This window comes from Cupressus sempervirens, chromosome 7, assembly GCF_028749045.1.
Source record: "Cupressus sempervirens isolate cs-2001-9-10 chromosome 7, ASM2874904v1, whole genome shotgun sequence".
Classification (NCBI taxonomy): domain Eukaryota; kingdom Viridiplantae; phylum Streptophyta; class Pinopsida; order Cupressales; family Cupressaceae; genus Cupressus; species Cupressus sempervirens.
The window spans coordinates 438,635,295-438,779,473 of NC_143124.1; the positions used below are offsets into that span (position 1 = coordinate 438,635,295).

Genomic DNA, 144,179 nt, shown 5'->3' on the forward strand with positions numbered 1-144,179 from the left:
CCTCTATCCTTCCTTGATCAAATCCTCAAAAAGTAAAAAAAATCTCTAAAACTAGAGAGTGGGTGAATGGAAACTCTATTTTCAAATTTCCCATTAATAAGAAACTAAAATCCTCCTTTTTCTCCATCATGAAAGAGAAAAATTACTTTAACTCCACCTAAGTTTCCCTATTTTATTGGAACTCCAACTCACTAAAGATAAGGTCAGAGGTTGGGTAAGATGTCCTCCCATTTTCACAATAATTGAAAAATGGGATTTTATAAGGGTTAGAAAAGTGATTTTAACTAAAGTAAAGTCAAAATTAGAACCCTAACATATAGTACTAACATTTAGGTAACTTAATTTTACCAAAAGAACATCCTAAGACTCTAATAAAACCCTCTAAAGTCATCTTAAACTTAAAATCTAAATTTAATCTGATAAAAGCCTTCATATGATAATTTTGTGCAAGGCGATATAACATAAACATTTATAATCAGTTAGAAATAAGGTTTGATGTCTTTTGCCAATATGTAAAACTGACTTGCCACTTATACACATAACAATGCAAGTTCCAAGTGAAACTATAAGTTATAAACTTAACATTATGAGTGGCAAATCTAATCTAACATACTCATTCATATTATGTTCATAAAGTAAAACACTAAAAAAAGAGGATCAGATCTCTTCATTAAATGTAGCCTTGGCATTCTTAGTAGATACAAAGGTATAGTCTTGGTTCTCCATTTTACCATGGTTATATTTCCTACACAATCAAACTACATATTAGTAGTACAAGATATATAAATCATAAATCAATTTTGTATTCATAATTGAATTAAAACATAAAATATATCTCAATTGAATTCCAAATAATATTTTTCCATTTCTATAGTACTAGCAAAATCAACTAAGCATGATATGACCATTTGCAACATTTCATGATTTTCAAATATATGATCCATCTAATTGTTGCATTCAAACATTATTTCATACTCAATAAAATAACCAACCAATACATGAATGTAACAAATTAGAAAGCATCGTCAATAAGTTCTAACATCATAAATAATCATTATAAAAATAAAGCATCCCATAATATTAAACAGTCAAAAAAAAAATCCAAAATAGGTCCAACATATAACAAGGTCTCAAAATATAAAATATCTTAAATGCAAATAGATTACTATGATGGGCTAGGTTGAAGCCTCACATCCTCCCCCCTAGGCATAAAGCTCATCTTGGAGTTCATAAAAAAGATAATGGTACTATGATCTCATTGAACCATATTCTCTCATGAATTTGTTGATCTATTTGCTTGACACTCCACACATTAATGAGTTTGGTTCTATAGATCACCTTCTTGGCTAAATTCCATCTCATTCTTTCTCTCCTGATTTAGAGTATACCTTAGGCTAATGTCTCATCAATTTTGGGTGCAGAATAGATAGAGTAGTTGTGCATTGACATGTTTTTAATCATATAAAAGAATACATGTGGCAAGGTTTCTTTTGTGAAGTAGTTCATAATAATCATCTTATTTTCTATGAACATTAAAATTTGTGGCTAAATCTTGATATAAACATTTGCATACTAAAATCAACTTAAGCTTAATTCAAGTTTCAACATCAAAATTATCACCAGAATAAATAACATCAAAAATAAAATAAATAAATAAAAAATAGTTTCCTAACATCATTAAATGATCACTTGAATTTGATGGGGAGCTTCTCCTACTAAGAGCTTCTATCTCTTCCCAAACTACTCCTAGACTACTATAGGGTCTTCTCTCCTAACCCTAACTTAGAGGATCTCTCTACAATACCCTTTACCCAAGAAGCTCTCCACCAATTCAAAACTCCATGTTATTCCCCAAGTTTAGCCAATATGTACTCTTTGGCCTAGTTTGCCAAAACTTCACAAAAATGCACCAAGTGCCCAAAGAACAAGGTTGAACCCTTCCACTATTATTCTTGGCTCATTTCCCATCATCCTACACCAACTTACCAAGGTTTACCCTCATAACCCTTCAAATTGACTAGTTAGGCCTTGTAGCCCTAATAGCTCCTTTTAGCCCTCCTAGAAACAAGGAAAGTGGTGTAACTCACAAAATCCATTAACAAGGCACCTTGGTATGTACTATATTTTTTTCTCACATGACCGGCCCTTGAATATTTTTTAGGTTTTGGCCTCCAACAACATACAGATTCAAAAAGCCCTACTTTTAAGGGTTTTAAGGGCAATGTTAGTGTTTCTTCCTCCCTCAGTCTCAAAATCCTTTTCGAAATTCCTCCTTTGAGATATTATACCTTCATACATTAATCCTTCATTTCCAAGTAAATATTGATCCATATCAATCCTTTGTTCCTCACAAGTTGCTTTACAAGCTTCTTCTTTGCACCTTGCCAAGCTTGTATGCTTGCATAGGGCTTGCTTGTAAAAATAGAAAATGGCCTTCCAAAAACTAAAAAATACATATTTAAAATATTTATAGAGGATATTTCTTGGTCTCCAAGAGCCACGGTGATTAGACCAAGGACACTCAATCCATAGCCCTTTTCATGTTTACTACTCAAAACTAGACAACAGGATCAACAAAAATAAATAATTTTGTAAACCTTATGAAATGATTACTTTAAACCAAAAATATTTCACATAGAATTAAATCATAGAAAAAATATCCCAATTCATTATAAAAATTTCTCTATTCATTCCAAAAATCCAAACAAAAACTCCAAACTACGCTTAGAATGGTCAAAACTATCTTGTTACTAGTGTTGTTTGTACACCCAACCATCCAAGCCCTAGAACTAAGTTAGAAAAGTCTTAAATAGACTACCTATATACTAATTTCTTGTAGTTTTATCCATAACTACCAAAGTCATTTATTTCCAAAACTACCTAAAAAGTTGTCATGCAATTTTTTAAAATCGCAATGTTGTCAATGTAACTTTTTGACAACTTTTGCAATTTTGCTCCTAGACTCTCCAAACTTGCAAAGAATGTTCCCAAACCCCCTAGGATTAAATTAGAGCACCTAAGGGACACCTTGACACACTACTTACCCTCTTTTCTAACATTTCACTTTATTTTACCCTCTAGAGCTTCTTTTGCAATTTTCAACTATCAAGCCCTAATTGACCAAAAATAGACTCATAAACCAAAATATACTAACTAAAAACCTCCTAAGAACACCATAGAAATTTATTTGAAGTCCTTATTAAACCCATGGTTGGTTAGATCATCCACAATCAAAAAACTAGACTTAAGGATTCACCTTACCCTAGGTGCTCTTGCACCATTCTCCCCCTGTATGAAGAGGTTAAGGTACTACTAGAGATAAAAACTTAGTGATGATATAATGCTTCTTGAAATCACCCTCAACAATCCAAGTTGCCTCAACCTTAGTGAAATCCATCCATTTTACCAAATTCTCCTTGTAGACCTTTTTCTTGTGCTCTTCTTCACTCTAGAGTCCAATATCTTTTCAACCTATGGTTGCTTCTCTTCAAGTATCTTCATGTTTGTTGCATCCTTGTTCAACTCTTTCTGATACTCTATATAATCCATATTAGGACCTTTGTAGGTTACTAGATCTTTGACATTGAAAATTTGAGAAAGGGACATATCATTGTTTAGATATATCTTGTAGTCATTGGGTCCATACTTCTCAAGGGCTAGGGTTAGGGCAGATCCCTAGCCCTAGACCTATAATTTTAGGTTAGGTATCTTCTCATGTGCAATTTTCTAGGGATTCCCTTTTGTAACCTAGCCTTCTTGAGATACACCGTCACCAAGTCTCTCACTTGAAACTATAACTCTCTCCTCCCTTCATCCTTCTTCTCCTTCAACTTTTGATTAGCTTCGATCAAGGTTAGTTGTACATGTTCATGTACCTCCTTTATTGATTCCACAAAGTCATCAGTAGTTCCACTAATCTTTTCATATGAATTAGGTAGGTCCCTCAAGTCCATTATAACTCTTAGGTGAGTACCATATACTACTTGGAAAGGACTTAGTCCTATTGTCTAATTCTTTCTATCATTGTATGAAAACTTAGCTTGGGGAATAACTTGCTAACAGTCCATACTCCTTAGTGAGGCACCTTAATAGGTTTCCCAATAGCTTGTTTAGCATATCTATTTGACCAAAAAGTTGAGGATGGTAGGAAAAGCTATGTGCTAGGTTTTTCCCAAGCCTCCTCCATAAAGTCTTCCAAAAGTGCCCCATAAACTTAAGATCCCTATCAACTATTATGCTCCTTGGAAAGACATGAATCCTAACCACCTCTTTGAAGAATAGGTTGGTCACATTACTTGCATCATATGTAGTCTTGCATGGTATGAAGTGGCTCATCTTGTTGAACCTATATACCACCACACAAACACTATCCATCCCCATCCTAGTCCTTGGTAATCCATTGTGAAGTCCATGTTGATGCATTCCCAATGCCTATAAGGAATAGGGAGAGGTTGGTAGAGCCCTGCATTAGATGAAGTCCCCTTTTCCTTATGACATATACTACATTGCTCCACATACCTCCTAACATATCTTTACATTTTAGGCTAGAAATAAAATCTTTCCACAAGATCCAAGGTCTTCTTCAGACCAAAGTGTCCACTCATGCTCCCATTGTGTTTTTCTTGTATCAGATTCTTCCTCATGGACCCTCTTGGAGTGCACAACTATTGAGTCTTGGAAAATAGTCCATTCTACAGGGAATATTAATCAAAATCACTATGAAAATGGTTAGCAAAGTCAATGCATACCTTATAAGCCTTGTAGAAGTCGCTATCCTCCTCATATAGATATTTGAAACATCCAATCCAATGCTCTGCAACTTGACCTCTTGCATTATTAGCAACCTCTTGATCAAAGCATCCGCCACCTTATTCTTTTGCCAGCTTCTTATGCTTGATAGTGAAGGTATAGGACTATAAGAATTCCATCCATTTGATGTAGCTCAAACTTAGCTTCTCTTGTGAGTTAATAAAACTCAAGGCCTAGTTATTTGTGAAGACAACAAATTCCTTAGGAAATAAGTTGTGCCTCAACTTCTTGAGGGCTTAGACAAGTGCATAAATTCCTAGGTCATATGTTGAATATCTTGTCTTGGCTTCATTAAACCTCTCACTAAATAATGTCACCAATCTACCCTCCTAGCTAAAAAATGCTCCAACTATTATGTTACTAGCATCACATTCCACTACAAATGGCTTCTCAAGACTAGGTAGAACCAAGATAGGTTGGGTTTCTACCTCCTTCAACCTCTCAAAACTCTTATATGTAGGTTTAGTCCACATAAATTTAGTCTTCATGCCCCCTTTGATTGTATCCATCATATGTGCACATATTTCACTAAACCTTCTTACAAACTTTTTATAGAATTGTGCCAATCCATGAAAATACCTAACCTCAGTAGAAGATCTAGGTGTAGGCCAACTCAAAATAGCCTCTACCTTGTCCTTGTCCATCTTAAGACTTCCTTGGGATACTATAAACCCTAAATACACCAAGCCCTCTTTCATGAACTCACTTTTCTCTAAGTTTACCATCAACTTTTCCCCTTGGAGCTTCCTTAATACAAACTCTAGGCATTTCATATTTTCATCCTTTGTCTTAATAAGGATTATAATGTCATCTAGGTATACCACAACAAATATACCAATGTAATCCTTCAAAACTTCATTCATGACCTTGGTACATTAGTAAGGCCAAATGGCATTACCAACCACTCATAGAGACCCTTAGTAGTCTTAAATGAAGACTTCCATTCATACCCTTCTTTTCTCCTAACCTGATAGTATCCACTTTTAGGATAAATTTGGAGAAATACCTAGCTCTACCTAGAAAATCCATCAAGTCTTTTATTATAGGAATGAGATATCTATACGTAATTATGATTTTATTAATTGTCCTAGAATTAGTACACATTCTCCACTTACCTCCCTTTTTAGGTGCTAAGACCACTATTACAACACATGTACTAATGATCTTCCTAATCATCCCTTGATCAAGAAGCTCTTGAACTTGCCTTGCAATCTCCTTGCTCTTCTTTGAAGTCATCTTGTATGTAGCCTTGTTAGGTAGTGATGCCCCCAGTATGAAGTCAATCTGATGACTTATGGCCCTCTTAGGTGGTAGGGTAGGTGGTGCTCCATCACAAATGATGTCTTTAAAATGGTCCAATAACACTTGCACTTCTATAGGTATAGGCGTGGATGTTTTTGTCTCCTCCTCCTTAGGCTTTAGCATAATAGCATAACCTACTCCTTCACTCTCATTCAAGTCCTTAAGGAATTCCTTTCCACTCATGAGCAAGGCTTTAATAGTAGTTTTCTCCACTTTATCTTCTTCCACTATGGACTAGATTCTATAAGTGACACCATCTTTCTTAAAGGAATACTTGTTCTCCTTCCCATGATGCACTACCTCCCTATCATATTTCCAAGATCTTCCCAATAGTAGGTGACAAGAATCCATAGTAGGCACATATCACAAGATCTTATCCTAATACTTGCCAAGGGTGATGTATGCCCACACTTGTTCATTCACTAGGATATTCTACCCCTTATTCAACCATGTCACCTTGTACGTGCACATATGTGGAATCTTGGTCAAACCAAGCTTTTGAACTACCTCTTTTGACAAGATGTTGTTAGTAGACCCTAAATCTATGATTAACTTGCATACTTTGCCCAATATCTTGCATGTCATTCTAAATAGTGCTCTCCTTTGTTTCATCCTTGACTGGTTCCTTCAAAAATACCCTCCTCTACATAATATTTTTACCTTTCTCCACATCAAGGTCCACTTCTCCTACCTTCTAATTGTACTCTTCTTGAACATAGTGAATCTTATTTTCCCCATAAGAAAATGATGCCTTCTCGTGACACCTATAAGCAGGGTGCCCTAGCTTACCACAGTTGTAGCACTTCATGTTACTAAAGTGTGAACCTCTGTTATTATTTCCATATCTACCCCTACCACCATTGTTGGACCTTTTGCCTCTACTAGAGCCTCCTCTCTGACTAGTCCACTAGTACAAAAACAACAATATAATACTACATAAACTACTAAAAATGTAGATATGTAACTAATTTTGATCGTGTGACCAATGGTAGTTTATTGCCAAACATTTATCTCCCAACCAAATTTATGACTAATCTATTTTAATCATTGATTAGGTCATTGATTTAGTCATTTATTGTTGTTACTTGGTAGTTTATATGGTAGTTTATTTGATAATTTTGGTAGTCTTTTTGGTAGTTAATTTGGTAGTATTTTGGGTAGTATATTTGGTAGTTGATTTGGTAGTATATTTGGTAACTTATTTGGTAGTTTATTTAATCATTAATTTAGTCATATTAGGGCATGATGGAATTGAACCACCATTCTCCTACTTATAAAGAATTTCCTCTTGCATTGAGCTAGTATGCTTTAAAGAATAATGCAAAAAATTGACAAATTTTTCTTCCAAACATTAGATCTACCATGATCATATTCACTGTAACATGATATACTCTTCTCAAAGAACAAATTTTTTAGTTATTATGAAAAATAATAATCTAAATATTTATCAATAACAAATCAAAAAATTTAAATTCATTTTGTTCACACATTTTAAAATTATATTTCATTTCAATTACACTTCTCTAAATTATTGTAGTGATAAACTCTTATAAAATATAATTTAGAGCACTTTGGCCACACACAAGTATTTTTTCTTGTGCTAACTTCTTAAAAAAGGATACAAATGATTATGCTATTTATGTCAAGAAAATAAACCTTTTCCTTAAATACAAACATCAACCCCCATTAAAAAATCACATCTATTAAAAACTATGAAACACAATCAATTAAAATACTCACTTTTTAACATATGGAGGTGCCAAAGGATCAAATATTTCCTCTTCCTTGTGCACCACTTCAATAATAAAATCTCAGTTATGAACAAAAAAGATCACAAGTCATGTAGCAATGAATACAAATAAATAAGTCTAAGTAAGCAATATTAAGTCAATAATCAAGTGAAAATAAGTAATCAACAAACTAATAATAAACAACAATAACAAATAACAAAAGTAATTAGAGTTGCTAATAGACATGGAAAGGTGCAATCAAGGAAAAGGAATAGGTAAGTAAAGCATGATTTCTTACAATTGTAGAAGAAATCATTTCAAAGACTAAAATGATATTAAAAAATTATCTAGGTAACTGAATGACTAGCGCACTTGATTCAACATTTTTTTATATCTTCCATTACCAATGACTCTTAAATTTAATCCCATAACATTATCAACTGTTAAAAAATTTATTCCATTCAATAAAACTTCCCTACTTCTAAATAATATATTTCAAAAGAATTAACTAATTTACAAAACCAAATACAATCCATATATCAATACAATTTAACTTTCCCTAAATTCTGATTAACTAACAATTCTACCTCTTACAAATAACTAATGAATTTCTATTATAATTAACTAATTACCTCTACTCTTCCTAAATCCTTATTTACTCACTTTACATACTAATATTCTCAAATTACCTTTTACTAAAATATTCACTATTAACCTATTAATATTACCTAAACCCCATACTATTTTCTAAATCCTAACTACACTTTTCCAAACCCCAAATCTTGTCTACACTCCAAATTTCCTGAATCTAATTTGACCATTATTTACTAATAATCATACTATTATATCCTCCTCGTCCCAAAATTCCACTAGCACTTTACCCTATACACTAATCCCTAACTTAAATACCTACCTTCAACATTCCTAGATCTGCATGACCCTATGACTTTCCAAACACTTTTCTCAGTTACTAATAAATCTTACTTACCTTCACCTTACTCCCACCCAACCTCTAATATTTTTCCTAACTAACCTTTCTCTTTTACTACTCCCAAATTAAGCTCTCCCCCTATGTTCACGTATCGACCATGACCTAGGAAAATAAAGTGACTTGACATATGACATTGCAGTGGCTAAGGTAGAATAATACCAATGTAGGGTATATGAAAAGTGAATGGAGCATAGGTTTGTGTGTGTCCTTTTCCCATATTGGACATGGGTCAATGAGAAAGGCAATAATTTTATTTTAAAAAATTGAGCTTATAAGGGCAAGTAAATTATTTGAGTAAATTATTCATGATGATGAATTCTCAATTTTGTTGAGTCGTAGGTACTCATATTCTTGTGGGATGCAAGCATTACTAGATGTATATATGATTCAAAGAAAAATTGAAAGTCTAGATAACATAAAGGTTAGTCTTGTTGGGGATCTTGCAAATGATCAAACTATTAGATCACTTGCATATTTTTTTGCCAAGTACAACAAGGTGAAGATTATTTTGTAGCTTCAGATTTGGTGAAAATGAAAGTAGGCTCTCTAAACATCTTTTACAAGAATTTTTTCATTTTTTTAGCTTTAATTAATTACCACTCAGTATATATGATTTTTGTGTGCACTCTCTACACTACATTACCCATAATTCTCTTTTTATTTTTAAGCTATATTTTTCCTTTCATTTTTAAGGTTTACAATTCATAATTCCTTAACTCAGAAAATCCATGTATTGAGTAGTGTGTTTGCATTTTCTTGAGCTGAGTTGTATGGAATTTGTTTCATAGATTTATGTAAATGAGAAACCAAAACGAAGAGAATGATGCCTTGCTATAGGATATATAAATTCAAGCTTGTCCATTTATCCATTTTCTGAACATGTTAAGACATTTGTGAAAGATGAACTGAAATGTTATAGCTTCACAAGAAGTTCCCCAAAGAAGGCCATCAAAATTGATAGTCACATCAATGAGATGAGATAATTGAACTATAATCAAACAATATTGATTCGTCTTGAATAAGTCTCATACATAGTCTAAATTTTCATATTGTATTAGCTACAACCTATTTAACAATAATTACAATACAAGAAAAAACCACCACAAGGGCAATATAGCATACCAAAAATTTGGTAACATTCAGCAATCTAGGTAAGAAATAACAAATCAACTCTTCAAGAAAACTTAAAAAGATGCTCCAAATTTATTCTCTGAGTTTAGGAATTTTGCACAAGTTGCCAATAACATTATATTCATTTACATAAGTACTAAGAGGTTTTTATAAGTGAAGCTAAAGTCAAATGTTGTCAAAAACTATAGTAGATATACTGGTTGTAGATAGCATCTAGTGCAATCATAAAGAAAGCTTATCTAGCTTGGCTAAAATATAGACATGAAATAGGAAGTAAGTTAGATCTCAAAATAGGGAAACAAAAGCCCTGTCAACCCACAAAATATTAGATGACTGATTATGATTTGTAGAAACCAAAGGATCTCCCCACAATCTTAATAACATATGCTAGCTAAAAGAAGCAGTCCCTGCAAAACATAAGAAACCAAAAAGGAAACATATTTTAAAGCTTTTAATATTCTTGACAAAGCATCATGAGTGGCTAGCACTGCACCATCCAAAATCAAAAAATAATCCACAACTATGATTAATCATTGTAGAATTCTTGATGCAAGTGAGAATGTTTAGGAATATATAGAAATAAATTTCACATAAATCATAAATATAGTCAAATATATGAGTTTGGATACTAGATTTGTTCACTAGAAATGGACTCAAGCTATGGGTTATAGAATCCTGAATGTAAACAAGACACACACAAAAAATGATTGATAATTTTGAATATGAAGTATAATCATCAAGGACAATATTCCTCATATAATTGGTATGATTAAAAGAATTCTTTTGAATAGCATGGTAGTTTCAGTTTCAACCATCAGAGGAGCCAACACAGTTTTTATATTTAAAAATCCTAGATTTTTATAAGGAATTGTTCCATCAAAAGAACTTCACCTTAATGCAAGCTTTTCTTTTCCCTACTTCCTAATATGTTCAAATGAGAAACCATTCTTTTATGCAAGCTTTTGAGAGTACTCGTCCATTTCTTCTAATGCCCAAAAGTTATTAAATAATCTATGATCAAGAAGAAAGATTTAAATTCTAATGGTTGAAAGGTTGATTGTCATCCATAATGACACATAAAGTAGATGTCATGTCCTTCAATCACTTCCTTCCAATGTATACCCTAGCTAATTATATTGGCTTTATTACAATTTTAGTTTAAAAATAATTAGATGGACATTATTCTACATCATTCTCTACTTTCTTCTTTTCGCAAGGTATTGGATTCAAGCTCTATTATTCATAATTTTCCTTATTTTATGAAATGATCAAATGAGACACCATTGTTTGTCATAACTTTTTGCAAGTACTTTGTGAATACTTGTTTCAATGCATGGAAATTTATAAATTGCAATATAAATTATGAAGACTAAGTAAAGAAATCTTTATTATGCAATAATTGAGGGAGCAAAATTATAATCCACTACTGGGTATGTGCACCAAGTTGTGGTGCCAAAAAGGTGACACCCTTTTTTTTCAATTTTCAATAGTGTGTATGCACTTTTAAAAAATAAAAATATTATAAATAAGATGCATACCCACAACTCATTCATTTTCACTTATTTTTCTTACCTCTCCTCGTAGTAGTGCGTATGTGAATTGCAAAAAATCAAACTTTTCACCACCTACCTTGCCAATATGCCTCATCGCCAATGAAGTTCAAGATCACAAGCACGTCATATGTTATCTAAATTTATTTTTCATTGTTTGATATGTTTTTAATATTGTTTTGTAGGTTTTTTATATTGTTTTGTAGGGTTTTTACAATTTTTCTTTAGATTTGTTTATTTATTCAGATTTCAATTGATTTCTTATTAGGAAATATCAATAATGAACCAGCAAATCCCTAAGAAGCTCAAAACCCTCAAGAAATTCAAAACCAAAACCCTCCACAAGAAGAACAATACATTTTACAACCTAAACCAATTGCAAGACCTCCACCTGGCACACAAGAAAATATAATAAATGAAATAGAAAGAGGAAAAATTGAATTAGAAGGACTCATTGGTCGGTTGAAAGAATGTGGACAAACCAATCCAATGAGAGCTTAATTGGCATAGTCTCTCGAATCCATTAAGACCTAGATAGCTTCTACTAGTGGTCAGTTAGATGTTTGGCAAGTTAAGAGGGATGAATAAAAAATATTTTATGCAAATAAATTATCATATCAAGATGTTAAAAAAATAGAAATACCAAAAGGTATGATATGTGCATTATTTAGAAAAGCTAGTGAACAAAATACTATTAGAGAGGGTACTAAATGTTTCCCCATCCATTGGTGCATACACAATTCTATTAGAAATATTTTTTTGGATAGATGGTGGATGGTTTTTGATGTCCCTCCTTGCAAAAATCACGAGGTTCCCATGTATTTTTCAAAGAAATTATATTCTGAGTTTGTCCTAGGGGAGATCCCTAATTATTTTTATATATTAGACTCCCAGGGTAGAGGTGGGGGGTCATCATTTGCGAGGTTAGGGGCATGTCGTGACCCTAATGTAGTTAGGGCACCTGTGGTCAAGCCACAGGGTGAGCATGTGACAATTCCTTTAGTTGTGAAGGAACATGTAGAGGCCAATGCTCTAGGGACCATTAATGCTTTGACGCAAACCCCCATCCATTACATGAGTCCATTAGTTGAGGGGGATCCTTATGTGTGTCCCGGTCACGTGTGCACATCATGTGGATCCTTATACACATTTGGCACTCATGCTGGATATGGTGTGAATGATGGGCTCGTCATTGATCAGTTCCTGAATGACACATTTGGCATTGGCACATAGGTAAATTACAATTATAATTTACTAATTTGATCACATTTCATATGTATAGTGAATGATTAATTAATTAGCATCTATTGACATTGTTCAAAATTCAAGGTCAAAGTGTTAGCGGGCCTAGTAGTGATCCCTCAGCACCATTTTTTGCCCTGTCCACGAGTCTAGAGGCATGTATCAATTTAATCATTTAAATTAATACATATATTTATTAAGTAATTATATTAAGGATTGACAAAAAAATTATTCATGTGCATCAATTCTCTACAAGACCATCAACATTTACTACGGACTTGGAGCATAGACATCATATGAGCTTCGTAGAGGTACATTTGTTTCATGTTAATTTAATTCATTTGATTATATTTGTTTCATGTTTCATGTTACATGTAACATGTATTGTATGGCATGCAGCTCATGGGTCATGACATCGAACACTCCTCCTCATCTCTGACAATCTGTCGATCATGAAGTGGCTATAGCTATGGCTAGTTCACAACCATTGACTGAGGTATGAAATAATTTTCTTGGTTTTAGTTGTTGTTTATAATAGTTAGTATCAAAATTTCTAATGTTATTTATAAGTGATTATATTGATTGAATTATTGTATTGTCTCATTAAACTTGACCATCCATGAGCCTTCGAGGTGGACTTGCAAATTGACTATTTGATGGTGGTAAGAAAATAATTAATTTTGTGTGTACATATATTTGATTTCAATGTATAATAATTATTTATTCATATCTACTTTGATTGTATCAGCTCAAGTTAGAGAGGAGCCTTAACAAGAGGATGAGCGAGTGTGTGAGGAAGACCCCATCATCATCACCATCTCCCTCCACACAACGATAGAAGACCTCGAGAGATTTGTTTCCTTCCCCTCATGGGAAGGAGAAGATATAGTTGATAGACATGTATATGAATAGGCATTAGTGGACATATATGTTGGATTTTATATCAGTGGGCATATTCGATATACATTTGATGTATATATGAAATTTTATATTTGATGTATGACATTTATTTGATGCATGAAATTATTAGACTTATGACATTTTTAGTTAATATATGATATGTTTGTTCATGTATGACATTATTGGTTATCATAATATATTATGTGTTTGTTAATGTACATGACATTATTGGTTATCATTTTATATTATATGTTTGTTCATGTATGACATTAAATTAGATATGTTCGTGTATGAAATTAAATTAGATATGTTCATGTATGACATTAAATTAGATATGTTCATGTATGACATTAAATTCAATACCTAATTAGTTCAAAACTTTGATAGAATATTAATTAACAATAAACTTTATCATTGTTTAAGCATAAGTTTATCATTTCTAATATGTCATCATCATATGATTTATGATCTTGTTCATGTTTAAAGTTTTCCTTCTCTGTCATTTGTTTATCAAGTTTAATTCAATACCTAATTAGTTTGAGTTTTTCATACAATATTGATCAGCAATAAACTTTATCAGTGTTAAAATAGCTATTTTATCTCCTTGCTTATGTTTGAACTTGGTGTGGGGCCTTGTGTTATCTCCTAGCTTAGGGGAGTGTGGTAGTAAGGTTCCATGGTTGGGTGAAAACTCTTTTAGCCATTGAGTATTTTTCTAGATTTTTTCAAGAGCCTTGGATGATCTTTCTTCACACATTTTAATTTTGCATCTTTTTTTGTGTGTGACTAGATGTTGCAACATCATATTTTTGTATCATGACTATGATATAATACTTATGTATCCATTTTGTATAAAGATCATGTTGGAGGAGAAGAATGTTAGAAGTATATGAAAACATGATATATAATGATTACTTGCTCCTTGTAATATGTATATGTACACATGCTTAGTTGCAATGAAGAAGAATGGGTATATCAAGATGATTGTCCTTGGTATGTTTATGTGAATTTTATGCTATCTAATTGTAATAATGGATTCAATTATTTTTAATGAAATCTTGTTCATATATTTGTGATGGTTTTTACTTATGGGAACTTATGTATGCATTTCTAGTAGTGATGTTTGGGAACCTATAAGAACTTGGTTGTTTAGTTAATATAAAATATTCATATATTTAATCAATGAGATATATCAAAATATTTAATTTTAGAAGAATTAAAAATGAAATGTATGTGCTTCAATTTTGTGTTAAAAATAGAATAAAATTTACTCCACTTTTACCCTTATTAGTTGTGTGATCTCTTAAATACCTTGCGAAGGGGATACAAGGAAGAATTACTCTCTAGATTTCTTAGATTACTGGATGGATTTCTTGTAATATTGTGGTTATTAAAATTGATACTTGTGATGCCTTTGATTCTTTAGGTGTAGATAGGCCATAAAACTTACAAGCAAGTTAAATTTACTACTAGTCTATTTTACTTTTTAAATAAGTTATATATATATGGTGCAGGGTACTCAAGGCACTCAAGGTCTTGATGAAGCATTTTCAAGGACTTTGCATCATACCACCTTTCTAGGTGTCTCTTCAAAAAATTGATAAGGTTTTTAGGTATTAGGAATAAGATCATGTCATAACAAGCCCATTTGTAAAGGCTCAAGGTTCATTTGGTGTTCATATAAACCATGAATCCTTAGAGACCTATAAGGGAAAAAATAGGTGTAGAATAAGGAATATACTCCAAAGAAGGTTGAAAAGAGGTTAGAATAGGTTTAGCTAAGTCTTAGGTAGGCTTAAAGTCTTAGAACTTCTTGGTTTGAAAATTGTAAAAATGCAACAGTTGTTATGCAACTTTTAAAAGTTGCTAAGCAAGTTTTTGTCAAAAGTTGCTAATTAGGGAGGAAGAAATTTGAACTGATTCCAACTATTTATATGGTAGTTAATCAGTCAAGAAAGCATACAAATGAAACACCCAACCTTCCCAAAAGAATAGGTTGGTCTGATGTATGATTTTTGCAAGTTTTAATAAAATTTACTAGTTTTTTGGCTCAAAATTGCTACATTCTCACTTCCACACATGTTGTACAGATTGGGATAGGAGGTTGAATGGTCAAAGGAGAAACTTTATTGATTCCTCTATCCTATGAACTTGATTTGAGGTTTATTGGTGGTTTCTAAGCAAAGTTAGAGCATTTTTTCTAAAATCAGTCCAAAAACCCTAGGTTCAGGAGGGTTTTGTGCAAATGGACCTATAGCTTTAAACTGTATGGTTTAAATGGCACAAAACCCAATTAAAATAGTGTTCTTATAGATTCAAAAATTTGGAGTTGAAAAACAAAGGGAAGGTAATTTTACTTGCAAGCCCTAGGCCAAATATTTGCATGTATTTGGTCCTAAATTGTAGGAATTTGAGTTGTTAGAGGTGTAGGTGAAGGAAAACAACTAAGTAAAGGTGGATTTGGTGTTTACATAGTCCCTAGAAGAGATTTTAGGCCCTAAACCTTATTCATGAACCCATTTTTTTGGTCCTCTGAAAACCAAGCCTTTTAGGGCCTTATTAGGTTTGTGTACTTTGGTGGATCCTTGGAGTGCTAGAGTGGATCAAGTTTTGGTCTTTGGATATGTTTTTAGGGGTATTAAAACTCACCAAAATCCACTATACCTATAGTGATTTAATAGACTGTTGAAGTGAAAACATTAAAATTTCATGTTTTGCCTAGTAGCCCTATTTTTGCAAAGTTGTTGTTTGGTCACCATTCTAAATTGTGGGTTGCATTGAAAGGATTGGTTTGAGGTCCTAGATGTTGGGAGAAGCCCTATAAAATACCTCTAAGTCTTAGAACTCTTGGTGAGTCTTTAAGGAGATTGCTAGTGATTTAAACCTAGTTACCTAAAGGTTAAAGGAATTGTATCCTTCCACTGTGCCATTCTGCATCAAAACACACACACACACACACACACACACACACACGTGTGTGTGTGTGTGTGTGTATAATGTATATTTATATATGTATATATATATATATATATATATATATATATATATATATATATATATATATATATATATATATATATATATATATATATATATATATGTATATATATATATGTATGTATATATATGTATGTATGTATACACACACACACACACACATATATTAGAAATAATCATACTTCAAGATTCAAAAAAAAATTTCAATTTAAAAAATAAATTATTAGATATAGCCAAAAATTTATCATTTGCAATTTATGTCATTGCCATATTGATTTATGATCTTCTTGTTCATGTTTAAAGCCTTCCTTCAATGTTATGCATCTAAATATTTATCATAAATTATTACTATAAACATATAACAAATTTGAAACTAAAAACAATAAATTAAATTAATTCCAAGGTTGAGTTATGATGTAGAGCCAGAATAGGATTCTCAAGGTTTAGTTATGATGTAGAGCCTAATAGGATTCTCAAGGTTTCATTAATTCCATATGTTAGATCTGCCATCATAGAATACCAATTTTAATGAGCACTCACATGTATTCCAATGCATATATTTCCTTATATGCACAATTGGTCAATGTTGTACCTTATAGGAGATATAATTTTATAGGTAGAATTACTCAATCTTGTACTACACTAGATAAGATGTTCTCTATTATGCATAATTTTTAGCTCTGGAATTTTCTATAAGAGTGTTTCAAGGTTGGGAACCACTTCAACATCCTTTGCATGGTTTAGAGGTAATGTCATTGTGGAAAATGATTATGCAAGGGAACGAGCCTCATGATTTTGGCATTTACACAAAAGCAAAACTTTCTTCTTCAACTCCTTACACTCAACTCTTCATTGAAGTTAATCTTATAGTATTGAGAATAGCTGTTGCAAATTCTTGGGAGCCAAGGGACCTAAAGCTATGCTACATTTTCTAGAGACATAGGAGAAGTTACTATATGCTTCAACACTTCATAAAATTCTGGATCATATAGTGACGCCCAAATTAATAATAGTAGTAGATACTTGGGATCCTCAGTACTTCATAACATTCAAGTACTCAATAAGATAGGAAGAGGTTGGGGCTAGTGTTTACCTAGCCACCTAGAGCTAACAGAATAGACAATTCAATCCTAGGAGGAAATGTGAGAGAGATTTGGCAATTGGCAACTTTGTATTGGCCAACACTATAAGTTTCAACATCACTTGAGATGGCATCACAAAATAAAAATGGAGTAAGATCTCTAAAAAGTGAGAGAGGTTATTGTAGGTCTTTGCAACACAATCCTATAGGAACTAGAATTGCATCCATACTTTGTACGAGATCTAAGATATGCCCCATCAAAGATCACAACCCTATGACATTTAATGACCCTTAGGGACATTCTGATTGGGTGTGCTTGAGAATGTTTGAGTGCTAAACAGGATGGGATGAGGTTGGAGATAGGGTTTACCAGGCAATTTGAAGCTAACAAAGTAGACAATTCAATCCCGTGATGAAAGGTGAGAGAGATTTGGCAGTTGGCAACTTTGTACTAGCCAACATTACAAGTTTCAGCATCACCCAAGATGGCATCACAAAATAAAAATGGAGTGGGATCTCCAACAAGTGAGAAAAGTTATTGTAAGTCTCAGCAACACAGTCCTATAGGAACTAGAATTGCATCCATACCTCACCCAGCTCTGAGATATGCCCCGTCAAAGATCGCAGACCTATGGCATTTAGTGACCCTTAGGGACATTCTGATTGGGCATGCCCAAGAATTTTTGAGCACTAAATGAGATGGGATGAGGTTGGGGATAGGGTTTACCTGGCCACTCAGAGCTAATGAAGTAGACAGTTTGATCCCACGATGAAAGGTGAGAGAGATTTGGCAGTTGGCAACTTTGTACTGGCCAACACTACAAGTTTCAGTATCACCCGAGATGGCATCTTAAAATAAAAATGGAGTAATATCTCCAAAAAGTGATAGAGGTTATTATAGGTATTCACAACATGGTCCTATAAAAACTAGAATCACATCCATACCTCACATAAGCTCTGAGATATGCCCTATCAAAGATCACAACCCTATGGCATTTAGTGACCCTTAGGGACATTTCAATTGGGTGTTCCTGAGAACATTTGAGCACTGAACAGGATGGGGTGAGGTTTGGGATAGGGTTTACCCAGCCACCTGAAGCCAATAGAGTAGACAGTTTGATCCCACGATGAAAAGTGAGAGAGATTTGGCAGTTGGTAACTATGTACTGGCCAACACTACAAGTTTTAGCATCACTCGAGATGGTGTCGCAAAATCAAAATGGAGTATGATCTCGAAAAAGTAAGAGATTTTAATGTAGGTCTCAACAACATGATCCTATAGGAACTAGAATTGCATCCATACCTCTCACAAGCTCTAAGATATGCCACATCAAAGATCACAACCCTATGGCATTTAGTGACCCTTAGGGAAGTCTCAGTTGGGTGTGTCCAAGAATGTTAAAGAATTGAACAAGATGGGATGAGGTTGGAGATAGGGTTTACCCTTCCACCTAGAGCTAACAGATCAGACAATTCGATCCCACGACGAAAGGTGAGAGAGATTTGGCAGTTGACATCTTTTTACTAGCCAACACTACAAGTTTCAACATCACCTAAGATGGCATCACAAAATCAAAATGGAGTGTGATCTCAAAAAAGTGAGAGTTTATTATAGGTTTCTGCAACATGGTCCTATTGGAACTAGAATCACATCCATACCTTGCACGAGCTCCGAGATATGCCCTGCCAAAGATAGTCTTATGGAATTTAGTAACCCTTAGGTGTTTTCTAGTTTGGCATGCCCGAGAATGTTCAAGTGCTAAAAGGGATAGGACAAGGTTGGGGATAGGGTTTACCCAGCCACTTGGAGCTAACAAAGTAGACAGTTTGATCCCACGACCTATTTTTCACTAAGTTGCAAATTTGAGCAACTTTTACAACTTTCAACAATGCAACTTTGTACAAAACATGTAATTTTTATATTTTTCATTTGATTTCAATTATATAACTTGGAAAAGGTTTGGAAATAGTAAAATAACTTACTTCCAAATTCTCATCCCTTCACCAATTTCCAAACTCATGTAAAGTTGTTAGCCATTTTGCAATTTTGCTTTGACAACTTTTGCAATTTTTTGCAATTTTTGACATTTTAACTCCTAAATGCATAAAACTTAACCTAATGACCCTAGGGACCTTTATAACCTTTTAAGAAAAATATTTTTTTTTTTTGCCTTGAAAATCACCTATATTGCTCATTTTTATGCCTAAAAAGTGGTCCATAGTGTAACAACAGAGACTTGCTCCAAACAATGATACCTCATCTTTTGATATGACATAGAGGAGTGAAATGGGTATCCTAATCTTTAATTTAATTTCTTGATGTTATAGAAAAATGTCGAGAAAAATGCAAGAGGGAAATATTTTATGCATTTTTTCTCTTTTTACATCATCACAAATGGAAGAAATGAGGAAGGAGCCTAATGTTTGAGTATAATAATCTATATTTTGTTAGCTAATTTTTTTCATGAGTTTGAGTATAATAATCTATCTTTTGTTATGATTGAGTTCAATATTTTAGTGTTCTTATTGATTAGTGTTGAAAATAATTTAGAATTTGAGTTAGAAATGATATCAAGGCCTTAAATGGTATTCATGCTTCTTGTTTTTGTTTAGTGTAGGGGCACAAAGTGGACACATGAAACTATAAGGGACACTAGGACCTAAGATGTAGAGCCCTCCATTTTCACCTTAAGTAGGCTAACTAGTGCATAGCATGCAGAAAAAGCACAAAATGATCTTCCAACCTTCAAATAGAAACTTGACTTCCTTTCAAGGTAAATGACTAATCCAATGGGCTCCTAACATAGGTAGAATCTACCCTGTAAGTGGACTCCACTCTACAAGCCCAACCCTCAAACCTAGGGTACTCAAAGAACTTAGATCAATCACACCCTTAGGGACTCCCTATCACCAGTAGGCCTAATATGAAAAATTATTCTTAGATTGATTAAGACTCAACTTCTCTATTAGAAAATGATTTCTATAGACTCAACTCAATAATAAATTCCAAACTCTGAAGTTTTCCAATGCCCAACAATCAAATTTGCAAAACTGTTACTAGCACTTCTACTAGGACAAATTCTAGGTTACTCGGTCAAAATCTCAAACCATAAAATGGACCACCCAATTTTTTTACACCTTCAAACACCCTTCAATCACTCCTAAGAGATTCCAAAAGATCAAGTACAAACTCTTCTCTTGCACTAACTTATGCCCACTTTGTGTCACAGTCCTAATTGGCCAAATTAGGATGGGTTACAAGGAAAACATGAGTAAATGGGTTTATAGACTTGGTTCAATCCATTGGATCTCTTCTATACCTTAAATTTATCCTTATACACCCTTCACTTAGGTCAAATCAATCAACTTGGGAGCTTGATCCTTCTTTTTCCTTCAAAACTAGACTAGACATAAGACTATTTTCAGTCTAGAGCTTGCTGGTAAAAATAGGTTCCCTACTCCTACAACCCTAAAAAAATTTCATCTCAAAGATGCCTTTCCTAACTTTCATTGCACAAAGTTTCATTGAAATCCCATAGTGTATTTGCAAGTTAGGAGGCCATCTTGCTGAAACCCTTAGATTTAGGGTAAATCTAAGTAACCTTCACAAAAAATGCTATAACTTTTTTTCTAAATAAGATAAAGTCTTCAAACCAATTGAAATAGAACATTAACTAAATCCTCTATCAAACCATATGAAACTTGTACCACTACCAATCTGTACAAGCCATATAAAATTGAAAAAATAGAGAAAAGGGTAGAAATTCTGACCTTTATTCTCTAAATGTTGTTCACCTGTCTGTACAATGACTTTCTCCACTTGTGGAGACCTTAAATAAATATATTGCAATGGTTTAAAATGATATTTGAATGGTTGGAAGACTATATAACTTCTTTTTCAGTTTGAAAACCAATATTGCAAAAATTGTTGTTTAGCAGCTTTCTTGCACTTTTTGCAACTTTTTTGCTTTTTGACAATTTTTAGCTCAATTGCCCACTAAAGTTTTTAAAACATTCCAAATGAAAAATAAGCACAAATTGTGGCTATATGGAATATGCACAAATGGTGGCTATATAAAATATGCACAAATGAGTTGGCATCTTCATGTGACAACTCTGTTGCATTATGAAACTTGGTGATTTGCATGCATTGGGTTTGAACTAGTAAGTGAAACTTAGGAATCCACATTCCCTTGTCCTAATCTAACTTATTGATGCTTTGGTTTGGTCCTTTCTGTTGGGCCCATTTACTATTGCACCAAAAGCCATGACTGTTAGTGAACATGGAACACCACATAATTAACCACCTGTGGGCAGGGGAGTGTGTCACATCACCCAACAATCTCCCCCTCGACGTACATACCAGGTGCTTACACGGGTCAGGAAGGAACCGAGGAGATTTGAACCCATGACCAGGCCATGAACATGGAACACCACATAATTAACCACCTGTGGGCAGGGGAGCGCATCGCATCACCCAACACTTTCCATTATATTTTTGGTACTTCCTTCATTAAGGTGACCTAATCGAAGGAATTAGGCCTATAGAGTAGTCCATTTTTGGGAGGCTTAAAAATTGTTTCAGCACTTGTCCTTTTGAGTATTTAACAAAATCAATAAAGGGTATTTATAAGGCTAATTGGTTTGGGAGGTCCTTTGGAAGTTTTCATACTTATTGCACATTTTACCTTGGGACGGTCTAGTAGTCTTAATTGTTGCATTATCATAACAGTGCCAACAAACCCATGTTTTATTATGTTGTTTGGCCTTGATCCTTTAGTTTTACTATCATGTTGAGAATCCTACTTTGTGAAAATCCATCATTCTTGGATGTGGAGTCAAGTTGCCAAGTGTAAAGGCGTATGGATTTATGATGATACATTAAGTGTCATTGATGATCCATCATCCAAATTGAACTTATTAATCAAGGATTTCATTTTATTTAGAAGATATCTATTTGTATATCTATTTAGTTAGGGTTTGGTATCTTTTTCATAAAATAAAATAGGGAACTTGATATATTATTCGTTGTTAAGAGAAGATGAGGCTTGGCATCATGATTATCTCTTGAATGAGCAAGGGGGTGGGGTGGGAGAAAGAAGATGTTGAAATCCATAATATATATGTTTCCAATTTTATTTAATGATACACATTTCCATGTAATGGCTCTTTAAAGATTTATTTTCAACAATATAGCCAACTTGCTATAATAACTTCCTAACTAATATTTTGTTTATTTTTCCTTAAAATTAATCTATTAATTTAAAAGATTCCCTCCTAGTGCAGGAGTAACCCATCAAACCAAGGATTCACAAGGTCTTCTCCTAAGAAAAATAATGGTTCAAAGGTCTTCTAGGCCTTTTTCAAACTTAATTTTAGCATTTTTGCTTATTTCTTGCAATCTAACCCTATTGTGTGAACCCTTGACAACTTTGGTATCCCTATAAAGCAGTTGATTCATGAGGTCACAAGGCTCTAGTAGTCTCCTAGGGTCTTATTAGAAGTCATAGGAGGTGTTAGAATACTCATAAGTCTTAATAAATTCATAAAATGAAAATAAGTTTCATAACTAGAGCAATAATGCAACTTTTATGCAATAATTATGGTTTTTGTTTGTAAAGATTCCCTTCAATGGTCACAACCTTTGAAAATCAGTTGGACCAATTGGAGGAAGGTCTTCATTAGCCCTTACAAGGGGGTGGAAGACATAGATGTACATTTGGCTTTGAAATCAATAAATAAAACTATCATTTTCCTACAAAAAGACTATTTTTGCATACATTGTATGGATTGTACGGATCAGAGGGCTTGTAAAGTTGGATTTTATTGTAGGTTTCTTAATCACCTTTTAAATGAGCCTAACATGAGCTCTTGAAATTTTGGGAGGCTGAAGTCATAAGGTTTTTAGTGAAAGTTATTTGCAAACCCTCAATACCTAGGGTTTTGTACAAAAATGTTGATTTCTCCCATTTCTACTATTGGAAAACTCTAATTTTTGGTGGAATGGGAGGTTTTCCAATGTAATTTAAGATTTTGGTGGTTTCTAGGCTGTAGATGATGGTAGTTATATGGAATATGCACAGATGAGTTGGCATCTTCATGTGACAACTCTACTGCATTATGAAGTTCATGGATTTGCATGCATTGTGGTTTGAACTACTGAGTAAAACTTTGGAATCTACCTTCCCTTGTCTTCATCTAACTTTGGATGCATTGGTTTGGTTTCTATAACTTGATTTTTGGTACTTCCTTCATAAATGTGACCTAATTGAAGGAATTAGGCTTGTAGAACAATTCAATTTTGAGAGGCTTGTAATTGATTCTAGCACTTGTCCTTTTGAAGGTTTGACAAACTCCATAAAGGGTATTTAGAATGCCAATTGGTTGGGGAGATCCTTTGTAAGTTTTTATAATTATTGCACTTTTTGTCTTGGGACAGGCAAGTAGCCTTAATTGATGCATTCTCAATAGTGCCATGAAACCCATATTTAACATGTTGTTTGATCTTGATTCTTGGGTTTTACTGACATATTGAATCGCTTATCATGTTGTTCAACTCTGTTTGTGAGGATCCACCATTTTTGGGGAGTTGAGTCAAATTTTAAGTTGCATGGTTTAATGCTAAGTGTTGCATTATTTGGACAAAATTATGAAATTTGAGTTTTGGTTTTTGTTGGGCCTTGATTACTGGGTTTTGGTGTTATGTTGAATCCCCTTAACATGCTAAGAGTCCTAACTTGTGAAAATCCATCATCCATTGGTGTTGGTTCAAGTTGTTAAGTGTCTAGTTGTATGAACTAATGTTGATCCATTAGCATTGTCATTGTACCATAATGTAGAAGTTGGGTGTATGGTCTATCCTTGTGGATTGAAACTAGCATTTTTCTTATTACTACATTACCTCTACATCACCCCCCCCCCCCCAATACATTAAATAATACATTACCTCTACATCACCCCCCCCCCCCCCCGCCACCATAATACATTAAATAATAATAAAAGTATAACTTGTAAGGGTTATTGACCCAAATCTTTGAAGAATTTTATGAATTTTTTTCATTAATCCTCCTTTCTCTCTGAATAAATATTGAACTAATCACATGAGTAGATCTCTTGATAGTAAAATCTAAATTTTCTTTCACAATATGAAGTTAATTTGACTCCAAGAGGTTTCTAAGTACCAAAGCCCCAAATTGTGCCCTCTTTCCACTTTCCAATAGGCCTAAAAGGAAAATTCTTCCTAAATGGGTTTAGAACTCTACATCACCCCCCCCCGCCACCATAATACATTAAATAATAATAAAAGTATAACTTGTAAGGGTTATTGACCCAAATCTTTGAAGAATTTTATGAATTTTTTTCATTAATCCTCCTTTCTCTCTGAATAAATATTGAACTAATCACATGAGTAGATCTCTTGATAGTAAAATCTAAATTTTCTTTCACAATATGAAGTTAATTTGACTCCAAGAGGTTTCTAAGTACCAAAGCCCCAAATTGTGCCCTCTTTCCACTTTCCAATAGGCCTAAAAGGAAAATTCTTCCTAAATGGGTTTAGAACTCAACTTTCCTGATAGAAAAGGTTTCTATGGACCTAATCCAACAAGAAACTCCAAACTTTGAAGTTCTCCAACACCCAACAACTAATTTGCATAATTGTTACCAGCATTCCTAATAGGGCTCATCCTAGCTTTCTTATTCAAACTCCAAAACCTTTCAAAGGACCACACTATCTTTTCACTTCTTTAGACACCCTTCAACCACCTCTTAGGGATTCTAAAAGATCAATCTTAGACTCTATTCCAGCACAAACTTACACCCACTTTGAGTCATAGACCTAATTGGCCAGATTAGGTTGGGTTACAAAGGAAGTATGAGAAAATGGATTCAAAAACCTAGCTCTAGCCTTTTCAACTCTTCTTCAAATCCAATTAATCCTCCTACACCCTTCACTTGGGTCAAATCAATTAGTTTGGAAACCCGAAGCTTCTTTCTTCTTCAAATCTAGACTAGACATATGACCATGTTCAATCTAGGGCTTGCTAGTAAAAATAGGTATCCTACTCCTATAGTTCTAAATATCTTCCATCTTAAAGTACCATCTCATAACATTCATTCCCCAAAGTGGCATTGAAATCCCATGGTGGATTTGCAAGTTAGGCAGCCATCTTGAAGAAATCCTCAGATTTAAGGTCAATCTGACAAACCTCTACAAAAACTAATGTAACTTTTGTTGTATGTAAGATAAAGACTTCAAACCAAATGAAATGGAACACTAACTCATTCCTCTATCCAAACATATAAAAATTTCACTTCTACCAATCCATATAGGCCATATAAAATCAGAACAACAAAGAAAAAGGCATGAAATTTTGAGTTTTATTGAACTAAAATTAGAGAATGACAAAAATTGAATCTAGCTTGTCATTAAGAATTATCCATTTGTAAAAATCCTTTCTTTTTGAGTTTTATGATATCCCTTACTTGATGTGTATTGAAAACTTCTCTCATTGCATCCTTGCTTTTACCAGTTTGAAGTTTCTGGTTACACGCACACAATCATGACTTTACATCACAAAATATTCACATTCTAACAATTTTCATGTTCTTTCATTACATTTTGATCTAAAAAATAAATTATAAACTTTCACTTATTCAAAAAACTAATCTAAAAATGGGTCCTATTAAAGAATCTATTATAAATTCAAATAATGTATCTAGATCCTAAACAAATCAAAATATAAAATCTGTGATTTAAACTTATCTCATCACTTACACATAATAATAATACCCACCTTATCATGTGGACAGTCTTGGGGGAGAGGTTACAACATTGTATTTGGATCCTAGAATTGATCACTCTTTCTCTCTCCCCCTCTCTCCCTATTCAATCTAATGAACCAACTGGATCTACTCTACGTTTTAATGTCTCAAGTATTGCCTCATGGTATAATTCGTGAACTTTCCAAAGAATCTTATTATGTGGTTTTCCATCATATTTTATCATGTGGACATTTTATGTGACAATAAGGTTTGAATAATAAAAAATCTTCATCTCTATTTTCTAATCCTCAAATAATCACAAGTTAGGGTTCTTCATAGAATATCGTCTAAGCCATGTGCTAGTTACAACCACCGCACCGACATGGTACTCTAAACCTTCACCATCTATAATTGAGTGATACAACTTTTGTTTGGCTTGGACACAATGACACAAATAATAATTTGTCCCTTCTTCATTGTCTTCAGGTGCAATAACAGTGAAAACATGGCTTGCAATGACAAATATAAAAAATGCGATCATTAATTCAGAAAATAAATAGGTAAAAGTTATAAAGTTACATATTGAAATTACAAAGATATATAAATATATCTATTACCAGGTTGCACTAGATTAGACAAGTAGTTAAAGTCAATAGATGAATCCATCTCTACCATTTCTAGTGCTTGTGGGGGATGATAGGTGTCAATTGGGTCCAAAACTCGTATATCCCATTTGTCCACCCATTCAGTTGACTCATAGTCATCCCAATTTTTCTCTACACATGATGGATAATAGCATGCCATTTTTTGTTTGTGGATACTCCATGAACCTGCATCAAAGCTTCTAAAAGAGTGCAACTCACTAGATCTTGTTAGTGTGCAGCAATCCTAATATGGTGCAATGTTAGTATTATCTATCAACCAAAAAAATCTACAAACCATAGACTCACCTTCCTTACCTAGACCCATTGTAGTTTTACACCACTGGATGATGGATTTTGCATCTATCAATATTGCTCCATCTTTGTACTTTGGTTCTTCACAAGGCAGGGCTCTTTTGATGCATGCGCCTGCACCATTGTGCTCTCCCTTTCAATGACCAGCCTCTATGAAATTCCACATATATTGAATTCTACACAAATTGTACATCCTACTCAACCAACAGAAAATCTATGCATTCTTGAATTGAGATGCACAATTTTTTGACCAAACAATGTGTTGATGATATGTTATGCCTCTGTTAGCCAAATCTCCATAAAATAGTTGAAAACAACCATGTATGAACTCCATAGAATGTGATCGATCATCGCTAATGTAAAAATGGTATTCACTCAAAATCTTCTTGTCATCCTTTGTACCTATAGGTGAATGCATGAATGTTATGTGAATAAATATGGAAACCTATTGAGAAGTATAATACTTTGCTTGCACCTTATTTTGTGGTTGTAGTGTGTAGTTCTCTACAAAATCTACAACTAAAACAATGGTATCTAGTGGAAACATATCCTTGTACAACTTGAATTGCAAATCTAGCTATCGAGCTCTATGTGTATGCCTTGTATACTCATAAATAATCTTTTCATGAAAAATCTTCATGAACTCATACACTAGAATCTTTTCAATGACCAAATCAAAAAATTTTCCCATCTTTTAGAGAATATGTCACTATCTTAAATTTTTTGTAATCTACTATTTCATTTCCAATTGCATGTGTACTATCCATATGTTGACAAGTTGATAAAAGTTGGAAAGAATCACAAAATAAGCATGTACCATCCAAGCATAATGTCTTGTAAAATTGTTGAACATCCCCTATTTCACATAACATGTTGGACATGAATTCCCTTGAAGATCTTGGTGGCTCATTCATGTCACAATCTTGCAAAACAAACTTAGAATGCAAAAACACGCATATATGTCTAAAAACATCAAAATGGTTAGAAAATTCAATATGTATCCTACAAAAACAAGTTGTGCATGTGTGATTTATCTTCACATAAAAGGTTTTACCCATCTCAAAAAATCTTTGACTTATTCAAATTTGAGGATACATACCAATAAAGTTTGCAAAAAATTGTGTCTGAGTTGAGTCCAAAAAATGTTTCACATGTGGGTCACGATTTTGGCTACCAATCCTCCTTTTTAACACATCTCTTTGATTAGCATAAACATGTGTATTATTTTTCCAAAAATCTTCGATCAATGATTTCAAAGCTTCACTAATTTCTTTATCCTTTCGCGGTAGTCTACTGCTAAATGTCCATAGCTCATTTTTTGTTGGATCTTCCAATCTCTCACGGCTTAGCATGGCTCTCCTTAGAGTACCTCTACCAATTTTTAATTTTTTGCTTTTTTTTCTCATGAATCAAGCTTTCTTCATTTGGCTACTTACTATTGTCGATTTAAGTACTCATCTTGTGATATTACCATCTTTGGAGCATGATTTAGAACCCACTTTGGCATAAGCACTCGTTAGATTCTTTACAATGTTTTTTTCATTTGAATCAACTATCATTCTTAGCCCAAGAATCTTCATGATAGGCCTAAATTTCAAATTCCTCATCATTTCAAAAAATAATTGGCATTGACCTATAATATTTAATTCTTCAAAAAATAATCTCCACATATGATTAACTTTTCTTTGACAAGTACAATCGCTAATCTTGTCAAGTATTAATTTCAAAATGTTATTATCAATATCGATCAAATATTTTGGTCTTCTAAAATAAATTCTAGAAGGTGTTATAATCTCTTCCATTCTCTCAACATTTTGAACATCAACATAAGATTGAGCATATTGCATACCTTGAACTAAAGATGATGTGCCTTGACAATAAGATGCAAAAGATGGAATATCACCTACTTGATGTGTTGATGTTGTGCCTTCAACATGACATGATGGAGTGTGTACATCATCAGATGTACAAATTACTATCTCTTCAACATTGGAGGATGATATGACTCCAACATTGGAAGATGGTGTAGCTTGACAATTCAATTGTCTTCTTGAGCATAACAATCTCATTCATTCTCTTTGTCTTTCTAATTCTTTCTCTTTGTTTCTTTGTACCGGTGGTTCTTGATCCTCTTTGAAAGTCAATTCTTCATTATTTCTTTGCATTTTTCTTTGTTCATGTAATAGTTTCATTTTATCTCTTTTAATTGCCAAATCTCTCTCCCTATCTTCATTTGTTTTAGTTTTTGGTTTCTTCCTTGGCATGATGATGATTTCTACATGTCAAATTATTCAAACATCTGAATTACTTACAATGTTTAAATTGCAAATTATTTAAATACATATAAAAATTACAATTATTTGAATGAATACACAATATATATCAAACAACTTGTCAAATTTCTAACCATTTCGAAATAACATTTCATTCAAACATACAAATTTCAATGAATTCACTATATATTTAACATGTCAAATTATAATCAAATTTGTATCTATATATCAACAAACAATATTTAAAAAGGATTGTACTAACCTTTTCTATACAAGGAATATTCAAAAAGTTTTCAAATTTCGTGTATCCAATGATTGAATTTTGTGTTTTCTATGTTGAAACACATAATTTCTATTGAAATAATAGAATGCACAATAGACCAAAAGTAGAAAATGGATGAAATGGGCCCCAAAGTTTCTTTTTGACCATTTTTGGGTGATTTGACATAGTGTGTATGCACTATAGCATGTACGCACTATAAAGTGCATACACACTATAGTGGTATGCACTATGTCAAAACACATCCCTCTCTATCCCACCAACTCTCTCTCTTTCTTAGTCTCTCTCTCCTCTCCCATCCCCTACTCTCTCTCTCTCCCTCTCCCATCACCTACTCTCTCTCACTCTCCCTCTCCTACTCCCTCTCCCATCGCCTACTCTCTCCTATCCCCTACTCTCTCTCTCCCTACTCTCTCTCCTCTCTCCCATCCCCTACTCTCTCTCTTGATCTCCCTCTCTCACTGCCTACTCTCTCTCACCCTCTATCCTCTCCCATCCCCTACTCTCTAGATCTCTCACACACACTCCCATCCTCCCTCTCTCACTACCTACTATCTCTCTCTCTCCCCTCCACCCCCTACTCTCTTTTTCACTCTCTCCCATCCCCTACTCTCACTCTCTCCCCCATCCTATTCTATCTATTTTCCACTTCCTACTCTCTCTCCCATCCCTTACTCTCTCTTACACACACGCCTATCCCCCCTCTCTCTCCCTCTCCTACTCCCTCTCCCACCACCTAGTCTCTCTCTCCCATCCGCTACTCTCTCTCTCTTGGGTTACTCTCTCATCCCCTCTCCCATCCCCTAAACTCTATTTTACAAATACACACTCCCATCCCCCCTCTCTTTCTCCTCTCCCATCCCCTACTCTCTAGATCTCTCACACACACTCCCATCCTCCCTCTCTCTCCTCCTCTCCCACTCCCTCTCCCACTGCCTACTATCTCTCTCCCTCTCTACTCTCTCTCTCTCCCATCCCCTACTCTTGCTCTCTCTCTCCCATCCCCAACTCTCTCACACACACTCTCCCATCCCCTAAACTCTCTCACACTCTCTCCCATCCTTTCACTCTAACTCTCCCATCCTGTACTCTGTCTCTCAATCTCTCCCATTCTTTTACTCTTTCTCTCCCATCCTACACTCTCTCTCTCTGCCACCCACTACTCTCTCACACTCTCACAATCTCCCACATCCCCTACTTTCTCTTATACAGACACACACACACACTCCCATTCCCCCTCTCTCTTCTCTTCCATCCCCTACTCTCTATCTATCACATACACTCCCATCCCCCTCTCTCTATCTCCATCTCCCTACTCTCTCTCACACTCTCTCCCATCCCCTACTCTCTCACACTCTCTCCTTTCCCCTACTCTCACTCTCTCTCCCATCCCATTCTCTCTCTCTCTCTCTCTCTCTCTCTCTCTCTCTCTCTCTCTCTCTCTCTCTCTCTCTCTCTCTCTCTCTCTCACTTCCTACTCTTTCTCACACTCTCTCCCATCCCCCACTCTCTCTTACACACACACTCCCATCCCCCCTCTCTCTCCCTCTCCCACTCCCTCTCCCACCACCTAGTCTCTCTCTCCCATCCACTACTCTCTCTCTCTCTCTCTCTCTCTCTCGGGCTACTCTCTCTCTCCCCTCTCCCATCCCCTAAACTCTCTCTTTTATAGATACACACTCCCATTCCCCTCTCTCTCTACTCTCCCATCCCCTACTCTCTCTCCCCTCTCCCATCCCCTAAACTCTCTCTTTTATAGATACACACTCCCATTCCCCTCTCTCTCTACTCTCCCATCCCCTACTCTCTCTCACACTCTCCCACACACTCTCATCCCCCCGCTCTCTCCTCCTCTCCCACTCCCTCTCCCATCACCTACTATCTCTCTCTCTCAAGTTCTCTCTCTCTCTACTCTCTCTCTCTCTCCCATCCCCTACTCATACTCTCTCTCCCATCCAACTCTCTCTCACACTCTCTCCCATCCCCTAATCTCTTTCACACTCTCTCTCATCCTTTCACTATGTCTCTCACATCCCCAACTCTCTCTCACACTCTCTCCCATACCCTACTCTCTTTCACACTCTCTCTCATCCTTTCACACTCTCACACACATTCTATATCTCTCACACACACTCTCATCCCCCCTCTCTCTCCTCCTCTCCCACTCCCTCTCCCATCACCTACTATCTCTCTCTCTCAAGTTCTCTCTCTCTCTACTCTCTCTCTCACATCCCCTACTCTTACTCTCTCTCCCATCCCCAACTCTCTCTCACACTCTCTCCCATCCCCTACTCTCTTTCACACTCTCTCTCATCCTTTCACTATGTCTCTCCCATCTCGTACTCTCTTTGCCACCCCCTACTCTCTCTCTCATCCTTTCACTCTGTCTCTCCCATCTCGTACTCTCTCTCTACCATCACCTACTCTCTCTCACTCTCTCCCATCCCCTACTCTCTCTCTTTCATAGATAGACACACACTCCCATCCCCCCTCTCTCTCTTCTCTCACATCCCCTACTCTCTAGATCTATCACACACACTCCCATCCCCTATCTCTATCTCCCTCTCCCTACTCTCTCTCACACTCTCTCCCACCCACTACTCTTTCTCACACTCTCTCTCATCCTTTATTCTCTCTCTCCCTCTCCCACCACCTACTCTCTATCCTCCATCCCCTACTCTCTCTCCCCTCTCCCATCCTCTACTCTCTATTTTTCATAGACATACACACACTCTTATCCCCCCACTCTCTTCTCTCCCATCCCTTACTCTCTAGATTTTTCACACGCACTCCCATCCCCCCATCTCTCTCCCTCTCCCTCTCCCACTCCCTCTCCTACCACCTACTACATCTCTCTCTCAAGTTCTCTCTCTCCCTCTCTACTCTCTCTCTCTCCCATCCCTTACTCTCACTCTCTCTCTCTCTCCCATCCCTTACTCTCACTCTCTCTCTCTCCCATCCCCTACTCTCTCTCACACTCTCCCATCCCCTACTCTCACTTTGTCTCTCCCATCCCATATGAGCTCTCTCTACCACCACCTATTCTCTCTCACACTCTCACACTCTCTCCCATCCCCTATAATCTCTCTTAAACACATTCCCATTCCCCCTCTCTCTCCCTCTCCCACCACCTACTCTCTCCCCCATCCCCTACTCTATCTCCCCTCTCCCATCCCCTTCTCTCTCTCTTTCATAGACACACACACTCTTGTCCCTCATCTCTCTCTCCTCTCCCATCCCCTACTCTCTAGATTTGTCACACACACTCCCATCCCCCCTCTCTCTATCTCCCTCTCCCACTTCCTCTTGCATTGCCTACTATCTCTTTCTTTCAAGTACTCCCTCTCCCTCTCTACTTTCTCTCTCCCATCCCCTACTATCTCTCTTACACACTCTCTCATTCCCCCTCTCTCTCCCTCCCACTCCCTCTCCCACCACCTACTATCTCTCTCTCTCACTCTCTCCCTCTCTACTCTCTCTCTCTCTCCCATACCCTACTCTCACTCTCTCTACCACCCCTACTCTCTCTTACACTCACACTCTCTCTCTTACACACACTCCCATCCCCCCCTCTCTCCCTCTCCCACTTCCTCTCCCTCATTTCCTACTCTCTTTCTCTCCCATCCCTTACTCTCTCTCTATCTCTCTCCCCTCTCTCATTCCCTACCCTCTCTCTTTCACACACACACCCATCCCCCCTCTCTCCTCTCCCATCCCCTACTTTTTCTCTCACTCACTCTCCCTCTCCCACTACCTACTCTCACTCTCACTCTCACTCTCTCCCTCTCTACTCTTTCTCTGCTACCCCCTACACTTGCTCACATTTTCACACTCTCTCCTATCCCCTACTCTCTCTCTCTCTCTCTCTCTCTCACACACACACACACACACACACACACACACACACACACACACATTTCCATCCCCCCTCTCTCTCCCTCTCCCACTCCCTCTCCCATCACCTACTCTCTCTCCCATCCCCCACTCTCTCTCGAGCTACACTCTCTCCCCCTCTCCCATTCCCTACTCTCTCTCTTTCACACACATGCACTCCCATCCTCCTCTCACTTTCCCTCTCCCACTCCATTTCCCACCACCTACTCTCTCTCTCTCCCCCATCCCCTACTCTCAATCTCTCTCTCCCACCATGTACTCTCTCTGCCACCTCTACTCTCTCTCACACTTCCTCTCTCTCCAATACCCTACTTTCAATCTCTCTCCCCCCATCCTATAATATATATTTTCCACCCTTACTCTATCTCACACTTCCTCTCTCTCCCATCCCATACTCTCTCTACCACCCCTACTCTTTCTCACTTCCTCTCTCCCCCATCCCATACTCTCTCTACCACCCCTACTCTTTCTCACTTCCTCTCTCTCCCATCCCCTACTCTCTCCCCTCTCCCATACCCTACTCTCTCTCTCTCTCTCTCTCTCTCTCTCTCTCTCTCTCTCTCTCACACACACACACACACACACACACACACACACAGAGATAACCATCCCCCCCACTCTCTCTTGCTCTTTCTTTGCATCTCTTGATCCTTATCTATGCACTATTTAGGTCTCAATAGTGTGTGTTTTTTCTTGTGTGCTCTCCTTCAAGATTCCTCGTAGTTGGGCATCGATAAGGTTAGGTTGCATGACATTGTAGGTCTCTATGTTAGCTATATAACCATATAATTTATTTTTAGTTTGAACTATTTCAAGTCTTTCATCTATAATTTCTTTTGAATGTATGTTTATTTTTTGTTAAAAACCACCATGTACTAATTGGGCTATAGATTTTAGCTTGTTCATCGAATTTTGCAACAACTTAGTTTTTTAGAAAATAGACTCCATTCTTAACACTTTGAAAAAAAAAAGTTTTTATTTTAGATTAGTTTTCAATTATTTCTAGGGGAAGCACAAAAATATTTCATATTTTTGGGATGTGTCTAGTTAAAAAATTCATTAAAAAAATACACATTATAAATTTACCCAAAAAATCTGGGATAAACTACATAGTGTTAAGTAACTTTTGACCAAAGCTAGTTAAAGAATTTAAAAAAGAAAGTTAGAATTTTAGGGGGGCCACACTTTGTATTGTGTTATGTTTTTTTGGAATAAATAGTACCACTTTTTGTGGCCCCTTTTTTGAGGACCTAAAACTAAACCATTTTGGAAAAAAATTAGTAGTTTAGAAACTAGATTCAAAGGACTACAACTTTTGTTTTTGTCATAGCTTAAAATTTTGATCGTAACTATCTTCAAATTCTTGTTGAAGTTCAAAAATTGCTGAATTCAGGGAAAAGGTGTCCACTTATACCCCTCTTTTGGCACCACAACTTGGTGCACTTACCCTACAATGCATAAAGAAGATGGTCTACTCTACAAATGACACATTTCAACATCTAACCTTATTTCTCTATCAACTTTAGCCTTTTACTGCTCATATTTCTTTAGAATTGTTGACTTGTGAGGACATTCCTCTATACATAGTATTGATTTTAAACTACATTGTGAATCATTTAAACACTAGTTTGTTTGTACAAAGATTAAGTGTCTACTTGGATTAATCATTTATGTTATAATCTTGTAATATGTCTTATGTGTTTATTTCGATGAAATCTAAGATGATGTTTATGCATGTTATAGAAAAAGGCTTCAAAGGAAAAATGCAAGTGGAGCTATGGGAGGTTGGCAAAAGACTAGAGTGCAAACCCAAAAATTTAAACTACACAAACTAATTGTTTATGGGGAAATCATCTAAATTCTATAGAGGAGGAAATCAAGTAGGCCATGGGTCTTACTGTAACAAACAAATTTTCATGGCCAAATTAAATCAAATAATTTGATTTAATAAGTAACTGATTCCATTTCACATGACAATGACTTCCATTAACTAAATTATAACTATGTTAAAAGTAACTGTTTCTATTCTATCTATATTTCTTGCTTAGCTGATTTTAAAAAACCAAAATAAATAAATAAATACATTGCTAACATTTTAACTATTTCTAAATGATAACATATTCAGCTGAAAATAAAGTAATGACTAACTTCTATAACAACTAATATATTCATTAAAATTATAATATTAGAAAACTAAACTATCTATTTATTCTTTTAAAGATTAAAGGAAAAAGTACAAAAGAAACATATAGAAACAACATGGAAGAATCCCTTTATCTTGATGTTTACGCCTCAATATTGGTGAGAGGAGAAGCATTCACATAGGCTTAACCTCCCAACTTTATACCATACTTATCTCCACACATCCTAACTTAATAGAATGGCCCTTCCTACCTTGAGATTGGGCTTGGGATGTTCTTTAGTCTAGCCATCCAAGCTACCCAGTGGTTTGAGTGCCCCATCAATTTTACCTATACAACTAACATCTATGGACAAAAAATGATCTCAAGATTGGCACATATTCCTATAACTACCTTGGCCAAGGATTTTAGTTGGGTTTGTGAACCCAATCATCACCACTTGACTTGACATCAGATTCCATTACTGGGACATGCATGAGCTATTATTCATTATTCAAATATAATTACATTATTGTTTCTAGTAGGTTAAATTCCACCTCTTCACCATTCTATGGCCTCTATGATGGGTGAATCCTAGGTGTCTAGAAGATTATAACCATTTTGATATCATTATGACATCATGTTTATTGAAAATTTTTTCAACACTCTTTACAGTTATAGTTCAATTTCATAAGATGTTATAATATATAGAAATTTCAATGAATTCAAGGATTTGTAGAAGACCACTGATAGGATGGATTATATGCTAGTGCATTTGGTTTATTACCTAATGAAGATAAACTTATGAAATTGAATTACATGAAATGTTCCCTTCATAGTCCTAATGATATATGAATGGTTTTACTCTAGTAAGGAAGACAATGATCGATTTCTTTCATACACTTAACATTGTAAAAAGCCAACTATAGTCAGTCTAGTATTTAGGGATGATGGTATATAAAATAAGAAATGTAAGCATTTTAAACATGATCTATGTTTTGGATAGATATTAGTTGGGATGTGGCTCCTCCCTTCCTTGGCAGATGCTCTTTTAGTGCAACTCCTTTCAGCACTAGCTTGACCTCTTGAAAAAAACAAGGATTAAATGGTGTTTACAATCTGAGCAATTGAACTTTTTTAGCTTAGATGGGAATAGTCTCACGACTTAATGGAGAGATGTGACAAACAAGAAAGGAATGATTAGTTTGGTTGGCTCTCAACCCTTTAAAAGACTTAGCCAAGACTCTTTGGCTTCCATCAATTTCCAAGATGACCCATTGAATTCAGACATTAATTTAATTTGAAAAGAGGAGAAATAAGGAGGGAAAATAAATAAGGAGAAGTTGAAAGTTTATAAGCTTCATTTTATTATTATAATATGTCCTTATATATGTTCACGTAAGTATATTAATGAGGTGACATCATTAGATTATATTATTATATTTTATTAGTGCCATTTCATTTTTATATTCATGTGTTCATATTTAAGTGTTTATTATTATGATAAAATGATTTAATATTAAATCTCTAAAGGTATGAATTATATTTTAATTTTGATTATTTTATGTTTTTATTTTATTGTTTTCCTAATAGCTCATGTGGTCCCATAATGTAAACCCGTGGACAAATCTTTGTTTTATTTCCAAGGGATTCTTAGATCTTACCCACCGAACCTAATGACTGAACCAAAAAACCATCCCATTCTGATGATCTCATTTCACAATGCTTCACCTCTCTTCAGTCTTCTCATATAATCACCCAAGCAAAAAATTCTCACCAAAACATTAATTCAAAAATACATTGATTATTAATTCAAATCAAACAACTGCTAAATATCTAATAACAATTATTGGTTATTAGTTATTTCATCAATGTCTATAATAACTAACTCATTTCACATGATCATGAAAATAAATAAATTTTTAATGGTTAGTACAACATATATAGATAACTAACTTGTTTCACACGATCAAGAAGAGAAATAATATATTAACGGTTGATACAATGTTTGTAAATAACTAATTCATTTCACATGATCAGGAAAAGAAATGATTCATTAAACCAACAATTATGATCAAATTAAAAATTAGGAAAAAATTTGAGATGTAACATATGCTTCGCCTTAGATTTTTCATCATCCTTGATGAACATAACAATAAAACTTAAGCAATACTTATTTAGTTTATATAGGAAGAAAAGAAATATTTTGTTTCTAGTTTTAGAGAAATGATGGGGGGTATTTTTGAAAATTTTCATGATAATCCTCCCAAGCAGCATTATCTTCAACATACTAGTCCCACTAGACATTCTACTGAGTTAACTCCCAATTTTGTAAGTGCAGCTTACGCACCTCAAGTATTCTGAGTGGTCTTACCTCTACTACCCCTGGTTCTCACACCTATAATAATCTCCTATTGATCATATGATCATGCTGTGTAATGTACTTTTTAAGATATGATATATGGAAGATGTCATGCATCCTGGTAAGGGATATTGGTAAAGCAATTTTTTAAGCTATTGGGTTCACAATTTCTAATACTTCAAAGGGTCCCACATATCTCAGGGCTAATTTAGCATTCTTGCCAAACTTGATGGTACTTTTATGAGGTTTAACTCTTAATAACACCTCCTCCCCTACTAAAAATTCTCTAGGTGTTCTTCTAGCATCAACATGACTTTTCTATCTATCGTTAGCTTCCTTTAATCTTTGACAAATCTAGATTACCTACTCTTCCATCTCTTGAAGCATTTTAGGTCCAACAATGATTCTATCTTCCAATCAATTCCAACTCACCAGAGTTCTACATTTACAACCATACAAGGCCTGAAGGGGTGCCATTTTAATGGTGGATTGATAGGAGTTGTTATATGTGAATTCTACCAAGGGTAATTATGTTTCCCATTGGTACTATCATTCCATACAATATACCTTTAGAAGATCTTCTAATACATGATTCACCCTTTCTATATGACCATTTGTCTCAGGATGATAAGCTGAACTAATGTTTAATTTAGTACCCAAAGTTGAAAATAATGTTTTCCAAAATCTGGAAGTTATCCTAGCATCCCTATCTGAAATGATTTTCTTAGAATTCCATGTAATCTAAAAATTTCTTTCATGAATTTATGGGTAATCTCTAGTGCTCCATTAGGTAAATTCCCTGGTATAAAATGAGAAACCTTTGTTAATCTATCAACCATGACCAAAATGGTATTGTGTTGATTTCGTGTCATAGGCAATCCTTGTATGAAATCCATGGATATTACTTGCCATTTCAACTCAGGTACCTCATTAGGGTGTAACAGACCTATTAGGTAATGATGTTCTACTTTTACTCTCTGGCATTCAAAACAACTAGCAACAAGTTCTATTATTTCTCTTTTTGTTCCTTGCCAAAAATATAGAGGTTTTATATCATATAGCATTTTTGTTACTCCCAAGTGTTATGGGACTGAATGGAATTATTCTAAAATCAGTCTTTAGAATTCAAGGTCACTAGGTACATAGGTCCTATTGTGATATCTTAGTAATCCATCTTCTTCTAAGATAAAATTTGAATACTTGGGATCTTGTGGGTCTCTGATAAGAGCTAAGCTAATTTTTACATAAAATTCATCTCATTCTAAGTGTTGCAAAGTATGATCCCTTAACCTAAAGTTTATAGTAGTTATTGCAGAGATGTGCCTTCTTTGGCTTAGGGCATCTGGCACTTAGTTTTCCTTACCTTTAATATAACTTATGTCAAACTCATAATCTGCTAAAAAATCTAGCCACCTCCTTTGTTTATCATTTAGATTCGGTTGGGTGAAGATATATTTCAACCCATGATGATTGGATCTAAGTTCAAGAGTTTTCCTAATTAAGTAATGTCTCCACATTTGCAAGGCATGAATAATAACCACTAATTCAAGATCATGGGATGTGTAATTTTGTTCATAGTTTTTCAACACACCTCCTAATCCTTCTCCAAATGCATCTGTTATAACTACGAACTAATTTTTTGGATCAGGTACTTTTAATATGGGTGTTGTAGTTAGTTTTTCTTTCAAAAACTCAAAGGTTGTTTTACATTTTTCTATCCAAATAAATTTCTTCCCCTTCCTCTAAAGTGAGGTGATCAGATAAGCTATCCTTGAGAAATTTTTGACAAACTTTCTATAGAATCCTGTAAAGCTTCTAACCTCTGATTCATTTCTGGGTACAAGCCATTCCTTAATTTCTTTTATTTTTGATGGATCTACAACTATGCCCTGAGTTGATATATTGTACCCTAAATACTAAATTTCCTTCTGATAAAAAGGGCACTTAGATAATTTCCCATACAATTTATGTTCTCTTAATCTTTGAAAAACTATTTCTAAATGCTTTTGATGTTCTTCTATATTCTTAGAATAGATCAAAATGTCATCTATAAAGACCAACACAAACTTATCTATGCAATCTTGAAATATGTTGTTCATTAAGTTCATAAAAATTCTTGGGGCATTGGTTAACCCAAATTACAATATTGTAAACTCATAATGTCCATACCTAGTTTTGAAGGTGGTTTTATGTATATGTCCATCCTTTATATGAAGCTAGTGGTAACCTAACCTCAAATCAATTTTTGAAAACACTGTCTTGCCCTTCATTTAATCAAAGAGATCATCTATCCTAGGTAATGGATACCAATTTTTTATGGTAACTTTATTGAGCATTCTGTAATCTATGCATAATCTCATGGTTCCATCCTTCTTCCTTACAAACAATACTAGGGCTCCCCATGGTGAGACTCTAGGTTGGATCAATTTCTTATCTAACATGTCTTGAAGTAGGATCTGTAATTCCATAGTTGTCATCCTATATGGTGCTCAAGATACATGGGTTCTATTCCAAGTATCAAATCTATGGTGAAATCAAAGGCTCAAGAAGGGGGCAGTCCAAGAAGTTCTTCAAGAAAAACATCTTGATAATTCTTTAAAAAGGGGTATTTTTCCTTGAAGGGTTTTTTAAGCTTTTCTCTAATTTCTTCATCTTTATAAATATAGTCATCTCCATAAGTGGTGATTTTAGATTCCCTTGTGTCCTCAATCCTAACTACAAACTTCTCATATCCCTTTCTACCATATCTTTTAAGTTGCATTGTAGAAATTTATTTTCATCTAATTTCATGTTTAATCTCTGTAATGCTTGTTGGTCTACCTCGATCATCCACACAGCTTATAGTTTTGGTAAGTCAATCTACCTTGGCCTATGTTCACTGAGCCAATTGATTCCTATGATAATGTAGTATGAGCCAAGAGGTGTTACATATAAGTTTAATTCTATTGAAAGATTTGGTAAGTTAACTTGAGCTTCGAACAACAACTACTCTACCTTAGCCCTTGACTAGTATGCATACTTGACTACCCATGGTTTTTCCATAAAGCTAGATCTTTTGGGAAACCTACTTAATAGTCTAGGTGATATAAAACATTTAGAAGCTCAAGTATCAATTAAAATGGACATAGGGTTTCTGTAAATCTTACCCAAAGTTTCAATGGGGCCTATTTGTTGTTTTTCCTGCCTATTATCTAGGGCTACATGAATCCTTTACTAAAAAACTTGTTGTTGTGGTAGAGGTAGTCATTGTGGCTAGTTAACATTGGGTTTACTGGGGCACTTATTAGCATAATGATCTCCTCCACAGATAAAACACCCTCCAAATGGTCCCTTCTTTTCATTATACTTGTCATTCTTATTTATATTGAAATTTTTTTTAACATCCTTAACTCCATTACCCTTGGACTTTGGTCTACTGTACTTGTAGTCCTTAAATTTTCTTTTTTGGGGTCCAAAATTAGCACCCTTTGAATTTTAGGTTGTCTTTCTCTTATTGTCTCAAATGGAGTCATCCTTCCTGATCTTGTGTTCTTGCCGAATAGCTTTCTCTAGAGCTTCTTCCATGGTTCAAGGAGTGAGAACATCAATAGCTCCTCCAATCCTATTGTTCAAACCCATAATGAATTTCCTCACTTTTAGATTGGTATCTTATTGATACAGTAGTGCATATTTTAATAGTCGGGTGAACCTCTCCCAATACTTATGTATTAACATGTCTCCTTCAGGGATAACTTTAAGGAACCCCCCCTCCAAAAATTTATAAAATTGTGGCAAATCACATGTCATTTGGGTGAAAAAAAAAATTAATAGTGTTGCGTATTATGCGTCAATGGATGGATATTTGGTGGCAATTTTTTTAATAGTTTAGACAATTTTTATAAAATAATGGTGATTATAATTTTTGTTTTTAATAAAATTATTAATATTGATGGCGAATTATGTTTTGAAATATGGATATTGGTTGGGGAATATTTTAATAACCGATACCTTTTTTATAAAAAGGTGGAGAAATTATTTTCCAAATAATTGAATTAATTTATTTGTTATGGTGAATGGTTTTCAGAAAGTTATAGTTGGTATGGCTATTTTCAAAAGATGGGAAATAAGTAGCCTAAACTAACATACCAACTTACATAAATTATTGGCCACTACCACTGTAATTATCTTAAATGTATTATTTGAGAACTTAGACCGTCTGATGATCCAAGATCATTGGCTGAGGTTTAATTTCAGCCAACATTTCTTGAAGGAAGAAGAATTGTCGAGGTAGTCACCGGAATGTTGACACGTATCAAGGTAAGTTGTATGCAAAGTACAGTGCACCCAAAAAGAATTAAATGCCATGTCAATAATAGTGACATTCTCTCACTAGTACGCTACCAAACGTCTAGAATGAAGCCTCGACCTTGTTCAAGTGTCCGAAATGGTGACACATTTTTGTCCAGTGTGTATCACTTAAGTTGCAGGAGATAGTATATTGATGTCTTGTCATTGTTCATTGCAATTTACAATTAGCCTTTTCCATCGGCTAAGAAGCTTCACACGCATTACAGGACATGCCATAGTCCACTAGCAGTAGTACTATTACTATTAGTCTTAATTACAATTGGCCTTTTCCATCAGTTAAGTGGCTTCACATGCATTACAGGACAATGGACGATATTAGTGTTTAATTACAATTGGCCTTTTTGGCACGTACTTGCAATTATGTTCAAGATTTGAGAATATTTGGTAATTTAATGTAATTGAATTGGCAGTCAGATGGAAACAAACAAATAATCCCTGGCACCTTGCCCACCAAGCTTATTTATAGGCGATTGAGCTACTTCTTTCATCATTGCTCATCTCATTTTTGGTACTCGATAGGTCTGGTTTGTTTGGTGTTAGTCTGCTAGAACTTAGAGTTTGAACTTTGTAGTAAATATGGACAACCCTATTTGCTTGAGATGCACTTTGCAAGAGGAGCAAAAGGCCTTTCTAGGTTGCATTCCTAAGGAAAACCTCTTGCCAATTTGCAATGAGGTGTTCCATGCTCTGGTGTGAAGTTTTTTTTTGCTACTGTCAAAATGGTTTTGGAGTGTGAGTTTTTGAAGAGTGAGAATTGGTATCATGTCAACAGTGACATTACGTCACAATTTCTAGCCTCCTTGCTTGACCTCGAAGAAGCAAGGGCCGAAATTGTGCTGCTCCTGAGGAAGATTTTCAAAAAAGTATATTTGGGCAATGACATTGAAATTGTCACTCATGCAATTTTAGGAGTGGGGATCCCTTGGGCGGGTGAAGTCCACAAGCTTCTGGAACCTGGCCAAAATGTGGTCCTGCAACCATTTTTACTGGGCTTGACTGCTGGGTAGTTGCAACACCACAGGAAATGCGCAAGAATTGGGTTGAATTTTCTTTTAAAATGGTTATTCTTGGATGAAGTGGAAGATGGAAACAACTGGCTACAAGAATTCGCAACCATGGTCAATTCTGGTGGTTTCTACAATGAATAGTATAGTAGTTCTAGAGTCTAGGGTTTTCTCGTAATTTTGTAAATTTGTAAATTTCAAGAAATATCAATGAAATTTTTGGAGTTTCAGTTCCATATAAAATTGTATTTCATTGTTATAACTTCTTATGCTTACTTATGCAACATTGCAATATTTTGTATTTTTGAATTTTCTATTGAATTGTTTATAAAAGCCTATGTGAATATAAAATATTATTAGTTCCTACCTTTGGCAGGAAACTAATGGAATCACCTAGTTCCATATTAGTTCTATAATCTAAAAATTTCATTGATATACCAATGTTTGCAAAAGGTTTATTAATTTGCATTTTTTTTAAATTGAAAAATACAAATTTTTTAAAACTTTATTGGTTCATGATGAAGGCAATGAAAAAATTCAATTTTCTTCATAAAAAATACAACTATTTTTTTCAACATCTCTATTAATGTAAGCATTAATTGCAACCTTATATTTTCTTGTGACAACTGGATAAACTTTTTTTTTAAATAATCATTTTTCTAACACCTCTATTAATGAATGCATTAATTTCAATTTTATCTTTTCCACATTTGTGACAAGTGGATAAACTTTAAAAAAAAAGACAATTAGTTTTAATTGATGTTTATCTTTGTAATTTGTAAAATGTTATTCAAATATAGACATTTTAACTCTTTTAAATTGTCAATTTTCAAAAATTATTTTTTATATAGTTTAATTTCATATTTATTTTAATTTTAATTTGTATATAAGTTTAAATTAGAATTTAATTATTTTTATTTTTACATATCTAAACCAATGCTTTTAATAAATTTTCTTTTATTTTTTATTTATATATATAATTTTATTAGATTATACATTTATTTAGCATATATAATTTTTACTATATTGATATTTTTAATTTATACTTTAAAATACATAATATTAATTTTGTATCAATTTTAATAAAGTTCAAATTATTAAGCTTGGTATATTATCAACTTTATTTATTATAAGTGTGCTTGGTTTTTTTAAAGCATAAATGTTATTCTAAAATTAATTTATGTTTTTTTTTTATGCATTATATTTAACCTTAAGAATATTGCCCAGCAATTGGATGAATTTATCACTTGAACAAGATATATCAAAAAATTTAATAATTGAAATTAATCAATTTAACCCTTTTTTTTAAAAAATAATACAATTTTATCTATATCTGATGTATAATTAGTTGATAAATATCTTTGGTATGATAAATGTTCTTTAGGACGTCATCTAATTTTAATTTAGCATGATACTATAATGTTATTTATATATTCTTTTACTATTTTAATTAATATACATCATTACAATTATATAATTTAATAATATACTAACTATACTCATAATTTAATGGGAGTGGGACTCACAACCCAGAGCCACCACACCATTCACCGGTGTCGTTGAATGTTTATAGATCAATGACCGAAGTTGAGTTTCAGGATGAAAGGAAAAAGAAACCATGTCATTTCAAACACGTCCTAAAAACATGATACATGTCACTAAACTCCTCGGTCAACCAACAAATAACAATGTCATTTCAATTTGGTGATGACCTGACACTGACACATCTGACTTGTGATGTGAGTCATCCCGATACCTGACTAGCTTAGTTAATGGGAGTAGAACCCACGACCCACGGGGCCACCACACCATTCACCAGTGTCGTTGGATGTTTATAGATCAATGATCGAAGTTGAGTTTCGAGATGAAAGGAAAAAGAAACCCTGTCATTTCAAGCGCATCCCAAAAATATGACATGTGTCACTAAACTCCTCGGTTGACCAACAAATAACAATGTCGTTTCAATTTGGTGATGATGTGAGACTGGCACATCTGACTTGTGATGTGAGTCATCCTGATACCTGACTAGCTTAGTTAATGGGAGTGGGACCCATGACCCACGGGGCCACCACACCATTCACCGATGTCATTGGATGTTTATAGATCAACGACCGAAGTTGAGTTTCGGAATGAAAGGAAAAAGAAACCCTCTCATTTCAAATGCATCCCAGAATCATGAAACGTGCCACTGCTCAATTAACACATTGACATAATCACATTCCACTTGCAGTTAACAGTGACATTATGAATGACATTAATACATTATGACGGGTTAGGTAACACTAGTGGTCCACGATTCCACTCACATTTAAACTGAAAGTGTACTGTGTGACAAGTGTGACGACTATAGACTATAGAGTATAGATTGTACAATTTTGGTGTGTTAAGTTTCTTTAATTTTGCAATTATATGTTTTCTGCAGATTTAGAAATTAGAAAGGGGTTACAAATTACAATTTACAAAGTTACAGTGCAACAAAGTTATAGATTCTTAATTTCTAGGTTGAGGATTGTGGTCAAAGGAAAGAAACAAACTACAGTCTCTCAGCTCTCTAAAAAAATTGAAACTAAGGGCAACGTGAATGTGAACAGGTAAGTGTAACTACTAAAATCCTAAAAATTTACGTCCCGCATTTTAAATTTTATGAGTTTATTATTTATATCATATAAAAAAATTTAGTCTGTAAGGTTTTAATTTTGAATCACCCCTGTAGGCTTGTAGCTGTGTTTAAATATTTACCACGATGGGCAAAACAAATGCCAAGAATAACATGGGAAAAATAACAGAATTCTACAATATGCTTAAAACACCAGGTTTCAGTGATTTATTCCATGATATACATGATCCTGTTATTCATGGAAATAAGGGTATAATGGAGATAAGATTTGCACTTGAAAACAAGTGGAACGATCCAAATAAGGCTTCAAAATTTTGTTCATTTAACCCTAGTGTAAATGCAACTGCAAATAAAATTGCACTGTGGCTAGCTAGGTTGGCACACATGGCATTACCTCAAGTATTCCCTTGCCCAGAAATTGTTATGCTCTATGCTGAAAATTATGATGAAAATAGAAAAGCAATTGTGAATAAAATTACTCAGGAAGAAATTTTGTCCATAACTGAGAGTGAATTTTCTAGTCTATTGAACCTAGGTTTTCAACAACAATAGTCAAACGTACATATTGACTTGGGAAAGCTGGCAGATGATTATGAAAAATTAGATGCAGAACAGAGAGATTCTTATATCAGAGGAATAACAAGCAGTTGTAGGCTGAGTCCAAATCACATGCCTCCTTATGATTTTGAATTTTTTGTGCCATGGGCATAGGACAGTATTTCCTTGCTAGCATTTTGTTTGAGATTGGATAGTAACAATCAAGTAGATGCCAACATTCTTGAAATGCTTTATCATATTCATTTTAAAAAAGAACCAGTAAGATATCATTTTATTGAGCACATTGTTTGTTTCATGCAAGATCAATTACTAATGATTCAAAGAGGTTCAGAGAAGACATTTAGATTCACAACCTACTTGTGCTATCTTCTCCTAGCAAAGCATCGTGCATTATTTGAGGCAAACAAGCTTTGTAGTCAGACTCAAGGCCAAAATCCAATAGATGAGTGGACACCTCAGATAAGGATGATTGATTACAGAAGGAACTACAACAATTTTGTAGACCTCTTTTTGACACCAATGTACCATAAAATTATAGGCACTCCAATGCCTAGATTGCCTATTACTTGTAGAAATTGCATTCAACTTAGAAGTGAACTACAATTGGCTGACTAGTACTTAATGGAAGAGTACATTGTGTTAAGGTTTTACAGTTCATGGGTAGAACCCTAAAAACTTCCAATACATGTAATAGAGAGGGTATTTGCATTGGAATATGTATGACAAATGAAGAGCACAGATGTACTCTTTCATGGTTAGCAAAAGAAAATGATATTTCCCTCCTTTCCATTCTCCTTTGGAGGGTTCACATTTGAAAGAAGAGGATTCAAAGTGTCTGAAGCCTTTTTTTATATTTTTCGATTTGATGTTGATAGTCATTGGCAGTATGACCCACTGAACATAATTGGAGCAAGGCTTAAGGACATTGGGACTTCTACAAGAAAATATCAACATGAAAGTATGCCTTTAATTGAAAAATTTAAAAACATGGACTCCTGGGAGGAGGTCAAAAAAATAGATGGAGAAATATGCTACTGAAAATAATATGTCAATACAGGAATTGTCATCACAAATAATGGCATTGCACAAATAGAAAGGAAAAGTGCAGGGCATGACATCATCGAATTTCTACAAGAAAGCTGATAAACCATCTACAAAACCTATTCCAAAAGAGCTAATGAATGATTGTATAGATGCTGGATGGAGTCGAAGAAAAATTTCTCAATTTTGGGAAATGAGGAAGAATCTTAGTGAGCCAAAGACCTCTTTAGATCATGATGAGGTTGAAGAGGATACAATATTTGACAAATTGTGGAATAAGGAGAATTCACCTAAAGCACATCACAGTTATACTGATGATGATTACGATGACCAGGATTCTTTGAATCCCTCATCCAGTAGACAAATTTAGAGAGGATTTGATGCATCCACCAAACTTCTATATAGAAAAGGGGCAGAAACTGTAGAAAAAATGGGCTACCAAGGTTCTGGTGGTCTGGGTCCCAGTGGAGAAGGGATTTTGTTACCACCTCAACCACCAGTTGTAGCACCAAAACATGGTTAGAAACCAGGCCTTGGGCATGGAGATCAATCACCAACTCAGTCAATTCCATCCACATTGGATTCATCTCAGTTAATTAAATTTGTTCCTACTTCATTTACAGTTCCACTTCCAAGCACTCAGATTCAATCCGAATCAACTGTCACTCCCACAGCTGTAGATATCATGGGTACAACTACAACTAGTGGTCTGAAAAGGACATTGTATATAGATGCAAAATAATTTGGTCCCGGAGATCAAGAAAGTGTAAAGAAGTAGAAGGTTATGACAAGTATTAGTAGTACTACTAGTACAACAATTCCAATGGTGACAATGAGTCCAACAATTGCCCATCCTTTAGGACAAAACCCTCAAAACAGTCCACAAACCCCACTAATGGGTCTAGGTGTTGGTTATTCTCATGGTATTGGTGGAAGCTCGTAGATTAGAGCAAGTGCTACTGCTATTTCACCATTCAAACATTCAATTGTCTCACAAAATCTTGATTTTTGTTATAATGAATTTGTAACTAACTATGAAAAATCAAAAAACAAGAATAGACAAAATAGTAAGACAATGAAGATGGAAGCAATTGCTACAGCTCGTGATGTAGAACCTGCAACCAACAGGTTATTTCCCACATATGACTCAGATAAAGATATGATGGAATTCATGGTTGTTATGCCCCTAGCTAGAAATAACAATCCACTAGAGAGTCAATTAGATCCATCTGAATTTCAAGTTAGCACCCTCCAATTGGATTTATCCAAAATTAAAAATGTGGACAAGATAAATGTGTCCAAAATGACCAACCAAGTGGTTTATAGTTCAGTGATAAAGTTGGAGAGAGAGAAAGGAAAGCTTCAGGGTACAATAGATAAGTTAAAGGCAGACCTGGCAAATGTAAAGGCAAGTGAGAAAGCAACAGTAAACAGGTGCAAAGAATTAGAGAAAAGAATAAAAAATTCATCCTCTGGCTCTAAAGAAGCAATTGAATAGCAAGAACAAATGGATGTAGAACTGAAAACTCTGAGGGAAAATTTGGAAAAAATGGGAAAAAAACTTCAGGATGAAAAAGACTCTTCAACAAAGTTATATATAAACTTGGAGAACGCTGCAAATGTAAACAATAAGTTAAATAAAGAACTGGAAAATGAGAGGGTAAAAACAAAAGAGTGAGAAGAGAAAGCAAAAGGGTGGGAAAATAAAGTAGAAAAAATAAGAAAATGTAGTGAAGACCAGTACTCAGAAATGAAAGACGACCTAAAGAAGGCAAATGATACTATTAAAAAAAATGAAAACAACTAGAATGACCATGTAAATAATACAGTATAGAAAATAAAAAATTACTTTTGGGGGCAAATAAGGACTTCTACTAATAGGTTGTGTGATTGGTTCAAACTCTACGAAGCTCTTACAGATATTTTTGGGAAGGTAAAAGAGCAACCTGAGGAGAACAAAAGTTTTGGTCAGAGACAGAAAATTACAAAGTGGATTATGGAACAAATCAATATCACTACTGACAGGCATTTGGTAAGCAAATGAGTTCAGGACCACATTGTTCAATAATAAAGGTGCCCTCTGTATTTCATAAATGTTAAAAACTAATAGAACCAGAAGAAGTTCTTGCTTTATTTGGGCCAAAGCTCGCCAAGATGAACAATAAAATAGCAAAATTGATATCTCTTGGTTTATCGAGTCCTGGACCTGATTTCTCAACAACGGGTTTCGTTGGAAGAGAAGTTTACAAACAAAAGTTGGAGGACCAAATAACCTCTGATTTAGGCAACCTTCCTCAGGACAAAACTCATGAAGGCATTGCAAAGTGCATCAAAACATTCACAAATTTGCATGCACTAGTGGAACAAACATTGCTTGAAACTCGCTCTTCCAAGTATGGAATACTAATGAGAATGTAGGTCATTTACCATAACATCAAAAAAATTTCCCTTCTAACCGAAGAAGAATGGACCATACTATAGAAACTTATAGTCTATATGTGAAAGTACTTTCAATTTCAATCATCTCTATATCTTTACTATATATGAATATCTTTCATATTATCCTACATACTACAGTCTAGACTCTAGAATTGAGTTTAAAGTAACAAGTTTGAACTTTATTTTTTGAACAAGATCAATGTTGTACTCTTGCAGATGCTATTGCCTATGCTAAAATTGCTAATTTACTAAACCGGCCTGTCAAATGTAGAAATGTACAACTAAAGTTGTAGAGATGTTGTAGACTTGTAGATGTCTTACTAATTTAGATTTTGAGACTTCACATTAGGCAAATTGACCTAAAACTGTTGTTGCTCCCTTGTTTCTATAAAAGGGAATTCAGGGTCATTGGCTTACAAGAATTGTACCATATTAGCTGAATATTGTAAAGGAAAACCATTAATAATTATTAATTGTGGAATTGAATCTATGATTCTATCTAATTTTCATGTTTTCCAATTCATTATATGTTGAATAAATGAATAAAATAGAAAACAAAATTTTATTCAGGGATTTCAAATTCAAATATGAATGATCATTGATGACATGATATAAACTACACTCTACAGTAATAATACTCTTTGTTCTCAAATTTTAATGATGAAACATAATACATTCTAATTTCTTGCTTTTCTAAAATGAACATTGAATGATAGGATATCATATAGTACTTAATAAGTTCAAAAAATACCTATTGGTTGCCATTGCTAATTTAGTAGAAATTTCTTAAATTTTCCAATTCATCTCTATGTCGTCATCATCATCCAATTCTGGTACTCTAGTTGCTTCATTGTTCTCTTCATTTTTGTTTGTGTCTTCTTCAACTTCAAGTTCACTCTGACCTCTGCTTCTATGACTTCCAATCCCATGGCCAATGCCACTGCCAACTGTACTTTTCCCACTTGGATTTTCTGTAGGAGATTGGTTAATGGTGTTGCCCAGTCCCACCCTTCTTCTTTTGCATCTTTTCTTCCAGATTTCCATTGCTTTTTGAAAAGGAAAAGTATTGACATTATACCTAGATGTGTATACCCTCGAGCATGATTCCAAATTCTTGTCTAGTTTGTTTCTTAGCTTTGATTTTAGGAAGCCTAAAGCACTAAAAACTCTCTCATCCTCCACTGAACCCAATTTCATGGTTTGACATAGATCAGTAAGCTTGAAGTACTCTAAAATTTCTTCATGCAAAAATGTGCTATGTTTTAGTTCTGTCCAAAGCTTTGTTGCCAAGCCCTCTTCATGTGGGTTACACATTAATTGATATTGATGCTTCATGGTCCTTGCAAAGGTGCCTGATTGTTGTCTAAGAAGACCCTCATCTAATATTCTGTTGATAGTCACCCCATCGAATTCTATAGATTTGCAAAATTCCTTTATCAAAATCAACAACCTTCTACAATAATCTTCCTTATTGTTGAAGAACCAATATTGAGGAAACACAATTGCCATGGCCTCAAGTAGTTGATCATATGGGAATCGTGATATTATTTCAAAGGAAACTCTATAGGCTATGTCCCTTACAATAGATGCTATAGACTTGATGATCTTGGCAAACTCTTCCCTTGTAACTCTTGTAGCTCGCTTCTTTTGGGCACTGTAGTAAATTGGTATCTGAAATCCCCTTACACAAACACATAAATCTCCATTTTCAACAATCTTTAAATAATTATCAGGATTGTCCAAATTTGTTAGTTTCTGCCAGTGATTAAATCTATCATTGGATAAATTTAGGTCATTACGATAGAGACTATCGAGGGCTCGGCATGACATTTTATGCAACTGAGCATATTTTGCAATATACATGGCTCTTTGCTAGGATTTTTTCATAATTAACCTCATTTCTTCTAGCATGGGAAGAAGAGATGCCAAAGTCAAAAGTGTCTCTATATTGCTTAACCTCTGAAGCAGGTCGCCACATCTCTGATTTTCTGCATTGTCTTAATTTTCGTACATCATTCCAATCAAAGATTGATATTCAAAAAATACTCGATGCACTGGTCCATCCAAAGAGATCCATCTGGTATCAACATCTTTTAGAAGCTTGTTTCCATCGGTAATTCCATCAGCAAAGTGCTGAAATTCCCTAAAACACTTAGGACTTCAACAAAAATATGCATACAACTCTCTTACTAAATCTTCAACCTTGTTTACTGAAGGAAACTTCTTCACAACTCTAAAAGTAAGATGCATCCTATGGGCCATACAGTGAATGGCAACAACATATGGTGAACAAGAAGCCTGCATCTTTGTGCAAAGACCATTCCTTTGAACTTGCATTACTGAAGCTCCATCCGCTCCAACACAGACCAACTTCTTTGCTATTGTCAATTCATCCATAGCTCCATATTCAATTAAACTGCTCTTTACTAACTGAAATAAAGTTTTTGCTCTCGCATTGTCTCTCAATTTAGCAACAGATAGTGGATGTGGTTGGCAGACATTATTCTGTACAGTATAAACATGCATGCATACCCATGACATATTATCTATTGTTGTAACTTTGTCTAAGGACAATGCAATAAAGGTTGACTCTTTTATTTTTCTTTGTACATCCTCTATTTCAACCTGTGCAATACAACTTGCCCATTCCCATCCACTGTTTATTGACCAATGACTGATAGGACAGTTAGGAACTTTCATAAAGTGTAAAAAACCACTCATTTTTGGATAGTCTGTCATTGGATGCCCTCTGCTCAAAATATAGAAAACATTACTTAATTGAATAGCTTTTCCACATTCTTCTACTTCACTTGCTTTTGCAAAAATAGCATTAATATAACTTTGAACTTCACTAGGCTTCGTCTAAAATTTTTGAAACATATAATATTCTTCAACATTCCTTTTATGTTGATATTGCTCCTTTATTTTATATCTTACCACTTTTATTTCCGTACCATCTATAGTTGAGGTTTCGTAAATCTTACCAACATGTTTCTCTATGGTGTCTAGTTTAAGCTGCAACCGCTTTTCCTTTTTATACTCCCAACTACAAATTGCACATCTGCATTCTACTAGTGGCTCACCTACAATTGGATTGTCCACGGGCTCAATGAATGGATACTTTGCTGCCCAATCAAATTTAAATCTCCTTGCCATCTCCCAGTGACGATCAATTTTTTCTTTCGATTTTCCTCTCCCTCTAGTGTCACTGTTACTATTAATTACACCATCATCATCACTGAAGTCAATTGATTCATCTTGGTACTAGTTATTTAATGGATATTCTTCTTCAAGGTCATCTGCATTAGAGATATCAACTTCTACAACTCCATCACCAGATTTATTAGGCTCCCCAATTTGTTGAATGGACTCCTGTGTAGGTTGAGATTGTACAGGCTCCTCTGATGATGTACCTTCCTTACTTTGACCAACATTGTTGCATCTACCCCCGCCAAATTATGAAGATATATTTTTGCATTTTGTTGGCCTCTCTTGGACATCTCCACCTTCATTAGTCCTACTCCTCTTCCTATTTAAATTTGATTGTGACATCTCCATCAAATTAAGACTGCAATAAAATACTATGGACTCGTAGTCATAGTTTTTTTGGTTCTCTACTGATCACAACACTATGAAGAAGGCTCCTTCTTTCAGCATGTTTCAATAATGAAACTCAAGTCTTAAATAGACAACTACAAATAAACCATTTTCATTTTGGCAAATGGGCCGACCATTACATATGATAAGAACTAATATTTCACAAAGCCCGCATAATTTTAAGTAATCAAGTGGGTGAATAGGGCGGGAATTAGGGACCCCATTGTGTGTGATGCATGGCGAATTGCATCCTAGGACAAATGAAAATTTCACATAGGAAAATGGGAATTTGGCGAATGATGATCGTTGAAAGAGACACTTAATTAATTCCATGGAGAATAAGAGTAAACATTAAAGAGAAATATGGGTGAAGAACCTGACTACCAAACTAAAATTACGTAATAATAGTGACAAACGTTCTGACCACTATATGAGTATTTTATAAAATCTAGGCAAACCGGTCAACTAGTATACGGTGTTTTTTTTTGCCAATTTCTATAGCCCGATCGGGACATATTCGCCAACTGGCGACTAATCGCCACTAAAAAAATCCTTGGTCTCCTTGTTTCAACTTTTGGAAGTCTAAAAGCTTCTAATCATAAAAGGTTTGAGGCAGCCAACAATTCTAGAAAATGTTCACAAATTTTTCCTAGGTGATGTTAGTGGTTTTTATGTTTTGCTCAACTTTGGTGGTTCCCCACTAGGTTACAACTTCTCTAGTAAAATGATATATTCCCCAAACTTCTTTTGAGGTTTTAGAGAAATTCTTAATTTAAAAATATTGTTCCATCTTAGTATATAAAGCTTCTACTTCCTCCCTAGACTTAAAACCAAAAAAACTTGGGTGGTTTTATTTTCTTAATTTCTGTTGACAAATCAGTCACTATTTCTTGCTTCTTTTGTTTTTCTGATAGTTTAGGTCAGGAGGTTTTCTTTTTATGGTCAAAGACTTCTATCTCTACTCTAGGAGGTGGTAAGGATTGAGTTTCTTCATGGTTCTGCCCCATTTGGACTGCCAATTCACTCATTGTTCTTTCCATGTTTTCCAACTTCAATTGTGTTTGTTATAAGATTTGTAGTAACAAGTCATTAGAGGAATGAGTGTTTTCATGAATTATGTCTTGATCTAACAACATTCTCATTGTTTTTCATACTATGTTTTTTTTTTTTAACCTATTAATTTACAAATTTGTGCTAATTAAGTGGAAAAAGGGAAAAAAATTCACAAAAAGAAAAAGTCTGGCAAAAACATGAATGGTGTGAATTAATAACTTAATTAACTTAATACCTTACTACTTCATTTAGAGCAACCTTATTTACAAAATTTCCTCTATTGAGGATGTTTACACCAAAATAATATTTAGTCTTTCTTTGTAGCACTTAATTTTGGTTCAAATTGGTACATATCCTACACCATCCAAGATCTATGGAACTGTAAAAGAGGATTGCTCTGCCAAGCATTCCAATTTTGGATTAGCTTGTTTCTATATGTTGCTTTCCTAGTAGGGGTCCACTTGACTCTTCTTTCTTCACCCATTGTATTGTCTGGTTCAAAGTTTCATTGTCTCAAGGCATGGAACAGTAGGTGTAGTCATATTGTGGCATGTTTTTAATTAAATAAGGAAAGATGGGGTGTCAAGTCTTCTTGCAGGGTGTTTTATGTACTTGAATCCTATGCAATTAGTCAAGAACTTTAAGGTTTCATAGAAGGTAGGGTACACTAGGTTTAGTGTAAAACCCAATGCTTTGATACCATATGCAAAAAATAAATTTTCATAGCCAAATTAAATCAAATAACCTAATTTAATAAGTAATTGATTCCATTCCACATGACAATTACTTCCATTAACTAAAATATAACTATGTTAAAAGTAACTATTTCTATTCTATCTGTATTTTGTGCTTAGCTGATTTAACGAGATCAAAAGAAATAAATAAATACATTGCTAACATTTAACCATTTCTAACTGATAAAAAATTTAGCTAAAAAAAAAGTAACAACTAACTTCTATAACAACTAATATATTCATTCAAATTATGCTATTAGAAAACTAAAATATCTATTTATTCTTTTAAAGATTAAAGGAAAAAGTGCAAAAGAAACATATAGAAATAATGAAAGAATCAACTTTATCTTGATGTTTAAGCCTTAGCATTGGTGAGAGGAGAAGCATTGACATAGGCTTAACCTCCCAACCTTGGACCATACTTATCCCCACACATCCTAACTTAATAGAATGACCCTCCCTACCTCGAGATCAAGCTTGTGATGTTCTTTAGTGTAGCCATCTGAGCTACCCGATGGTTTGAGTGATCCATCAATTATAACTATATAACTGACATCTATGGACAAATAAATAATCTCAAGATTGTTACATATGCCTATAACTACCTTGGCCAAGGATTTCAGTTGGGTTCATGAACCCAATCACCACCACTCAACTTGACATCAAATTCCATTACCGACACATGCATGAGATATTATTCATTATTCAAATGTAATTACATTATTGTTTCTATTAGGTTGAATTCCATCTCTTCACCATTCTATGGCCTCTATGCCAAGTGAATCATAGGTGTCTAGAAGATTATAACCATTCTAATATTATTGATACACCTCTTCACCATTTCATGGCTTCTTGCTAGTGAATTCCTTGATGTTTATGAGATTTAGCATTTTGATGATGTTAATACACCTCTTCACCATTTTGTGGGTTCTTGTGGGTGAATTCCTCAATGTTTATGAATCCATGAGTATTTTGATCATTATGACAACATGTTTATTGAAAACTATTTCAATGCTCTTTATAGTTATAGTTCAATTTCATAAGATGTTACAATATATAGAGATTTCAATAAATTCAAGGATTAACAGAAGACCATTGATAGGACGGATTATATGCTGGTGCATTTGGTTTATTACCTAATTAAGATAAGCTTATAAAATTGAATTACATGAAATGTTCCTTTCATAGTCCTAATGATATATGAACAGTTTTACTCCAGTAAGTAAGAAAATGTTCAATTTCTTTCATAGGCTTAACATTGTAAAAAGTCAACTATAGTCAATCTAGTATTTAGCAATAATGGCATATAAAATAATAAATGTGAGCATTTTAAACATGACCTACATTTTTGATAGATATTAGTTGGGATGTGGCTCCTCTCGTCCTTGGCAGATGCTCCTATAGCGCAACTCCTTTCAGCACTAGCTTGACTTCTTGATAGGAATAAGGATTAAATGGTGTTTACAATCTGAGGAACTAAACTTGTTTAGCTTGGCTAGGAATGGTCTCATAGCTTAATGGAGAGATGTGACAAATGAGAAAGGAATGATTAGCTTGGTTAGTTCTTAGCTCTTTGAAAGACTTAGCTAAAACTCTTTGGCTTCCATTAGTTTCCAAGATGACCCATCAAATTTAGACCTTAGATCGATTTGAAAAGAGGAGAAACAAGGAGGGAAAAGAAATAAGGAGAAGTTGAAGGTTTATAAGCTTTATTTTATTATTATAATTTTCTCTTGTATACGTTCACGTAAGTATATTGATGAGGTGACATCATTAGATTATATTATTATAATTTATTGGTGCCATTTCATTTTTATATTTATGTGTTCATATTTAAGTGTTTATTATAATGATAAAATAGGAAAATTTAATATTAAATCTCTAAAGGTATGAGTTATATTTTAATTTTTATTATTTTATGTTTTTATTATATTATTTTCCCAATAGCTCATGCGGTCCCATAATGTAACCCATGGACAAGTCTTTGTATCCTTTCCAAGGGAGTCTTCGGTCATACTTGGCAAACCTGATGATTGAACCAAACAACCATTTGATTCTAATGATGTCGTTACACAATGCTTCCCATCTCTTTAGTCTTCTCCTATAATCACCCAAGAAAAACATTAATTGAAAAATATATTGATAATAAATTCAAATCAAACAACTGCTAATCATCTAATAATAGTTATAGGTTATTGGTTATTTGAACAACATCTATAATAACTAACTCATTTCATATGATCATGAAAAGAAATAATTTGTTAACTATTGTGAAATGTCCCTTTTCTGATTTTTTATGATATTTCCAACCTCTAATCAGATTTTCAAGATCAAACAACTAATATCACAAAGATCCACCAAATTTCTCCAGAAACCCCAAATCGGGTATGCTGAAAATAGTGCCAAAAGCTTCACAACTTCACAGATTATTAAGAAATCTGAAAATGGAAATTTTTACAGAAATTTCAGCAGCATAACAGCCTACAAAATGACATTTCTAGATCCGTATAGCCTGTACACAACAGTTCACAAATGTAGGACAAAAACTATGCTCATCGGGCTCCCGAAATTAACACAAAATGCCCGGAAACACCACAAAACACTAATAATCTATCTCAGAAGTTTAATCACGTCCCAATACATATATTCAGCTCTATTTTAATGCCTTAAATTATGAAATACAGCAGCAACCCAAACTGATATGAAATACTCAATTGGAAACACCAAACTCATACCAAAAACACACTCGAAAATCCACAAATCTGCACTGTTTAGCACAAAGGCAAACTCTGTATGAGTATGCACATGGAATGTCTTCAAACTCCTGTCCTTAGCCTTCCTGGAAACCTGAAAACTCCCATTCTTGGGTCTCCATGGAAACCTGCAAACTCCCGTTCTTGGGTCTCCTCCACAGGTTTGGCAGCCTCTGAAGAATAACAAAGAATGAGCAAAAATCAAGTTCTGTAATGAGCCCAAAATGCCTCCAAAACCCCTTAAAAGAGGGCATAACTGTAACTCACATCCAAGAGAGGTTAATGAAACATATTTTAATAATAATTTTCATTTATTAGTCCAACAGTTTCCAAAGATTAACCCCCCTTTTCCGAAACTTCACTTTCTTGGGCCTGCCTGCCTTAGCGAAGATTATTATTTTTAAATTATTTGAAAAGGGGACATGACAAGTCCTCCCCTCCCAAACATTGCTTGTCCTCAAGCAATGGTTGAACAATAAACCAATCAATCCACCTAGATCCCAAATGTAGTCATGAACTATACTATTACCAATTAACACAGGCTCCTGCAATATCCTCTGCAATATGACCAAGAGGAATCCATAATCAAACTGACAATTATAGCTCAACCAAACTCTGAAATCACCACTAACACAATCAAAAACCCATGAGGCACAAACTCTTAGAACATCAGAACCCAAGCAAAGTGGACAAATATAACTACCAACATAGTAAATACCATCAACGCATCCCACTAGCCTATACAGAATGCACAATCCAACTCTGCAACAATGGTGAATGCTCTCGAATGAAACTGTACCAAGTATGGAGAATCCACACACTGTACAACTCCTGCAGTCAACACAACTTTGCAAATCACCGGCCACTATCTCATAACCATAACTACCATGCACCCTTGATGGTGAAAAGCCATCACAAGATAAATAACAAGAATTGGAACCCAAACCAAATTTTCCTACCATCAACTCCTCAACACAAGGATCAAATGCTAATTGATGTACATACCTTGAAATATAATGTTGATAAAAAAAACCAACCTTAGTCAACAACTCACCATGAACAAGTGATACAACCCACTGTGACTGATCACCAGCTAAGTCAGGAGATGTCATAGCCAAAGGAGTAGAATCAATAACAACACCCACTGAAGCATCACTCTGAAACTCCTGCTCTAAGTCATGTATTATCAAGCTATCAACTGTAGAACCTATCGCCATGTCATGCCCATCACAACTCTCATCTTGAGGCATCAAATTCTCCCATAACTGATGATAAGCACTAGGAACCAAAGTACATCTCTGTATCATTATCTCATCAACATGGTCATCAAAGGTAAATTGATGAGCATACCTCACAGTGTAATGCCGATAGAATGCACCAATCTCAGACAGTGGCTCAGACTGTAATCCAGATGAAACTAACTGCAATTGATCATTAACCATGTTGGAACTAACTACTAGCTCCGAAGATATCACCAAGGGAGTAGTGTTACTAGTAGGAACCATGCCAATTGCCAACTCACCAACATCACACATGATCTTTGATACATCTCTAGTCTCTGTGCCATCAATACTAGAGGCCAACACCATGTCAGGCATACAACAATCTACTACAACACCCAACTCAACTAAACCTAACTCTAGTGGAAATGAACCTGATATTCCAATGTTAGTATCAAGAATGGATGCATCCCCATCTCCACTATCTCTGACAATCTCGTCCATGGACATCCTCGGATCACCAAACACCACAGCTTGTGACTGTATAGAATCAGGTGAAGACTATAGTTGCTCTAACTCCATGGTCACCTTAGCCAAATGAAACTGTGACTCCTTGAAAGCCAACTGTGTACTCTCAAGAATCTCAGAAGTCACCTCAAGCTGCTTAGTAAGCTCACTCACCTCATCTTCCTTGGCCAACAATGCATCATATGCTATACTGCCCCACTTCATAAGATAATCTCTGTCGGCTACCAACTGCATATAATCCTGTCTCAGAATCTGGATAGCCTCCCATAAAGAGTGGAACTTTGTCAAGGAAAGATAACTGCCTCCCTACTCATCACTAGTAGGAGAACCCCATCCATAAACTGCTAACAACTGACGAGCAGCATCGAAATGCTGGCAAGTGATAGCAATGTCTTGGTCACTAACTCTCAACTAATTAGACACATGATGGCACTGGTTTGACTGTCTCCTACAAACCTCCTCTGATGCACTGTCTAAAGGAGTATCCTCAAAGTTACTAGTCTCTAGAGTATTACCATCCATATCCTGTGAATCAAATCTAAAACTCATATCAACATATGGAGTATCAAAAACATTAGCATTGCTTTCCAACTCCTCTATACCCAAGGAAACTAAGTCTTCAAAATTGCCCACTGCATCCTCCTAGATGTCATCAATGCCAATATGATCCTGGGACTCATCTATACACACTGCCAAATATGAAATATCATCAACACATTCTAGCAAGTATGGTCGACTGGATATATGAACAAAGCCCAACATTGGTGTATAAAAACTAATACCAACATTGGACAAGCTGCTAGCACAAGAAAAGACAACACTGTGCAATCTGCTAATCAAATCCATGATAGCACCCAAACAAACACTGCTACCAAAAAGTGTTAAAGATCTCCTGTCAACTGAATCCCAAATGCCAATATAACAATCTTGAGTTCATATCTGTAAACTAGAATCAGCTGGTAACTCAAGCAAAATCCTCACTTGAGTAATATGACCAATACCAACTAACTCCACATACCTATCATGATGAGATAATGAAGTCAAAATACTATCTTCACTCACCTTCAGCTGGCGGGATAAATCATGTGAAGTACTACTTGCCTCAACCTCATGTGATGAAGCATCTAACTGTGCCTGGTACTCTTTCTCAGCAAAGTCATGAATGCTCAATGTTTTCTCATCTCTACCAGGTATCTCACCATCCTGCACAACAACATCCTCATAATCATCATCTGAACCCACTACACTGTAGTCATTGCCTATTGTAACTATACCATCCTGAATACCTGTGGCATCACCCTTTGACAACCTGTAAACAATTGTCTCAATTTGAGTATCAAGTTGACTGTTACTATCAATCTGTGTAATATCCTTTCCCACCACCTCCTGTGGCAGAGTAGAATCTAAGACCTCTACCTGGCTATCAGCTAGTTTCTCAAACTCCTCATGCAAGTTCTTGGGAATTGTGTCATCTGTCTTGTGAGAAAATCTGTCAAATAGAAATCCAGTCAACTTATCCACCTTAGCTGGGTTAGATAACATGTCATTCATTATACGGTGGTGCTCAACCAACTGTTTAGACATGTCATGGCTTATTTTCATAAGTTTATCTCGAATGTCTAAATAACCATCCTTTCTACTATTTTGACTCTGGCTATCAATTGTCCAAGATCGTTTCCTCTGAGACTCTGTACTATACCTGTCCATTCTGGATAAAGTAGAGTGTAACCCCAATAGGATATAACTTCTTCAAACACCAAGAACTAACATTCAAATGATTAGAAGTAGCATGCAACCATATATTTGGACATGCAACTAATTAGAAGCAACATGCAACCACCAAATTATGACATGCAAGATCTGGGTAGTTGTCAAAACTGACATGCAAACTTCTACAACCACCAAATTCACCAAGAACTAACATGCAAATGACTAGAAGTAGCATGAAACCATAGATTTTGACATGCAACTAATTAGAAGCAACATGCAACCACCAAATTATGACATGCAAGATCTGGGTAGTTGTCAAAACTGACATGCAAGATCTGGGTACTTGTCAAAACTGAAATGCAAACTTCTACAACCACCAAATTCACCAAGAACTAACATGAAAATGATTGGAAGTAGCATGAAACCATAAATTTTTTCATGCATCTGATTATAAGTAACATGCAATCATAAATTATGACATGCAAGATTTGGGTAGTTCTCAAAACTAAAATGCAAGATCTGGGTAGTTGTCAAAACTGACCTGCAAACTTCTACAAACCCTCAAGCTGGCAAGATCATGGCTCTGATACCAATGAAATGTCCCTTTTCTAATTTTTTATGATATTTCCAACCTCTAATCAGATTTTCAAGATCAAACAATTAATATCACAAAGATCCACCAAATTTCTCCAGAAACCCCAACTCGGGTATGCTGAAAATAGTGCCAAAAGCTTCACAACTTCACAAATTATTAATAAATCTGAAAATGGAAATTTTTACAGAAATTTCAGCAGCATAACAGCCTACAAAATGACATTTCCAGATTCGTATAGCCTGTACACAACAGTTCACAAATGTAGGACAAAAACTATGCTCATCGGGCTCCCGAAATTAACACAAAATGCTCGGAAACACCACAAAAACACTAATAATCTATCTCAGAAGTTTAATCACGTCCCAATACATATATTCAGCTCTATTTTAATGCCTTAAATTATGAAATACAGTAGCAACCCAAACTGATATGAAATACTCAATTGGAAACACCAAACTCATACCAAAAACACACCCGAAAACCCACAAATCTGCACTGTTCAGCACAAAGGCAAACTCTGTATGAGCATGCACATGGAATGGCTTCAAACTCCCATCCTTAGCCTTCTTGGAAACCTACAAACTCCCATTCTTGGGTCTCCATGGAAACCTGCAAACTCTCGTTCTTGGGTCTCCTTCTCCACAGGTTTGGCAGCCTCTGAAGAATAACAAAGAATGAGCAAAAATCAAGTTCTGTAATGAGCCCAAAATGCCTCCAAAACCCCTTAAAAGAGGGCATAACTGTAACTCACATCCAAGAGAGGTTAATGAAACATATTTTAATAATAATTTTCATTTATTAGTCCAACGGTTTCCAAAGATTAACCCCCCTTTTCCGAAACTTCACTTTCTTGGGCCTGCCTGCCTTAGCAAAGATTATTATTTTTTAATTATTTGAAAAGGGGACATGACATATTGGTACAATGTATATAGATAACTAACTCATTTCACATGATCAAGAAGAGAAATAATTTGTTAATAGTTGATACAACATTTATAAATAACTAATTCATTTCACATGATCAAGAAAAGAAATACTTCATTGAACCAATAGTTATGATCAAATTAAAAATTAGGGCAAAATTTGGGATGTAACACTTACCAGTTCAATTAAATATGTCTCTCCCTCTATGTATTATGATCACATTAAACTTACAATGTGTCTTACAAACTTAAAAATTAGGGCAAATAATTTAGAGTTGCTATTGGATTTTATTGTTGACTCACTTGAGATATTTTCTCCCAAATTTTATGGGGAACCATTTATCGATGTGTATAGCATCTATTGGATGGATGTTGTGAAGAGTAAAGAGGAGAAAATAATGGTTAACAAGGTAATTTCATGTATAAAACATAATATCATGACAAAACATGGGCACAAGGTCCTAGGTGGAAGTGAGGAAGAGGGAAAAGAGGAGATAAAAACCATGAAGCATTCAAAAAAGAAAAAAGATGTCAAAAAATGCTTGTGTTGTAGATAGATAAGAAGCTTACATTGGGATCTTATTTGAATGCAAAGCCCTCCTACAAAAAACCCTATTTTGATGAAATGCCCAAAATGCTCCAGACTCTGTCAAATGCTCTAGCCCTTATCGATTAAAATGAGGGTGTAAAATTTGATGATAATATTAAATGGGTGCTAGTTCCCAACTTCTAAAGAGTATTGAGGCAAATCCCAAACCCTCTAATGGAAAATAGATCTATGTATGCTTTAGAATTGATTAGGTTTGTGAATGACTTACCTAGAACATCTATCTAATTGCATGAACTCTGCAAGAAATCGTTACTATATGAAATTGAGGCAATGGATGATGAATTTCTTGGATGGAAATAATCTAAATCTCTTACAACAATTTTCTTCTTTGAATGTATTTTTATCCTTAGGGTTTGAATGCATTATTTTCATTTAATTATAAAGAACATTCTATAGATCTAAAATGACAAGTAAAAAAAACTATTGTTCCCATTGCTACTTACACAGGTGTATCTCATCATCATCTAAAAGGGGATGGGCTGTGGGAGCTTTGCTTGTTTGCAAAATATATCAGGGACGCATTAGTTGCATTGGAAACTCATGATTATTTATTTATTTATTTATTATTTTTTCAACTATATAAATAGTTGGTATTAATGTAACCTATAATTTAGGTATTAGTTGAAAATTAAATAATTATTTTTATTTTTATTTAAAGTTTTTATGAAAATAATTTAATATTTTTATTAAAAATTAATGTCCACAAATATTATTTTAAAATAAGTTTAAAAATTAGACATTAAATTTAAAATCTAAAGCTAATGTAATTTTACATATAAATAGAGGCAAGAGCCTACAAGATAATGGTAAATTGTGAGCCTCTTCTATGAGAGGTCTTGGGTTCAAATTTACTCGATTTAAATAAATAAACATTAATAATTAATCAAAACACATAATAATAATAATAATTACATATAAATGGAACCTTTCTATTCTCATTTTTACTTTTTACATGCACATAACTATATATTTTAAAATAAAATTATTGTATTTTTTTTTTCTATATATAAAAGAGAATGTTTCTATTCCATAATTGTTCATCTTTCTTATGTAAATCATTACAAATATTTAACAAATTTAATTTATTTTTTAATTTAATGATTCAACTTAAAACATTTTTTACTAAAGTAAAATATATATTTTGTATGAAAAAGATTTCTATTTTTCGCTCATGATGAAAATATTTTATTAAATTGTGCATTTGAATATTTCTAAAATGCAAAAGAAAATTGTCACTTTTTTCAAGATTTTGTAAACAAAACATTCAACTTAAAAATATTTTTTACTAATTCAAAATTTATATTTTTCTCATGAAAAAGATTTATGTTTTTTGCCTATGTGAACACTTTATTAAATTGTGCATTTGAATATTTCTAAACTACATTTCTCTAATTAGAATAGGAAAAAAGGTTTCCAACTATTCATTCTACAAGTACCTATCAACCAAGACACTCATAACAAAATGAATGCACAATATTGTAGAGAAAATTGTGATAGTTTGATTTAGAAATTGGCTTCTTTGTTATTCTTATTTCTTACTATTGATCTCAGTTTACAATCTTTTGAAATCTACTCATTAATTTGTTAAAATAACACATAAAAAATTGGAGTTCAAGATCTAAAATTTATATTTATATTTTGTTCTTGTTCATCCATCTTTCCTCTTCCTAAGCATCAATAAAGGTCATACATTATTAATAAGAGCTACTCCTATATCTTCTTATGTCCATGCATGTCATAGCATTATACAACAAAATTTGGATGCTTCTAAATATTATTATATCTAAGAGGTATATTTAGTTAAACCCTTGAAAACTAGTGTACACCTTCTTAATCATATCCTACATCCTGCAAAAACGCGCTTTGAAATGAAATGTGATCTCTCATAGAGCAATGAGACATTTGCAAAGTGTACAATGAGATAGATTATTCAAAGAAGTTACATGTAATGGATTTGCAAGAACCCTCCATGAATTCAAGAATGAGAAAAATGATCTTAAAAAAGGCCAAGAAAAAATCAAGATTAAACTAAAAAAGATAAAATATTATAATCCATCCTAGTTTAATCTATATTGTTTAATATTGCATGCAAAAAAATGAAGAATAATATAAATGCTTAAAATTTCTAAGATACTCAAAGAAAAATCATTATGTAAACTAGTAGCATAACAATATAAAAAATTTAGAATCCTTTAAAATGATGCAGAGGTCTCCCTTTTATAGATTGAAGAATGTTTGAGCTTTTGAGATGTAATAGTGAGCAACAGTGGAGATTGAATGTTTGTGATCTATGTGTTCATAGTTTTGGAAGTTTCCCAAAAGTGTGCACTTAAGTGGTGTGCATATTTGGTAACATCTTTATTTCATGGTAAGATGGATGCAAAGGTAGTCTTAGAGTGGCTTGAAAGCATATATATAAGATGGAGTCAAAGTATTTCTTAATGCTTTCAAGCCACTCTAAGACTACCTTTGCATCCATCTTACCATGAAATAAAGATCCATCCTCTTGACACTTCCCTCCAAATTCTTTGAGGCCTTTTATGAATGGTTCTTTCTTACCAAGTGGAGGATTTGATTCTGGGATCTCATCCTCCAAACTCATGTTCTCTTTACCCTTGTTGAAGTCTTCATCTTCCTTAGCTTGGGATGCATCCTCTATCTCTTTCAACTTGTTTTTTACCTCCTCTAGGGCCTCATCTAGAACCCTGGTCTTTTCTTCTAAGAGATTCTTCTCCTCATCCATTTCCTTGGTTAATTCTACATTGGTTACCATCTTGGAAGATCCACTTGATTCATTGGAATACAACATGCCACCACAAGCCAAGTCTTATGGCTCTGATACCACTTTGATGGGGAGCTTCTCCTATTAAGAGATTCTATCTCTTCCCAACCTACTCCTAGCCCACTATAGGGTCTTCTCTACTAGCCCTAACTCAAAGGATCCCTCTACAATCCCCTTTGCCCAAGAAACTCTCCACCAATTCAACACTCCATGCCATCCCCAAGTTCACCCAATATGCACTCTTTGACTTAATTTGCCAAAACTTCACAAAAATGTACCAAGTGCCCCAAGAACAAGGTTGAACTCTTCCACTATGGTTCTTGGCTTATTTCCATTCATTTTGCACCAAGTTACCAAGGTTTACCCTCATAACCCTTCAAATTGACTAGTTAGGCCTTGTAGCCCTAAGAGCCACTTTTAGCCCTCTTAGAAACAAGGAAAGTGTTGTAACTCAAAAAATCCATTAACAAGGTACTTTAGTATGTACTATAATTTTTTTTGACATGACCAATCCTTGAATATTTTGTAGGTTTTAGCCTCCAACAATGTTCGTACAATACAGATTCAAAAAGCCCTACTTTTAAGGGTTTTAAGGGCAATGTTAGTATTTCTTCCTCTACAAGTGTCAAACTCCTTTTCCAACATCATCATTTTATTTTTACTAAATTCATATAATAATCATAAATTTCCAAGTCAATATTTATCCATGTTAATCTTTTGTTCCTCACAAATTGCTTTACAAGCTTCTCCTTTGCACCTTGCCAAGCTTGTCTACTTGCCTAGGGATTGCTTGTAAAAATAGAAAATTGCCTTCTAAAAACTCCAAAAGCCTTATTTAAAATATGTATAGAGGCTATTTATTACTCTCAAAGAGACATGGTGATTCGACCAAGGGCACTCAAGCCATATCCCTTTTCATGTTTACTACTCAAAATTGGACTACAGGATCAACAAAAACAAATAATTTTGTAAACCTTATGGAATGATTAATTGAAACCAAAAAAATTGCACAAAAAATTAAAACATGGAAACAAGATCCTAATTCATTATAAATAGTTCTCTATTCAATCCAAAAATCTAAACAAAAACTCCAAACTACACTCAGAATGCTCAAAATTGTCCTATTACTAGTGTTGTTCGTACACCCAACTATCCAACCCCTGGAACTGAGTTGGAAAAGTCTTAAATAGACTTCCTCTATCCTCCTATCTTGTATTTTGATCCATAACTACTTGAAAATTTGTCATGCAATTTTTCAAAATTGCAAAGTTGTCAATGCAACTTTTTGACAACTTTTGCTATTTTGCTCCTAGACTCTCCAAACTTGTAATAGATGTTACCAAACCTAGGATGACATTAGAACACCTAAGGTCCACCTTGAAACACTCATTTCCCCCTTTTTTTACATTTCACTTCATTTTTCCCTCTAGAGAAACTTTTTACAATTTTCAACTATCAAGTCCTAATTGACCAAAAATAGACTCATAAATCAAAATCTACTAACTCAACACCTCCTAAGCACACCTTTGGACTTTAATTGAAGCCCTTTTTAGAACCATTGTTGGTTACACCATCTAAAAACCAAAAACTAAAATTAGATTTTGACCTTACCCTAGATGCTCCTCCACTAGAATTGATAAATATTAACACATGTACAAAAAGTCATTACCTCATTCTAATACTCCAGTTTTATCAATTATAGTATATAAATATATATAGACATAGTGTATACAAAGGTGCCTCAATCATAAAGCATCTAATACTATCTTATATAGAAAATTACCATAGAAAAATATATTTAAATAAGTACTAATGACGAGGGGTCCTACATCCTCCCCATCTTGCCTTTAACCTCCTCCTAGGAGTCACCCAAAAAAAAAAGGCTTACTCCTCATGCTAAATCTATTATCACTTTACAAAAGTCCTCTATCTATAATTTATTAGGTTAACCTATAATCTTGCACTAATATAATGTCGCGATTTGACCGTTACTTGAAAATAGTCAAAGGAGGCTAGTTATTCCTACTAAAATATGTGAGAGGGTGAGAAAATATAGCTCCACTAAACTTAACACCCTAATGCTCTACTTCCCACCTAATTCATCAGGAATTCCTTTCTAGTCTGGTCATTCAAAAGTTACTTTGCCAAGATAATTTGGAATAAAATGCCTCATAATGAAATTAAAACTAAGGATAAAATAAACAAATTAGAAGTATAAAACAAGAAAAATCAAGAGTGGCCACACTAGAAAATTTTAATTCTAGAGAATAAGGCATGCCCTAGAGGCAAGATAGGACTATAATTAAGAAATTTGGCTAAGTAGCCCAACATCACATTTTACATTGCTGGCACGAAAGAAGGAGAAACAAAATATTAAAAAAATGTAAAATGAAAGAAAAATACAATAAATCACACTGATTCCATTATTTGTATCATGATTACAATGTGGCCATACTAGGATCATGAAAGGAAAGAAGGACTCCTTTTGAACTTGGTTGGGCGTTCTACTAGCCATTTGAATAACATCATCATTGGTCTACATTGTGTATGTTTCATACATAAATAAGTAAGGAGTTACTACCAACTAGTTATAATATACGCCATGACTATACCATATAATCTTCTATCATCATCATCTTGCTAGAATTTACATATTAATACACCTATCTCACAATCCTAGGTTTTACCTAAAGACCAATACTCACCATAATATGCAAGAAGAAATTCATGGTTACTAAATCCACTAGGTTTGGCATTCTTACTCACACATATTCCTAAATGTAAATCCTATACATAGGTTAAATTTTTTGCATATGTTGAAACACAATGGGTTCCTCTAGGTTAACTGTTCATGTTCACTATGTTGAATAGTAACTATATTGTCCATGATTTTGACATGTTGCATGTTATAAGGTTTATACTAAAGTTGAAAATTCACATAAATCTTGTTTAGAAGTATCAATACTTAAATATTGAAGCTTATCAATTTAAAGTTTTTTTTTAGAGTCAATCATCCCATAACTATACTAAGCCACTAAGAAAATATTTGATTTCCTATGTTTCCAAATTTTCATTTCTCAAGAGGAACTTCACGTGATTAAGATCAATTATAGTTTTCTAATGTGTATTGAGATTCCATTACTTTGCAAGTGATACAATTCTTAATGATTCCATGCATCAAATTGATATTCATTATAACTCTATTTTTCATTCATAATTCACATTCTATATAATTGTTCAACTATATACCTATTCCATACTTAAATTATAATCATTGATTAATGTTGCACCAAACCCAATAATTTAGATTTATTGAAATTACATATGTATAAGACCACTCAACTATATTATTCCAAGGATTAGCATAACCTACACATATATTAACTTATTGTTATATTTTCATAAAATGTTATATTAATTAAAATTATTATTAAATTATTTAATCTAATTTTTTATTAAATTATCCATACTAAACAAACTACATAAATTATAAACCTTTAAAATTATTGTTATTGGAATAAAATTGTATATACTATATTTATATTATATTATTATTCATTTAACTTACCTTTTTCTTTTAAGACACCCTTCCTTTCATTTAAATGAGAGAAAGTTGGGGCATGTTTCCCTTCCTACTTATGTGTTCTATAAGGATGACATACTCAAAAAAGTATTAAATCACTACCTTATAACAATATTCAACCACTTAAAATTGCTCTATTTGATCATGAAAAATCAAGGCATAGGAAAATTTATATAGTACTTAATTAACAAAACAATAATCTATTTTTCAACCTTAAATTTTACACTATCATGAATTTTGTAACACAATTAAACTTTACAATCTTCATTTTTTTAAAACTCCTTTGAAAATATTTTAATAAACAAAAAAAAAACTAAGACTCTAAATAATTAAATAGATACAATCATATTTCAAAATCTTAAAGAACAAGATTAAATAGAATTAACTTAAAAGCAATTAGACTCTTTTTCCAATACATGGATGATAAACTCACATGTAAAGTGAATGGTGGAAAGTAAAAAAGCAAAACACTATAACTACTTACATGCAGGCCTGGAATTTGATGGTCGCCCCTGCCTGTCATATGAATTTTTAATGACGGCTAGAAGAAAATTATGCCTTTCATTTTACATTTTATGAAGAAAAATGATTGTCAATTATTTAGTTTTAAAATAATATAACTAGTCGTTTAAAATGTGAATATTTTATAAATTAGAACATAATAAATATTAATTAGTAAAATATACAAAAAAGTCTAAATAACTTATAATTATAAATTGCTAATATACATAAAAATTCCAAATAAATGAATAAGTTTCTAAGTTCTTTAAATAATTCTAAATTAATTTTATTATGATAAATAATATGAAAACACATACCTAATGTTGTAAATTACTAAAAATAAGTTTTTAAAACTCTTTATATTCTATTAAACCATGATTCCAAGTTAATATATACAATCATCAAAATAGAAACATATATAAAGAGAAACATATAATATAAAATAAATTATATTTATCATACACTTATATTGTAAATGATCGTCACATTCATCTATACCATAATACTAAGTTTCTTATAATAAGTGTTGATGGTTTAGAACTAAATTTACTTGTCATATTCACGGTTATCTAAAAATTTAGCCTATCACTTGATACGGTCTTACAATATTTTTGCTTGTCATCTATGGTTCAAATGTGCAAAAATGGTAAATATGGCCATCAAATTCCAGGCCTGCTTACATGTTAAGCTCCTAAAAACTAGCTTTATCTTTGTTAGTTATTTATTATGCTTACCTTGTTATCATTTCCCTCTTGTCTCTTATGCCTCCATAACAATACTATATCATTTCATAATTTGAAAGTGGTAAAATATATTATTAAGAGAATGGATTAGCTTCAATACAAAGCCAATTGCATTATACACCTAATAATTACCTCCCATATAAAGAGTTTTATGGTAGCGATTTAAAACTTTTTAATATTTGACAATATAATATTTAATAAATACAAAATTTTGCATACATGTCTTAAGTGTTAGAAATATACATTAGCATTAACAAAGACAAAGGTAAAAACTAATTTTTAAATTTTTATTTTATTTTTTAAAGAAACTTGATGAACTATAATTTGTTAGATTTTTTTTTAAGATAAATTGAAAGAGTATTGAAAATGAGTAAGGTAAAGATAAATTGTTCCCACTTTTACAAACACACTTCTATTTACACATTCTAATTTAGATTTCTTTAATAAAAAAAATGTACCCTAATTAAATGATTCAATTGTGAACTACAAATATCAATTTTACTTTAATATTTTCTAATAATACAATTTTGTTAAGAAACGGGTTTTTTAACCTTATGCATTGGTCACCAAAATAGGAATCCAAGGCTCTCGTATTTTATATTTTAAATCTAATATTAATTCAGTAACTTTTAAAAGATAATATTTAATTAATACTACTTGCAATACATATGCAACAATAAAAATAATATAATAATATTCACAAAACAATAGAAACAAGAGCTCTTGACGAGCTGGAGTTTGCCTTTGAGCTAGAATGAGAAAATACTATATTTTTTGAAAAATATATTTTGCAATTAGAATGCCAATTGTTATTAATCTATTATTTCTTTTTTTTATTAATTGTTTTTTATTTAAATAGAGTTGATATTTCTTGTAAAATTCAAAAATCAATAAATTTATAAAATATTTTGTTAATGGAATAGTAAAAGAAAAAGTATATTTTTAATGAAATAATATATGTTTTTCCAATGAGAATACATTGTCTCTTTAATTGAGAGAGACAAAAATTAATAACGCATGGAGAGATTTTTGTTCATTGAAGTCGATTCTCTTTGAAATTATTTTAGAATTATTAGTTGTGTATGCTCTTCTTCTCTATCATGTAATAAAAATGTATAAGTAATTTGCACCAATTATATAGCTATAAAAATGCACACTATCAAGGTGATTATGTTCTTATTCCATTTCCCATTATTGCATAGATAGGCAGTTTGTTTCCCACAAATTCTTAAATCTTTTATTCTATTTTTTTTTTTAGAACAGAATTGACAGCTGAATTTTTTATGATTTTAAAATTGAAAGTTTGGCACATACCTATAAATATCGATTAGTTGCAACTCGAAATGCTAGTTGACAACATAATAATGAGAGGCAATGCATCATTGTTATCCATAATCCAATGTTGGTGATTCTTGGCAACCAAAACAATCACACCTTTTTGCTACCAACTTTCTTCAAGCTCATGCAAAATAAATGCATATATATCATGTCTTCACTAATTCTTATTTTTTCTAATATTTATTTTTACAAAATCAATAAATTCCCAACAAAATTTTTTTCACCCAATCAAAAATTTGATTTTGACAAAGATAATTATATATTTTTAATCTGACTTTACAAACTTTCTAAAATGATGCTTGCTTACCGAAAAGAAAATATGCAAGGCAAAAAACAAAAACAATAGTTCCATGCCTTATACAAGCCAAGGACTAACAATATTATTTAATAAAAGTCTTGTTTTTATTTAATATCAACAAATTTGACAAAAGCCATTTAGGTAAAAGCACAAATCTGTGTCACCATTTTTTATACCAAAACCCATTTTGGTCAAATCTCATTTCTCTATCAAAACTCAATTTTTTTCAAAAACTAAAAATAACCTTTTATAGATCTTAGATTCAATATCAGCAATGTATAAATTTTTGAGTGCTTTGATTAGTTATAATATGTTATAATCTCAAAATATTATAAGTCAATATTTCAACATTTTAGAAGATGCTCCGTCAAAAAAGGAAAAAATAGTAAATCATATCAAAAAAAATTTAAAATTATATTTATGTCTAGAGGAGAGAATCCTCTTCATGAATATGTAATTTTTTTCAAGGTATAGATTTGGTAGGGAAGTTTTGACGGGAGGAAAAAACTATTGGATTCTAATAAGGTCAAACTTGAGTCCTTATAACAAATAAAATATACATTAAAAATAATAATTATTTTTTTGTTCACTAGCTATACGTGTCTTCTATATGATATTTTGAAATCAGAACAAAAAAAATGATTTGCATATACTTGTTTGATGGGAACTACACCCTATAATTTTTACAGTTAAAAAAGGGACTTCAAAATAAAATAAAATGAATAAATTCTTACTCAAAAAAATTATAAAAACTATAGGAATAAAATTCGTCCAATTCTACACATTACATCAGTTTACATCATCTTCATATCTTAAACACAAATACCATTTTTTTGTCATTAATGTTGAACTATCACATTCTTATATCCTGTTTCTTTATAAAAGGTGACACAGGTTTGTGCTTTTACCCATTTATGATCCTTTTTTCAAATTGATTTTTTGTGTTATAGAAACAAACTACTTGTATTGCATGTATCCATAGTGCTCAGGGAGATAGAATAGGGGTGGAACCCACTAAGGGAACCCCCTTAATCATTATTTTTTTATAAAAAAATTTAAATAAAATCTTTCTTCTCATGTGGGTAAAGAGTCATGACTCATGAGATGTGGATAAACAGAAAAAAGGTCAAATATCAAACAAATTTAAAGGAGCCCTCACACACACATATGACTAGGAGAAAATAGGGAGTCTCATCTCTTCTCAAGTCTACATTTATATATATATAATTGTATTTCCTTAAATCATGCTTCAACATGACCTAATGACTAGAAAATGGGGGTGGTGGGTCCATTCGGGTACTACCCCAATATTATATATTTTTCTTAAAATGCGATACTTAGTTTGTTACTATTTGAGTAAAAAAATAAAAAACAAGAGGGAATATTTTCTTTAGTTATGATATATAAATCTTTGAATAAGTCACATGATCCTTCATTTTAGGAAGGTAAGCTTTATTTCTAAATAACTCACTAATAGTTTACTAATTATGAAAATTTGAAAGTACCCATTTTTTTAACCATAACACTACTCATTCACCTTTTTGAAACTTCTACTTTTAAATCTAACATTGTTATAGTCTAGTTGACTAGGCCATTTGAAGAGGATGTAAATGAGAGTTATTTTAGGAAAGAATTTAATAAATCTCTATAATTTTCCTTAGATTATTTATTTACTTTGCCCAAACAATTTATAGAAAATTTGTCTATTAAAAAAATTACATTAATATATTTGTTTGTCCTTTTTCATTCATGAATTCTATATATTTATCTTACTTATTTCTTTTTCTAATTTGTGAGTTTTGTAGCTTGGTGAAGCAATTTTTTTTACACTATTTAGTTTATTTCTAGCATAAATAAGGAATTTGTAAGAATCTACCTAGGGAAAAATTTAGTCAAGACCAAGGAACTCAAAACACAAGCACAAATTAGACTAGATTATGATTAGAATAACTGTATAGTATTCAATACAATGTACAAGTACACTAAGAGTGCCTAAATATAAAGGCCTTTGAGATGCATCTAGAATGCCTCAGAATCAGCATCATGATAAGTCATACAACCAGGCACATGTCCACCAAATATGGGTTATCTTCCATTAAGCACAAAAGTAAGTGTGATGATGAGAGGATAAGCCTACAATGGTGTGACATGAAAATCAATGTTGTAGACAACATGTGCTAAATTAGGAGTGCAAATAACTATGTTGTCTACATGACAACTCAATGAATGATGTAAACTCTAGTGTTGTAGACACTATGTGTATAATTAGAGTTGCATACTTCTATTTTGTCAACATGACAACTCAAAAAGATGCACAAACTCCTAAGCATCTCATAAAAATAAATAATAAATAATGCAAAATAATAAAATAATGCTCTAACCTAAGTAAACTTAAGTAAAGTGTAAATAGTAAATACCTATTTACACCAACACCCCCCCTTAAGTGCAACTTAGTGGAATGCACTTAAGCTCACAAATGCATGATGGGTCCTGGCTATGAGGCTATGTTAGGTACCCATGTACAAAAGAAATGCTATAATGATGCAACACAATCTCTCATAAAGCAAAGATAGAGGGAAAACCTCATAGGAAAAACCCTCCTCCAAAAAGAGAGATAAGTACAATAGAGAAGAAAAAGAAGGAGAAGAGAGAAGTCAAGGGATTCTCCTTTTTGCAACATCTCGCACCCCCAAGAGATCTTATAAATGAATATACTTGACCTTGGTGAAGGGTTTGGTGAAGATATTGATGACTTGATCTACTATAGGACAGTAATGTAGTGCAATGATCTGCTCATATATAAGCTCTCTAATGTAGTGCATATGAACCTCAATGTTCTTAGTCTGGTGATGTTGAACTAGATGCTTAGAGATCTCAATGGCACTTTGATTGTCACAATGAACAACTATAGGCTTAGGTAGATCAAATCCAAACTCCTCCATGATGGGTTGCAACCAAAGAGCCTCTATAGCTGCATTGACAACTCCTCGATACTTAGCCTCTGTGGAAGAAAGAGCAACATTGTTTTGCTTCTTACTTCGCCAATAAATAGGGCTGGAACCAAGGTGAAATATGTACCTTGAAGTGGACTTGCAAGAATCTAAGTCTCCTGCATAGTCTGAGTCTATGTATCCAACTAGATAAAGTCTTATACCTACTACATAATGTATCCCATGTGTATATGTACCCTTTATATAGTGCAGAATGCACTTGGCAACCTTCTAATGAAGCTCATGTGGTTCTTGCATAAAGTGTGAAACCATACCAACTACAAAAGAAATATCATGGTGTGTATGTGTCAAGTAGATAAGGCTCCCAACTAACTATCTGTATAATGTAGGATCAACAAGTGGAGTGGTACACTTAGCCTCTAGCTTGACACCTAATAGAAAGGGAGTAGGAGCAGGCTTGTAGTCACTCATGTGAAACTGAGAAAGCAAGTCAAGAGCATACTTGGGTTGTGAAAATGATATCCCTACTAAAAACTATGTGATCTCAATGCCAAGGAAGTAATGTAGCAAACCCAAGTCTATCATAGAAAATATGTCCTATAAAGAGGTCTTGACACTGGAAATGATGGATGAAGTGCTCCCTGTAATGATCAAGTCATCTACATAGAGCACTGATATCAAGTGTGAGTCATCCTTCTGAAGAATATAGACATTCAAATTAGAGTGACATCTGGTGAAACCTATTGAGAGGAGGAAGGAATCCATTTTGGCACACCAATCCCAAGGAGCTTTCTTAAGACCATAAATAGACTTCTTCAATTTGCAAACCATAGTAGAATCTTGTATGAACCCCTATGGCTGCTCCATATAAATTTCCTCATGAAGATCACCATTCAAAAAAGTGTTCTTAACATCCATCTGGTGAACAACCCAACCATGAGCTACAACAATATCTATTGTCGAGAAAATGGAGTTAATCTTGGAAATGGGTGCAAAAGTTTTTGTATAGTCAACACTTGGAACCTATGAGAAACAATTGGCAAATAGTCTAGCCTTATGTTTATCCACACTTGCATCTACTACAAATTTGGTTTGATAGATCCACTTACATCAAACCACCTTTCTTCCCTTAGCAAGGGGAACTAAGTCCCAAGTTTTTTTTTTTCATCAAGGAGTTATATTCTTCCTCCATAGCCTTGTCCCATTCTAGAATCCCTGATGCTTCCTTAAATGACTATGGATCTAAAGCAATGGCTATGTATGTATGTGGAAATGACTTGTGTTGTGACCTTGTCCTCTGAGTATCTAAAGAATTTCACACCAATGAACCTACTACATCAAGAGTTTGTTGTGCCCAATGAGGTTTAGTGGAAGAAGAAGGAATGTCCTCAACAATTTGTTGACCCTGTGAAGGTGGTGTCCTGTGAGTCAAAGTTACAGGAATCTCATCTTCTGAGTCACTATCATCACTATGATCACTATCCTCAAAGGAGGAAGGAGGAGGAGTTGAAGAAGCCAAACTTAGACATGTTTCTTCAAAGTGAACACTCCTCTCATAAAAAATTTCATGCGTCTCTGGATCCATTAGTTTGTATGCCTTGAGATGGTCAGGATATCCAACAAATACACATGGTTTTCTTTGTGGTTCTAATTCCTTTTTCTTTTGTGGAGGTATCCTTGCCCATGTTGGACAACTAAAAACTTTGAAGTGCTTGACACATGGTTTTCTTCCACACCAAGCCTCAAAACTTGTTATTCCATCTAAGGCCTTATGCAGACTTATTTTGGATGTAGTTGGCAAAACACATGGCTTCAACCCAAAACACTTGATCTAGAGACTTATGTGAAGCATACAAGTGGTCATTTCCTTAAGGGTTCTATTCTTTCTTTTAGCTACGCCATTCTATTTTTGCATGTATGCAACTAAATGTTGAAGATCTATACCCTCGTGTGTGCAAAAGTCTTTAAGCCTAGAGTTGACATATTCTCTACCATTATCTATTCTTAGGATCTTGATGGCTTTCCCTAATTTTTTCTCAACTTGAACTTTGAAGGTGATAAAGTTATCAATTACTTCACCCTTATGAACTAGGAAAAAGACCCAAGTGTACCTTGAAAATTTATCAATAAATGTGAGAACATAGTGGGCCTTACCAAAAGTTGGTACTGGAAATGGGCCAGCTACATCACTATGAACCAATTCTAGAACAATAGTTGCCTTCCAAGACTTCCCCTTTTCATATTTCTCTTCAAGATGTTTTCCTGCTTCACAACTTGGACATAAACCCTCTAAATATTTGACTTGAGGTAGACCAATGACCATTTCCTTATTGTTGAGTTGCTAAAGGTAGCGATAATTAAGATGTCCAAATTTCTCATGCCATAGTTTACTTTGTGTGTTTGAATGAGTCAACAAGGCAAGAGAAGTGGACTTTGGCACAAGATGTGAGAAAGAATAAAGTCTTGTCTCATGATTTTCCTTTCCAACTACCACCATTGAATCATCTTGGAGATTTTTCACCACTACTATATTGGGAAGGAACTCTGCTTTGTTGCCACATCCATAGTGAGTTATCTGATAGATGGAGAGAAGGTTGGTGCTAAGATTAGGAACATGAAATAAATCCTTGAAGACACCATTTTCCAACTTAGCATTTCCTTTCCCTTCAACTTCCACATGAATATCATTGCCCACATAGATGTAAGGTACATTTGATGGTTTCAAAGAGGAAAATTGCTCCCTTGAAGCACCCATATGATGTGTTGCTTCTGAGTCAAGAACTCATTCCTCAACATTATTTGTACTAGCTACGAAAGCTTGTCCATTACCCTTTGAATTGGATGAAGATCCCTTGTCCTTATATGAATTTGGTACATCAATTTTGTGTTTCCTTATAATGTTAACCAATTCATCAATCTGCTTATCCTTGCACTCATGTTCATCATGACCATTCCTCTTATAATAGAAGCAAGTTTTCTTCTCCTTTTTGTTGGAATTGTTCCCCTTTTTATTATTTTTGGAAGAAGACTTTCCTTTTTGTGAAGAAGAATGTTGAGTGGAAGAAGATTTACTTGAAGAAGATTGTTGTTTTGAGGAGGGTTGTTGTGTGTCATCTTGTGGCTTAACCTTCCACTACTTCTACTTCTTGTTGGAGTTTTTACCACTTAAATTATCTTCATTTGCTACCAAGGCTTTGGTCTTGGAAGACTTGAGAATTCTCATACCCACTAGATTGTCATGTTCTAAAATCAACATTTCTAAGAATTTCTTGAATGAAGGCTTAACATAGGCTACCCATTGTTAATTTATGTGTATTAAAGATAGAAACAAAAGGAGAATATTTAGGTGGAAGATGAGTCATGATATGTTTGATCATCTTTCCATCCTTGATGGGTTCACCACAATCCTTAAGTTGTGCCCTATACATTTCTACTTGGGTAAGATAGTCTTTGATGGTGTTAAAATTTCTAGGATACAACTTGAGAAGTTTATCCTCTATGGTGTAAGCCATGTCTTCATCTACTATCCCATACAAAGCTTCAAGTTTAGCCCAAACCTCTATTGGATCGATAAGCTTCCTAATGTGAAATTTGACAAGATTAGAGATATTTTTCAACAAGGTTCCTAGGGCCATCTCTTGTTTGGATTCCCAATGTTCTTTTGGAGCTTCATCACCATTAGCAAGAGGTTTCTTTGCTGCACCGGTGACATAATGCAATAAACCTTTTTCTACCAATGGTTCTTTAATGTTTTCTTTCCAAGTAGCATAATTATGTGGAGTTAGCTTTGAAAAAGGACCCATAATGCAAGAACACGAGATCAAGGAGACATAGTACACTATACACACTCCCCCATTTTACTCAATGAAAAAATCCCCCCCAAATGAATGGTCTTGATACTTTATATATAGTGTGTTTACAATGGGCCACTTGTCAAAATGGACAAAGTGGGCTTTCTAATTTTGCTAAATACAACCTTTGTATAGAGTACAAATCTGGACCTTTACAATGTAGCTCAAAAATACAATAATTGTGAAGAAATACAATTCAAAATAGGACCTATCTCTAAAAATGGTATCTTTGTCCACACAAAACTATAATTTAACTACAGATCTAAAAGTTAGACAAAAAAATATACACTGTCAAAAAAAATAGAACCTAAAAAGGAGTCCAGATGAGCTTGTACGATGTGTTTAAAGTTGGAAAATGTAGTATTAGATAGGTATAGTCACCAAAAATGCTAATTCTACCAAATCCATGCACCAAAACCAAAAAGTAGCTATACTACTAAAAATTTAGAAAATTTTACCCAAAATATAAAAAATTACACCTAATTTGGAGTTTGGATGACCAAATTATGACCGTTTGAAGTCAAGCTGCCAAATCCAAACTACATCTGAAGAGGGGTCTAGAGAGAAAAAATTGAGATAAATTTGACGATAAAAAAAACATCAAAAAAGTTCAAAAATACCTTGGGATGATGATTAGATGACCATCAAATTCAGGCTCATATTCTACTAATGTCAACAAAAATACAAGCATTGGATGATGTCAACATGATGCAATGACAATGTCAATGTACATAAAAGTACAACCATACTATATCATGGTATGGAAATTGTAGATGTGTCATGCTGACTAGATGTATCGATGTCAATTGGACTAATTATGTTGCATATGGAACTAGCCACATGTCTATTGACTCAATCACTGATTGGGTTGGCATTAACTGTACCTTTGGCTAATAGGGCATGCTTGTTGGTAGATGATGTGTCATGGGTGGTGCTGACTGGGCTTCCCAAGCGATGATATCACCCTATCCATGCGGTTGTTGGAGGGGTCCCATAGAAGAGACATGGTTTAGCAAGCTGGTTGACATGTGGAGTGTTGTGATTAAGGTTGTAGCTGATTATACACTACAACTTTGGCTGTGTGGCAAGTCTAGCATTGTCACATGGAGGGCAGGGTGGCAGCAACTTGGAACACCAGAATATTTTTTCTAGGGGTCAAGATTTGATGAATATGTTGTTGAATACATTTATTCGGACACCAATTTTTTGAGCTATGTCCCACATTGATGGGATGAAGGGATGGCAAAAAGTTTAAAAAGCTCCACCTCTGGATGGAATTACAAAGCGACAGTTGGAGTATTGAAGTCATTAGGTGTTGAGTATTACACATTGCCAGTTGGAAATGGAAAGAGAGCCACCAATTTTGAATTAATATGTGATCACTACTAATGCCAAAAAATGATAAATATGCCTATGAATTAAATTAAGAATATTCTATGAAATATTCTTAGTGCAGGGCTGGAGTGTGACTACCCATGCCTATGCTAAAAAAAATAGGCTAAAAAATCAAAAAAATAATTTTGAAAAAGTAAAAAATTAAACTAATCCAAAAATTAATTTAACAGATCAAATAAAGACCATACCCAACTTGCAAATTGGGCCTTTGAGCTCTGATTTGCAAAAAAAATTTGCCTCCCAGATGACTATTGCCTAAAATAGTCAAATTTATAGTTGATCTTCACTAAATCATTGCTTCAAATGCAATGGCAAGGTTCACTTCGGCTCTAGACACTCTTGATTGCAGTTGATGTTCTAGATCTGAATTGGGTCCCTTTGAGAGATGAAGTAATGAGGTCTCCAATGGCTATGTGACAAGTGTCTCCCTTTGCTTTGATACCATGTAAGAATCTACCATAGGGCAGAGTTTACCTAAGACTAAGGAAGTAAAAGAAAAAGCACAAATTAGACCAGATTATGATTAGAATAAATGTATAGTATTCAATAAAATGTTCAAGTACACTAGGAGTGCTTGAATATAAAGGCCTCTAAGATGCATCTAGAATGCCTCAAAATTAGCATCATGATAAGTCATACAACCGGGCACATGTCCACCAGATATGGGTTATCCTCCATTAAGCACAAAAGTAAGTGTGATGATGAGAAGATAAGCCTATAATGGTGTGACATGCAAATTAGTGTTGCAGATAACATGTGCTAAATTAGGAGTGCAAATAACTATGTTGTCTACATGACAACTTGATGAATGATGAAAACTCCAGCATTGTAGACAGCATGTGCATAATTAGAGTTGCATACTTCAGTGTTGTCAACATGACAACTCAAAAAGGTGCACAAACTCCTAAGTATCTCATAAAAATAAATAATAAAATAATGCAAAATAAAAGAATAATGCACTAACCTAAGTAAACTTAAGTAAAGTATAAATAGTAAATACCTTTTTACACCAACAGAATTAAATATTTCAATAAGAAGGTGATGTAAAATCTATGTTTCTCAACTTTAAAAAATAGATATGAAATAAGAAGAATGATATATTTTCTCCACTTAACTTGAATAAATTATTGTCCAATGTTATGAAACTAGGCTCTGATACCAAAATATCATACCCAAATTTTGAACAAGAAGAACACACACATGCTACTCAATAATAATAATAAAATTAAAATTTGAAACACTTCAAGAAACCATATCAAATCATTTATAGATTATTGCTACAAATTTTCAAATACCTCTAATCATATTCCAAGAAATATTTAAAATGAAATGTGTTCACAACTTTGACATGTCTCTTCCAATATTACAATCACATCTAGATCTTATAACAAAATAAGATTTACATAAATGAAGATCTACATGTGATCTTTTACAAAATAGAACTTTTACAAATATGTCAATCAATGTTTTTCTGATTTTAGAATGCGGATTTTGGCCAATATAAACTTTTTTGGGAGCTTCATCAGTACCTAGGTTTATCTCTTCTAATTCCTAAGGCTTAGGGTCCTTAACTCCTAGTTTTGATGTATCCTGGTTATCAAAAATATTTTCCAAGACCACTAACCCCTTAGGCACCTTATTGGTTTTCAATTGCATAATCTCCTGGCCAAAAATGGTTTCCTTACCATCTATGGTTTCAATTAGTTCACTGCAATCCATTTCCTGGCCATGGTACTTGTCTTCATTTAACAAAAAATTTATAATGTCTTTTTCATCTTCAAAGACTTGCTAATTTTCAATGTTATCAGGTATGGAAGGTCTATTTTGTACCTCAATTTGAGATAATCCTGCAAATGATATCTCCTTAGGCTTGATTGCTACATTTGCTAACAAATCAACCATCTTATTTTGAGTCCTATCTCTCCATGAGATACCAAATGCATCAAAAGATTCTATCTGATCCCAAACTGCATTTGTATACTGATTTAATCTTGTATTCTTGGATGCATAAGTTTCTTTTATCTGGGAGATGACTAATTCAGAATCCCCTATGACATGTAACTTCTTAATCCCATGATGTGTGGCAACTTTCAATCCTAGCAAAAATGCTTCATATTCTACAATATTATTTGTGCAAGAAAACTTCAAAGTGAATGAATATCTAAAAGTATTTTTCTCAAGGGAAACAAAAACTACACCTGCCCCTACACCCTCTTTTGAACTTGCCCCATCAAAAAACATTGTCCATAACACTGGTGAGTTAATGCAACACTCAACTTCATGTTCAATGATAGCAGGTAAATTTTCAACTTCTTAAATAATCAATTCAGCTCTGAAAGCATTGACACCAGTATCTAAGAAATAAGTGGCATCTTTGTCAATTTCTTTCCCTAAAATGTGATTAACCCTTGGCTCTCTATTTACCCTAAAAGCTTTATCCCCAATGTGGAAGGTAGCATAGCTTAAGTCACATTGTAGGCATCCCCCCATGGCAGCACTCCATTTGTGAGAGAGAAACATTCCATAGTGTGGAGGTATATCCACTACAAGGATAGACATGGTTAACTCTACTTCAGGATATGCAACTAATTTGAATGGTAAAGCATTTATGGTACCTATGATTGGGACTTCCCTAGCATCCATTCCTCTGCATCTACCTTGCATGGTATCCACTTTCAATCCTAAGGCTTCCATTACTTTGAAAGGCATTATGGTGTTGGAAGCTCCTGAGTCTATCATACAATTTTTTAGGTTCTTCCCTTTTATGATCAAACTAAGGAAAAAAGGATCAATATCTTCTATAAGTGCCAGTGAGGAATCATCTAAAAAATTTGGAGAATTTGGGATATGATACCACTATCCTCTACTACTAATGGGGTTTGTTGGGCAATAGTTTGATCTACAATAGTATTATTATTTCCTATCCCACCCAACCATGATAAATCCTTGCTCTTATACTCTTCAATTCTAAGAAGTTCAAACAAGGGCACTTTTATAGTTATTTGGGACAACATAGATATCATATCGATAGGTTCAATAAATAGTGGGTTTTACAAGAGTACTTGGAGTTGAAATCTTTTGAATAGCAGGCACCACTATTTGATTGATAGTATTAGGTTCTAATTTCTTTGGTTGTACAACTACTTTTGATGTTTCATTTATTTGAATCTGAACCTTCTTTTTTGGTTCCCACTTCTTTCCCTTGTTGTCATTGATCTTAGGCATATCCATATTGACTTTCTTATTTTGATCATTCATCTTATGGGTGATATCTTTGCTGAATACATTGGATGGCTTTCCTACATCATTATTTACTATTCTATTTCTCAAATATTAGTTACTATGGACCTGAGAAATCATTTCTACTATGATTCTGTCAATCTCCTCTTTGGAGGGCATTCTTAAGCTTGTGTGATCTACATCAAAAGATGTAATACATATCTTATCTGTATCATAACCTTCATCATCTGAAAGAAATTGCTGATGATGTAAATGATAAGCAATTCTCTAACTAGTAATATCATTTTCAGGTTCCTCAGAATCAAAATCTAAAAAGTCATCACCTATGCTCACCATATTGTAACTTATATCATCATTTCTTTTCTCTTCACTTCCTTCTTCAGCCTGCATGCCTTGATCTTGGGAAAATGACTGAGCAACAACATAATAATCAGCAGAATGAGGTGATTGACATACAATACACCATGGTACATCATCATTCATATTTATGGTATTCCTTTGCAGGGGATCTGGGGTACCCTTATCCTTCACATTTTGTGTCTGGTTGGGGATTGGCTTACCATCCTTCCACTAGGTGGTGTAAGGGTAATTTTGCATTTTAGGTTGCCTATTGAGATTGTTATTATTCACAGGGGTTCTCTTAGCAACATTTGGCTTATTGAAATTAGTGGTATTCATCTTCTTGAGCAATTCCAAAACCTGGCCTATAGTGGGTTCTTCTGGCTTCTTTCCTATAGGATTTTTATCACCCTCCTTTTTGTTAATATTCTTGGGGTTAAAAAGCTTTGGATCATCCCTCCTACCTAGTTTTCTAGATGTCTTCCTATTATTCTCTATATTAACTACAATTTTATAGGCATCCCTTAAAGTCTTGGCATCTTTATCCCTCGATTGATAAGCCATTTTTCTATCAAAAGAATTGAAATATGTTGTGAGACAAACATCCTCATTTAATCTCATAACTTGAAATAGTCTGTACATACCTTTCTAGAATCTTACATTGAAGTTGAATGTGGAATCATTGGGATTCTTCTTGATGTTGTTGAATTCATTTAACATGAATCCTACATTAGTGTTGTCTCCATATTGCTCCTTGAATAATTTCTCCAAGTCACTCCACGAGGTAATACTATCATCAGGCAACCTCCTAAACCAATCCCTTGCATCCTCAGTTAGTGAATGGACAAAAAATTTCATTACCATATCTTCATGTTCAACTTCATAATCATTCAACATATCAATGAAAATTCTTAAATGTTCTTCACCAGTAACAACATTATTCCCAGAGAACTTAACCACTTTGTCTCTTAAATCAAGCGATATGGGATGTGGGGCACCAAGAATACCAGCAAATGATATTAGTCTATACTTTTCTAGGTATACAAGTTTCTTCTAGAAACTAGGAACATTTGAGGTATTAGCTATGTTAGCTTGGTTTAGAGGAGCAACTTGGGATTGTTGAGGTGGGGCAAATCGGACTTGGGTGCTAATAGTGGATGATGAAGTAGGAGTAGATTGGGATATTCCCCGAGTTGAGATTATTGGACCACTAGCTAGTGCAGGAGTTGCAGGTGGGATAGAAAAATTAGGCCATGAAGCCAATGCAAAATTAGATTTTATGAATTGGATTTTTCTCCTTATTTTTGTGGCTCTAGCTTCATTCTCAACCTTCTCAAAGTCTTTTGCAAGATCTTCCTTCTCTTTTCTAGCCTTCTCCAGATCTAGATCTAATTGACATGGAGGGTTGTATGGGTTTGCTTGGTAGAGCTTAAGGTTCATTTATTTGGATTCCTATAGCTTTTCCTTTCCCTTTATTTGGAGCTTTTGTGGTGGGTTCTATAGGGTCCACTTGAATAGGTTTATAAGCTTGGACTTGAGCAATAACTAGTTCTTGCCTTTGATTCAATCATTTTTCTTGTTCTTGAACTTTAACTCTTAGATTGTCTACATCTCCAAATACATCAGTATGGAGAGTTGTGGTATTTTCTTCTAACTTTTTATTCTGCTCCTTCAAGGCAACCATCCTTCTTAGCAGAGCATCCCTTTCTATTATGGCATCCAAGGTGGCTTGCTCCTTTTCTTTTTCAAGGTGAATGCATTTAGCTTCTTCCTCAACAATCCATTTCTTCAAAACTCCTATCTCAAAATGCACTTCTTTAGGATCTGCAGAAGTAGTCTTTGAATCAATAGGGTCATCCAGATCTATAAGATTGGGCTCTACGTATGGGGCTGCTCTGGGATTAAAAAGATCATCAAATAAACTTCTAAATCCTAGCCTATGATTCATGTCTACCATGAGATTTGGTCTTGATGAAGCAATTCCTATCGTACACACATCTTTGTCTTGAAAAACTCTTTCATCTAGTAATGGGGTATTGAAAATGCCTCCTAAGAGTCTAGTAGTTTCGGATTCAAAACTAAGTGAAGAAGACTCTCTCCCCAATACTAGTTGATATTGGGAATTGATGGATGTATTACCTCTAGGTTTCCATGTGGGATTTGGATCTGTCCTTTTCTTATTTTGGTTATTCCTACCACCTTGGGGTAAATTAGTATACATTGGTACATCAGGATTGGCTCTCATATAAGCTCTTATGTTCTTTCTCTTGTCATCCATATTCACCTTTTGTTTAAAATAAGCACTAGCTTCAAAACTTTGACTGAGTTGCCATCCTATTCTCGAGAAAATTCACAATGACAATTATTTTTTACTCAAATAAAACAACACACAAATAGAAATAGAAATATCTAACATGGATAGACCAATCACTGAGATCATAAGACTGCAACTCTTTCTTGTTAGATAAGACACCTGGATAGGCTGGATACGTCAGTGTGTAGCTGTGCTACGTAGGCTATACCCTCTTTAAATTCTCAAGGTTTATCACTAAAATATTCCCTTATAACCACAGGAAAAACTTAGATAATCTGACACACATGTACACAACAGGACCAAAGAAACTTCGGTAATTTTCATTGATGTGTTGGGCAACTCCCTAGTAGAGTCGCCATTTTGTTGGAGTTTTAAAACTACTAAGCAACAAAATGCTTAATACCAAGATGACAATACTCATATAATCTAAAGACTAGCCAATTATTATCAGCAATTTTGTATGTGCAAAACCATTTGGGCCCAACTTCAACAAAACCACGAGTGGTTTTCTACTCTTCAGGCTCTGCAAAACTAGGGTGGGTATACCTAGGGATGATTCAAGATTGGAAAACACTGTATGAGGATTATTTTAGTTTCATTCTAATTCTCATCTCAAATACTCAAGTACATGTACAATTCTTGAGAATTTGATAAACACATCCCATATAGCAGATATGGCCAAAATTCTTCTATAGATTTGCAGGTGTTCTCAACAATAGTGCCTAACTAAAGCTAAAACATTCCATGCAAACAAGTACAAGCCAACTTTGAAAATCTTCAGGAAATAAAAGTAAGATCAATTTAATTCTGCATTTTGACAACCATTTGTTACACATTTCTCTTTCAGATGGATCTAATTTGATCAGTGCCTAATCCATTAGGGTTCAGAGTCTATTACAAATTTCTAGATCTAATTTGTTGCCTTACAACAAATTTTATCAGCAATTCTTATCAGAATTCATCATTCAAAATCTTTTCCACTACTACATCAATCTTATCACATTCATCAAAGATTTTGCTTAATCCATTGAATTAATAGCAGTGATAAATAGATATACAACCTGACTAGATTGCATTCAATTGCACAAGCCTTTACTTATACAACATCAAGATAACCAAGTAATCAAAAGGAGACAAAATTTTGAAAGAACTGATATGGGGATAGTTCATAATTCGTATTCATTTTCCTTGAAAATCATATACAAGTTACAATAGACTCAGAATGACCTTCAGAAGAAACATAGATCATTCTATATTCATGTATTCTCAAGATTTGACAAAGAAAATACACCACCAATTTTCTCAAAAGAATGGACCAAAAATAGACTATCACTTAGAAAAATAGAATTTGAACCCTTTCTCTAGCTCTAGAATCTCACTTATATAGTGTGAGATGCAACAAGCTTCAGGCTAAGAGAAAATGACAGGTGTCTTTTTAAGAAATATTTACACACACCTATTCATAAAATGACAAAATGTGAGTAACAAAAAAAGTTTTACATCAAACATTCCTTTTGTGAGCCCTTTCTGTTACATCCTCTAGAATTGGTAGAACACAATAATTTGATTCTTTTATCGATTTGATTCCTCAGAATAAGTGACCATGAGGCTTGAAAGTGGCATGTCTTCTTCAGTTACATGCAAGTTTACTTTAACTTGGGGATTTTCTCTGTCTTTATCATCAACTATTAAAGTAACAGTTACACTTGCATGATCTTCTACCTCATCATCTTCTGACATCTACTCTGTAGACATGAATTTATCTTTCCACTTATTATAAACAATGTCATCTGGCCAATCAAAATTCAAGACTTCTTTTTCTACAGTTATCTTAGATGGCCCACTTCATTTATAACCTTATTTATTCTCTCATAGAAGGCTTCATCTAGCTCCCTCTTCCATTCCTCCTTTTCTTTTCTTTTATCAACTAACTTTAGAGCACAAGGGAATAAATCAAATTTTTCCACAAAATACTTGGAAAGACAATTACTTAATCTTCTATAGAAAAAATCTTGTTTATCATCAAAATCCTGCAACTTATTTAGTAAATCAAAAATTCCTTCTATCTGATGATATTTTAGATGGATAACAAATATACACATAGCAGTGATATCTAAACTTCTCTCTATCCACTTCTGTACAATGGGTCTAAATATAGCTTCATTTTTCTTTAATTCATCCTTGATTGCTTAAATCCTTGATAATTGATCAAAAAATGTGGGCCATTATATCCTGTCTATTAAGTGCATAATATCCTGCCTCAATTTTTCTTCATGTTGATTGTTAAGCTCTACATGCATTGCATACAACTTATTCTTCTCCTCTTCAAAATCATTTGCAGTATAGAACTAAGGTCTCTCTGAAGTATCAGGTATCTCAATAATTAGAGTGGGCTTGAAGGGTTCAATAGGTGGCCTTGGGGGCTATGCAATCCTAGGTTTACCAGTCTCTCATATTTTTCTTTTCCCAAGAATCTTCTCCATTTGGGCTACTTTATTTTCTAATGACTGTATTTGCATACCACTCTCCTCATATGCCTCCAAAACCTCCTCAAATCTAGCATTGAGATGGGAAAATTTTTCTTCTTCTTGGCTAGACACCATGCCACCAAATTTTAGCATCTCTGATGCCATCCCAATTACTTGCTTACTACTTATCTCACCAACCCTGAACACTGTCAATGTACCAGTATGCTCTATAGTGGGAATCTCATGCATCCTGGTATTTTCCCTCTTTTCCATGGACCATATAACAAAGGCTTGGTGGTCATCACTAAATGTGACTCCTTTATGAACCTATAATATTTCTTCAGCAGTCCTCAGTTGAACATCCTTTTGCTTCCTCATTGAATTAGAAAACAATAGCATTTTCTATATCCCATTCTGGCAGAAGAAGGACTCTTGACTGTCTAACTCTTGACTGTCTAACTATTTGCCTCCCAGCTTCAGGAGTAAACTGGGAAAAATCATTCAAAAATTTTGATTTCACCTCTTCCTTAATAACTGGATTAGGTTTATCTGGTTGCTCAGCCTTGATTTCCTCACAGGCTTTCTCAATATTTCCCATATTTAATCTCCACAAAATCTGAGCAAAAGCCCTAGATTTTACAATATTTTCATCATTAACAAATCTTTCAGAAGCTTGGTCAACTATTGGGTCAATTTCCTTACCTTGGTAATTAGCAATGATTAGGTCCAAGGAAGGTGTAGGAGGTTCTTGTGGCTCTCCAACATCCAAATCTGTAGAAGTAACAATCACATCCCCTTCTACACCCATTTGTCTAAGTTGCTTCCTTATAGATGCTTCATCATCTATCTGGATTAGGGATTGGCTTGGGGAGTATTGTTCCTTTTGAGAAGAAGATGACCCCTGCTCTAATTTTTTCCTTTTGGGGAGCTGGTTGCAGATGGACTTCTTGACCTTGGCTTCTAATGTGGTGATCCCTATTGTACATTTTGAATCATGACATAACCTGCCCTTCTTTGCAATGTATATTGGCTAGGAGCCACCACATTTCTACTACTTATCCTTCTTTGTACTTCTGCAACCTTGTCTAGATGTGTCTCAACATAAAAATATTTCTTCTCATTCATGGTTTGAATTATTACAAAAAAATTATTCATTAATGCTTGCATTTTAGCTCCCTTGTATTTCTTATCTTTCAATGGTTCATACTGGGGGTCAAAAGCATTAATGAATTCTAAGGTCTTACTAAAAACTATCCATTTCTCTTTCCTCACTTCTTGTTCCTACAATGTGGAAACATTTCTTATTATATCTTCTAGATAGTATACTTGATGTACCACACGAGAAGCTTTCACCCTCCATTTTAAGAGGTCATAGAATCCTTCAGGATCAATGAATCTGGCATGAGACTTTGCCATGTTATATTTATCCAAAAATAAATTAAGGTGCTTCCACCCTTTTCTGACAAAGACAAAATCATGCACTACAATAACAATTGGAAAGAAGGTTCCTTTCTTAGACAATTCCCTCTCATCTATAGTGTCTATCTACCATAAGAGCTCAGCAATCCCTATCTTCAAAGGGCACATGAAAGGGAAACACATATGGCTTTCCCACAAAACCATATACTCTTATCATGGTTGAAACATTATAAGGGAGTATATCCCCCCAATTATGACTAACCAATAGTCCTTGTCCATGGTCTTTAGGTCTAACCAATTCCAACAATGCCTGTGGAATTTTGGATCTGTCACCTTTCAAAAGCAACCTAAGCTTTGAAGCAAAGCATCTATCAAATCTCACATAGCTGGCATCTATAGCTTCTGAAGTCATATCTACACTCCACAACTACACTGGATTCCTCTCCCCATCCCTGGTTGTCTCCAACTCCATACCCTTGGAGAAAAAGGTGAATCCCTTGTACAAACATACATGCATAAGAAATGAATACCAATAGAATGGTTTTTCCACTTTTCCCTTTGCTATCCCCACCAGGATATTGTGAATTTCTTTTGCAAGAAAAGTAGCAAAATCTAGAATAGTAGTCATTCCAAATTGAAGAGTTTGAGCCATTATAAGGATAATAGAGCCTGGAATTTGATTAATTTCATCTATCCCAAAAATCTTGCAAAGAGTAAAATATAGTGCTTGAGCTCTCAGGTTGAAATGTCTTCTCAACAATGGCTTTGGGTATTGGTTGTAATCATAGGAAAGGTACCAATTTTAGCAGCATGTTCCTGCAGTGGCCCTATTCTTAGGTAAATTCTTTGAGAATCATACCTTGCCTGAAGGTCATCCATATCAATATTTTCATGCATAGCATGGTAAGGATTGAGGTTGAAGACCTCACTAAATAATTCAGGACAAACCCTAAACAGATTCACTCCAGCATGGTTTTTTACCCACCCTATAATTGGATCATATTTCTTTGCCAAATCCATCAATAAATCACTATCAAAGAAAACTATGGGACTATTAATTTACCAATATCAAACTCCCAAACATTACTCATAGGAGTGTCCAGTTTTTGCTTTGAAAACCATTTCTTAAACAACTCCAGACCCCCCATAGAAACCTGGGCATCTCTTACCCAATTAGCTTTTTCGTAAAAACCTTCTACTACAACTACTCTTGGATGTTTTTGAATGGGTTCCCTCCCCTTAGTTATTTCATGCACTGACAAGGGGAATTGTTCAAGAAAGTCATCATGCACAGAACATTTCAAATAATCTATTTGCCTAGTGAATTCTTTTTGGGGTGGCATTTTGAATAAAAACCTAGAAAATTCACAATAGCAGATACTTTGAATTTCTTAGAAAGTCACAGAGTACTTATCCGCCAAAACTCACACTTTTGCACCATGTGATATCTTCTACAATTTTACTAGAGAGCTAGCTAAGAATTTTTGTATGCCTTGATGTTCTTTTTGTGCTTTGGTGATTCATTAATGGTGAGATCATGGGTTCTTTTCAGACATTGAAATCGCACACATGAAATCTAAATCATATTTACTCTCAATAACTGTTACCTCTAATTTGCACCCAAGTTTGAATCCCATCCATGGATTTTCACCAAATCGGGCGGCTCTGATTTAAAAAGCAACAAGCAAATAAATGGCTTTTAAAACAAGGCTATGTGTCACAATAGGCTTGCCCGCATTATTTAAATTCCTTGCACCTTATAATTGTGGGGAAGCATGTTTGTTGATCAAGATAAGATTGACGATCAACATAATTCACTTTCTAATAAAATCTAGTTAGCTATACTGACCAATAAGAAACCTCCATATGAGTTCATGCCTTCTAACAACATTCCATGCTAGCAGATCCCATATCTTCTTCTGAGCAAGAAATTACTTGACATCATGCAGTCCACATGTCCTACCGGCACATTCCCACTTTTCTTATCTAACAAGCATTTTCAAATTGCGGGCTTGTGCCAGTCGTCAATCTTCAAAAGATCTACAATGACACTAATTTGCCCTGCAAAGCTTTTGAGTTAAAACTTTAGATGTCACCATGGACACATGTCTGCATGGCGCATTCCCACTTTTCTTAAACTTCACTCAAATTCAAATTGCAGGCAAGCACCTTTCATTGATCAGGATAAGATCAATGATCAAAAACAACTCTTCATTCTACGGTCACATCATCCACTTGGGCCAATGACATGACTACTTTTAATCTGCATGTTCTAACTATTGCATTTATTTCTGACACCTTCTGCGCACACATCATAAGTTTCTCCAACTAAGCACAAGTGGCAAACCACATGGCATGACTCAGCATTCTTCCATAATTTGGCCCCACTGTGACACATGTCACAAAGGCACATTCTCACTTTTCTTATCTAGCTTCATAATGTGGGATTGCACTAACTGTAGATCTTTGAAAGATCTCTGGCTGATAAAACTTTACTTCCATTCGACAGTCAAACCTCTTCAGTGGCACATCACAACATACAATTAAAACTTATCCAACCCCACCTTGCCACTTGTCCAATTTCCACTTGCCCGCATTATTTATCTCCCGTGCATCTTTAAAATGTAGGCATGTGTTGGTTTTAATCTCTGATAGATCAATGGTTATAAAATCAGGCATCCTTATCACCACATTGACCAAAGTGACGAATTAAAATCTCAAATCATCCCAACTTGTCTAACACTTGCCATGGAAGACATCCATCCTTGAGAATGGTGGGCCCATCTTGTCAGACCTTGCCATACGTCAAAAATCTACTTCCTCACATTATTTATCTAACGAGCATCTCCTTCTTGCAGGAAAGCGCTAGCCCTTGATTCAAATGAAATCAACGGTTGATGCTTCTTGGTGATAAACTGCATATCTTTGCTAGTGACTCAACCAATGATATTGTGAGACATCCAAAATGTGCACAAAAGTACTAACAAACCTGCATTAGTTCCTGACAATTTACGGTTCACTGGAATTTAGAAAGGTAAAGGCTACGTGTCACCAAGTCGCATGCCCGCATTATTTAAAAACCTTGCATATCAAAATTGCGGGCATGCGATACCCATTGATCTAAACAAGATCAGCGATTGTAACAACATTGCGTTATCAGAGGGATTTTCAAATAAAATGATTAAGCAATTTTCAAACCAAGCACAGCCATGTAAGGTTTAAATAATATTAAAATGAACCCATGCTTGTGCAAGCCCTTCCTTAGGTGGAAATATATATCATTAAAACATTTCTCTAAAAATACTTTAAGGGTTTTTCAAAACTAGGGAAAATCTAAGGATTTGAAAATACAAGGAACAAAACCCAAATCTGCAACATTTAAAGACTCAAATGATTTTTTACTAAATTTTGTCATAATTTCTACATTGTGAAAAATCAGACCAACAAGAGACAAGTGAGATGGAACAATGACAAGAAACAAATTAAAAGGGACATTTTTTCTTACTAAATTTGACCCTAGATTAGTTGAAGTTGCTTTGGATAATGAATGAAGAGATAGAACAGATAGAAAGACATAAGACCTAGACTCTTGTTCCTAGACCCAAAGATAAGAATGTAATAGGCACAAAGTGGGTTTTCATAAATAAGCTAAATGAAGATGGAGAAGTTCCTAGAAACAAAGAAAGATTAGTATGAAAAGGTTATTTTCAAGAAGAATGTATTGATTATGGTAAAAAAAATATCTTTTGTTGCAAGATTAGAATGTGTTAGGACTATACTTGCTTATGTTGCACACAAAGGATTTCAAGTCTATCAAATAGATGTGAAATCTAGATTCTTGATTGGAATTCTTGAAGAGGAAGTTTAGATATAGCAACCAGAAGGGTTTGTAGATCCTCTAAAAAATGATATGATTTGTAAACTAAAAAAAGAATTGTATGGTCTCAAGCAAGCTCCCAAATCTTGGTATGAAATATTTCATAGTTACTTGATAAATATTGGTTTTCAAAGGACAAATGGTAACAATAGTCTATATATCAAAGAAGGACTGTGTTGGTAGAAATCTTTGTGGATGACACATTGTACACTAAAAATGATGATTTATGCAAATATTTTTAGAAGAGATGACTAAAGAATTTGAGATGTCCATGTTTGGAGAGGTAAAATTATTTTTTTGATTATAGATTGAGCAAAAGAAAGATGGTATCTACATTAATCAATCTAAGTACATCAAGGAGATACTAAAGAAGTTTGGAATGGAAGATTCAAGACTAGTTGGAACACCTATCTACTAGAGATAAACTTTCCAAGAATGATAATACTAAAGAGGTAGATAGGAACACATATAGATCAATGATTGGAAAATTGCAATATGTAGTACACATAAGGCCTAATATTCCATTAGCAGTTGGTATGGTTGTTGGAATTTACAAGTGGGGAGATTTACTTCTAAGTGGGGGGGTGTGAATCAAAATTAACTAACTTTAACCATTTTAAAACCTTTTAACTAAAAACATTCACATGCATCTAGTTCATCTAATGAGCATAAAGTAAAGACATGCATGAAAATAGATAACACTAAAATCTGGTAACCTAGAAACCCTCCAAAATGAGAAGGTAAAACTAGGGTGGGGATGACACCCACAAAGTATCACTACAGCAATATGTAACTATTCAAGGTTACAAAGTTTGACCACTTCCAATGGTCTACCCTATGAAAGGCATATCTTATTAAAGACTTTACACCCTGTTAAAAGTGACCTAGTTAAAGGATTTAACCACCCTATTAGAAGTGGGCCTAGTTAAAGGACTTTAGTACATTCACTTGGAATGCCACCCTATTAAAGGATTTACAAATGGCTCCTAAGCCAACCTAAGTCCACAAGTTTTTTAGTCCTAATACAATTGCTAAAGAGGATTAGAAAGTCTTGACCTGATAACTTGCAATCCTCAATTGTTGATTTTAGATGCTCATTCTACTCTAATCCTTTCGTGATTTGATGTGTCTCTCTTCAAAGATCTGATACTCTATTCTTGGTCAACTAGATTCTACAATGTTGTTCTATTCTTCTCTAAGTCTTTAAACCCTTCTGTACTTCTCTATAATTCACCCATATACTTCTCCTTCACACATGCATAATAGGGTTTTGTCCTCCTTTTAAATATTTTAAAGACTTAGGGTTAGGTATGAATCTACGATCAATATTAAATCTGCATTTCCCACTCATTTCTTGCACTTTTCCTATTGGTTGCATGCCTTCTCCATTTTTCTTATTGGTTACATGTGGATTACATAGGTAATACAAAAGATTCAATCTTATCTTCAAGATCCTTCAAGATTCATCCCATGTCAGCTTCAAAAATGGTTTACATTTGACTTTGTAAAGATACAAATGCATATGCTAATTCTATGTTACTCAGCACTTACTATTTGTTGATGCTCAACACATATAGGAAAATTGGCTTACTTCACTCCTATAGTAATTCTATTTCACTCAACATCTATACTCTACTTAGCACTTGAACTTCACTCGGTACCTAAAGATCACTCAACACCTTAAGTTCACTCAGCACTTGAAGTTCACTCAACACCTATCGAATTCTCTGGCCTGGCACACACTATAACTCAACTTCTATATTATACTTGGCATCATCTTGAGAATTGGTTAAGTGTGTTGACACTCAAATGTCAAAACTAATCTGAGACTAACAATCTCCCCCATTGACATGAGTGGCAAAAACACTTAAACATTGTCAATCTGATCTCTGTGAGTATACTACATATTTTGTTCAACATATGTACAAGACTTCCAAAAACTTGTTCAAATTTTTTGTATACCTCCAAAATATTGTCACTCCCCCTGAGCTAATGTGTCATTTTTGTAACTAAAATTCTGAATTTGTCTCAAGCTAATGTATCTAATACTCTTTGCCTTATCTATACTTTGTATCTCTTTGTTTCCCCTTTCACATCTTCTTGCAGTTTTGCATCTTGTTGGCTTTATTCCTTTATTACTTCCTTAAAATTTGAATATCTCCCCCTTTGCATATTCTTTATTACTTCCATCAAAGAATTTATTATTTCTCATTCTTATTCACATCTCCCCCAAATCATTATATCTCCCCTTTTTTATTTACACATTATATCTCCCTTATGCAATGAATATTTCCTCCTTTTGACACTTATGTCAAAGGGTCCTAGGAATGAATAGAATACTTTGCCAAAAATATTTTATTTACCTACATAATCATCTTGAGAGAAGCATCCCAATTATCTAATGCAACTTCAAATGATTTGTGCTAGATGGTTGTCTCTACTACAAGATATACAAGGCCCTCTAAAGTAGAAAGATTAGGATCTTTCTTTAGAACATTTTCTACATAGGCCATTTCCTTATGGAGTACTTCTAAATGTGGGGTGATGGAAGATTAAATATATATTAATTTAGCCTTAATATTGGCCTCTTCTACTATCAATACAACTAACTCTTTTTTTTTTGTGAAGCATAGTTGCAAAATGCTTCTCACTCTAAGCTGGACCTTGGGGTAGCTATGTACTAGAAATCTTGAGATTTTGTTCCAAGCTCATTATCCTTTGGCTAATTTCTTGTGTGAAATATGATGAATCACACAATTTTGAGTATAATGAGAAGATATTCTCAAGTACTATCTTCACTTTCTCAATCTACTTAGCCAATTCAACTTGTGAAAGTGTTATTTCACTAGATATTTTCTCATTGACTTTCATTTGAAACTTCTTTTCTAACCATTCTAATAATTTAACATTAGTTTCAAGGTCTTAATTCTATACCTGGTCCACTATATTGGATAATTTCTCCATGATGGGCTAGGTTTCATCAGGTACTTGCAAGCTAAATGCATCAAGGAATATATCTTTGATTTCCACAAGTGCTTGCTTCTACCTATACTCACTTCTGAGTATCTCTTGTTTCTTCCTTCTCTATAGTGCCTCTTGTACTTCATTATTTGTTCTAAATTCATAGTCCTTGAGTCATAGCTAGGTATGAATATTTCTTCATCAAGTGTAAGTTCTTCATAGTGAATTACCCTTGCAACCTTGGTGGAGCTCGAGCCTAGTGCTAAAATCTGCAATGGTATTGCATCAGTGCTTGGCTTTTGAGTAGGAGTCCTTGAGGTAGGAAAGTTTTCAAATGTTTGTATTGCCTCATGTTCCTTAGGATTTTTCTCCTCTTCCTTCTCCTCTTCTCTACTGCCTTGATCAATAATGATGATTTGAGGAGGTGCACCTTGTCTTTGTGCTGTAGGAACATCTTGTCATATTTGTTCCTTTGCTTGCTTCTTGGCTATTGTTTTTGTTGTGACTATGTTATCAACCTTAGCAATTTTATCCTATTCTTCTTGCTCTTTGGGTTGATCTATTATAGCTGGTGGTTCTTGTGTTCTTTCTTTCTCCCTTGTTACCTCTACTATAGCCTTTTGCAATTCATCCACACTCACCAAAACTAGATTAGTACACAATTGTGATTGCATTATAGTTTGGTGAAGGATCTTTTTTAGATCCTTTGTAGTCAATGGATTGATGTTATGATCAAAGGTGTCAGGAACATCCTTTACAATTACTATCTCTCTAGGTGTTGTATGTGGAGGACTTCGCAATGGCAATTGGGTGTCTTGGACACTCTGTTTAGTCTACTGCTCTTTAGCTATTGCCTCTTCACCCTGTGTCTTCTCCACTATTTCTTCTTTTTCTCGTTCTACCTATTCCTCTTTCTCATTTTCCTCTTCTTCTTCATAATTTCTCCCTTTAAATGGGTCTTCCTACCCTTCCTTTATAGTTGTCAATCCATAGATCAGTTTCCACATTTGTGTGGACTTTGGCACAACATCCTCAATATGATTTTGCATAATTCTGAAGGCTCTATATTTGGGTGCAAATTTGCTCCCATTTTTCTTGCTAGCCTTAATTATTTGACCTTTAGTAAGGTCTCACATTACATGAGCTAATTTAGACTCTCTTATTTCTTTCTCCATTTGGAGATAGTAATGCCATTTATTTTCAACTAATGAGCTTAGCTCCTTAGGCATTGAGTTGTCTAGTTCAAGTGGGGTGGTGTTGAACTTAGCCATCCTAGTGTAGATAGGCTCTTCCACTATGTTCTATTGTTCCTTTGACAATTTATTAAAATCTATGATCTTTAAACCAGTTAAATCTGCATTGTCTCTAATATTATTGCAAATACTTTCCAATTTAGATGTGGTAGAACATCTTACCAATCTAAATTGCTCTTCATCAAACTTTGTCCTTTGTTTGTCTGATTCAAGAGGTGCAACATACTTTATTCTTTTCTTCTGCTCTATAGGTCCTTCTTGTTCTGTAGCCTTCTACTTCTGTTGTTCTTTTGCTACTTGAGTTGTAGCCCTGATATCAACCCCTATAGTTGTCTTGGTTGGGCTTGGCTTTGTAGTTTTCTTCTTTCCCTTGGGCTGTGTAGCTAGCTATTTTTGAGATTTTCTTTTTTTTGGTTTAGCCTTGGGTGCTTCTTGCTCAGCACCTTCCTCCTCAACATCTTCCCCCATACCTTGAGTTAAAGCAAGTGGTCCTTGACCTTGCTCCTTTTCATCATCCTCAGCATCTTCAACTTCTTGTTCTTCTACTTCTACAGTGCCTTCTCCAAATTTGGCTTTTAATTTCCTTACAAGTTTATCCTTCTTTTTCAATGCGGAGGTAATCTAAAACTCCATATCCACTTTTGATCTCACCACATTATAAGTTCCACAATGTGGTGCATTCTTGTATATTTCCTCTACTAATAATGTATTTATTGCTATTGACACTTCATCTATGTTTATTTCATAGCCAAGAGGTCTTAACCATTTCACTCTTGGTATGGCAGCTTGAATGTATGTATAGTCAATATCTACAAGAAAACATACATCATTTACATTTTTCTCTACTAAGAAAACTGGAATTCTTAGCCTTTACTTCATTGACTTTTTGAAGTCTTCAAAATAGCTAGTCATTAAGGTCTCAAAATTAGCTCCCATCTACTCTATGTATTCATTAACTTGAGCTATTATTGACCTATTATTTTTCCATGCAACTTTTCCAAAAGAAGGAAACTCATTTTGAACATAAAAGAATATACAAATCAAAATAGCACCAAATTTGCATTGGGCTCCCTTGGTTCTTCTAATAGCTACTAGATTCTCATTAATTTGTTGCATTTGCAGTTCTGCAAGATCATAAGTACGATCCTTCTTCACCAATTTATAACCTACATCCACTATGATGCAAGGCACACTATTGAGTCTACTAGATTGGTAGAATTTGTGTGCAATGACTCTAATAGAAAAAATAACAAGAGGGTCTTGGATGGTATCAATTATTGTCCCTCTCTTATTGCACTTAGCACCTATGTTTTTCTCAATTGCCTCCTTAGAATCACTCCTGAGGGTCTTCTGTCAATCTAGGATTGGTTACCATGTCACTCTATGGATAATTCTCTTCATGATTTTTATTGGGTCATCCTCCAAGCATAAGCTTCCATCATGTATTTGGCTAAGCACTAGTTTGATCCATTCAATTTTGAATACTATGGGAAATTTTAGGGCACATGTTAAACCATTCTTCTCAACAATTTGGTATTCTTCCTTCAACACTCCATTCTCACATAGTCTCTCATAGGCTTCCCTCATTTCTATGTCACCTATGGCTCCAATCTGGCAATTATAGCATCATCTTACATCCTGAACCATTACAACCTTGGGAGGTATAATGGATAGGGCTCTAGCTGGGTCGTTCTTATATGCTACTACTAGGATTGGGAAAAAATTAGGTTTTTTGACCTCATTGGACATAGCTAGACTTCAAAAGGTTCCTTCTCCTAAGTTTTCCTAGAACTAGAAGCCATTCTCACACTCTAAAATTTGTACACAAAGAAAATATGAAATTGTGTAGCTCAGCACAAATGTAAATACCTCAAAATTGATGAAATCATGCTAAAATTTTGTTGAAATCTACTTAATCATTAGATTCTCTAATTTGGACTTGCACTATGCTCTTTCTCATCTTTGCTCTTCATTCACAATGAAGAAAAATGATTGAAAATGTGATAATATACCCTATTTTCCTTGCATTTAATGCTTAGTGTGTTTATAGTTGTCCACTCAGCTTCTAAAGGATTCTACTTTACTCGGCATCCACAAGAGTATTCTTTACTTAGCTTCCATTGAGATCTCTCTTCACTCGGCTTTCTCTACCAACTCAGCTTCAACTAATCATTCGACTTCTACTATTTTGACAATCAACTCAACTTGTACTAGAATTTTAATTGGCTTCTAAGGTCAACTCGGCAACACTTGTGAAATCTTGAAATTTTAACTTTGCATCTTTGATCATGTTGATTTCTTCTTTTTAGTACTTTCTTGTTTAGGAATTGATGTTTGATAAAACTTTGAAAATTAGTCCCGCATGCCTTTTCTTTGCTTAGTTTGATGAAGTGTGACCACTTGACCTATTAGGTGAAGTGATCCCTTCATTTCATGTGCTACACTCATCTTTCTTCTTCCATGTCTTATTCATTTCTCCTCTGATGTGTTCAACATCTACCTTCTCTTTACCTTTTTCATTCTTTGAGTTGGGTGCCTTTGACCTTGTTGGGAAATTTCTACTAACATGTCTAGTTTTCAAGCAACTGAAACATGTGGTTTAGCTCAACCATCTATTGTAGTTCCCTTTGAAATGTGTTCTTATGCAATTTTTAGGAATGTGTCCATATTCTTGATAGTAATGACAACTATACCTAGTGTTATAGTCCCAATTGTACTGATATCCATTATTTCCTCTAGCTAGCTGATTTGGTGTCCACATAGGCTTTGATCTGCACTTAAAAGCTATATGTCCATACTTCTTGCAGTTGTAGTAGTGACCTTCAAATCTTGGTGTTCTAATAGTCCTAGTCCTACAATCATGTGCTTATGTCTTTGTTTTTTGTACTTAGGACAATAACTTATATTCTAACTTATATTCTTAGGTTTATCATGCTAATGGGCATTCTTGCTCCTACATACATTAGAATCATGTCCCTTTTTACCATAAAAATGACAAATAGGTTTAATGTTCTTACCTTTGTTACTCCTTTCTTCTGCAATCTTGGATGACTCTCCTTGTTCAATGCTGATGTATCCTAGTCCTCAAGTATCATTTCTTGCCCTTGGTGATTTCAATAGTTTCTCAAAGTGCATGATGGCCTCATTAGGTTTGTTGAAGCTTTTTGCAATCTCCTTTTCTCTTTTCAGGTCATTTTGTATCTTCAATGTGGAGATCTCAATATCCTTGACATTCAGTTTATGATGTGCATTCATTATCTGACTTAGGGTGTCTAGCTACATGTTTGAAATTCTTGCAAGCTCAATTGAATTTTCTTCCAATCTATTTCCAAGGTTTCTCTTATCTTCTTCTAGCATAGCCTTGTCTTCACTAGCTCTTTTCTTCTATTTAATGACCTCACAAATCATCATGGCTTGTGATTCTTGTTCAAGCTTGAGGGTTTTGATTTCTTCTGCTTGAGCTCTATTCTTCTCCATTAGGTCTGCTATTGTTGTGTCAAACTCTTTGTAATCTCAATTTGAAAATATATTTGAGGTTTCAATATCCTTGTATTGTGTATCATTCTCAGCTATGGCAATCTCTCTTCTTCTCTTTAAGGATTTTCTCAATTCCTCTCCAGGTTCTTTCAAAGCATGTAATGCAAGTTGTATATCAATTTCTTGATTCTCTATAATATTCCCAAGTTTGTAGACTTCCATTTCCATATCTTTTTGCCAAGTTTTAAGGCTCCTTGTTGTGAGAACTTGGCTTTGATACCAATTGTTGGAATTTACAAGTGGGAAGATTTACTTCTAAGAGGGGGGGTAAATCAGAAGTAACTAACTTTAACCATTTCAAAACCTTTTAACTGAAAATATTCACATGCATCTAGTTCATCTAATAAGCATAAAGTAAAGACATGCATGAAAATAGATAACACATAAATTTGGTAACCCAGAAACCCTCCATAATGAGAAGGTAAAATGGGGGTGGGGATGACACACACAAAGTATCACTGCAACAATATCTAACTATTCAAGGTTACAAAATTTGACCACTTCCAATGGTCTACCCTGTGACAAGCATAACCTATTAAAGGATTTAACAACCCTGTTAGAAGTGGGCCTGGTTAAAGGACTTCAGTACATTCACTTGGAATGCCATGCTATTAAAGGATTTACAAATGGTTACTAAGCCAACCTAAGTCCATAGGATTTTTAGTCCTAATACAATTGCTAGAGAGTATTAGAAAGTCTTGACTTGATAACTTGCAATCCTCAATTGTTGATTTTAGATCATCATTCTACTCTAACTACTCTGATCCTTGCTTAATCTGATGTGTCTCTCTACAAAGCTCTAATACTCTATTCTTGATCAACTGGATTCCGCAATACTATTTTTCTTTTCTCTAAGTCTTTACACCCTTCTATACTTCACTATAATTCACCCATACACTTCTCCTTCGTGCATGCATAATGGGGTTTCCTCCTCCTTTTAAATATTTTGAAGACTTAAGGTTAGGTATGAATCTACGATCAATATTAAATCTTCATTTCCCACTCATTTCTTTCACTTTTCCTATTGGTTTCATGCCTTCTCCAATTTTCTTATTGGCTACATGCAGATTATGTATGTAATGCAAAATATTTGATCTTATCTTCAAGATCCTTCAAGATTCATCCCATGTTGGCTTCAAAAATGGTTTACATTTGAGTTAGTGAAGATACAAACTCATATTTTAATTTTGTGTTACTCGGCACTTACTAGTTGCTAATGCTCAGCACATATAGGAAAATTGGTTCACTTGGATCTTATAGTAATTCTATTTCACTTGACATCTATACTCTGCTTGGCACTTGAACTTTTCTTGGCACTTGAAGATCACTTGACACCTAAAATTTACTTGGCACCTAAAGTTCACTCAGCACCTATTGAATTCTCTGGCTCAGCACACATTGTAGCTCAGCTTTTGTATTATACTTGACATCATCTTGAGAATTGGTTAAGTGTGTTGACACTCAAATGTCAAAACCAATCTAAGACTAACAATGGTGGCAAGATTCTTAGAAAATTATAAAGAAAATAATATGATGGAAATCAAAAGAACCATGAGATATCTAAAGGGTGCTAAAGACTATAGATTATGGTATAAGAAAGGAGGCAATCTAGACTTGAAAACTTTTATAGATGTTGATTGGGCATGAAGTGTTGATGATAAGAAGAGTACTAGTGGTGGAGCATTCTTTCTTGGTAAAAGACTGATGTGTTGAACAAGTAAGAAGAAGAATTATATTTGTTAGTCTATAGTAGAAGAAAAATATATTGCAGTAGTAGTTAATTGTTCCAATGTTGTTTGGTTCAAGCAACTGTTGATAGGTGTGAAGGTAGAAATCAAGGATCCAGTGGTTATCTTCTGTGATAATACCTATACAATTAATATATCAAAGAATCCTATGATGCATATCAAGACCGAGCACATTGTAATAAAATGTCATTTTCCAAGAGAATTGGTGCAAGATAAAGAGGTAAGATTGGAATATGTGAATAGTAAAGAATAAATTGCAAATGCATTCACTAAGTCATTACCTAAGGATGCATTTTGGTATCCAAGAGGTAAGTTAGGGGTTATTCCCTTATCTGAAGCTCGCTAAATTAAGTTTAGTGATGCATCAACTAGTGCATGTTGGAAATTAGTCTGGTTGATGTAGTATTGAAAAGCGGAGATTGTATATGAGTCTATACATGAGATAAATTAGTATTCACAAAATATTGTCTTTGGTATAAGAGATCAAAGAGGGATAGTTTGATGTCATATTCATAGAAATTTTATAAAGTGAGAGTTCTATTATGAAGGAGAATTTGCAGAGATGTCAAAGAGGAAGAACTTGGTCTAATATCAAAGAAGGATAGTTTTCTATCAGAAGAAGACATTGAAGATAGAGTTTGTTGATAGAGGGAGAAAATGAAGGTAGAGGAAGTTCACACTGATAAAAGGATTTCTCAAGGATGACAATAAAAATTAAACAAAGGATATCTTCCTTACTTTATTTTTCTCTAAAATTTCATTGTATTATGATATGTTGTATTTCCATCAATACTAAAGAGGGAGATTTTTTAATACAATTAGTTCATTGTCTATTATCTTTGATGTTACACAAAATGTCATATCTTTACTAGATAGTGTATGTCGAGCTTACTTGGATGATGAAGATAGTTTCTTATGTATGCTAAGAATTTTAGTGTTTTCCAAATTCAGAAGGTACAGTCTATCGAGTTAACTTAGGTATCAAAGAGAATTTCACAAAAGTTGAATATTAACTAAGCTCACTAGGGTAACAAAGGAAAAGTTGGATGGAACTAGTTCTAAAAAAGCTCACTCGGTTACCAAAGGAGCTTTGTGAAGATGTAGTGTTAAAAAATTTCACTTGGTTAACATAGTTAAATCAATTTTGAGTTAGTGTCTATTGAGCAAGGTCGGCTAACGAATGATTTTATTGTTTTGGAATATTGAGTTCAATGGATTTGTTAATTGTTGGTTCTAGCTTACCGAGGAGTTGAATATTAATTATTCTAAGATATATTCAAGCCATCTTGACAATGGATATGATATAAGTATAATGTCAAGTTGAGGATTGAATATGTGCAAGCATATGGAAGAATAGAAGATGTTAAGAGGAAGTGAATTTGAAGGATAAGCAGAATATTCTTGAGGGGCTACAAAGATACATTCGATTAGGAAGGATCAAGTATTCAAGCTAGAACGTATATTTACAATCTGCAATTCAATTGCATTAGAAATCAAGTCATCTCATTGTTACTCTCTAACCATTGTAGCAGTGATCTAAATTTCTTAATAGAGTTGACTTAAAAGTTATTTGTAAATCCTCTAATAAGGTGGCATTTTTAGATTGAAGTGTCTAAATACCTCTAACAAGGCCACTCCTAAAAAGGAAATTAAATCCTCTAATAGGGTCACACCTAATAGTGTGTATTTGTAACCTTTAACAAGGTTGGATCCTAATAGGGCTCACTTCAGAAGAGTGAAAAATAGTAACTAGTTGCAATTGGTGGTTTTTCCCAAATTTGGTTTCCACATTAAAACTTGGTGTCACTTGTGTTCATACTATTTCTTTTATGTGTATGCAACTAAGTTAATTAAGGTTAATCATTGATAGTATCTTAATATTTTCATGTTAAGAATTTGTTGAGTTTCAGTTGTTATTTTAGTAGTTATCAAGTTACAGCATAATATTAGTATTAACTGAGTGCCTATGTATTTACTAAGCAATAGTATCTTATAGTGAAGTTTATATCTTTTGCTAACATATAAGGGATCTAGGATTTCTTTTACTTGTAACTGATTCACCCATCCCCTCTCATTTAATCCTTTTATATTTCCAACACCAATCTATCCCAACAATTGTAGAGTCCTAGAAATGAGCCTTTGGGATTTGTTAGATCTCCCTAATCTTGTTGAGAATTTTTTCTAGGTCTCCCAAGTAAAAGTTTTTAAAATATTTTTCTAGCTAAAAGACCTAAAACCATTTTATCTAGTTCCACTTATAATGCTAATGCAATAAACATGACTAATATATTAGGATATATTCTATATCTATCAATGTTGGTTTTAAAATCCCTCCCAAAAATCATGTACACAACTCTAACTACCAATAAGTGTAATGTAAGCATTATCTTTCTAAGTTTATGGCCATCAGCTAGATCATCAAAGGCTATTTGGTTATGGGGGCCTCTTAGTTTACTGGGTGTGGCTAGTACATAGGTTTCTGGGAAAGAATTTTGAGAGCTCCCAGAAGAAAGATAGACAAGGGGCCTATTAATAGCTAAGAAATCAGGAGGGAATGAAAATGTAAATCTTTTAGTCCCTTCTAGAGGGATAGAAGATAACAAGGCTAGACACCTGTCAAGATTCCAAAGGAAATGGAGAATAGAGAGGGGAAGAGACAGGAGTGAATCATGCTTGCATCCATGTGCTGGGTCCCATCCCTTTGGGTTATACAATAATGTGTTAAGAATGTTATGAAAATATAAAAATAGTCTTACTACTCCTTTGAAAAAAGATGTAGTAAAGATCTATGATATAAGATGCAAATGGATATAAATGTCAACTAACTAAATGGTTCCCAGTCCCTTTGGTTTTTTTACTATGATGGTCATCCATTTATATTCATTGAAGTTGTAAAAAATTGATGTTATGTTTCCTTAATGAGTATATAATGATAATATCTCTAGAATAGATCGAGGATAAATGGTTCCTATTCAAACAAATAGTCAACTCCTATCCCATTCATTGATCACATTACTAATTAGGCCTATTAGACTATTCATGGAAATGTTACCCTGCACACCTAATGCTCAACCTTTTAATCAACTTGACAAAACTCAACATGGATTCAAATACTCTTGGAATACCTAGTCAAACATGACAAACGAAAACACAATCTTTGTTGGAAGACATCTTCTAATTATAATTGTCATGTTTCTCTATGATAATACAATGACATATAAAAGAGTTCAATCCCCATTTTCATGTACTTCTATGTACAACACAAGTCTTAGAAAAGGCTCAAATTACAATACACTTAGACTAGTCATAATGTTGTTCATCAACAGTCTTGATCCAATTTTAAATGAATCAACATACTGATTATGACTATGACTGTTATTGTCCCTATGACAATTTGACAGTGTTCCACCAAATGGAGATTTGGACTGACTCATGAAATCTATGTCAATACAATCAATGGTATATTTAGACTTTTTAAAACTCTAGTTGACACTTTGAGTTGTTGGAGGTCTCAAACAATACAAGAAATTACTCAAAATAATGAAATAACTACACAGATACATGAAAATGCCTTCACAATTGGGTGAGGGCATCAAATATCTTTTCAAATAAACATCCATTTTATCTAAGGAAAATTTTATTTGAAAGATCCAAAAGGACAAGAAATAACAAAGTTTCAAATTTTCCCAAAAATGGAAATTGGAGAAATGAACCATTTTATCTCCAAACCCTTGCTCTAGGGTTTTAAAGAAATTCTAGAAGAAATGCATTGACCTTCATCCAAAAGTCATGACGTGACTCAAAATATCAACCAAATCAAATTTAATTCACTTATAAATTGATCTCTAAACATATGCAGGCCATGATCAATCCATGGCTATGAGTATTAGCCTTCTAATCAGCAAAAGATGCCTTCTAATCAGCAAAAGATAACACGAAAAATAATTAAAATATCATTATTGAATAACTTTTCTATAATCATTACACATTGCCTACCCCTTGACCAAAAGAGGTTATTTAAAGTTTGAACACCTTGTACCTAGTTATAATTGATAAAACCAATTCTTGAGTTGGTTTCTCGGCTAGATTTCACTGAACAACATTTATTTTGCAAATGTTGTGAAAAATTTCAAGTAATTTTTGCAACTATTTTGCAACTATTTCACATTTTTCTATGTCTACTAAGAATTTTAGTGTTTGCCAAGTTCAAAAGGTAGTGTCTACCAAGTTCACTTAGGCATCAAAGAGAAATTCACAAAAGTTGAGTATTAACTGAGCTCACTTGGGTAACAAAGGAAAAGTTGGATGGAACTAGTTCTAAATGAGCTCACTCAGTTACCAAAGGAGCCTTGTGAAGATGCAGTGTTAACCAAGTTCACTTGGTTAACATAGTTAAATCAATTTTAAGTTAGTGTCTACTGAGCAAGGTTTTCTTATTTTGGCATATTGAGTTCCATGGATTTATTTTTTGGTTCTAGCCAATTGAGGAGTTGAATATTAATTATTCTAAGATATATTCAAGCCATCTTGACAATGGATATGATATAAGTATAATGTCAAGTTGAAGATTGAATATGTGCAAGCATATGGAAGAATAGAAGATGCTAAGAGGAAGTGAATTTGAAGGATTAGTAGAATATTCTTGAGGGGCTTCAAAGATACTTTCGATCAAGAATGATCAAGTATTCAAGCTAGAATTGATATTTGTAATCAGCAATTCATTTGCATTAGAAATCAATTCATATCATTGTTACTCTCTAACCATTGTAGGAATGATCTAAATCTCTTAACAGAGTTGAATTTACAACTATTTGTAAATCCTCTAATAAGGTGGCATTTTTAGATTGAAGTGTCTAAATACCTCTAACAAGGCCACTCCTAATAAGGAAATTAAATCATCTAATAGGGTCACACCTAATACTATGTTTTTGTAACCTTTAACAAGGTTGGATCCTAATAGGGCTCACTTTAGAAGAGTGAAAAATAGTAACTAGTTGCAATTGGTGATTTTTCCAAAATTTGATTTCCACATTAAAACTTGGTGTCACTTGTGTTCATACTATTTCTTTCATGCATATGAAACTAAGTTAATTAAGGCTAATCATTGATAATATCTTAAGATTTTCATGTTAAGAATTTGTTTAGTTTCAGTTGTTGTTTTAGTAGTTATCGAGTTATAGCATAATATTAGTATTAACCGAGTGCCTATGTATTTACTGAGCAATAGTGTTTTACAATGAAGTTTATATCTTGTGCTGACATCTAAGGGATCTAGGATATATTTTAGTTGTAACTAATTCACCCCTCCCCTCTCATTTAATCCTTTTATATTTCAAACACTAGTTTATCCCAACAATCATAGAGTCCTAGAAATGAGCCTTTACGATTTGTTAGTTCTCCCTAATGTTGTTGAGAACTTTGTCTATGTCTCCCAAGTTAAAGTTTTTAAATGTTTTTCTAGCTAAAATACCTACAACCATTTTATATGGTTCCACCTATAATGCCAATGCAATAAACATGAGTGGTACATAAGGATATATTCTATATCTATCAATGTCAGTTTTAAAATCCCTCCCAAAAATAATGTACACAACTCTAACTACCAATAAGTGTAATGTAAGCATTATCTTTCTAAGTTTATGGCCATCATCTGGATCATCAAAGGCTATTTGGTTATGGGGGCCTCTTAGTTTACTGGGTGTGGCCAGTAAATAGGTTTTTGGGAAAGAACTCTGAGGGCTTCTAGAAGAAAGATAGACAAGGGACCTATTAATACCTGAGAGATCAGGAGGGAACGAGAATGTAAATCTTTTAATTCCTAGCTAGAGGGATAGAAGACAAGAAGGCTAGAAACCTATCAATATTCCATAGGAAATGGAGAATAGAGAGGGGAAGAGACAAGAATGAATCATGCTTGCATCCATGTGCTAGGTCCCATCCCTTTGGGTTATACAATAATGTTTTGATTATGTTATGAAAATATAAAAATAGTCTTACTACTCCTTTGAAAATAGATATAGTAAAGATCTAAGATATAAGATGCAAATGGATATAAATTTCAACTAAATAAATGGTTCCTAGTCCCTTTGGTTTTATTACTATGATGTTCATCCATTTATATTCATTTTAGGGGTAAAAAATTGATGGTATGTTTCGTTAATGAGTATCTAATGATAATATTTCTGCAATAGATTGAGGATAAATGGTTCCTATTCAAACAAATAGTTAACTACTAACCCAATCATTGATCATATTACTTATTATGCCTATTAGACTGTTCATGGAAATATTACTCTACGCACCTAATGCTCAACCTTTGAATCAACTTAACAAAACTCAACATGGATTCAAATACTCTCCATATACCTAGTCAAACACGACAAATGAAAACACAATCTTTGTTGGAAGACATCTTCTAATTATAATTGTCATGTTTCTCTATGTTAATACAATGACATATAAAAGATTTCAATCCCCATTTTCATGTACTTCTATGTACAACACAAGCCTTAGAAAAGGCTCAAATTACAATACACTTAGGCCAGTCATAATGTTGTTTGTCAACAGTCTTGATCCAATTTTAAATTAATCAACATACTGATTATTACTATGAGTGTTATTGTCCCTGTGACAATTTGACAGTGTTCCACCAAATGGAGATTTGGACCCACTCATGAAATCTATGTCAATACAATCAATGGTATATTTAAACTTTTTATAACTCTAGTTGACCCTTCAAGTTGTTGGAGGTCTCAAACAATACAAGAAATTACTCAAAATAATGAAAGAACTACACAGATACATGAAAATGCCTTCACAATTGGGTGAGGGTATCAAATATCTTTTCAAATAAACATCCATTTTATCTAAGGAAAAATTTATTTGAAAGATCAAAAAGGCCAGGAAATCAAAAAGTTTCAAATTTTTCCAAAAATGGAAATTGGAGCAATGAACCATTTTATCTCCAAACTGTTGCTATGAGGGTCTTAAAGCAATTTTAGAAGAAATTCATTGATCTTCATCCACAAGTCATGGGATGACTCAAAATTTCAACCAAATCAAATTTAATTCACTTATAAATTGATCTCTAAACATATGCAGGGCATGATCAATTAATGGCTATGAGTATTAGCCTTCTAATCAGGAAAAGATAACAGGAAAAATAATAAAAATTTCCTTATTGAATAAATTTTCTATAATTATCACACATTGCCTACCCCTTGACCAAAAGAGGGTATTTAAAGTTTGAACACCTTGAACCTAGTTACAATTGATTCAACCAATTCTTGAGTTGGTTTCTTAGTTGGATTTCACTTAACAACATTTCTTTTGAAAATGTTGTGAAAATTGTCAAGTAATGTTTGCAACTATTTTGCAACTTTTTCACATTTTGACATCCTAAATATACAATGCACCCTATTATATCATAGATGTGCCAGATATCACTTAACTAACTAAAAAATATCATTTCTATGCCTTCTTTTATTTTTTGACCCCTTGTACTAACTTATATGTACTAGGTCGTAATTGGTCATACAATATTATTTTCTTTATAAAATTACTTCAAATTATTATAATAAACCTCAAAATGGTCCAAAAGACCTTATTACATGGTTGATTAACTTTCTAGACACAAAACCTCTCATAGTCATTATTTGACCTCTAGGTGCTTTTACACCAGCGATGGTACTAAATCGAGAGTATGGTACCTACAACTCATAATTAATCATATATGTAATCATCATGCTTTAATATCAATGACCAAAAATTTAAATATTTGGCAACTACAAAAAAATGTAATAGCCTATTGAAACTTGGGATTGTGAAGAATACATCCTTGTTTATGTATTTTGACAATCTATGTTATAGTCAAATATCACCAATTGGTGTTGGCACTTCATAAGTTTTTCAAAACTTTCATCTTGTCAATCCTTGCCCGTGGTCATGGCAAGATTTCTATGTAAATATTTATAATTTTAATGAAAGGAAGAAATCCTTGTAATCCACTAAAATTATCAAAATAATAAAAATAATATACTTGTAAATCTATTTTCCTTAGCAATTCTTAATCATTATTGACTATATTTAATAGAAATTGCATATGTTGGTCTATATTAGATATTGCTATATACACCTTGCCCATAAATGATGTTGCAATCTAAACTTATTTGTCAAAAAGTTATTTTCTTGACAAAAATCTTGAACACAATATATGCATGAATGATGCATACTTGATATGATTTGAATGAAGTTTTATCAACATGGTTGTCTAAATTGCTAGTTCGAGGTTGCTGACTGTATAAGATACGAAAAGATTACATCCAACATGAATGATCATTTTTCGGATGTAAATGTTGAAGAACTTATCTTGTGAGTTACCTTTTTTATTTTTTCTCATTGAAATTGTTATTGCTATTATATGTTTAACAGATGATGACTTAAATATTACAGAGCAAATTAAAACCTACAAATACCTTCTTAACATGCATAAGTTATACCACATGCATTATATGTCAAGAGGAAATGGTTGTAGCAAAAAAAGCTACCTTGTGGCCATCTATTCCATGTACACTATCTTTGGTCCTAGCTAGAGAGACAATAGACATTTCCTACATTCAGTTCTCCATTTATTGCAGTAGAAGGTGGACTAATAACAACTGGAGCAAGGCATGGTGTTCAATCTAAAAAAAAAAGTGCTAGGATGGAAGGTGGAAGTTGACATCTTTCATGGAATCACACTTTTATCAATGATTGTTGAATCGATGGTTTTTTTTAATTGTCATTTTTCATGCACCATTGTTTCAATTGTGGATTAACAGGGCTACAAGAAAATTTTGGCTCCTCAAATGCATCAAGTAAAGGATCAAACACAAATCACTTTTTGACTCAACATCAAGAAAGAGTTCAAGTTGTTGATGTAGCTACCTACTTGTGCAGGAGTTCTTTTGTATATTCTATAGCTCAACCTAGCACAATTAATTGGAAAATATTTTTTCTTATTTGGCTAATTTTCTAGATTCCACATATATGTTTGTGCATCCTCATTTTTTTTATTCAGATAGGTATTCAAATCTTGTTAAGATTTTCAGGGTTACAACTGGAAAGCTCAATTTATTAGGTTAGTTAGAAAATAGGTTATTACATGATGATAGGAATTATTTGTAGATGTTAGAAGATTCTTTTATTTTATTGTAGAAGGCATCTCAACATAATGTTTTTACTAAGTAGGTCCCTAGGGTATGTTTTTGTACCCCAGCCATACATGGCAGGACTTGCTACTCCAAATAATATTCATGGACGTAGAGATAACATTGAATATCAAGAGTGTTTTATAGAAATGATTTTCTCTCCAATGATTCTAGAGATCCAAAGATGGTTAGAAATTAAATCTCAAATATTGGCAACCCAAAGGACTTCAATAGTTAGTGGAAGTAATTAGCTATACCCTCAAGTGTCTTTATATGGTCTTAATCCTTTCAATATGAATCATTCTAACTAGATATCTCCTATTAGGGGTGATGTTGAAGACAACTGTTAAAGTCCTTCCATGAGGTCACAATCTCTTGATCAAGCTATCAATAACTACTCTGGGATATTGAACGTTCATTAGTTATTACTAAGAAAAAAGATAGAGGTGATTAGTTAGACATATATATTTTTTGCCTACTCTGAATTTGTTTTTTTTTTTTCATTTGACTTTTCCTTTGAAGATTGATTCTCATTCCTTCTTTTATTCAAGAATTATAGAAAGAGATTCATTTTTTCTCACAAATATGTTGGACTTTGCAAGAAAGGACATCTCTAGATCTAATTCCTAGGCTCAAGGCTGATGATTCTAATATGAAGACTAAGGTTGTGGTTGATTGGAATTTTTCTAGTCACACTATGGATTCTTTAGATGTTAAGGAGAAAAACCTAGTCACCAATAAGAGTAATTAGGAAGATGTATCAACATCTATTTCAAATAATTCAATATCAAAGGAGACATCATATTTTGTATAGAAGGATGAAGAGCCAACTTCCAATCACTTGGAGATTGAAGAGGCTAAAAAATAGAATAATAGTACCATTAGCTTTTTATCAGAGACATTTATCAATTCTTGTTTCCTTTCTTTTTACATGATTATATGATACATTCAAAATTATTCTTTTGTGATTTTTTTAGAATCTTGTAAGAAAATGTATCTTGTAGGTGTAGAAATTCTTCAACCTTTGCTAGCATCCTCCCTATCTATGGAAAATTGGCATTCATCAAAGCATAATTGGGATTATATTTTTTTCAAATGTAGTTGCAAGTGTCACATCTAATCACCAAAGCTTTCACAAACCTTCTAAGGTGACTTATTACAACCCCTAAATAGATCCTTACCCAAATCAACACTATCAATCATCCCCAATCCAAATTTGGAACCATTGTCATTCAGGACAACCAATACCAAATCTTTGAGACAGTCATACTTGATTCTCTTATCTTTGTGTCCTAAACTATCCATCCACTTGAAATATTAAATACCTTCCTCCTAGATACTATTGTATCCTTTTCTCCCTCTAAATATATTAGAATGTGAAAAATGTCACCCGAACATGATGTTTCATGTTCTAAATTGATCTAAGAGAATAGATCTAGTTTTGCCTCTGTCAGATACATGTGGGTATAAATGCATGGGCCCCTACATAAAATAAAAATATAAAATACTTTTATCCTCCACTTATCTAATCAAATATAATGTTTTAACATGTGGGGATGCAAATTACTACATTTATATTACCCTTAGTTTACCCTAAGTGAGGATTTAACTAGTTACACAAAAACTGGTATATCTTTCTTGAGAGTGATTATTGTCCAATGAGACAAAGCCCAAGATGTAGTAGATTCATTCCTCAAATACTAAAAAAGTTTTTTAATCAAAAATATTTAGTTTCCTTAGAGAAAAATGTATTGATTCAAATAGTTTCTTAGAGGAAAAGGTCATAGAGTTTGTAAAAACTCACTATTTATTTCATTTAGTTGGATATTTTTTACCAAACTTGTCTTTGGATATTTTTGACCAAACTTTTCTTTGAAGACCATTTAAATAATATTTAATCTTCCTTCCATGTGTATCAACTAAAAAAAATCCTTCTAACTATCATTAAGTACTTTTTGGGTGCTAGGGAATCCTTAAACATAGTTGTCTACTTCACAACTTTTAGTTGTCAAGCGGACAACTTTGAATATTTTACATCAAGACTCTTTTTGTCCATTTAATTACATTTAAATGGTCTCTTTAGACATTATGAGGAATAAAAACTATAATAATTCCTATGTTATTCCTTTGAAACCTTTTATAGCCCTTGGACTTAAGTTGCTCAATAAGGCAACATTTAGGCAAATGATTACAACAATCAAGTGACTTATTAACATGGATTACATTATGAAATGGTCATGTAGACAATATTAATATTCAAAGAGTCATGTATCCCTCATTGAGATTTCATGGTTCCCCTTGTGCCTTTAGGTGCTCTGCACTACCATGGAATGTATTTATTGTATATATCAAGCTCTTATTTGGAAACTATGGTTCGTAACTTGATGCACACTACACTAGAAATAGTCAAATGCATTATTTTCTCATGCTTCAATGTTCTCTGGAATAGAAAATCATCATGAGGTATAAAATCAAGTTTTCCTCACATTAATGTGTTCAAATTAAATACATTTTTTATCAAATTAAAAAAAGAGAAGATATTTCAAGTTTACCTTCAAGTTTTTGTAGTGGAGAAGGTTTATTCTTCATATTGAAAAGATATGAGTTAAATTCAAGACCATTTTCCTACTATATAAGAACTATTTTGGTAGAGAATTATTGAGGAATCTTTATAGTTTGATGATGATCACAACATTATGTATCAAAGAGATATCAATCTTCATGGAGAAGCATGGATCAAGGACCTTTTTTCTATTTTCCAAAGAGCTAGGTCCTCAATTCAACAAAGAGATGGCTTTAGCATAAGGTCTTGGCCTAGATAAATTAATTTAACTTAATATCATTAAGAGTAAAGACTTAATTGTATGAAATTATAAACACAAGAAAAATATTTTGGTATACACCACTTTTTGAAGTGACCTAATGAAATCTTCAAAATACATAGATTTGGAGAAGGATTCAGGTTGACCACATAAATTCTCCACATTGATAAATATATCATGCCTAGAAACTTGAAGATGATTTTATAGTATTTCTAGAGAAAAAATTCAAGGAACCTGGAATGATTTTTAGGGAAAATCTAAATATAATCCTTTAAGTAAGAACTACCAATAAGCATGGAAAATTTGGGATATTCTCAAAGGAACCACTACAATCACATTATACACATTCTCTAAGAATGCATATGTATATGAAGTGGTTTATATATTCTTTCTCTTGTCTAAAGACATGATGGTGTTACCTTGACTTGGAGTCACCTAATATATGATATTAAAATTGAAGATGAAGGATCGAGAAACTTGATAAATGATAAAGTTGAAACTGTCTTAATAGGAACTAATGCAAAATGGTGAAGTATAGACAAGGCATGTGAACTCCTTGAACAAATGCATCAAATAAATGTGGTATAATAGAATGCCATGATTGCAAGTTATGCAAAACATGATTTTTTTAATGGTATTTAGAAACTTGTAAGCATATGAAAATTTAAGTTGTAAACATCAGTTCCATAACCTTTGTCAACATCCTCCTTTGTGTGCCAAAAGGGAGCTTTGAAATAGAGTATGGAAATCAATAAAAACATAATAGAATGGGATTTCTATTAGATATTGGAAATGATCTAATAAAAAATGTGTGAACAATGTAAATGCATACGCAAGGCAAGAGATGTTATCTTATGAAATGCAATGATTGTTGGATATACACATTATTGATTTTGTTTAAAAATATTTATAACTACTCACAAAAATGCATCATAGATTGTATTCCTTATTTAAAATAACAATATATCTTTTTTTTAAATCCATTCTAAAGTTTGAACTACTTCAAGCTCGAAATTTTTACAAAAACTCAAAACTAGAAACCACAACTATAGAATCTATGCATCAACTTGTGTAGTCAAATGATAAATGTAGGGTTAAAGTTTTAGATAAAAAAAGGAGAAGTAGGTAGTGTACCTTCCAACACTACAAGCACCTCACAAACCTTTCTCTTTCTCTTATCGTCCCAAATTGTTACCTTTAACACCATTTTCTATATTTTTGAATAAAATTTAAGCTTCAATTCAAATATCAACATTAATACAAGGAGTAGTAATATATAAAGTCTTTTACCTCAATTTGGAAACTTGGAAATATGCTTTGCTCCCTAAATTGGTGAAACCCTCTCCTAAGCCCCCAAACTTGTAGGTGTAGATGCTCAAAGATGGTTCACATCTATAGTTTCATCACATTTTCATACTAACTCATCCTATTTTCTCATTCCACTAACTCCAATCTTTTGGCCAACTTGATCATATCTCAACAGTGTCTGTCACCATTTAGATTCTCTTTTACATCAATTCAATATCATTTCGAAACCATTTTGAATCAACTCAAAATCATATCAAATCAACTCAGAATCACCCTAAATCAACCTAGAATCACCTGAAATCAATTGTAATCAACCCAAAACATGTCAAAAATCCCAAATCTATCATCATTTGTCCAATCCTAGGCATTTTTGTGGCTTGCAATGCCTTGGAAACCTATCAATCTATCAAATCTTATCAATGTGACCTTAGTATTGTCATGGCTCTTAGTGCTAGGTCAAACTATCATTCACATCATCTAATCTTTGACATTGTCGAGTCCCTCAGTGTCAAATCATAGCATTATCAACCATTTAATACCATTGATAGTGTCCATCGATGTTATCATGATCAACCCTATTAACCAATATTGATCATATAGCATTTTACAATGTTAGGTAAATGTTATGTATCTTTAATTCATGTCATGTGTCCTTGGCATGTTATCAATTTCAATCAATCAAACAATTTGACCATGTCTTTGGTCTATCCATCATCATCCTAGTCAATCTCCATTATCAACACTCTTCATCAAAGGATAATTTTGCCCTTATTTAATCAAATTGGTAAACTATTTTTCATCTTGCATTACTAATTATTCTTCTTAACCAACCTCGTTAATTAATTGATATTTTATTAATTAATTGGTTCATCATTCACAGATCACAAAAATTTGCAATTTCCTAAGTCATATTTTCCTCCATTAATTCTATTTTTTACTAATTTCTATTTGTGTGGAATAATGGATTTCTAATTCAAATATTCCACATAATATTAACATCATCATGACACATGGGCATGACACATCATGGATTCACCATTTACACTTGGCTAAGATATGTCATAATCCATATATTCTTATTCCCTTATGCACATCCATATTTGGCTTCCATTGTCATAGATTCTTGGTTTTAAGTGGGTTTGAGGTGTCATATGACATTTCATAGATCCTCTTCCATCTTTTATGTTCTCATTCATGTGTTATGTTAGCTTGTTTTCCTAAGATGCACTCTACTCTGTTAGGGCACACTTGGTACCCTTAGGAGGTAGTTTTAGGAGCCTAGAAGCCACCATGACCCCCATGTTCTATTCCTAGCTTACCAACTATGCTTAGAAATGACCAACTATACCCTTCTGGGCCTCAAATACACCATGGACATATTTTGTGCCATTTGAGTGCATTTGGAAGTGTAGATTTCAAACTTTCACTTTCTAGGTCTTGTTTGGCCACCATTTCCCCACACTTTGTAATTGGCCTCCCAACTATGCCTAGAAACTACCAACTATGCCTTCTAGCCCCCAAGTGCACCATGGGTATAGTTAGCACTTTTTGAGTGCACTTGGGAGAATTCTTGATCATTCTAGCCTTCTGGGGTGCAGTCTACTCTGTCAGAGTGCACTAGGTTCACTGAAAGCACATACATAACTCAAAATCTACATCTAGGGTTTCTATTTCTTTATAGGACCTAGAGTAGATGTTTTTGTATTACTAATAGTCTATATGCAGCATGTGGTGATCATTGGATGAAGACTAATCATTAAAAAACTAATAATTCTTATTTGTAGGACATTGTTGAAGACACTATGTGTTTGTCAAAACCATGTGTGTGGATTTCTTAGATTAAATAACACTTTTTTTGGTGCATAAGATAAACTTTTTCTTTTCTACTTGGCATTCTTACAGTGTTTAAAACCCTAGGGGTTACATGGATGTATCCTCTCCCCTTGCCATTTGTGGATCTTGGGTGTAAGAGAAATCCATGTGACTTATATAGGAAGCCTGCCTTGGACCAAGATACTCGATATTGGGTATGCCAAGGGATAACTTTAGAGTGGTAACAGCCAGGTCAATGTTCAAATATGGTGAAAATTGTGTTGGCAGTATTGATGCATGATAGCTCTCCTCTAATACCCTTATGGTGTGTCAAACCCCAATTCTCGAGGCTGGAAGACCTTCTAAGGAAGTTTATCATTCACCTTTCGAACAGAATTCCCTTACTAAAAACTTTATTTTAGTGGCCAAAAACCTTTCTATACATTGGCTCAAGGGATCACCCATGCTCGTGAAGACATCCTACATTCTCGTAGTCCTTAGTAGAGACAACAATCCTATAGGAAGTCATGCCCCTTGGGAAGCAGATCTTGGTAACCTTGAGAAGTGACTACACTAGAAGGGGGAGCCTATGGTGCTAAGATCCTAAGTTTTCTACACTAGATAAGCGTGGCTAAACTTTGGTTCAAGTAGGAATTCAGTAGATATAGTCCTAAAGCCTAGTTTATGGCATTTTTTTTCACTTTTAACAACAACTATTCTCATCTTCTTGTGTTTTGTGTGTGTATAAAATATTAATCTAGATAAAAGCCAAAATTAAAATTTACACCTTGGATATCATTTGAGCCTTGTCAAAACATTACAACCTTTGTTAAAATTTTGCAAACTTTGGTCCAACACATTCAAGACTTGGAAAACATGGTAACTTGTGATCCTAAACATGCTTGGCATAACATATATTTCATCCTTGCATAGAACCCACTTGCGTTCACCCCATTTTGAGCCTTATACTTGTATTATCTAAGATTCATCTTTCATCTTCTAGCCCTCATTATGTATCCCTCATCTTTCATATTGCATTTATTAGGGTTTAGTCTGCAATCTTTACATTTCAACCTCAAAAATCTGCACTTTACATCTTCCATCTAGCACACTTTAACCATCATTCTGGGTGTCTTAACCCTCATACTACACCTTTATCCTAGTCTTAACACTATTCTCTACTATTTATCTCACTATTATATCAATCTAGAAACCCTAGCACTTAAAATTATCTTAGTTTCAGTCTAGTTTACCAACTATGCTCTAAAACTACCAACTGCTTCCAAACTAGCCCCAACTACACCATAGGCATAGTTGGTACTATTTGAGCACACTTGGTGGTCTGAGGACCTAGTTTGGGCTTATATAGAACATTCAAAGACTTAAGAGTTGTCCTTAGGTACTTGGATAGGTCCCCTTGTATTAGCATGCCCTGATATGCATTCTACACCTCCTAACCTTCATTGGCTACACTTAGAAGAGCATTTCATCCATTTCAAACTTCATTTTGTATCTCCTATCCCATAATAACATCAACCCCAACATCTTGGCTCTTTGGTAGAACAACTTAGCAATCACCCAAATCAAAATCACTAACCATTCAACCCAGTCTCCCAACTACACCATGAAACTACCAACTACACCCAAACTAGCCCCAACTACACCATAGGCATAATTGGTACTATTGGAGCACACTTGGTGCTATTAGAGCATAGTTGGGAACCTGTATGACCATTTTGGGTGTCCAAACTGTATTTGGGACCCTAAAACTACATTTAGAAGCTTCTATAGGTCCTCATTCTGCATATGACCCAAAATAACATCCTCCACCAAAAATCTCATTTTTCATCTTAGGACCTTTGTATATTGCATATTCACTCAGAATCACCATCATTTTGAGCACCCTAAACACCATTTTGAACCCAAAACCTTTGAATTTAGTCAAAAATCTAGACAAAGTATGAGTTCTAGGGTATCTCCTAGTGTTGATGAATAATGGATCTTTACTAGTCCTTTTGTCTTTTTTATCATTTTCTTTGGTCAAAATCTATCTATTTCTTGATATATTTGACCTTTTCATCTTTATCAACTTGATTCTTTTTTTTTCTTTTATCACTTTTTGGTCAAGATCCGAAGTCCATCTTCACAAGGTTAAACTCATAGACAAAATAATTTTCAAAGATTTCACCTAAGTTCAAAACCTTACATATACCCTTTTCATTAGTATCATCATATTCCTAGTCTCCCTAAATGTCATTTTGACTTACCCTAGTGGTATATTCCAACTCATCTTGCATTGTTCAAAACCCTAGCATCATTCCAACTATCAAACCCTATCAACTTGTCTATCAACCAACTTGTCTCCTTGGTCACTTATCCTCATATTGCATATTCCAAATGTAACTATCAACCTTAGCACACTATTCCTTGCATATTCCACCTTGCATACACCAACCTCTAGCATCATTACCAAGTCCAAAGTCTAACTGTAATCATCATTTTGCATACTATAGAGTCATTTTCACCTCCCTGAATCAAGTTTGAAAACAATATTCACATTTATATTTGCATAGTCTCCCTAGGAAATTTGTACCTTTCATATAAAAACCCTAGTTCATTTGGCATCTCCTTATGTTTCATAACATCCCTAAAAATCGTAAAATTCAAATAAAACTCATATCTTGCATACCCACATCCTAATTATTGAATTTTGACCTATTTTACCAAATGCACTCTTCAAGTAAATAGTTGGCAATTTTAGAGCACACTTAGTAATTAGGTATTTCATCTTAGGCTCCATAACCCTAATCTACACTTCTATAGCTTGCATTCCATCACTAAACCTTAGAAAATACTCAAAATCACTCAAATCATTCATTTTCTACATTTTAGCCACCCTAGCACCTTTTTTTACAAATTGCATACCAACTGCTTACCTTTAGGGCCCCAAGTGCACCAAGGGTACACTTGGTACTATCTGAGCATAGTTGGTAGTTTAGGTGCACACTTGGGAGGTAGGGAGTCCATTTAGGTTTTCCTCCATTGCATCTACATCCTTCAGTATCATGCCAGCACTCACTAGGACCCAATCAACTCAGAGACCCAAAAAAACTTTACCAACCCTTATTTTCTTAGGTGCCAACACAAAAAAAACCTCATCCAAGAAAAAAGAAGAACAATAAAACCCAACAAAAATTTGAAAAATACCAAATCAATGCATCACAACCATTACTTGCGGACCCCTTAAACATGTATCTGCAAGATCACCATAATCAAGAGATGACACAACAAACCCTAATAAATGCACCTATTTTTATGTTTCCTTCAAACACTTCCCCTATGCATGGGATGGTTCAATGGAGTCCTAAATTTGAAACTATATTTTTTCTGATACCACTGGGAGGTGGAAGTGTAGCAACCACACCCGAAGATCAACAAACATACTCCTTCAAATTCAGTAAACCCAACACAAGTACCTTCAACTCTAATACATCAAATACACAACAAGGCATTGTACACCTAAGTGATGACTCTAACATTGATTATGGCATCACTAATGAAGAAATGGCTAGGGCATGTCAAGACCAAAAAATTTGCAAGAACTTCAAACTTTTGGCAGCCCAAGAAATTGTCAAGTTTAATCCACACTTGGAGGGACCTAAGTCCAAAAATCAAACCAATACAACAATTCAAAACATACAACCCATCATCAACTTGGACTTAGATAAGGGGAAACAACCTTTGGATTTTTCAAACACCATAATGGCACCTAAAAGGTCCTATCAAGAATCAACCATCAAAATCCTCCAAATTACATTTGAACACATCAACATTAATCCCTTGTTTGATGAACCATAACCAATGAAGGGAAACAAGACTTTTCCTAAATATCCCAAGAAGATGTTAAGACTTGATCTCAATCATAGATGCAACAAAAAGATGTGCCTAAAGGGACTTGTACTCTATGGATGCCAAACATACCAAGTGTTATGACATCAAATGTTATGGAGCCTCTCACAAATACACTATGTGAAATATCAATTGCAATAATCCCTATTGACACACAAATGAAAATTTTTATTGACATTACACCTATTCCCAAAAGGAAAACACCTCATTATCAAATCAATATGATGTCCCAAGGAGAAACATCTAAGACACAAAGGTACCAAAAAAAAACCTAAAAATGATGTTCAATTCTCAAGGACATAGACAACTCCCACAGTAATATTAGCCTATAGTGGTACAAGGACATAACATTTCCAATGTTCAACCAAGTATAAATCCACTCAACACACATTCAACACATCAATAGCAACATCAACCACAACAACAACCTCAAGTGGTTCAAGGATCCAACGTCTCTAACACACAATCTAATGTAAATCCACTTGACTTACATGCAATGTGCCAACAACAACTCTAGCAACAACAAGCCATGTTTGCTAAACAACAAGAGCAACTCAAACAATAGCTGGAATACCAAAGATGCCTCAAGTAACAAATCATGTATCAACAACATCTATTACAACAATAGTATGTGCCACAAAAATATCAATATATACCCCTACAACAACAATGACATGCATGGCCTCATGTGTAACCAATAGAGGTATCTCAACAGTAACCACAACAAGTGATGCAACAATAACACATGCTAAAACAATCATAGTCAATACCACAAAAAGTACAAAAATAAATACCACAACAAGTACCCCAAGATCTATCACAACAAGGACCATTTTGTCTTCTAGGTACTAAGATACCTCCACCACCTAGTGACACATCACTAGACTCATAAAACATAGAAATTTTAGAACCAAGTAGACATAGTTCTTGTCCTAGCAAATGATCTACTCAGAGACACAAAAGACTTAAAGAGAAAACTTTCATGCAAAACCCTAATGAAGAATTACTATGACAACTTAAACACCTTTCCAAACAAATTGAGGCATTGGGATTCCAAAAGAAATAGGCTCTATATATAGAAAGGGACCTACATCCTAATCCATTTGATAAAAGTACGTATATGGCTTAATTCCAAAATGTATATGGCTTAATTCCTAAAACACTTTGAGGTTCCAAGATTCAAAAATTACCGAGGAAAAGGCAACCCCATTGATCACATCCAAGAATTATGTGTCTCTTGTACTAAAATCAGTGATGAGCCCCCTTACCTCATGAGATTTTTCCCTTGTTCTCTAGGTGGGATAGCACTTGAATGATACTCCAAACTTCCTGGTACTATCAAATCTTGTTTAGAGCTGGCAGACAAGTTCATCTCACACTTTGCCTTTAACATTACAAATGAGGTAATGCTTTCTGATTTGTGCTCAACTAAATAAAAGATGGGTGTACCATTTATCACATTCTTACTACACTAGAGAAGCTTAGTTAGTCAATGCTCACTAGACATTCTTGAAGAACAACAAGTTAACTTGTACATTGAAAACCTAGTCCTTGAGTTAATTTATGAACTCAAGATCAAAAGTCCAAGCACCATTTCCAAACTAATGAAAAAGGGGCTAATATTAAAGATGCTCTTATCCGTAAAGGAATCCTCAAGACAAACAAGGAAAACAAAAAATCCAACTCATCTAATGAAAAGCCAAAGAATTGATCCAAAAACAAGAATGTGACTAATGATGGCATTGTGGATGCATGTCAATTAGCAAAGCACAACCTTAATTGACTTTGAAAGGTGAAAACCCTACAAATTTGCAAACTCCCAATAAAACATCACCTCTACAATAGAAAATTGAGGCTCCCATGCAAGATGGACCTCGAAGACATCCTAGAACCAAAGATAGAAAATTCACACCATTGGGGATACCTCTTAAGATTGCACTTCAACAATTACTTAGTAATAACTTCCTATAGTTAACCCTAATCAAAGATGAGCCACTAACTAAAGCTTCTTGGTGGGATGACAAAAAAATAAATTGATTACCACTACACTAAAGGACATAAGACCTCATTATGTTTCTAGCTAAAGAAAGCAATACAAGACCTTATTGATGATGGTGTAATCACAGTTGATCCATCACTGCTAGCATCCAATGTTGATCATACTATTTTTAAAGATCCTTTGTGTAATCATGACAAAGAGAAGCCCTCCAATTCAAACTCAAACTCATAAGCTAATGTGAACTACACACATTGGGTATGACTACACCATCAATTATTTCAATGAGTTTTATTCTCACATATCCACATTCACCTTAAAGGTTGAAGACCCTCATTTTGCTATCACTACACATCATACCAAGATCACCCTACCTAGAGCTCCATCTAGACCTACTACCTCTACTAGACTTGTACCCTGATAGTAGACTTGTTGCTCCTACTTCATCTGATTATAGCCTTGTTGAATAACTTGGCAAGACCCTTGCACAAATATCCATCTTGAACCTACTATGTGTGTCTCCCCAACATCAGAAGATCTTGGATCAAGCCTTTAAAGAGTCAATAGTCCCAGATAATATTGAGGTTGCCCAGTTCCAAGCCATGGTGGGGAACCTATCTGCATAACAACATATCACCTTTTCAACTTAGGATATTCCTAAAGATAGACACAACCAAAATGATCCTCTTCACCTTGAATTCTTTGTATACAATGTTAAGGTTAGACATGTCTTGATAGATGGAGGAGTAGGGCTAAATATCTATACTCTTAAGGTTGTCAAGAGTTTTGGTTATTTTGAGGATAATGTGGATCCCTCTCAAAGAATCACAATAAAAGCCTATGATTATGGCGAATGCTTCTCCATAGGCATCATCATATTACACATTAGAGTTGGTCTAGCTACTGAGAATACATTTTTCTAGGTCCTAAATATCAAAATGAATTGCAACACGATACTAGGATGCCCTTGGATCCATGCTATGAAAGTAGTTCCCTCTACATATCATCAATGTCTAAAGTTTTTTCATGACAATATGGAGGTTTCCATCCTTGGTGATCTAGATCCTTTCCAATTTTGTGCAAATCTAATAGATGCTATTGCATACCAAGTCCCAACAAACAATGAAACACAACCCATAAATTCTTCTAAATATGTGGATGCTGACATACTTCTCAATAAAACCAAGGAAAAGCTAAAGATTGAAGATAATGGGTGTGGAGAATACTTCATGTCTCAAGTATCCCACATTAGGGAGTCACCACTTTCTCCCCAATCTTATGGTAAATCACATCTATTACAAGATCAAAACTCTAAGATTAGTACACAAAGTGCCACTTCTATCAGTGAGAATACATCTATATGTATTGAGAAAGAAAAATTAGAACAAAAACCCACTTTGATATCTCCTAGCAAGTTTGGACCTTACTATCATTCAAAAATAAGGCTATGATGGCTATAATAGTCTTGGATGTTAGAAACAAGGAATAATTGAACCTATCACTACAAAAGGAAGACCTCCTAGTTTGGGGCTTGGATTTAAACCACTAGGAATAGGTCCTTCTAGTACTATGGTACCTACATGTAAGACTATGGATGTTTTGAATGATGAAAAGGCATCTGAGGATACCCAACCTGAAACCAACAGTCCTCTAGCTTCTATGCATGACCTCAATCATACCACTATATCAGATACCCATTTATCTACCTTCACCTAGAACCCATTCAACACTGATGATGACATCCCCTCAAGTTATCATGAACTAGTGGATTGGGATCAATGTGGACCACCAATTTTTGATCGATTCAAAAATGATGACACACTCACAACAAACTTTGAAATCTATGAAGGAATTAAAATTGGTGATTGTAAAGAAGCAATTTCTCCAAAAGTGAACACATTGGCATATTTTGGGGAGCCAACTCCACCTTCTAGTTGCAAAGAAAAAAGACAAAAAAATGAAAAAATTAGGTCTCTTGGTGAAAACTAAAAGGTGTTATTAGACCATGAAAAATCAAAAGCTAAGAAGCTCCCAAGGATACAAGGTAAACAAGTTGATGCCATAAATATCAGTGTTCCAATGTTCACCATGCCACTAAATCTTTTTGAGCTCTCTCAATCAGCCTTCATGTGGAAGGTCATTGGTCTCAATCCTCCTAATCCTCCCTTATATCCAATTGTTTATCCCCAAATCCAACTACCTAATTTTCCCAACACCCAAGATCAAACCTCCACCCAACAAACCTTTTAGTATGTCATCATCAGTCACATCCCATACAAAGAATCCTCTAACCCATTTATCCTTAGATACCTTGATTAACAAGAGGTAGACACTGTCCTACATATGGTACACAATGGTATATCTCAAGGTCTTTTGATTAGTTTGATATTAGCTATAGAATTATAATGACTTCTACATAGTTATGGTCAATTTTGGGTCGAGAGATTATCAACTAGCAGCACCAACAACATATTTCTTCTCAACATTTTTCAGCTATGTTCTTGATTCCATCTAAAAGTCCTAAAAAAAATCAAAAAAATACAAAAAAGTCATGAAAAGAAAAAAAGGAAAAAGTGAAAAAAGTCATGAAAAAATGGATTCCTTGATGAAAACTTGGAAAATAGGAATCTTGGCACAAAAATTTGAGTCAAGAGAAAAATTCCATCCAAAAGTAAAAACCATTCAAATAGGCACTTTGGGAAAGAACCATGGTGAAAACCTAGCAAATAGGCTCCATGTGTAATCAGTTGTTACTCTCTCATCTATCAAGATTCCATCTAGTTTTTCCCCTTTTGTCAGTCCTTGATCATATCTTTCATGTTGGATGACATCCCTAGTCCCTTGTCATGGCCCACAAACTGGTTAATATCCATTGTTATCTTACCTAAAGCATCACCAGTGTGTACATACTCTATCATTGACCTTTGTACAGAGTTTTCATCTTGTCTGGGGGCATATTACCTACATAGTACATGAGTTTGAACTTGAACTAGGGGCATACACCTAAGCACTTTTATCCATTGGACTTATCATGTAATAGATTGGAGTTAACACTTATATATGCTTTTATGATCCTAAAAAAATCCTAAAAATTCAAATATGATCCTAAAAAAATCCTACAAATTCTAATATGATCCTAAAATTATCACTAAAAATCATAAAATGTCCTAAAAAAACTAACTAAAAATCATAAAATGTCTAGAAAAAATTCACTAAAAATCATAAAATGTCATGAAAAAATCACTAAAAATCATCAAATGTCCTAAGTAAACCAATCACACAAAAACATAAAATATCCTCAAAAACCCTAAAAATCACAAAACCCATCAAAAATTTGTAATAAACCTTGTACATAATCACCCCTTTTTCATAAACACTTGCACTTTCACAAACTAAAACTCAAAGCACTACACTTCAATGATAATCACACCTATCTGAGCAACGTGAACCAACAATCAATCCAACTTGTCACTATGAACCTATCAACTGAATCCACAAACAAAACTATCACATGATCAACCTGTCAAACACTAAAAGGCAAGTAATAATGGACAAGAATATCTATTGGCTCATGTTTTTTAGTGAGTGATCTATTTTTTCTTTCTTTTTTTCTTCGATCATGTTCCTATGCCACTTGATGATATAAACTAATCTATGAGAGTGGTTGGGATGGTTCATGGTCATCTTTTTCTTTTTCTATCTATTAAAGAAATGTACCTTTGAGATTATGGGGCATGTATATATGCCTCAAGAAGGACAAGGTCATTTTCTATCTACATCATTCTTGTTTATGCGAAAGGTTTTCATTTGTGCTCTAGCCCTTTATGTCATGATGTTTTGCATTCCATTTTCCATATCAACATAAAGCTCCATTTGACATATAGTACACTTTCTAAAAGAAAAAGTCTTCACCTCATTCTAATTGTTCCTCATCTTATCTCCTTGATCTTCTATCATTCATCTCTTCATCCAACATCATGATCATGTATTATGATACACCAAATCATCTTCATATTGCATTCCTACATTCTTACATCATCCTACATAGTATGTCAATCTTCTAGGGCTTTCCACCCAATCTATCCTTAGTCTGACCTTTTCTTGACCAATTTTGACTGAATTTGGCCATGTTTAACTGATTTTACCCATGTTATGACATATTTCCACCATTTTGGACATGAGCACAAAGTTTCAGGTCTTTCCAAGTCTAGTTGGGTTGATTTTGGCCCCTAGAGCCTTCTAGGGTGTAGTCTACACTTTTAGAGTGTACTTGGGCTTCCCAAGTGCACCCAGGGTATACTTGGTACTATCATAGCATACTTGGTCTTACCGTGAGTTTTGGGTGCACTTGGGGTAGTTAGATGCCTAGAATTGCTCCTAGAGCACCTATGTTGCACTCCAAAGGCCATAACTTTTTTGTTTTAAATCTGATTTTCAATCCATCAATTGCATTAGATTCATATCTTAATTGTGATAAAATTGAGTATCATTTTTATTATTTTGGCACTCTCTTGAGTGGTAACCCATAAAATCACTCTCGGGCCCCTGATTGACTCCCGTTCTACACTCTGAACCTCATAAGTTTCACATTTTAGCTCTGATTTGTGATCCATTAGTTGCTATGGTTTTGTCTTCCCATTGTCTATAAATTGACCTATCACATTCTTATCTTGATAAATTTCTTGAGGGATCACCCATTTATATCATCCCTACTGGGGCATGTTGTTATGACTTTTTCGTTAATATTCTTTGACAGAACACTCTAAATGACATTGTATGAAAGAGGGGGAAAATGTAGATGCTCAAAAATGGTTCACATCTATAGTTTCATCAAATTTTCATACTAACTCATTCCACTAACTTTTATCTTTTGGCCAACTTGATCATCTCTCAATAGTATCTGTCATGATTTGTATCCTATTTTACATTGATTTCATATCATTTTGAAACCATTTCAAATTAACTTGGAATCATATCAAATCAACTCAAAAATCACCCCAAATCAACGTAAAATCACCTAGAATTAGTCTTAATCAACCCTAAATGTGTCAAACATCCCAAATATATCACCATTTGTCCAATCCTAAACATTTTTATGGCTTTTAGTACCTTTAAAACCTACCAATCTATCAAATCTTATCAATCTAACCTTAGTATTATCATGGCTCTTAGTGCTAGGTGAAACTATCATTCATGTCATCTGATCTTTGACATTGTCAAGTCTCTTAGTGTTGAATGATGGCATTATCAACCATTTAATAACATTAATAGTGTTTTTCAATGTTATTATGATCAACCCTATCAACCAATCTTGATGTTGTAGCATTTTACATAGGAAGTTAAATGTTACGTATCTTTAATTCATTTCATGTGTCCTTGGCATGTTATCAATTTCAATTAATAGATAAATTTGACCATAGCTTTAGTCTATTCATCATTATCCTAGTCAATCTCCATTATCATCACATTTCATCAAAGGATATTGTTGCACTTATTTAGGCAAATTGGCCAATCATCTACTAATTTTCTCTATAGGATTAAATAACCCATAATTTAATCCTATGTCATTTTACTAATTATTCTTCCTAATTATCATCCTCAATTAATTAATTTTATTAATTAATTGATCCATTATTCACAAACCATGGAAATTCTCAATTTCCTATGTCATATTTTTGTCCATTAATTCCATTTTCACTAATTTCTATTAGTGTGGAATAAGGGATTTTTAATTCAAATATTCCACATAATATTGACATCAACATGACACATGAGCATGACACATCATGGATTCTCCATTTACACTTGGCTAAGATATGTCATAATCAATATATTTGTATTCTTTTATGCACATTCATATTTGGCTTCCATTGTCATAGATTATTGGCTTTAAGTGGGTTTGAGCTGTCATATGATGCATCATAGATCCTCTTCCATTTATAACCACGTTTGACTTCCAAAGCATCATACAATCCTACATTTGGCATCTTTTGTCATATGTGTCATAGATTCTCAAAGGAATCTCTTGCCAAGTCACATATCCAAGGTGAAAAACCCAATGCTCTCATCTTTCACATTGATTATAAAATGAGCATTCTTCCTCTCATTTTAAGTCCCTAAATCTTAAGTCCTTAAGTCCCTAAGTTCTTAGTCTTTTGTCCTCTCAAGCTAAAAATCACATCTTCTAGTATTCTCATAGCATTATCACTATCTTAGGCTTTTGATTCCTAATTGTGTGCATTATAGCCAATTTGGAGCTACATCACATGGAGAAGAAAGAAGGACATGGGAGATACAAGTGAAAGAGGGGGTTTTTAACATTGTTTTTCTTCCTTTTGTTTATTTGGCTTTCATGGTAGACTAGAGGGTGTCAATGTACATTTATTGAGTTTGTGATTTTCTCATAGTATGTTAGACATTAGCTCATTTTCTAGTCCTACAGTAGGATGCCTATGAATTTGATATTTGGGAGTTAGAGGATCAATGCATGGAATGGATTTTAGGCATTTTGCAATTCTTCAATGTAACCCCACCAATTCAAGAAAAGTAAATAGTAAGAAATTGAGATTTTGTTATCATGCAAGATGGTGGTCCTTGCCTTGCAAATAAAATTGTGTCCATAAACATAGAAGGTAAAACCTATAATCCCTTGGAAAGCATCTCATGTTAATCTCCTTATCTGACTTCACCAAGAAAACATTTTTAGGCAAATGTTTCAATGCACAAATGCAATCGACAGCAAAATGTGGTTTTTGTCATTCCTCTCTTTGTGGTTATAAAAAATACATTCAATTTTTCTTTTCATGTTAAATTTAGGACACTTTAATTAATTTTATTTATTATTCTAAAAATAATTATTTAATATTTAGGACAATAAATTAAGTTTGTCTTAAAAAATGAAAAAATAAGGCACCTAATAAATTTTGAAATGATGCTATCAAAATTTCTTCTAATGAATAGTTATAGAAAGGAATCAAATGGAGTTATTGATTTCTTGTTAAATGAAAATATTATGGAGCTAAATGAAGATATTATGATAATATTCAACCTTATTGATTAAGAACAAAATGACCTTTCAAGGAACTTGTCTAATCATGCAAATTGAGCCTTATTAGCACAAATATACTCTTTCACCATTATAATAGATTTGTCAGTGTCATAAATCATGCCTCTTATTAATATTTGTATTGTTTTATCCTTCTTTATGTGTCTCCAATATTATGTGCTTCTTCATGATCATAAGGAGTTGTTATTTCTTTGTAGCATGGTATTAAACCATTGAACATTTACTTGAAAACTACCTATATCTCCTATTTGGAATGAAAACTTGATATCCTCGCCTATTGGCCATTATTTATTTTCTCTAGTTAGTATTGTACAGACAACATTACATTATGAGTTTTGTGCTAAGTACTCTTCTTTTTAGTCATATTTCCTTTATAGTTGCATCAAATGCTCACATTTTGATACTCCCCTTTCCCTCTAGTATGAAAAAATAATTAAAATTAATTTCTACTTTCATTTCAAAAAAAAGACAAGAAAATGGGAATTATGAAATTCTAATCCTTAAAATTTCTTTGTAAAATACCTATATTTTTCTTGTTTATTTCTACTCAAACATAAAATCAATATAAAGACACTTATATTTTGCATGGGTGAAAAATACACAAGAATTATGTTAGTCTATGGTTATATTATCAAAATTTATTATAAATGAGGAATAATAATTTATTTAGTAATTTCTAGTTTGGATGGTTGGTTGTAATTAGTGACTACCTGTTTAGTTATTTATTTGGTTCTTTGCCTACTCATTTTTATTTAGGTGACTAATTATTAAGTCATTTATTTAGTAGTTTATTTAGTCACCTCTATTTTATTAATGTTGTGATATTACTCGATGACCAAAATATCCACTTATTTAGTCACCTATAGTAGTAATTTGCAAAAAAAAAGTAGAATATTATCACTTTTAGTCACGTGACTAAAATTTTTAGTGGCATGGCTAAAATTTTTAGTCACGTAGTCACATATTTGTCAAATTGTACTAGTGTTAGGAAAACATCACACTCAACTACTCCATCTTCTCCATGCTAGATCTCGCACTGAATAATGACTCAAGACTAAACAAGACCCCTTACTTATACTCAACTAAGCCACAGGTTGGCCTAGTAAGATTACAAATTAATTAAATCCTTACAGTAAATGCACATGTTATTAAATACCTACAACCCAAATTAAATGCTCAAGTTAGCCCACAAAAAATTCCGTTAACACAAAACCAAGACCAAACTAAGCATCAGAGAAACCACATTGAGTATTAGCATTCCACTAAGTATAACTAAGCTCCCATGATATATGCCAAGAAACACCTTCATAGATTGAGTTACTCCAATAACTGAATTCCTTCAATTACTAAGAAACTCAAGCAATACTATAACCAAGTTTCATCAATCTCCTAGTGTGTGTCAAGTTCCCACAAGAATCTTTGAGTGACTTTGATGAACAAGTGCTCCAAGCTATGCCAAGCTCCTTCAAAAATAAATCATCTCCTAGATCATCAAGTTCATTCATCCACAGAGTTCTCAACCAAGAACTGCTAAGAGATGACCAAGTAACCTCTACCAAGAACCTCTTCTTCAACTAAGTATCAGTCCAAGAACCCTCAAAAGAAACTACTAAGCCTCCCCCCATTAACTCCAAAGTATCTACTAAGAAAAACCAAGATCCACCTGCATCAAACTCCCAACTAAGTAGAAAACTGTGTCCCACACTTTGCTCTCTAGAGAAAGATCATCAACCATTTTCATCTTCACCAAAGGCTTAAAATACAACAAGGACAAGAAAATCAACATGAAAATTATCTAGATCTACATCTATATATCAAACACCAAAATCTCAACCATTCAATCAGCATGCCCACTCCCAAATACAAACTAAACATAATGCTTCATCAGTAAATCCTCATCTACATCAGCAACTAGTGAATCCACACCAATAGCAACAAACTCCAAATTAGTAGCAATATGTAGATCTCCATCAACACATGCCAAACTCACAACACTAGTGGTCTCATTGCTTACAACAAGATTCTCTACATTTTTGATGTCAAATACAACCAACTAATCATGAAAATTAATCTCAACCACATCATCAAAAATATTAGGAATCTACTCAATAATCTCGGATATTTCAAAAACAACTACCAATTTTTCTACTCGCTTCACATTAGAATCCACAAACTAATCAAAACTAACCTCACATACCTTTATTACCTCCTCTACAACATTTTTATGCCATATTCTTTGATAGAAAAGTCTTTTAACCAACCAGACAAATCTCTTCTAGATCAGTAGACTCCAACTCCATAAACATCTTAAAATTCAACCATCATTTCCTTAACTCAATTAGCCAAACTAGCTTCCAACTAAGAACACATCTTAAAAAGCCTCTTCTCTACCACATCATGGAAATTCATAGTCATCCTAGGGTCCAATCTTCTTGGAAGCATCTTCCAATATTTTTGCAAACCTTGCAAAAAATCCTTCTCACACACCTTGTCACAAACCCAAATTGTTTGAAAGTTAGATCACAACCTATCACCTTGTGTGAAAAACTAGGAATAAATCACAAGTCTAGGAACATGGATATGTAACACACATCAGATGAACACTTTTTGATCATGCCCTAATAAGATAAACCTTACATCTTCACATCCATTGGTCCATCTACAAGTCCTCTATAATTGCAAGTCAAAACCATAATCTTCTACCTCACAACCAAGTTATCTAGGACTCCAAAAGAACAATCCACCACTAGATCAAGATCTTCTCACATCATCTTGTCTAACCCAAGGTCTTGGTGCAAATTACCTCAACTTTGGTGATATTTCTACATGCTTAGGAACAATTGTGCTCTGATACCATCTTGGGGAGTGCATAGCAAGAGAATTCCCAAAGGAGATGCTTTAACTCGCAGCAAATACAATAGAAAATAGAATAATAATTCTACAAGATCCGTCAAGATCCAACTAAAACATTAGCTATTCTAGATCCACACTCTGGTAGAAACCTCCAAGGAAGATTTAAACTTGTGCTTGCAAGCCTACCAAGAAATCTCCTTGTGTCCCAAGCCATAGCTACTAGACCTTCCCAAAATTTAGCCAAGATCTAGGTGTAAACTACCTCACATTTGACACTTTGTCCACACACTTAGGAAAACTTTTCTCAAACAACTACTCCATCTTCTCCATGCTTTATCCCCCTATAAATAATGACTAAAGACTCCACTAGAGCCCCTACTTATACCTAACTAAGCCATAGGTCATTTTATTATGATTACAAATTAAATAAACCCTTACATTAAAGCCACATGAAAGCCACAAGTAAACTACATCACATATTAAATAGCTACAACCTAAATTAAATGCTTAATTCAACCCACAAAAAAATCAGTTAACACATAACAAAGACCAAATGGGGCATCAAATAAACCACACTGAGTATCAACATTCCACCAAGAATAATTGAGATCCCATAGTATGTGTCAACCAACACCTTCACAGACCAAATTCCTCCAACAACCAAACTCCTTCAAAGACAAAGCAACTCAGACCAAGTTTCAATAAGCTCCCAGTGTGTGTCAAGTTCCCACAAGCATTGTTGTGTGCCTTCTATGACCAAGTACCCTAAGCTATGTCAAGATCCTTTGATCATTAAATTCTTCTAGGATCACCAAGTCCATTCATCCACTAAGCTCTCAACCAAGAACTACCAAGAGATGACTGAGTAACCTCTACCAAGCACCCCTTCTTCAACCAAGTATCAGACAATGCATCCTCCAAAGAAAATATTGAGCCTCCTCACATTAACTCCAAAGTAACCACCAAGTAAACCCAAGATTCTCCTGCATCAAACATGTTGAAAAGGGTTATAAGTTGACCTATGACCCATTTCAACACATATGATCAGCTATAATGTGTCCTTAGGGGTCCTAGGACTACTAGGGACATATGATGTCATGCAATGTGTTGAAAGGGGTCATAGGTTGACCTATGACCCCTTTCAACACATATGATCAATTAGAATATGTCCGTAGGGGTCCTAGGAGTCCCAGGTGTAGACACCTAAATTTGATTACACCGCTTTGGTAATCCTATTTAGTTATCTCTAAAGGCATCATTAATTAAATTCCTATTTAATTAATCCTTTGCCATCCCCTAGCTGATTAATTTAATTAATTATCTATAGTCCTAATTGATAAATCAAATAACCTATTATTTATCAATTAATCCTATTCTTCTATCTAATTTCAAAATCCTCATTTATTAAATAAATCTATTTGATAAATAAAGCCCTCAAATCTAATAACCCCTAAACTATCCTAAACCCCCTTTTTAGCCTAATCCACCCCATCCACCTATACTAACCAATCTTAGCCACTAACTCACATAACCTCATTAATGCCATCCACTTGCACATCTCTAACATCCCTAATTTAATCCTAAACCCAAGCTTAATCCACCCCCTAATGTTGTCACATTCTCTAAGTAAGCTTAAGACTTTCCTAAGCCAAGGAAAGTCAACAATCTCAACTCCTTCCAAAATATCCCAACCACCAAGCCATGAATGCTCTTACAAAGGCCATAAAGACTCTTACAAGCCCATTCATTGCTCTTACAAGCCATAATAAAGGGTCTTTATGAAGATATTATCCCTTGAGCCTCTTTTGTTGACTCATCCATCCCCTTGTCTCCATCCACTCACCTTGTGACATGTGTCACTCCCTAGTTGGTGCTAAACAAGCACAATCCATATGCTCCCCTTTTAGTCCATCCTAGCCCTCCTTAAGCTTTCATCTCTCCTTGCATCTTAACCCTCCATCCCTCAAGCCTTTAGCCTATAAATTGAATTCCCTCCCAAGCCATTTCATCACAACTTTTGAGCTAAAGTTATAATGTCATTTTAAGATCAAATTTTATACCAATCTCATACATCCACACCAAAAATCTCAAAAATCTCCATTAAAGCTAGTTTGAAGCTTGAGCATACATCCCATAATCTTACCAAACTAATCCATTAGACTCATTCATACATCAAGAAAATAATCTCATTGAGAGAGCCATTCCATGGCTCATATTCTCATTTGAGGGTTTCTCTTTTGGTCTCTCTTATATGTTATAGTAATTTTGGCAGATTAGTATTACTTGCTAACATATTTCTCATATACATTTTGGCATGCCCGGTGGGACCCCGCTATGGATCATTCATTCATTCATTTCATCCTATGTTTTGTTCTTATAAACTAACCATCTAATGTTTGTTGTTGTTTGAGTGTGTTGTAGGGTGTTTTGCTTGTTTTTGCAAGTTAAAAAAAAGCACTTAGAAAGAAGACATACCCTCTAAAAATCCGAAAATAACCAAAAATTTTTAAAAAATTTGGAAAAATCTGCGCATTTCTATTATGTTTGCACAGTGTCATCTCTGCAAATTGGCGTCTACGCTTGGTGAACTATCATCTTTGCAACCTCGACTATCATCTCCGTAGATTGGCATCTGTGCCTGCAAATTGTCATCTCTGCAAGCTACTCTGTTGTCTCTTCCATTGCCTCTAGTCCTCTGTCATCTTCGTCGCTGCCTCTAGTCTTCTGTCATCTCCGCTGCCGCCAACCTAAACTGTCATCTCCGCAGATCAGTGTCTCTACAGTTCAGCGTCTCCACCCAATTTCTTATTTCCTGCACCACCAAACTAAACTTTAGTCTCTGCCTCTTTCTTTTTCGTCTCTGCAGATCAACTTCTCTGTAGATCAACGTCTTCGCAGTTTGGCATCTCCGCCTGATGAACTGTCATCTCCGCCTGTCTTTGTTGCATTTCTATTTTAACATCTTTATTTCTGCACTTTTTAGTTCCATAGAATTTTAAATTTTTTTGGTTCCATAGAATAGAGGTTTTTTTAAGCGTTTTTACACCTAGAAAAAAGAACAAAAAAGTTTAAAATTTTTTTCTCATAATTAAGCTTTCATTTTGGAAGATTTTGAGTGACTAATCAATTTGCTTTTTTGTCTCATTGCAGGTTGGAGTAACAAGCTTAATCATATTTTTTAAGTTTTTCGTGGAATGAACTTGAATAGTTAAACACATTTTTCTTTGAATATATGTTGTTCAAAACACACTCTTGAATGCCATGGATAAAAATCAATTTTTCTTGAATGGATGATTAAAACAATAAATCTAATTTTGAATGCAAAAGATCAACTAACCATTGCAATATCTCACACTTCAATTTTTGGTGCATTAAAAAGAACAAACAAATCTCTCTTTTGCATGCAACTTAGGCAAAGTTAATTTTTGAACACTTAAGAAATTTGTTAAGTTACAAAAAAATCAACAAAAATCAAATTTAGTAGTTTCTTCATTGGACTCACCCTCTTTAATCACCCATCAATTTAACCATTGGTTGCAATCTCAGCACCATCTATGGGGATGGGTCCACCTAAGAGAGTGTTAAGTGTTCCATAATCAGATTCTACTTAATTCACTTTTTGAGGGTTTGTCTTAAACTTATAAGATTTCTTCAATGTCCAAAAATCTAGATTAAATCGATCACACTTCAAGTTTGGATTTTAAAACTGAACAACCAATTGACATGGAGGGCCTCCGGGCGCACGCTTGACAATCGAGTTTCACACATCTTTGTTTTGGGTTTAAAATGAACAAACACTCAATCTTGAATGCCTTAAAGAAAATTAATCGATACTTGACATAGAGGGCCTCCGGGCATGCAGGTTTACTATCTTGTTGACCCTAACTCTTCTTCTTGTTCACATTCTTCGATTGATTTTTCTTTGTTGGTGCATTTCAAAGTTGGAATTGAACATTGTCTCTTAAACATGAGTGCTTGCAAAGTCTAGATCAAAAAACTTAAGTGTCAGTTGGAAAAGAATCCTATCTTTTAGCCCAAGGTCATCCAAGTCTTCTCTCCCCTTGTCGTCTTTCGAGGCCATCTTGGGTGCATAAGATTAGGATCCAAAACCTTGTTTCTCTTTTTAGGAGGCCTGCTTGGGGATTTCATCACCCCTTGGACGACCTCAACTCTAGCATTCTGGTGGAGTATAAAGATCGAGAGGTGAATCTAAAGACAACTCTCTTCAAATCAAGATTTTTTCACTTAGGCTAAGCCTCGAGGAACTTTATACCCTTGAGAAGTGAAAGATGAGAAGTGGGTTACCGCTCCTCTCAGCTGTGTGACATTGTTTTGGTTTCATCTATGGATTTGGGCCTCACGTACCTTGGGTATATCGAGGACTCCCTAGCTAAACTAGCTGTCAGCTTTGCAGACAACCATCTAGGACGTTAATGTCTTTGAAGTGATTGATCAAAACATTTGTAAAACATACACACTCCTTGGTGCAAGTATCACATTCTGAGAATCAAAAACTTCTATCTAGTTGTTCCTATCTATTGCTTGATTTTTTATTTGTTGAATGAATGTTTGCCAAGCTTGGTCAATCTTAGCTTAAGGCACACTTAGCGTAGTCACTGCCTGTTCCAAAAGTTGAACAAGTTGAAGCAAAACAATTGAGATCTCTCACAACCAAGCAGATTCAGGAATTGATGTCAGAACAACCCAAATCCAAACCCAAATAGAAGTTTCACAAAGTCAAACTCAAACCATCTCAAGCATACCAAGAACTTTCAGCCAAGAGAAAGGAACTAACACCAAGCCCTAGAATTGCCAAACTCCACAAAGCAGAGGACAAAGTTGCTGACGAAGCCCTTCAAGATGCCTGGTTAGATCACACCATCCAACTTAACCAACATCTAGGAGTTAACAATGCTTATGCCTTACCAACTAGGCATGACTTCTATGATTAGACCCCCTTGTTTCTCCACATCTTCTTGCATAAGCTTCACTTTAGAGTCATCTTTGTAAGAAAGCCAGCCATCTTTAGTCTTCACCTTAAGCATTTTAGCTCATCCATCTCATTTAGAACCAAACCATCTAGCCAGCAATCCAAAAACTTCACATCCAAGCCTTCAAAATTGTTGTCACTTTTCCAAAAAAATTCCATTCCTAACATCTTCCAAATCCACTAGCCTCGCCAAGGTTATCCCTTTGACAGAGCTTTGTCTAGGGTAATCTAGCTTTGTCACTTGTTATCCCTCATCACCTTGAGCTAAAGGTTGGGATCCACAAGTGGTCAATCTCGTGTTCCTAAAGGATCATCAATCTATCCTTAAGTTGACACAATCACCACCAAGCTTGCACATAAGAAAGAAAACCTTTCATGCTTTGGCAACATATCTTTGAAGATAGAATCCCCAACTCAATCCTCCTTAAGTTTTATCATATAGCTTTGCCTCGACCTAGGAAATCATTTGCATAGAAAAGCCTTCCCCTTTTGCATCCATCAGCATTGTTGCATCTCATCCCTAGGAAACATTCTGCATTTTCATGCCACCCCATCACTCGCTTAAGCAAGAAGAAGAAGGAAACAATGGAGCCCTATCATTTGGATCAAACAGCATCACTCCCCTTGAGTATTCAACCATCCTTCAGCCCAGAGAACACCATACCATCACCTACTAACATTGAAGCTTTCATAAACCAACCAGGAAATGCAGTATTGGTGAACGCCATTATAGACAAAAATAAGGAAACAATCATGGCTAACTTTCGAAGGGACAACATTGGAGCCTTCGACTTTGGAAGACCTCCTCCCCTATCAGAGCCATCTCACCCATTGTTTGGACAACTCCCACCACCCATAGGCTCTTATGATTCCAATTATCCTCAGTATGTGCCAAAAGAAGAGCCTCAACCCACCCCATATGATCCAACAGACCCAAACATACCAGCCTCCACTCAAGTTGAAATCTCCCTTCCACAAGCCAATCCAGCCACCACCACTCTAGCATTGGTCCATACCACTCCATCCCAAAACCCCTTTGCCCAAAACACCTCAGCATTCACTCCCTTCACTATTGTTGCTACTACTCCCCAACCCAGCCTTCCAAATCCACCCATCTCCCAAATTAGTGCTAGTATCTTTGGTCAACCTTAGCAATACACAACCAAGATGCCACCCATGGGGCCAAGTAATCAACCTTTCATCACCCCCAGCTTGTTTACCTCAGCTCAAAACACCATTCCATCATTTCCACTAGGTCCTTGGAGCTTAGTTCCATCAGCCACAAACCCACAAGCTACTACCCTCACCCCACAAAGCTATCAAACCCCACCAACTACTACCAATGTTCTGCCAAGCTCTCAAGTGACCCTAGCTCCTGCCACCCCTCTACCAAGCATTCAAATCCAGCCACCAAGCTATCAAACCCCATCAATTCCATTTCCAAGCTTTCACTTCCCACCACCTCCACCACCAACTAATCCATTACCTCCTATTACCAACTATTTTTCTATGCCACTTCTAGGAGGAAATCCACCACCACCAACCACCAATTACTTGGCCTCCTTTGCCATGTAGATACCTTCCCAAATGGGGGCACAACCCACATATATTGATCAAACTCCTCAAATCCAAAGTCAAGTTCCACAAGCTCCCTAATCCTTTCCCTAAGCTTCACACCCATCTTAAACCTTGCCTCCATAAAGCAATCCATTTATCCCATAGCCAGCCTATGTTCCTCAATCCCAACCTCAAATCCAATATCAGCAGCAAGCCTCGCAACACATGCAACAATATGTGCCACCTCCACCTCAACAACCCATCATCCACCATTCAGTTGCCCAAGCCATGTACAATCCCTACCAGCCCACACCTCAAAGCCATCCATATTCCATTGCCCCATCTAGCACATATCTACCTCAGGGCACTCCTACATTGGGGGCACCCCAGCCATCACCCATTAATTCAGAATGGGAAGCCATGAAAATAGCTTTGAAGAACATCCAAGAGGGAAATGATCCAAAAACCTTCAAGTTTGAGAATGTGTGTCCTTACCCATTTGACAGAGCCATTACCATGACACCATTTCCCAAGCATTTTGAGACACCCAAGTTTGACAAATTCAGAGGAAAAGGAGACCCTGTCACACATATCAAAGAATCTTACATGCACTGCCAAGAAGTGGCATACGATGATTTCTTCCTCTTGTGTCTCTTTCCCAAAAGCTTGGCCAGACTAGCTCTTGAATGGTTTTATAGAATCCCCTATGGCACAATTAAAAATTTTGCTGAATTGTATGAGGCATTTGTAGCCCAAATATGCCCATCTTGTTGAAATAGAGCTATCAGTAGTTGATCTTGTCCACACTAAGCAAAAAGGTGGAGAAAGCCTTCTCGAATATCTACAAAGATGGCAAACCCTTACCACCCACATATCTTGCTCCTTGCCAGAGCGCCATTTGGTGAAAATGTTATTGATAATGCCTATCCTAGCTTGGCTCACCACATGACCATGAACTGTTTGCAGACCTACAAAGATATTAAAGAGAAAGGAATGATCCTTGAGCAAGGACTCATTAAAGATGGGGTGGTCAAGATTTACAAGGAAGCCAACCAAAATCAATCATATTCCAATGACAAGTCTAGATATTGGAACAAAAACAAGCACATTGCAACAGATGGCATCACTGACACCAGACATGTGAATATTGTTGGTCCTTCTCAAAACTAGTCCAACCCACCATATCAACCAAACAATCAACAAGCTATCAAATACCAATAGTAGAATAACCAAAGCTATCAAAACCACAATCCAAGACCCAAATTCCAAGGGTCTAGCAATCAAGCTAATACCATCAATGTAGCTGCAAGACAAAAGCCCAAATTCCAACCTGCACCTAGAAATTATACACCCCTTGGTGAACCTTTGGATGTCATTTTTGAGAAATTAGTCAAGGAAAACCTCATCAAATTTCCTCCTACCCAACAAATCGACCCAAGCCAATCCAAAGACACATGGTACAAAGACAATGAGTACTACAAATTTCATAGGGTAAAAGGTCACACTACCCTCAGATGCATGAAACTAAAAGATTATGTATAGGACCTCATTGATCGAAAAGAAATCAGCCCAAACCTCTCCCAATGCAGGCTTGTAGATTTATCAAAATGCTTTTCCTCCTCACAACAACCAAAATCTTTGAAAAGCACCTATCCAAGCCAACAACAACAACACCAACAACTACCAGCCAAACCAACAGCATGGGAAGAACAATGACCACACTTCATCCTATATAGACTATGGTAGCCTCATAGGTTGTATATTCGAGAAAGAGCCTTCTGTCAATGTTATCAATATCCAAAGACCAAACAATGAGTGTGCAGTCACCACTAGAAGAGCATGATTTAACATCGTAGGCCCACCAGTTTCACCAGCACCATCAACTCTATCAAAAAGCCAGTACAATATCTTGGAACACCTTGGGAACATGCCAGCCCAAATCTCCATTTTAGACCTTCTTCGCACCAGTC

At 34.3% G+C, this 144,179-nt stretch overlaps 1 pseudogene; it reads left to right on the forward strand.

The window, feature by feature from the left end:
* Positions 1-49,023: 49,023 nt before the first annotated feature.
* LOC149547470 (uncharacterized) lies at positions 49,024-114,764 on the forward strand (annotated as a pseudogene).
* The last annotated feature ends 29,415 nt before the right edge of the window (positions 114,765-144,179 follow it).